Source organism: Argiope bruennichi, chromosome 2 (assembly GCF_947563725.1).
Source record: "Argiope bruennichi chromosome 2, qqArgBrue1.1, whole genome shotgun sequence".
Classification (NCBI taxonomy): Eukaryota; Metazoa; Arthropoda; class Arachnida; order Araneae; family Araneidae; genus Argiope; species Argiope bruennichi.
In genome coordinates, this window is record NC_079152.1 from 136,578,074 (window position 1) to 136,719,620 (window position 141,547).

Consider the following 141,547-nt stretch of genomic DNA (forward strand, 5'->3'; position numbering starts at 1 on the left):
TGGCACCATTTTGGCGACCACTCTGAAAACGGTGCATTAAGATTCGACGTCTCCAAGCAACCCTGTCTTCACAACCAAGAGCGAAAGTTGTTCTTTCTCTGGAGGCAATAATGTGCCATTTCCTCCAAAGAAGTTACGGTTCCGTTTTTCCCGGTGTCGTTTGAGGTGAGTGTTATGATTACAATAACTCTTTTCCCTCAACTGCATATTGTTTGACTTTCCTTGGATTGAAAAAAAAGGAAGAATTTTTGTTTATTAAGCTGGCAATTTGTCTAACAATCCACCGCGTGCGCCTCTCACGTTTCATTTGCATGACAGCAACGAATTGACTTAATGTCCATTATGTCATGAATGCCGAACGTTTTTCGATCGGCATCAGTACGTATCAAGAAAATTTAATGAAGGATATCGCTCAAAGAATAAGATGAAAATACTGTCATTTTCCTGTTTGCTCAAAGTATATGCTCAAGAATGATTTACACTGTATAATCTAAGAAAATATAAAAGTCTCGATTCTTTAAATAAAAATGGTGTTATAATCCTTTCCTATGAAAATTTCATTTAAAATATACAAAAATTAAATAAATATTACTGAAAATTAATGATGTTCTTATAAAAAATTAAAATTTGAACCATAGTAAGTACTCCTAATAATTATATTTTAAATCAATAAACTCATTAAATATGTATTTAAAAGATTTATTTATCTTTTAAGAGCAATCAAGCTTATAAAAATTTTTTTATTTGTAATGTAGCTTGCAAAATTATTTTGAAAACCGCTTTAGCTCTCCATTGATTTGAAATTAAAAAAAAAAAAATATTACAATTCATTGTTATTCTATGGCTTGTGTAATCACACGTGTTAAGCGTTTATCGCTCCCACATATCAGTATGCATATACTTCGGATTTCAATAAATAAATAAAATAAATATATAATTTAAAGCAAATCACGAATTGCTTTTTAATATATAAATACATAGTTCCATTTTGGCAATATTTTGATTCATTTTGGGTCAATTGAAACTTAAAGCTTCTGTCTTATTGCTAATAGCTAATTTAAATTAAATGACTATATAACAGCCTTTTTACAGAAGAAAATTCGGTAGTGACTTCAAACTTTTAATTTTTTCTCAATAACTATATCTAGACAACACCTTACAGATTCACATTTAAAATAACCAAACCATTAACAATTAGTCAGCTTCTCGCAATGCGAATGATGATAGTTTTTATCATTTAAACCATCAGTATCTACTACACCAAAATTGAAAGAGAATTTTCCATCTCCATCAGCATATATTTTTTATAGAAATGCATTTGATTTTGTTTTGATTGCAGCGTGTCTTTCATAGTGTCAGATTCAAACGACATTTGACCAGTTTTGATAACAATGCTACCCAGGCCTGGTTCTAGATACTAAACACTATTATCCCTTTTAAATTCATTCAATAACAAATTCCCCTTTATTTTTAAAACCTTCACTATTTTCTTAAAATTAAAAAAACTTAAAGAAAGTTTCTTTGTAAGAGGTAGAAAACGGGCTAAGGAGTTTCTGCGTGTAAAAAATTTGCGACAAATTTAATTAATTTGTAAGTAAAATTCCAAATATGAAGTAGGTGCCATTGTAGACTTAATTTTCTTGAAAAAGATATGAAAATTGCAGAAGATATTAACAAAAATTGTAGAAATATACACTAATTTTTTTTAATTATATTCTCTGTAGTTAAGCTACCGTTTTAGTTGGAAGTAAGCTGTTGGCCTTCGACAGGAAAAGACGAAACTGGCGACAAGCCTCCGTTTTATTGAGGGTTTGCTATAGTACACGATTACTTACCACGAGCGGTAAAACCGGGCTTGACGCTACTTCAAAGCAATCTTAGTTGAACAACAACAACAACAAAAAGAAAAAGGTTTTCTAAGTCTCATCAAACTGTTTCAAGCATTTTTGACATATATCACTACTTGTCTTAGGAATAGTAATCATTTTAAAGATTTATTAGAAAACATTTAGCCGCGCTATATTTTTAGTTTCTCAAATTAAAATATTCAAACCAATCGATAAATTTGATACATGTATTTAAAAGAATCATTCTTTGCGAAAAACGAGGTATACTAGTTCTCAGTTATTGATCTTTGATTATAGAAAATTTAATCTCTCTGCAATTCCATTAATTATAAATATTTTATAAACTTAATTCAATCCTACCCGGAAAGGTTAGAGCCTGCAATAATTTAAAATTATCCCAGCTGATTCGGCATGACGTCATTTTATCATACTAGGCGGTTAATTAAGATAGTTAAAAGGTTTCCGATTGCGTTATAAATTATCTCAGCGTGGTTTTCTGGGGTTAATTCTGTCTATATTTGTCACTGAATTATAATGTCGTTGCATATGATATGAAAATAATGTTGCATATAAACTTGAAAATGTGAAGAAATACTTTCTGTACGCAATGTGAAGCGAAAATTCAGAGAAGCGTCTTGATAAATATTTGCAAAAATTGTAAATATTTGAAAAAGTGACGAGTGACAGCTACTGCTGTGCAATAACTTATTTACACACAGCATGTAAATCACAGCATCACCATTGGCAAAAATTTGATCTTTGCAGATGGTTATCCTAAATCAAAGTTATCCTTGAAAATTTGGACCGGAATATCCTAGAAATTGGTTGATCTTCATCTATATCTCAACTCCATGAAGAATTTATTGGAATTATAAAAGAACTGTCACCGCACTGTCGAAGTACTCGGGGTAATCTGAAAAGCCATCGTCACCAGAGCATTGAACGGGAAATTGGGGTAAAACATTAGAACAATTATCGGCCATGGTGCAAACTCTGTCTTTGGAAGTATATCCCATCATTGAAAAGGAGATAACTAGCTCTCATTACAGTACTATATTCACAAGGAAAACGACAGCCAATTTATCTTTCCAGCAGTTTTTCATACATGTAATTGTAGTGCGACTTCCAGCAGAAGATTACGGAGTAGAAAGAATCTCAGCCAGATACCATATTTTTGAAAACAAACAGGAGATCCTAGCATAAACGTTTCAAAAGTGGACGAATGCGCCTCGGCTACTTATAAATAATACTATCACTTTTTTTTACACTTTTCAAGAGATCATGGGAATAAAAATATAAATCAATAGAATGTGCAAATCACGGGAGATTACTTAAAACTGGTGACAATTATCCGAGGATTCCAGGAGTAGCAGCTAGAAGTAGCAGACTGATACAGGATTTGACGCTTGACATACTTCATTTCTCAGTATATCTGTGCATGATTTTTATTGATGATGTAATATCTTGATCCAGTACAATCAAATAAGAGAGGGGCGTAAACAAGTAATTCTTTTATTTACAGCCTTATATATGTACATAAAAAAACTTGTTCTTTTCTAGGTTAATATTATTTACAAAATTCACACAACAGTGGAAAGTTTAATCATGAAATAGTTCCTCTATTAAACCGGAGAATAGACATAAAAATACGTTAACAAGCTGTTAGCTCAAAACGGCTACTCCAGGGCCTCTCCAGAAGTCTACAGATCTTTATCGGGTGGATCATAACACAAAAACCCGAATCGCATGGAGCTTCTCACAGGAACAAATTCTTCGAACACAGACATCTCTCCGAATCCTCCTTCGACGCCTCTCACTGCTCTCCTCTATTCTTTCTCTTCTTCGTTAAACAAAAATATGCTGCACTTCATTGCCGTCAGATCCCCGAATCTGATTTTCTCATTGGTGAATTTGAGTTCCCTATCACCCAATAGCTTCTTAGCAATGCTTCCTCAATGGTCTCCAGTCGATCGTGGGAATGCCTGCTCAGTATCCATCTTTATAGCTGACCCTTCCCGAACACATGTTAATTATAATCAATTCACAGCTAATACCGGCTAAAATCCACCTGACTTCGACACTTAATGACAATGGTTGCTGGTGCTTGATCGTTTTTTGAAGATTTGAGGAGTCCCTTCATAATGTCAAACATCTGGATGTTTTGACATTCTTCTCCCTTGAAGACATGATGAATCTGTTTGAACCGACGAGACACACATCTGTGGCTTTTCACCTGGATACAAGACCCAATGACTCTACTAGAAAAAAGGATCCACATCTGGCGGTTCGTAAGCGCTTAACTATGTGTGGGAAAATGTGTGACATTACATTTGGCCAGAATGCCAATTACCATGTGAGGAAAAAGGGAAAACGTTACACTTCCTAAATCCGTACAAATTGCTTTGATTGAGCGCGGTAATATTTGCTAACAGTGCTATTTTTCTGAACCTATCATGTCATCCCTGGATTATGCCATTTTTACTCTCAATTTTAGTTCTAGGAAAATCATGCTAGCATTCAAGTGCTGGTGGCGGAATGGCATTTTTACTTGTCTCCCGCGTGTGACTACTTGGCACCAGTACAGCACGTCTCTGAATCCCAAAGTAAAGCTGTGTGAAGTTCCTGGAGTCTGCTCAAGTGAGGAGTGGAATTCAGTAGTTCGAGAGAGTTGTGCCGCCCTTCAAAACCTTGCGCCCCTCAATCGTATGAAAAGGCATCAAACAAGCACCGTGTCCATGCATAGGGTTATCAGAAGACTTCAGCAATCATCCCGTAATAACGATTACTTGATCAACACTTTCAAGTATGTACATATAACATAATTTTTTTACATTCAAAAATGTTGTAGAGATGATTAAATATAACATGTATGTATAAAATGATTAAATATAAATGTGTGTACACATATACAAAAAAAAATACTATGTTTTAAATAGATAATCAGAGTTTATAAAAACTTCAATTTTCCTTAGATAATTTACAGAGTTGTAAACACAAGATAAACTGGAAGATTAATAAATAAAATTACGTGGTATTTTTGGTACATCAACATGTATCGTAACATAATTTGTGTTGCACGGTGGTATATTTCTTTTCAATTACTGGTGTTGATTTTAAATAAATATGAATAACGATGATAGGTTTTTTTTCCTTTACATTCAAAGAATTCATGTTTAAGAATAGAGTTCTTTGAGACGCCATGAATTAAAGTCATAGCATGAATTATACAATCACTCATATATTATACAAAATTAATGCAAATAGAACACTCTCAGACATGTTGAATTATATATATATATATTTTAACTTTTTCAAGCTCCATTTAATTTGCAAATATTGACAATACCTAAGAGAAACTAAAGTACTTTTAAATCCTTATAACTTTTTGAAAAGCTTACGGAGTTATAAGATCATGTATTTAGATTCATAAAATGTATTTCCTTACAAATGCATTTATTTAAGTAGTTCTTGGGAATGTTATGTTCTAAAGCATATCTGACATTTGTATTGCTTTAGAATTGGCATTTGTAAGGAATGTTGTGTGGATGTATTTATCACTATTTACATTGATGCAAGGAAAGGCATGGATTCGGATTCGGACAGTTGCCTTTTTTGGACCGTAGTCTGTATTGGATCTTCAGAGTAACCTCACTCTTATTCAATACTTAGGACGTGAAATAAGCAGTTTATGCTGCAACGATATAAATCTGTAATATGGAATCATTTATATGAGAAATATAAATTGTTAACAACAAGTTCAATTTCTCATTCATCCACGTTAATTTATTAAATAACATTCTTAAGATCTGGCACGTTTAGCAGCGTTATCTGCAGATTCTTAGCTATAGAAATATATAAGAATATCAGTAATATGCCTCATTAAGCCGGTGACAGCGAAATTATAGCTCTAGCTATTTTATTCCTGGTCCGAAGTATATTTATAATAATGGATGATAATAACAGTATAAAAATAGTAATACGGAAATTTTATATTACAAATAATATATTACTTGCAAAAAGCTATATTTATTGAGAAACTTCGCTTGTAAATGAGCAAGCAAAGGTTCACTCATAGAGTTGGCATTAAAAAAAATTTTAAATATCCTATTAGCTCATATTGAATTTTATAAAAAAGTCCATTCACCATTTAGGGGTGTTTAATAGAGATCTAAACAAACGGAGCTTTATACTTTTTGAATTTTAGGATGTCATACAATGACGAAGATAAGAGTTCGAAGATATTTTTTTTTAAGAAACTTACCCACAAATTTCTAAAAATATTTTCTAACATGCGTGCTTTCTAATAAAAAAAATGCAGCATAAATTAAGTCCACAAAGAAAAGTATAATCATTGTAATGTAACTATCTGCTCTTTTCAAGAGAAAATTTGGCACAAATCATATTCAGTAGAAAATGAGTTATTAAAAATATGAGGTAATTATGAAAAAAAAATCCCTAAAACTGTATCACAGCCACACACTGGAAGTGCGTGATTATCTCAAATGGTTTAGAAATTGGTTACAATTAGTTATTGGTCTCAATTATTGGTTTACAATTAGAATGAACCTCTTGTATGATGTCTGCTTTATTCAATAGTAAATGTTTATCCTTCATTTTAAAGACGGCAAGAAAAAGGCGAATTAATATTAAACTGACAGTCATTTGACCTCTTATCGAATTACTGATTATTTTTTTATATTTAAGCATTATTTAATTCAAATCACAGAAATATATTTTTGCTAATAATAAAGATGAATATGTATTTGTGTATGTATGTAGTGATCTATAGACAAAACCATTTGACCCAGAAATACCGAAATAGGCACATATATACTTTGGATGACAGGAATGTGCTCCTCGGAGCGATTTTTTTTTGAAATTTTATTTAAAATTTGAATTAATTAAAAATTAAGCAAAAATTTTGGCGTTTGCGATAACTTTTTAAAATATTAATGAACAAAAATAATTTTTAAATCATCTTAAAATTCAAAAAATTATCTTTTTAATGACATCTATTATTTTGCCATATAATTTTTTTCAATTTTAAAAAAATAAAGTTTTCTAACAATATATTTATTTTAATTAAAATAAAAATAACATTCAATCTGCTCAAAGACGTTGTGTCTGCAGGAAAAAAAACTTGCTTTTATCAGCGTGTTGCCATCACTGTCACAAAAGTTCAAATTAAAAAATTAATTTAACTTCAACTCCAAAACCAAACATAATACAACGTCATTTTTGTGATGTGTCTGTAAGAAATAAAATAAAGAACATGATATTTTCTGGAAAATGCAAATAAAACCATTTGTCGTGACTTTTAAAATATCTGTATTATTAATTCAATACTTTTATGTCATTTTAGGCAAACATTACTTAATATACAAAAAATATCCATTATAATCCGGGGCCAACAATAAATTTCTAAACTATTAATAATACGCATATAATTAAATAAGGAAAATGGTCTAAGTGAAGTAAAGAATAGTATTTTACGCAGTTTGAGTCAATAAATAAAGAATTTTATATTTTTATTCAGATCCTAGGTCCTATGAGCCAGCCATATTTAGTAAAACATTCAAAGAAGATACGCCAATCGACGCCCCAAATTTTTCTAAGGCTGATTAGCTCAAAGTTATGAAATTGTTCACTGTCCTAAAATAGTGATATTCAGAACTACATAACTCTGTAGGATTTGATCGCAGAGGATAGAAACTGTTTTATTTTAAAAATGGAGTGCAAATGATATTTCACAGAATATGATTCTTTAGGAACAAGGGATTGTATAAAATTTAGACTTTATAATATGTGAGAAACACTTTTATTAAAAGAAAAAAATTATTATTACATTATTTAAATCTCTTTGAAAGTAAAATTTTAAACTGAATTTTATGATGAATCAGATAAATTTTTATTGGATGATTCTATTTGTTATTAAATAAATTATAAAAAAAAATATTCTGTAGTGCACATAAGAATTCAATACTGCACGATCTTATTTTCTGTATTCATATTTTTTTAAAAATTGTTTCGTTACAGGTTTTTGTATCAATGGAAGTTTAATCATTTCCATTTCAATTTAAATTTCAAATTTTACAGGAGCTGACAGAAAATTAGAGCGATATGTAACACAATGAACATAATGGTGTAAGGCTTCTATAATAGTATGAATTATACGATTATCAAAATTTGCAGCTTAAAAATATTTTGCTGAAGAACTATTAAGAGACCAGGTTATATAAAATATTAAAAATTTTAGCAAGCATTAATCCTGACGAACCGGTTGGTGACCAAAGGCGGCTAGTATGAAATTAGAATCTCAAACATCTTAACATTTCATTTATAAATTTAAAAATGGGCATTTAAATGTAAAATATATTATCCAATTAAACAGGAAAGAAAATTCATAATTAGAAGTTTTAAACAATTATTTTTACAAATTTTTATTGTACAAGTGTATTACTGTATCGACCATTGAATCACTATATCTGCTAATGCAATGTAAAAAATTAAATGAAATTATCATCAACTCAAATTATTAAACAATTAACAACTGTGCATTTAGAAATAACTTACTATAACAAAATTTAGATTCGCCAGTCACGAAGTACTCGCTTTTTTGTATCTCCATACCAGAAGTAATTTTGCTATAGGATTTTTATAAAAATGGAAGTAATATAAAATGACGCATTTTTCAATAAAAAATTATTCAGTGTTACACATGAAATGAATGCAATTACATATAAATAAATCTTTTCGAAACCGTAAAATTATTAAAAATAGGGTTGACGACTAAAATTAATAAAAAAAAAAAATCTACTGAATGTGCTTTTAGAAATAATTAAGCACTTTCTCATTCTGAATTATAGAAGCTATTTAATAAAACTAGAATAGCAGTCATTTTATTAGAAAAACATGAATTAAATAAAAATATCGATATACATTCAAAGTAATATATAAATTGAAATTTTTTAACACAAAATATTCTACTTTATTTTGAACCTATGAAAATTGTATATATAATATATAATACATTTTCATATAAAGGGATAATAAATAGCATAAAAGGGATAAAAAATTCATATAAAGGGATAATACATAACATATTCCTTTTTTAATATAAAGGGATAAATGGAAGACAATATGTTAGCTTAACAAAAACCATTAATTCTAATTATAAGAAATTCAACACCGATTTTATCAAAACATTTTGAAAGAATCGATAAATTTGCCATTTACATTCTTATTGCATCCTCTCAAATCTCAGTTATTTCACGTTAAAATTTTCCTTCTTCTTCCTATTGCTGATAATGGTCCTATACAAAGCAATGGCCAAATCTGGCTTCTGCACGGTAACATTCACCCATTTTTCCGTTTCCTGGACGATGGAAGCATTTATGTAGATAAAGTTTTTGGCGGCAAGAGTCAGTTCAATATCATCATGCAGATCTCCCAAGAGTAAAACATCGCAGACGTTATCAGTTGTCAGATGCGAAACGATAAAATTGACACTTACCGTTTTCAAGCCTTTCAGATCGTATCTTTCCGCGACTGAATAAAGCTGCATTGCTGTCTCTACTGTCAGGTTTTGGTCCTGCTCACCATATATGTATCTGAGCATCATTCTTACCACTCCAGGATCTACATCAGTTATCTCTAAGCAACTGGTGAGGTTTTCTTTCATGTTGTGCTTGAACATATTAGCGAACACACAAGATCTGGCGGAAAGGATGCATTTGTGGGCATACAGAGTCTCTACGCTAGTTTTTATGGTGAGATCACTGTAGAGATCATTGTCGAAAAGAACTCTCAAATCTCTTGCTAAGGAATCAGGTTTCGAAAATATAATTGTTTCAGATAGGTTTGAATAATCACCCTGAATTTCAGAAGATACGTCATCCTCCACTCTTGCAATCTTTAGTTCACAACTTATGGTTAATACATCGTTTGGTAGCAGTGAAGTTCTCTGGGCTCCTAGAAGCACATTCCTGTCAATGAAATCATACGACCCAAAACCGGAAATTGGTTTATCGTACAAATGTTCGAAATCCATGGCATAATGCATTGCTTGATTCGCACTGAGAAAACTCAGCCTGAAAGTACAGAAGTGAGCACTGGAGTCTCCGCTTGTGCGAGTCAGGTAAATTCCGACCTTTCCTTCGGATTCGCCTCTCCTTCTTCCGTTCGGAAACAATTTCAAACACCATGAGGTCAGAAATGATGAACCGCATGAAAAGATTGGACTGGTCAGTTCTGTGCCCACTTTGCAAATGTAGAAACTGAAGTTCTCGATTGACCATTTGAAATGACATGTCTCGACTGGTATCCTGGTCCGCACATGAATTTCTTTCGATTTTGAAGACATCATTCGCAATCTTCAATTTATACTTTCCATTTGTTACCAGAAAATTCGTGAAAGAATGTTGACTAATGAATTGAATCAAATGAAAAACAAACTTCGAGATAATAAATATTCTGCTGAGCAGAAGCCGAAACCAACTTATGATTTGTTTACGCAGATATGAATATCTTATTTGTTTTAAAGAAGAGTGCATTACTTATCTGAGAGTTCCAAAGTTCGAGCGTTCTGAAGCCTAAAATCAAAACAAAAAATTTTACTCAATAAAAACATTGATAAAAATGAGCTTATCTCTTGAAATAGGCTTTTTTTAATTCGAAATTTACGTAATTTACTAACTTAACGTCTTGTTTTGATATTCTGCTCTTAAGATAACAGAGGAATCTGACAAACTTCCGCATAAAAAATGAAATCTAGTTATTTGCACACGCGTGTATTTTATGATACACACGTTTTGAAATAATTTTTTTACAAGTCATTGAAACTTTAGGTTCGTCTCTACAGGCTATTCTTTTAACTTGTAACTTCATTTTGATCATTCTCTTTAGGTTTGTTTGAATTAAAATGCAATTTCAAAATCTTTTATCGTATCCTGCTAATGAGCAGGTAAAACTCTCATTTACAATTAAATCACAGCAACATTTTATTTTGATCTTTGCAACGGTATGATATTTTAACTTTTTCGCAAATATGTCACGGTAAAAAGAAAACACTCTTCAATCGCAGCAGTTTCCATGAAAATATATTTAGGGAGACGCTTAGCCATCTCGTTTTTTCAAAATTTAATTGGTAATAATAATTGCAACCTGAAAGAAATTGAAATCTGTAAACTATGTCCTCTAGTTACTATTTAAGGCTTTAAGAAATAATAGCATAGTAAATAATTTGTCAGTATCTTATTCAATTGTTAAAAAAATTCATTCTTTTCTTTTCAAAAATATTAAATAATAAAAAAATTGCAGTAAACAAATCTAGCAATATATCCTTTAGAAAGAAATAAGTTTCAAGAGATGCGAGGTAATAAAAATTGTTTCCTATTAGCTATTTGTATGTATTGAAATAGGTAAATAATGAAAACAAAATATTGCATTTAATAAAATTTGTTGTGATAAGAAAAAAAATTGTTTGTGAATTTCCTTAAGCAATGTTCCTATAATTATCTTTCTTATTCTCAAAGAAGCAATAAAAACTACGAATTAGTTATCTGCATTTTATTTAGATGCAGATATTCCTTAATAAAGGAATCAGGGTTTTAAAATAAGCTCTTTTCGCAAAATATTAGCAAAAAAAAAAAAAAAAAAAAACTAATTTAAATAAACTTAATTGAATTAGGTAAAATTATTATCTTAATTTTAATGTTAATTATTACATAACCACACACTTTTGCTTATTACAAAGATGATTTAATTTTTAATACAACTAAGTACACACATTTATAGCTTTCAGAGCGTGTTCTTAAGTCGATTTAGCTTACTCTGAGGTGTTAAACAATTACACTCTTATAATAGCGAACTCGCAAGTTATAACACAAAGTTTTCTGATTCTGCAAACTGCTACTAATTGTAAAAATCTAAGAATGGATTATCCCCAGAAAATGAAAAGCTTTTTTGGGGATAAATGTACCAAAGAATCAAATTATGAAATTAAATATTACCATATAGGAAAATGTATGTTTCTTGCCATTGATACATCAAAATAAATATATTGGATATAAGATTCAATATCGAATGAAGACATAAACTGCCCTCTATTTATTTTTCTTCTAAATTCTTTCTTTCTCTCTCTCTCTCACGTTCTCTCACAAACTCCTTTTTTTTAAGGCCGCCTGTTGGGCGCTGCAGGAAAAAGAAAAACTGGTTTATAGTTGAGAACGAAAACAGCCTCATGACCGCCTTTTCATTTAGCGGAAAGCTTGACGCCTTGTGTTATTTTGTATAAATTACAAAGCATTAAGTTTTTTCTCATAAGACTATCACTTAAAAAAGAGTTTCATTAAAATATTACTCGACAAATATTTTTACTCACAAGGTTTTACGTCACCTACATGGTATTACGACTTCACTCACAACAACAGAATTGTTTTAAGTTCATTCGGAAAAGATACATCTTGAGTAGTGAACGCGTTTTCACAATGATAAGGAATTCTCAAAATGATACATTTAAGATGATCTTTATAGTACAGTTTGTTTCATGCATCAAGTAAATAAAAAGGATTTCCCCTCTTTCACTTCTTGCATTTATACTCGCGGTATTTCTCTTTTTTCGCAAGATGTTTAATTTTATCAAATATTACTTTTATTTATATGCATCCACGGGGGTGCTAGTTGTATTTAGTTTGAAATAATTTTAAATCATACAGATATAACTTTATGTATTCGATTCTGTCAAATTATCAGTCATAAAATATGTTATTTTCATTGCATTACATGTGTTCGATTCATTGTGTACATCATGAATCTTCATAATGAAGACCAGTCCCATGACTTCATAATGCTATTCGAACCTTAACAATGTTATCTACTGTTAGAAATTAGGTAAAAAAAAAGCCAAAATTCAGAAAAAAAATTGCGCTAATATAAAATTAGCACTACTGAAATATAGTTTATTAAACTTTAAAATGATGCAAATTTTCTGAAATCATGGTAAAAAAAATGTCCAACATTTGACTTAGTTTGTTAATTAAATTCTAATTAAAATTTTTAAAAATTTGCTCCGAACTGCACATTACCACCCTCCAATATATATATATATATATATATATATATATATATATATATATATATATATATATATATATATATATATATATATATATATATATATATAAGCCAAGTTTGATTGCTTTAAATCAAACGGTCTGGACTGTACAGCCCAACACATATATACATGTATTCATCTTTATTAGTAGTAGAGATGAGTTCTGTTGCATATGCATTGTTCCAAAAAAGATAAAACAAAAGTTTTGTTTTCTTTATTTAAAACTAGTTGCCCTCGGTGACTGTCTGGTTTACTGCTTATATTGGTTATATTCAATTTTAGTGGAATCGTTTAACTTGTCTCCACAATTTCGCCAAATGGTCAGATTTTAAATGCGTTTAATGAAAATATCTGTGTTATTTTAATTGTCTCACGTAATTGTTATATTTAATAATTAGCCGCTCTTGACGGTCAGTAAATTCCACGGGAATAACGGTTGTTATAAATGTCAATTAAATAATATTTGTAACTTGATATTTATCCTGACAAAATATTTTTTAGTTTCATATTATGATAGAATATAATGTTGACGATTTTAGAAATCCTTATATCGTTCTGTTCGTTCTATGCATTTTCCGAAAATGAAGTTTTTTGAATTCAGGGATGTCTAAGACGTGTAGATTTGTAGCGGATTGTTATGAGCGAGGAGAGAACCTGGGACCTTGTGGTTCGCAGCCGAGTAACAGGACCATAAGACAAAAATAATGCTCATGTCTCGTAGCTGTTAGCTGGCTTATAAGGTTCACCACAATACTCTCCCTCCAGTGAGTCGGAGGTGAGATGAACGATATGGCAGTTGAGTGGTGATGTTTCAGCTGTTGAGTCTAATGCGCCTGTACCCATTTGAGTAGCACTAAGCGTTATGGCGAGCGTGTGTAGGTGATGTTGCGTCAAGTGAATCTGACACTTTGGGTTGCTGCGGCAAGTGAATCTGACGACATTGGGTTGCTCTGGGTAGATGGCACCACAACAGCTGGGCGAAGGTTGAAGTTCCATCGCCCGGATCACCCATGTAGCGGAATGAATTCAGCGAGGAGAGAACCTGTGACCTTGTGGTTCGCAGCCGAGTAACAAGACCACAAGATAAAAGTAATGTTCATGTCTCGTAGCTGTTAGCTGGCTTATAAGGTTCACCACAGATTAATCAAAATCTCGGGATCAAATTTTTTAGCGATTACAATGCTTTCTCTATACTACGTATAAAAGAAAGGAAAAATGCAAAGTCAGTCGATTTCGATTTCACGGAGTACTATCATCTGATTCGTCATATCGCATCGAATTTTGTGTATAGCAGAATCTGATAGTTTCAGGTATTATCATTTTTTTTTCAGTGTTTCTAATTTTATAATTTTAAGTTATTACAAGTGCAGTTTTTCTTGGCTTACTATTGTAAACAGTAAACGCACAATGATACGATTTATATAATTTTGATAAAACAGTGGCCTAATATCTTTCATCTGCTTCAGATTTTAATAATTTCTTCAGACTTATATAAACAGTAGCAAAAATGCGTAATCCAATGGACAATTTTGGCTTAAAATCATTCATACAAATACGTTTACGGGTTAAATGACCCATTGTGGTAGAGAAACCAAATTAAATATATTTCCTGCTAAAAATTATAACAAGAAAGTCATGAATATTGAAAAATACATTAGATATTTTTTAATAATAAAAGCAGTAAATTCAAACAGCAAAGTGATATTATTATTATTTCCAAGAACTTTTAACAAAAAGTTCAAACAGGGTCATTTGATCCGTCGTGATAGGTTTAATGTTAAAATGCTTAAATAAATTATATACAAATTTTAAATTTGCAACTCAAATGTTTTTTTTTTTTTTTTTTTTTTTTTGCTTTTTGCTTTAAGATATTCTAAGATTTATCATAAATTTTACTAAAACTTTTTCTAAATTCTTTCAAATAACGATTACGTATTTCGCATCTATTTTACGCATCTATAATAAATTGCTGTATATATTTTTTTTCAAACATTCATTTACATCATGTTTCATTAATGTAATTTATTTACTTATCATCAACTACATCATTTTCATAATTTGAGTTTCACAATAGAATTAAACTTTTCTAGTTAAAGATATACATTTTTTTTCCGTAAAAATCCATTTTTCCTGAGTTAACGTTTGACTCTTTTTTTTCTTGTAAATTAATAATTACATCTATATGAAATCAGAACTTGAAAATATAGTATTTGTTGCCTGTTATGAATAATTTTTTTCTAACAGAGAATATAAATTAACCAAAGCGTATTTTCATATATCAATATGTGCTATATAAAATAATTTTTAACAGAACTCTGTTATCGCAAATAATTTTTCATTCCTAAAACAATAAATTTATTTTCATAAGATTTTTGCTTTGGAGCTAATTATCTTTAATTTAAAATAAAAATCTTCACCAAACTGATAAACAACTGCTTTATATTAAATTGTATAGTACTTATCTTTCCTTGTGCATTTTATATTATTTATCTGTTGTATATTGCAATTCCCGTTTATTATTATCTGTATTAAACAATTTATTGTCTATTATACATTTCACCCTATTTTTATTTAATTTATTGTTACTACTTTTTATTTATCATTTTATTATTCTCTGCCATTATTTGTATCGTTTATTTTTTCCCATTTATTTTTCTATAACTTTCTTATACAATTTTATATTTTTGTTTATTTTCATTTTATTCGTATATTTACTATTTTTTTTATTGGGATTTCGTAATATGCATATTTGCTATATTCGTTTGAGGGGTTATTTACCGTCTTTGGTATTGTCTGGCGTCTGTATTAATTGCCTTCGCGCTACCTAATCCAAACTGTGTATTGCGTTCATTCTCAGCCGAGAATTGAAAGTCATAAGACATAATGATTCTATACTATTACAGTTCTTATACTTTTTAGACAGCTGCTAACCAACAGCGAGGTTACTTCCACAGAGCTCCGATGGCCAGGTCTCATTACCCTGTTACTGTCCAGAAGTATTGGAAATCCGTTCGAAGCCAACAATTTTGTCAGTAAGGCCCTGGAAGATGTCATATGGTCTTCTCAGGTTACTCTTGCGGAAATTGTGAATCTCCTGTATTGCAATTTCTTATTCCAGAAAGAAAATCAAAGGCTGACTTTATCAAAAAGAACGGGAGTCAGACGAGGTGCAACTAAGAATGAAGTCGATCGGTTAGTAAATCATTATTTTATCTGCTCCGTCCTGAGAAAGATGTCATCTTTAGAGAACGATAAGGTGAATATCTTTTGCTGTGTTTTCTTCTCAATAAACTTAATGCAATAGTTTTAAACGTCAACAAAGTGAATTTTTAAATACAGAATGGTCACAAAATCTTTTCTGCTTAAACAAATTATTGCAAAAACATTAATATAATATACTATAGGGTTGTTTTCAATATATTTATTGTAAAGAATTTACATAGTTTTCAATACAATCGCTTATGACAGTAATTTTCAATTAAGAACCTTTGATAGTTCCAAGAATATCAATGAATGGAGTGAATATTTCATTTCTTGCTATCGTCTACAGTAGAATAATTCTTTTGAATATGATTTGGTTTTTTAAAGTTATTCTGATTAATCAAGAAATCTAAAATGAGTTTTTCAATAATTATTGTTTGATTTTGATTTGTTGATTCCTTATTAAAATTATGCTGAAGATTTCATGGCGGTTATTTTTGTTTTTAAATGTTTAGTCTAGAAAATCTTATTTTACAATTATTTTTTTATAATATAGTAGAATACTTTTTAATTAATATAGTAGAATACTACTTCTTCAATGAGGAGGAATTTAAAAAGAATAAAAACTCAGTGAGTTTGTGAAAAATTATTATTAACCAATAAGAAGTTTGGATAATTTATATATTTCCTATAAAATCGATTAAGATAACATATATTGTAATCTAGATATATGACGTATATGAGTATATTATTATAGATATTCTAAATCATGAAAATTTCATCCAATTTTTATGAAATAACAGTAGTAATCGAATCTCCAAAACAAGATTTCTAAGTTAATTTTAGTTAGAATTAAACATTCAGATACGTAACATATCAGGCTTGCTGCATTAATCTTCTTTCTTAGAAAACAATAGATTTCACAATTTGCTTTTTGGATATTAAAAATTTTTTTTAGTAAATTTCCCAAGTTTTATTTCATTAATTATTTTTCAAACTCTCTTTTATTTGATTTAAAGTGTAACATATAAAATTAAAGATTTTTTTTAAGTTAGTCTTCGCTACATGCATAACTTTATTGGCATTTTATCTAAAGACTGAAATTTCAAAAATTTTATATTTACATGTGGAATACATGAAAAAATGCGTGGAAAATAATCCGTAATGAAAATGACAGAATTCTCATATGACTGTTTAGTTAGCGCGGATTTTTTAAATCACAAGGAAAAATCAACAAGATTTATTTTATGATTTTTGATAACTTTAAAAAATATTTATCAAAAAAAAAAAAATCGCCCAAAAAGTTGCGATAGAATATTTCAATTTATTTTTTCAAAGGTTCTATTTCTGGTTCACGCCCATAGATGGCGTTACTGTCGCGTTAGAAATTTTTGTTGTTATTGCATCGTAACGCTCAATGTAAGAACGGATTCTGTGATCGAGACGTAGCACCCAATTGAGAGAGGTGTCCTAATCTGTAATAGTCATCCTGAAGAGGCACAAAATGTACACTAAAATAAAATGGTGTTCACCAGACGAGTTTTTATTTGAAGAGATTTACAAATTTCGTAGTATTATTAATGTTGTTATAGTAATTGATAATTCAAGTCGACGGTGCAAAAAGGCAATGAATACCAGCATCACCTCTGAAGGATACAATGCATGTTTCCATGCTTCTTAGAACTTCAAAAAATGGGATAACTTTCATCTTCAATGCATTTTTTTTTTATTTAGTATATTAGTTATTGCTTTTAACAACTTTTAAAGATACAGTTTTATCATTGATCTTAAATGCAAAAATTTTAAAATTTTATTTTTTTAAATTTTTTTCTTTAATTCTTTATTATAAATATTATGGAATCTTGATATGAACTTTTTCTTAAATTCGCAATCAGATGGCTCCGTTTCTATAAAATAAAAAATTAGCTAACTTAATCATTATCTGGTTTCATTCTGAAAGGATTAAAACATTGCATTGTCAGCAAGAACGCAAAATTGCGCAAAATTTCCATTTCCTGTCGCATTATGAAAAAACTATTGCGAAATTCCATCTTAACAAAGATAAAATAAAGTAAGTTAAATATTAGGTGCTTGCATGTTTGTTGATCATTTTTTCACTTAAAAAGGCATTTATTGAGAAAAATTGGTACAATATATATATATCAATCAAAATATTTTCCATCATTTTCTACAATTTTTTCCCATTTTCGTCCAATAAGCCTTGCAATTGATTGTCTTCGAATTTTTTTGGTCCTCCAGATCGTTCTTTGTCGTTGACATCGAAATCACCCCTCTTAAATCGTTGAAACCAAAACCGACACTTGGGATATGACGCAGCAGCATCACCATAAGTTTCTAAGAGTGTCTGATGGGCTTCGGCAGCAGAATTTCTTCAAATCAATCAATAAATAAATAAAATAAATAAATAAATAAGCAATTAATGTCGAAAATGCAATTTGGAGCTTTCTATGATTGGAGTCTTTATACACTGAATAACTCAATAATACTGAATGGAAAATTTTCAAAATGATAACAGTAAAGTAATAGTAAATTAGTAAAACCCAAAACCATTGTCATTTATATAGATACTATTACCAACAGATGTCTCTGATTAAAATACATGCAAGTACCTAATAAAAATGTGATGAATTAAATTATATTTAAATTCATATCAGTTGCTTTTACATATTTTAGAATAAGGTTCAAGGTTATTTAAGTAGCTGTAGCGCATCTTCCATCCTGCTTTCAATAATAGTCGTCAATGATTGTGATAATTATACAGGAATTGCTTTATCCAACAAGGTTCGGCATCGAATTTAAGGATAGACATTTACTATTAAAACTGCTTTCTCACTAAGTAATAAAAAGAAAACCTTCTACTTTGAAATATAAATGCATTTAAAAATTAGTAATCTTCATCTTTTCGCTGATATATGTAGGAATTGAACAGCGTATCATTCTTTTAAAATTTTTACGGAAGTAAATTATATGAATACTTATTCCTATTATTACGCAATTTTTTTATTGCATTGCATTCTAATAATTTTAAATAACGTTTGTAACCTTATGTGCTTTGCATATTCACCTAAAACGCCCTTTTATTTAGTCGATATTATTTTGAACTACTCCGTATAAAGAAATTAAATATATTTGTATATATTAATTAATGTCAATTGATATTAATTAATGTATATAAATATATTTAATTGTTATTTTCACACAAATAATCATTTTAGGTGCTGTTTCTATTTGCCAAAGTGTTAGAGTCATTTGCAACTGCTAGATCTTCGAGCGAAGTAGCTTCACATTGCATTCACAACCTTAAAACATGGGAGCAGGACACATTTTATCCACAAGGATTGCTGTTAGCAACCGGATGTCAATCCACTCTGGAATTAGCTGGTTATGATGAAAAATTTCAACAGCTAGCGTTTGAATTTGGAAGATATTTCACTCTGGCAATAAAAGTAAGATTATAAAGTTGACTTTAAAATTTTGAGAGTTTTCTGCCCTCGACTTTCTAAAATATTCCATATAAGGCCATTAATATACGTACACAACTGGTGGCACAGTTAATACTAGTGAGTGTTACAGTCATGGACATCTCACCGACTATGATTAGCGGTGCCACCAAGTCATTAGTTGCAGCTTATGATCTGAGCTGACAACCAAATCATGTCAGGGCATTAATAGGTAACATTAAATCATGATAGTATTAAATCATGTTAGGCGACTATTAGGTAACATTAAATCATGATAGTATTAAATCATGTTAGGCGACTATTAGGTAACATTAAATCATGATAGTATTAAATCATGTTAGGCGACTATTAGGTAACATTAAATCATGATAGTATTAAATCATCTTAGGCGACTATTAGGTAACATTAAATCATGATAGTATTTAATGTTACCTATTAGTCTATGACAATTAGGAGCAAGCACCAATGATCGTTCGACGTAGCAAATCCGAAAAATCGCTTTAACACTTGCTCTCTATTCCGCAACTTTCCATTCGCTTATGAGCCGTATTCATTTCACTGGCGATTTTGGTATTTTATTTCAATGAATATAGAATTGAGTAAAAAGCAAAAACAACAAATGAAAGAGATTAAAAACAAATTCTTGAAAGTAGAATTAAACACGAAAAATTAATTTTGGGCGTTGAGAGAAAAGAGACCATTTGGCAGTCTACGATGAAAGCTTATTTAGACAAAAATGAACTAAATTTTTTTGAAAAACATTTTAATTCAATAATTTTTTTCTAATAGAACAGTAAAAACAAGAAAAATGTCCATAAGACTGTATTCTCTTCAGTAATATGATACCCAGGTATGAATTCAGCTATTCTTCAAATATTGTGCGAGCAATTGACATATTCATAAACACTCCGGAATTTGTAGAGCAAATAGTAAGGTCATACTTATGACCTTACGATCATATTTACGACCTTGGTGCTTCTGGCTAATAGCGCCCTGAGGTTTCATCAATAAAGTGTGGGAAAAATAATTTTGTGTATTAGTTATGGAATGAGAGTTCTTTATTAGATCAATAATATTCCTATAAAAGTGTAAGAAACAATCTTTTCCACCGATAGCTTTTTAGTGGTGTTTTTTGAGTTCGGAAATTTTATATTTTTCACAAATGATTTTAGAAATTATTTTCTGAAGAAAATGTTTTTTTAAAAATATTTTCAATAATACCAAATTGGTTGCTGTGATGTATTTTCCTTAATTTCTATAATTTATCTTCAACTATAGACACAATAAAAAACACATAAATAAATATATTTAATATGTTTATTAAGCGGAATGGCCGCATGGTAAATGAACACGCAAACTAAAAAATGTACATCATATTTTCCTTAGAGATGACGCATAGTTTTTGTACGTGAAGAACAAAATTCAAATTAATATGGTTTACAATTAAGAATGTAATATGTTAAATGATCATGGAAAATATTAATCCTTTTTAGTGTATTTTTATAGTACAGAAACTCTTCATGTCTTTTAGCTTCATTTCAAAAAATTCGCGAATTTTTAACAATGAGACTTTCGCTCCAATTTCAAATAATCATGGGTTCAAGACACTATGTAGTGTAGGTCTGCACACAATATATTCAGTCGAATGAGAGTCAAATGTTCGCCTGTTGCTACGTCGTATTAGTTTAGAGTGCCGGTTGAGATAAAGTTCTCATCATTATGTATGGTGGTCACAAATAGACAAGCAAACCTACGATACACAATTTTTTTTAACCCGTAGATATCTGAAGAATTCGGATATATTCAAATTTTTCAACGATTACAATTTAACTTTCATTTCTTAAAGAACATTTTTATTGCATACTTCATTTACAAGAAAGTAATAAAAGGGAGCAATAGTAATTATTTTCACCGGATTGACCTTTATCTTAGAAATAAATAAAATCAATATATGAAAATTATTAATAATGAAGGAAATAATCTAGAAAAATAGTTTAAGTTGGATCTCTCAAGTAGGTGAGAACATTATTCTTTTAAAAAATTACATGTATTTCTTAATACAAAAACAGTACTTATTTTTGAATATGTCCCGTTAAAATTCAACATTTTATTATTAATCTTTTTATTTCCAAACAGGCCAATGCTGAAATTCAACAGTTTCTGAATTATCAAACAGCTCTTAGTTCAGTCATTAATGTTTCCAGTTTCCCGGTCGCTCTGCATTTGTCGAACAATCCAGAAACTTTAGCATATCTGTACAGATGTCGACAGACGCTATCTAACTTGGATTACAGTGCGGTAAGTCCCAAATTTACATTATAGCCCTTTAAACACTGTTATTCAGGTACTGAAAAAACAAACAAAAAAACTACAATTTTCTCTTTAATCCTTTCTAACTCAAATTATCATTTGTTAGAAGAAATAAAATTAATTAATGGCCGAAAGGAAAAGACTTTTGAATGAACTTCAATTTATTTTGCCACGGAAGGCATAAATGGCATACAATGGTAACGGCAGGATGCGTTCGTTCACATCAGAAGACAAAAGCGAAAATGACAGATTTTTTCCCTTTGGTGGTTTTATTACGAGATTCCGATGGGGATTTCTTTCACACGTATCTACTTAGGCAAGGATATCTTAGAAAGAGATGCGTAGCTATTAAGGATTTTTGTCCTTTAGCTCATGAATTGGGAAACAACGTAAACAACAATTTTTTAGAGTACATATTAGAAATAATGAAATAAAAAAATGGGATTTCTATCAGGAAATAAGAAAACATTTTAGAATGAAGTTACATGGGCAAATTAAAAATTAGAAAGTTAATTTGGATTTAAACTAAATTAAGAGATGTTAGTATATATATATATATATATATATATATATATATATATATATATATATATATATATATATATATATATATATATATATATATATATATATTTCCAACTGTGAAGTTTCTATTGTACCATTTATTTTGAGCATCTGCTCACCTTATACCCTTGCTTGTTTTCTTAGGCAATATAATCAAAATTAAATATATATATATATATAGTGTTGGCAAAATTGTGGACACTTTTGAAATTTTTTAATTTTGTATGCTTATAGAAAATGTAACGTTTCACAAAATGCAAACTCTTACATATTATTTTAAAGAAAATTTAATATTGATTTCAATACAAAAAGCGAAATTCAAATATTTGCAATACAAAAAAAGTTGAGTGGCAATAAGTATTGATAAGTAATTGAATAATTGAATAATAAGTATTGATTGCAGTGCATTATCAGTACTTAGTAGGGTAAGTTTTATTTTTTATTACAGCTTTACACTGATGTTTCATTGAGCTGACGAGAGTTTTAAGTTCTTCCTTCGTTATTTTATGATGCCAGGAAACAATTATAGTCTCAAGTAATTCTCTTTTATTTGATGAACGCTTCATATGTATAAGAGTTTTCAAACGGTGCCATAATTTCTCAATAGCTTTGAGGTCAGGACTGTTTCCTGGCTCAAATTTCCAATTCAATGCTCTTTGTACTAAACCACTCTTTCGATATTTTTGCTGTGTGGCAAGGAGCTGAGTACTGCTGAAAAATAAATGATGCGTTGTTGGGAAAGAGATCACTGATGGAAGTTGTAAGTTTTGGCCTCTAGAAAAGTGTCAGTGTATTTTCTTGCATTTAATGTCCCATCTATAACATGAAGGAGACCAATACTATCTGCTGACATGCATGACTAAATCATAACACTTACTAAGTTCTTCGTAGTTGCCTGAATGTAGTCAGGATGTAGCTCTTCGCCTTAGATAATTTCGTCATCACTACTGAATAACAATATCTTTGTTTCATCACTCCGTATAACCTGTAAACACTGATCATCTGTCCAATTAAAGTGTTCCTTTGCCCACTATAATCTTTTTATGCACTATGTAAATTAAAATAAGGCTTTTTTCAAGTAGTTCAACATCTAATAGTCTTCTCCTGATTGTTCTTGAACTGACAGAAATATCAGCTTCATTCAATTGACTTGTAATGACATTCTTCTATCTTGGAGACATGGTCTTTTTATTCTTCTGTCATCAACAGAAGTGGTGCACCTTTTTGGGCCATTTTCTGCTTTGTTTCTTATTGAATTTGTCTCTTGATATCGTAAACAAAACTTTCTGACTCCAGATGTAATCACTGAACCACCCACCTGTCTTGCAATTTCAGCGTCAGAAGGACCACACTCATGTAACACAATTAGTTCTCTTTCTAGGTGTCCAATATATTCTTTTATTTACTGTCATTGCTCTTTGACTAAATATTAGAAATATTTACAAAAATTCCAACTACATATTAAAAAGTTCAACAAAATTTCTAACTTGCAATTTGATTACATAAAAAACCGTCTTCCTTCTACAGAAAAAAGCACAATAATGACTTGTTCCAACTTTAAACATGGTGTCAGCTTCTGCTAGCAGTTATTAACATTTGATTGGTTCCCAGAACAAGAGCAGTGATAGGTCAGGAAAGTTAAAAATTATAATCCACTTCATCACTATGTTTGTTATTCAGATTAAAGTAAGAATAACTTTTTTTGTATTTAAATATTTGAATTTTGCTTTTCGTATTGAAATCAGCATTAAATTCTCTTTAATGCTGATTTCATTCTTTTTGCAAAATGTAATATTTTTTATAAGCATACAAAGTTAGAAAACATAACGATTTTCAAGTATCCACCATTTTGGCCACCACTGTATATAAATTCTTAAATTTAAAAAAATCAAAACAAAAAATTCTTTATTAATAGAAGAAAACTTGACTTATGCATTTAATAAATAAAACTTCGAAATTTTCTTGAAAAAGACAAAAGTATTGCAATTGCAAATGGTATAGAAGTGCAGTAATGATCAAAAACAAATATAAAAATATAGAATAATACAAACCTTCTGCTTTTTGTACTACGTATTTGATTTGCTACAATTCACATATTGTGACATGCCTGTTTTATGCACAAACAAGTTATCAGCATCTGACGAGAATCTCAAAAATAGTTTCAAATTTGTTATAATTCCTAAAAATTAATTAGAAAGTTTTTGGAATCATACAACCTTTATAATAATCATTATTCAATAAGAATATGAAAACGAAGTATCCTGTACAATGGCAGTCAAACTGGACGTGGGAGTACAAAGAATTCAGTGCAATTTAATTGAGATAAATAAGCCTGCGTCTATCATTTTTGTCGCCCTCTCAAGAAAAGAATCCTAGAAAAAATTCGTATGGTGCTTATGAAACACAGAGATATTGCACTTTCAAAAAGTTCACATCCTTACAACAAAGCAAGTGATCACAATGTAGAATTTTCAGAATGGAAAAAGGGCTAAAGGTAACAATTTTATTCATATAATTTAAGCAATTATTTGGAATTAATTCATTTTTAAAATGATATAGGCAATAAGTATGTTAAACTTGTGAAATGAAACTTTTTGTTGACAAATTTATAAATTAAATACTAAAAACATGTAGTTTACGAATTTACAAGAGTACTAATTTCTAACCTGCTATATTTTTGGAATTGTCCAGTATTTTAACCATTTAATATATTTACTATCATAAATATGTTCTGATGTATTTAAAAAATGAATAAAAGCAAATCATATTTATTTTCAGCTGAATGCTATTCTCATAACCAATGCAACAATGGATAATGCAAGAAAGCAGCTGAAAGCATACGTTGAAAAGGCCACAAGTATTTTTCAAGAGTTCCATAACTTCGAGAACCTTGAAGTAGCTGAACATTTAATGAAATTAGTAAGAACACTGGAGAACATTAATGAGTAAAATTAAGAAATCTCTTAATTTGAAAATGTACTGCATGTTGGAAGAACTATCCCCATCCCAAATCAAGAATAAATAAGCAGCTATGTCACATATTTCAAAATTCATCGAAAATCATCAACTTTTTTGTATTCTGAAAGGCAATCAAACTATATGTCCGTGTTAAAATACTAATCTATTTCTCTCTCTCTCTCTCTATATATATATATATATATATAGAGAGAGAGAGAGAGAGAAAGTTTTGGAACTGATAGAGGATTATTGAATGAATTGCCACTTCCATACAACAGCCTTTGAAACACTAAAAAAGAATTATCTTTTACATGTATTGTCACAAATTTATTTATTTATGGAATAAATAAATAATAAAAAGAAGACAATCTTCAATAATAGCGAAGAGAGATATGTATTGGCTTGTTGGCATTGTGTAGAACAGAATGTAAAGACTTTGAGTAGATATTAACATTGAAACATTGATTTGATATGTAATGAGTGCTCAAATGAGAGTAGGATTTTGATCCTAACAGCAATATTTTGAGATTTGTAAATGGTTATTCTACTAACATTTTCTTTGGACTAATATTGGATTATTACAAAGATGAATTTGTTTAGGTTAATTCATTGCACTACACAACTGATTTTGCCATTCCAACTTCAAATAACATACTATTAAGAGGGTCAACTTGAACAAAAATGGAAATCTTTGAAACAAATTTTACATGGCAAAATAAAATTTAATTCCCTTTATCATTTACAACAAATTTGTGATGTAAAGACTTAAGAAATAATTAATTATAAATAACTATGGAATGTTTATAAAATTAATATTTCTGTCCCTCAAATAATCAGCAGTAAACCATGAAACAAAAATAATTCTTTCATAATGTATTTTGATATGCATAAAATCACAATATGGCAATTTTATTTTATTTTATTACATGTATTAGAGCCAACTATCAGTTGTGGTTCATCCATTATGGCTACTAAAGGCAGGAACTCCTGTAGTTACTTTTTAAAGTTATATTTTCATTTTTTCTCACTTGAATTTTCTTACTTTTCCATTCTAAGAATCAATGCCCATCACTTACTTTTCCACTCTAAAAAGTCAGATAAACAACGAAAATGGAAAACGCAATAAAAGCATAAAAATGACAGAAAAGTGAATCAACAAACAAGAGAAAGACAGATCAGAGCTATATGTCCTGCAATCCATGAAAGCAAACTGTGCGTATGATCTATTTATTGATTTGAATTTAGCTGATCTCTCTTTTCTTTTCCTCACTCTCAAAATTCGTCTTCATTCTAATAACTTTCTTTTTTTTCATTGACTGTTTATTAGTTTTGGCACCACTTCTTTTTGCCTGACATAAACATATATGGTTCATTAAAAATACAATTTTCTTTTGTTCAAGGTTTCTCTTTGAAATAAAAGGTATATGGATTTAAAATGTTATTCAAGCAGAAATTTTTAAGAGGAATAATTTATTTTCAATTATTACATGTAAAAACATTGATTTTTGTAGATCAATTATTGCACTTATTTGGTATTCTATTTTGAATGAGCATTTTCGAGTTGACTGAGCAAATATAGAATTAATTGAAAATGTATTGTAAGGAGACTTTGCTGAACTATCACTTCAATAATGCAAACAATTCTTTTTGTCAATAAACCTATTAAAAATTTATATTATTATGTTCAAAATATAACAAATTTTATATATGGCTTTAAAAATTAAAGATTTATGTTACTTAAAGTAACTTTTATTTTTATAAAAACTGCGATCACTTGAAAAGTATTTTTAGTAGCCCTCCTAATTTCTAAACTAACAAGCCGCAATTGTTAATTCCTTGAAAATAACATCATAATTTAATTGATTTTTGGCTAATGTCACTGAGATAAAATGTTTATGGAACATATCAATCATTCTAGGTAATTATTAGATCTCAAGCACTTTTTATTATTATTTTTAGTCGTGAGAAAAATCTTTCTACACTTGATAAGACAAATATATTTTTTAGAATAATTACAAAATTTAGATACCGTTTATAAAATGTTTTTAAATAATTATTGCAATGTTACAATCCTGGAAGGCAGAATTCAAAGACGAATTTTGTTTTTATTTAATGGCTCAACTTTGTTTTGCAAAATCATATTTAAAGCTTTGCAACACTAGGATAGTTTGCCTTCTATCAGCTTATGAACATTATTTGAATTACATATAAACATTCTCAATAAATGTTAAAAGAAATAATGACTGTTTTTATTATAACTAGAACTAAATTAACGATGCTAATTATCAACATACATAATGAAATTCAAAACATTCAACTATGCTTTGAATTGGTGGATGTGAAATATGTATAAATGTATAATAATATTGAATTATAGCTTAACTAAGAGAAATATAAACTTTAAGCTAAATTTATGCATAATAACTATAGTTCAGTTACACAAATTTGTACTTATTTCAATTTTCCTACAAAATAGAAACAGTACACAGTGTTAATATCAGATACTCATGAGGTACAACTAATATAAATACAATTTTCTTTATCAACTGAGTACTAAATAATTGTTCTTCCAATGAAATAAATTCAGAAAATTCAGTATAAATTTAAGAATAAATTTATTTTCTAAATTTCTTTACATATAAAATAAAACATAAAAATAAATATTTTAGTTGTAACAAACACATAACATGAGAAAGAAGCACCTTTATCCCCTTATGGAACAGATAATATTGGACAAAGCTTTTGTGGCTGCTGATGATCCAAACAAAGACAACAAGTTTTCAGCTTGCTGAGAATAATGATTGAGTAGATCTTTTGATTTCTGAACACTGTCATCAGCCATAATCGATTTATGCAACTACAAAAAATAATAAAATAAAATTTGTAATATGAAAGTAATAAACAAAATGTTTATTAATTAGAGGCAGATTTCCAATTACATAACTAACTGTTTAGGGTTGCTGGGTTAAGTGGGAATATGTACAAGAAGGTTATAAAAAGAATGTTACTAACCTGTAGCTAAATAAATAAATATGTAAAAAAATTCTATGAATTATGATATATCAAAATAAGATTGAAATTTTATCAAGTAAAATTGATGTTTCCTGTCTGTTTCATTATAATGTTCACTTTATTATTACGATATTTATAAACTGCAAACACCTGCTTCAGTGATATTATGTACAAATGTAGATGTCTTGCAATCACATAACATAATAACTATAATAATAAATATATTTTCATAAAGTAAATTAAAACATTAATTTATATCATGCTGATTAAGGAAAAAAATATATTGAAATGTGAAACTAAATTGATCAATTTATTAAATGGCAGACCTCATTATTGCTAAAGCAGCAAAATGTCTAAACCTGTCACTACTGTTACTTTAAATAAAAGCAACAATTACAACAAATTCTGACAAAGATAATCATAATTTGCAAGTAATAAGGGCTCCCAAGGCAAGTAATAAGGTGAATATAATAAGTGTAAGAAAAAAAAAGTAAACAATGAAAGGTAATATATTAAAAAGGGATTTCCATCTTTTATTCTTACCATCATATAAACAACATTGTGTTCTGTAAGAATCTGAACAATTAAAATAGTCATTTTAATAATTGTTGTATGGGAATTAACTGTCAAATGCATACTTTAAAATAAAAGTAAATAATAATCTGTTTTTAATTTAATGAATTACTATTTTTATGCCAAATTTCTAAATGGAATTTACGAGAGATAACAGAAGATAGAAATTCTCTTTTTCAAGTCATGACTCATAAATTATGTAGAGAAAAAAATTATCTTAAAATTAATTGTATCATGAAACTCTTTTATCACGAAACAGTTTTAGGGATTTCAAATAATTTCTTCTGCACTCAGGAAAACAAAACCAATGTTTTTTTTTCTTCTTCTTTTTCCCCTTAAGTAAAGCAAACTGTTTTATAGTTTACAATTAACTTCTATTATAGGTTTAGTGCAAATGATAAATAAAATAGAGACTAAGAAAAGTTGTTCTCTCCAAATCCTCAGAAATCTCTATATTTTAATTTAAATGTATATAAGATTTTTTTGAAAAGGACAATTTTTAAACTATGCAATTAAAAACTGGTTACTTTAAACTGAATATTAAATTACACAACAGAATTAAATTACAGCCCATCATAATTTTTATTTTCTTACTTATAAAAACTTTTGAAATGAAATTAGATTTCATTTGAAACTGATTGAAGACCTTTAATACAAAAAATATTTTTTATTTATTTATTGTAAAGAACAAATAAATTCTAACAAGAACATATATAATTAAAACCTGATATTTACATCATACACATAAGATGTAAAGACATACATCACACACTCTATTAAAAAAAGATACAAGGAAAAAAAAAGAAAGAAAAGAAACAGAAGTTGATATTAAGGGATGTTTCTTTTTTTCATTAACCCTCCGGACATGGAAGAAAATATTTCAATAAGCAAACTCCACACGCATACAAACAAAAATAAATAAATAAAATAAAAATAATTTTTTTTCTCTTCTGAATTTGAAACATTCAATAAAATTCTGAACAAATTCATGAAAAATGATTTAATTAAAATACCATTATAAACAAAAAATAAAATAAATGTTAACACTGCTATCTTTTGAAAATTTCAGAAAGTGAATGCTTATCAAAAATCTAAAAAAATTCCCTGTTTCATGAAAAAAAAAAAAAAAAAAAAAATCAGCAGCAGCACATTATAATAACCTGATCACATATTAAATTAAATGAATTTGTAGGTTTATGATTTGCTATTTTATAAAAAATTACAGTAAAGAAAAAAAAAATTCAAAAATATTTCCATCTAGTATTTTTTAAAGATAAATAAATAAAATAAAATAAAGTAGATATGCTATGAATTAATTTCAGCTCTCAGAAATTTTACAGTATAAACTAGAAATTTTGATTAAAAATTGCAAAAATAGAAAGAAAAGGTTAAAGAATTTTCTCAAACATTTTGGCTATTTTTGCTTACAGCACTTTAACATAAAAGCAGTGTTTTTTTGGGGGGGGGGGGGGCATTAGCTTATTTTTTTAGTATTAATTTTATCACAACCTTGGTTTGATTGTATGAAAAAAATAATAAAATCTCAAAATAAATAAATAATTAAAATAAAAGAATAATTTCAAAAATTGTTACACATATCAAATACATATTTTCTTTTAATATCAAACTTCACAAGAATTATTTCAGAAAGCAAGCTTGTAATTTTTGTTGAAGGAAATACCTTCATTAATTCAGTAATTCTAGAAATTTCTAGGATTCAAGAAATTACTATAACTTAAAGTGAACTTACACTCTTATAGTCAAAATTTGACACATCCTCATTAATTTCTTGTCTGAGAGAGTCAATTTTAACTTGATTTTTCTCTAAATGGAATATAACAGGAATAGATGTTAAATCAAATTTACTTCCAGCTGGATAACTCATGTCATCAATGAATGGCAGTAGCTCTGAATAAACCTAAAAACATAAATTTAAAGAACATTCAAGCTTATTTTAGGAAATGAAAATGTTAAAATAACAAGTTAAAAATTTACGTATCAAACAAAGCAGTTCTGTATGCAACTAAATGTCCAGATTTTCTGGATGCTAACCAGGGTTCCTTCAGTTACTGGGTAGGAAAAAAATGGATAAAGATAAGGGAGAACCATTTATCTTGAAAATCATTCACTTCACCATTGATTTTTAATGGCTGCATAAGTATATACATAAACTTAATATCATTTATTCCTTAAAATAGTTCAACTATTTCTTTTTTTGTATTACAAAATTGGGAAGGACACTTATTCAAGACTAATTTTTTAAGAAATTCAATCAAATAATTCTTTTAAACTTTTTTCACCAGTTTTAAACTTATTGATACAGTTTTCAACAACTGATCACTTAATGATAGTAACAATATAAATCAACTCGCAGATGATAATAATATACAAAGATATTATGATACGAAATAAGGGAAGAGAATTTTTCAGAAACTAACTTTAAAAAAATTAAATGAACTACATCTGCTAAAAAAAATTAAAAATGAAGTATTTGATGAAAAGTATAAACAGTCATGTTATTTCAAATATGGATAATTTTGAGCACATCACTTCAAATCTGGGCAAATGCAAGATGTTTTTCAAATCCAAGGTTAAAGACCCCAAATTCAGGACTGTTTTGTTGATTCTGGAATAGGTTGCACATTTTAAATTAAAGCTCCAAAAGTCAAATTAGAATTTTTTGTCCTTTCTCAAACAACTAATTTATGAGTACATTTTCCTCAAAACATCTTGAATTAAAATCTTGTTTAGATTCTAAAGATATAAACTGCATATGAAAAAACAAATTAAAAAACTCAATCATATTAGTAGTTGTTTTCAAAACATGCTTATTAATTAGTAAGCTATTTAAAAAATATCTAATGTAAGCAGTTAAAACATTTGAAATTACAAAATTCGAATCTCTACACTAAAGAATTTAAGAAAATAAAATTATTATTTAATAAAGAATTAAGGTAATTAGCATATTACCTGCCAAGCTAATCCAAGATTTTCTCCAAATTCAAAGGCTTTTGACTGAAGCTCTTCATCAAAACCTGCTAATTCAAGAGTGGATTTACAACTGTTGCCTAAAAGACTTCCTGCACTCAACACACTCTTTTCTTCCCAGGTTGACAAATTCATTCCCTTGACTGGCAATGGGTTCCCATGTCTATCATGTTCTCCAAGAAACTCTGCTTGCATAAAATCAGCAATTGCTTTGGATATGAGATCAACAACCTAAAAAATTCAAAGGATCATTCATTAAAAAAATGTTAATATTATTAATATCAATGAATATATTTCTCATTAATATTTGAGCAGAACAGACACAAAAATATGTACCAAGTGTTCAATTTAACACCAAGAAACTTTGCTACCTAATTGTTGTAAAATTTATGTACAAAAGTTGTATGTAGAAAGTAGTGATAACTGTATTAACAGAAAAGAGATACATTTCCAAACTTATAATTAGCAACAGGACATGCTAAATATTTTTTTATAATTTTTAAAATTTGATTTTAAATATTAATAAATAAATAAATTTTTATTTATCTCTAAAGATTATCATGAATTTAATGGGATCAATTACAATTTATATGAACATATGCTGTTATTATCCACCACCCCTTATTATGAATATATTTCATTTTGAACAGGTTTAATATCATCATTCCTACCACACCCTTCACTGGAATTGCAATAAACAAATACATGAATAATGAAAACTGAGAATAACAGTAACAAAAAATTCATATAATAATATTAAAATCCTATAGTAAATAAGAGTTTCAGCTTTTAGTATGTAGAAAATAATGAGAAACTGCATAAGCATTAATGAATAATGTAACATATGTAGCACATTAGTGCTATGTTAAAAATTCTCTAAATTAAACAACTTTTATTTTAAATATATAATTTCATTAAATGGCATTTAAAATTAAAATTTTCTATTACATATAGTAATTATTTTTAAAATAACTTGGGATTATTTTCATGTAATAATGTGTAGGATATTGTTACACAATTGAGTGTAGGGCCGGCCATCTGGGGGGGGGGGGTTGGTGGATGCTATAAACCAGGGCCGCAACATCATCACAAACAAAAATAATGTTCAGAACAATAATTACAGGATAGAAAGAGGAGAAGAAGAAATTTAATGGGAACAATATATGGGTTTTAAAAATATGTGAAATTTTACAGATATATTACAGACTAGTAAAAAAGTAGATTTGTAGTTATTACCACACTTACTAGATTAAATTGCATATAATATTTTGATAATTTATACTACAAAATGTTTAATATTTCAAGATCTAATCATGTCCATGGCAAAGAAATATCACTCCAGATGTCAAAAAAGAAAATCAGCAAAAATGAAAAAAGAAGAGAAGCTAAATTTTAAGAGGTCACAAGTAGATTTGTTTTCTTGTCTATAAGGTAATTCTGGCAATTTTATTGCTTCAACTTCAGAAATAAAATTCAAACTTCAACTGGAAAAGAAAGTTCTGCACAAACAACACAATCTTGAATTAAAACTGTGAAATTCTTTGAAGAATCATTTGTTTATGCAAATATTATCAAATCAGAAAATAATATGATCAATTGAATATAAATTATCCAAATATATGGCCAAGTATTATAACTGATAAGTTTAGAATGTTTTCTATTAAAATCAGAACAATACAACATAAAAGAGTTTTTGCTAAGAATACTTAAGGTAGATCTTTTTCTACTAGGTACTACTTTTTTAAAAAAAAGTAGTAAATAGTCAATTTATTCAAAAACGCAAAACTCTGTATTTTGTTTTTTCTGTACATTATTTTCCAGAGGAAATGAAAAATATGAACGATTTATAGGTGGCTATAATAACTAGAGAAAGCTGCCAACTGTAATTCAAGACCATGAGTGTAATATTTGTTTCTTTAATTCATTTATTACTTAGAAAGAATTACAAAAATAAATAAATTTATGTCCGACTATCCATAAAACAAATCTAGTTAATATAAGTAAGGAAATGGAATGAGTTAAATTACTATTTCAAAGAAGTGTAGATATGATTCTATTTTTAGCATCTTCCACTTCAAGAAACCCATGAAATAATAGGAAGCCTAATAATGGAATTTTAATTGAATTCTAAATATATATGATTCTGTGCTAATGAATAATATAAATAGAATAAAAAATTCAAAAAATAGAATTTGCATTATTTAGCACATACATCACAAGAACAAATTATTCTTTGCATTAGAAAATAAAATTCTTAACAAAATTTAAGATAATATAAAAGCAGCCATGCACTACAATATTCAAATGGATTCTACTCCTGGTATTTCTCATAAGGAACAAACTTCAATCTTTATTAGGTATGTAAATTTTAAAGAGAAAAAATTAACAATTAAAGTCATTTATAGAGTTTATTGAAGTAACTGATGTGACTGGAGAAGGACTAGCAAAAACTATTTTGAAAATATTAAGTGAGCTTGATTTAGATATTATGGATTGTAGAGGAAGGCAATGGTAGCAACATGGAAGGGATATATAAAGATATATAGCCTAAAATAATTGATCTACATCCTCATGCAATTTATGTGCATTGTCTATCACACTCTTTTAATTGATTAATTTGTGATGTCGCTTCCAGTAGAATATATTGTAAAAAAATTTTTGGATATTGCAATGTTTATATTGCTTATTTTTTACATCTACAAAAAGATAAATTCCACAAAAGCATTTAAACACTCTTAAACCATTATACAACACTCTTTACAAAGCTAAAACAGATTTAGTTAAAGCAGTGTATATACAGTTTGAACAAACTTGTAATGCTCTAGAAGAATTTACTGATGCAAATAACGATAATACAGTGATATCTGAAGTTAAAAGTCTATTTGATTCAATACAAGAAATAACATTTATTTCAAGTTTAATAGTATAGTTGTAATATTATCCAAAATTAGCATCATCAATAAACTATTTCAAGCGAAAACAATTGTTCTCGACAGAGCTTTTAATTTAGACTGTAAAATTAAAACTGAAATCCAAATTTTAAGAACAAAATTGTGCACATTTTTAGACAGAGCAAAAGTGGTAGCATGTAATTTAAATATCTCAGAAAATTTCCTGAAAAACAAATTCAAAAAAGAGAAAACTTATATTCTAAAATAGCAGAGGTTGAAGTTATAGGAAACCCTGCTGAGAAGTTTAGATGTTATTTTATAAGAATGTAATTGATACTGTTATAGTACAGATAGAAGATCAATTTAAAAGTATTTCAAATTAATCACCAATATAAAAACTTTAGAAAAACATAAATCAGAAAAATGTTCCAAAAACTTTGTAATGTTTTATAACAAGAATGTAGAAATTGTTTTGTTACAATATTTGATTTTGAATGAAAGGGATATAAATAATACATAAGACATATTGCAATATGAACTAAATAATAATTGTAATGAGCTATATTTAGATGTATCAACAGTGTTAAAACTTTTCTTTACATTGTGGTTACAACAATAAAACCTGAGTACTCTTTCACCAAATAAAAATTAATAAAGAATTGTCATCAATCAAGCTTGTGTGCAGAATGCTTAAATGCAATGTGAAAAGATTATAATTTCCCTGAAGTAATTAATTGCAAAAATAAAATCACATTAAATTATTATTATTATTATTTGTACTTTACAAAAAATTTAGGATCCCAAATGTTTTCTTGCACCCAGGCCCCTTTATAAAGAGAGCTGGCTCAGATTGATTGTAATAATACATCAAATAATTTTCTTTATGCAGTAAACTTGAGGTATTACTGAGTAAGGAAGCAAAAGAAATACAAAGATTGTTATAAATAATTTCTACAATAACATTCATTAAACAATAGACATTTACAACTTATATAAATAACTAAACAAATTAAGCCTTTTATTTTACCTTACAATTCCTCAAGTTAGCCAAGCCTTTACAAGCATTTGCCAACAAATAATCTCCACTGAGAATGGATATTTTGTTTCCCAATTGGAGATCTTCTCTGGAATTTTCATCTGGAACAACAGTGGGGGATATGTTCAAAATACCCCTATGGATCAAATGAGCTGTATGGATCATTTCAGTAATTTCAGCCAGAGTCTGTTGTCGTGCAGTCACTCCAACTTCATTTACAGAATTTATATCTGTGCATGCTGCTGTGTGTCCAACTGCCTTTGATAGTAATAAAACAATCAATCCTCTGGTTTGTATGTTAGTACGTCCATGATATACTAGCCTCCTACAATTAAAATAAGGTATGTTTCAATTATGATCTGAAATAATCAGAATACAAGATTGAATTTGCTATAATCTTTTTAAATAAAGCAGCTTCCATCCTATTTAGAGTTAATATTCTGAAAACGAAACATTTAAGAGCATGTGATGTAAAAATTCTAATCTACCTAAATATGTAGTTTCAATTAATTACTATATTGTAACATTTGTTAGCTATGTCTAAATTAGAGACACACATTTAAAAATAATTATACACAATCATGAAAATATTTTAAACGTTGGCAGATTTATCAAATAAAACATTCATATTTTGGAAAGAAAAAAAAGCTTACATTGTTTTTAATGCTTTAATACGTATTACATTCTAGTAATTTAGTTTTAAACATAAAATTTTATGTTTAAAACTAAAAAATTTTTAGTTAATAAAGACAAAATTAAAATTAAAAGATTTTTAGTTAATAAATTTTTTTCTTAACTTATTAATTCAAGTTATATAAGTATTTAAGATTATTATTTGAAAGATGACTATCTTTAAATCATGTAAAAAGTAGCTTATTTGAATTCATTTCAGAAATAAATCACAAAGAGTTGTAAAAAATTATCATACCAAGCATAGTTAATTACTATTTAAAATCTTAACATGCTGTCAATAGTGAAATGCCATGTAATAAACTCTATATATCTTACTTTGCAATACTAGATCTCCATTCACTTTTCCCACCTTCTACTACTGCCTCCAAGAAAATTAATAATAATATTTTTTAAAATATGTTAGCCTTTTTCTCTTGAAATGATCAAAAAGATTTTAAAAATTTGTTGTAAAATAAATTATCATCATTGCAAAGTCATTTTTCAATATTCTAAATTGATATAAAATCATTTCTTTATGATAATTATTTGAAAGTTAGCAATTGAATACTTCATAATTTTGCTTATAATTGTGTGCAAACCTCACAATTTTGCTTTGCAAATTTAAAAAAAAAAAAAAAGACTAAAAAAAAATGCATTTTAAGTATTTAAAGCCTATACTTCCATTAAATTTATAATTATAAGTCCATCTAGTAAACTGTCACATGACAGCTACACATTGCCTCTCTTTATTAAAACAGATGAATCTCTATCAAATATAATCGGCTAAAAACATGGATACTCCATAGGCCAGATAAAACCTTCTAGTGGCCTTCTGGCAATGCAAATCTCTGAACTTTTTTTCGTCTCCAACTTTAAAAATCTAAAATTTTTAATTCAAACTCGACATTAGTAGAAACAAATTTTTATATATTGAAATAACAAGATGTTTAACTGGAGATTATTTTCCATAAATTGGTTTCAGTGTATCTTGCATAAAAATTTTTACCTTGAATTTAAAATAAAATGATTTAAAAAAAAAAAAACTTTCTTTAGCATAATCTACAGGAACAGTTTTAAAATTATAAAGCACCATAATTATAAAGCACCAGTTTTTTCTGAAATATAAAACTTGCAGATAGTAATTAATCAGGAATGTTATTAGAATAATGTTCTAAATTCATTTAAACAATACCTGGATTCGATTGGGCATCCTTTATACTTAAATTAAGACAAGAAATTAAACAATCTTCAAAATACTGTAAAAAAAAAGTCTTGAGGACTCACGGTTCCCTAGGTAGTCATCTACTTTATCTACTTAATATTCCATCTCTGGGAAAATATAATTTTTTACACAATTATATAGATTGCTGGATATAAATGAATAAATAATATGAATGGAATTCTCAATCTCTAAAAATAATAAGATCACATGCTTAAAAATTAAGACAATTTTTTTACACAGGATAGTAAATAATGCTATAAATTATGAAAAATTAATTCAATAAATCATGATAACTCTTACAAACATAATCAATTGTCTCAGTAAATAATATTTGTATAAATCAATTTAAAAACTTGATATTACTAGCTCTGAAATAATTAAAAAACTTACTTGGCAGTTTTTAAAATTGGATGATCAGTTCCCACTAATCTTCGAAGATTCATGGCCACGCTGGTGAACTCTTCACTTAGGAGACACTTAAGGCTGAAAAAGGTTGTTGGATGTCCAACTAATTTCTCCCCATCCAATACAGCTCGATTCCAATCGTGAGTTTTCGACGATGCTGACCATGTTGCAGAAGTTGATGCACCTATAGATACTTGAGATGCAACAGTTCTAGCGCATTTTGTTTCGTGATTACACACCAAAAATCGGAAATAACAAGCGCCGGGAATCAGTTTTCGAGAGAGCATCTTAAAAGAATACCAAGAAGGACTAATAACTCGGAAGACAGAAGTATCTGAGTGTCATCACAAAGGATCAAGGTGAATGACACAACGTAACCTGATTCAGCTGAAAGATTTCATAATTTGACACATAGCTTGAAGACATGTTTTGACCTATATTATACAAATTTCAAGTTTCATTTACAAAAACAGTGAAGGCTCTAAAAATCCAAACACTGTTTACAAAAATATGCAGATGGTTTAGAATCAAAATAAGTTTTCCCCCGATGGAAAAATTGACATTTCAAAAATCAAATGCAGTGCAGTCTATATTTACAATATACATACGTGTAGCAACAACAACAAGCGAGTTACTATACACAGGAAGTGATTACGATTGGACTTCCTCTTTCATATGGACTATTCCAGCGAGTTCGCAAATTGTACAGACTAAAGGTGGGTTCAGACGAGGCTTATTATTGCCGGCAATAGAAGGTCACGCCTACTTCAGGAAAATCACGTGACTGCAACGGGACAATGGCAAATGGTTGTCCCGTCGGGACAACTATTAGCCATTGTCCCGACACGTTGTCTCAACTGTTCACACGGGGACAATAGAGGGACAACAGTAGATAGACAATGTTTGCGCGCAATAAAAAGCCTCGTGTGAACCCACCTTAAGTCTATGGCAAAGGGTACCGACGTGCTCTGATTGGTTTAAGCCTTGGCATTTTTTTGGCAATGTTTTGCACTCATAATAGTGTAGTTATCGCTTATTTGGCTCACACCTTGTACCTTTTATTAGTTTTATAGAAGATACGAGTGAATATCAACCCGATCTAATTTTTGTTAATATAATTGTTTTCTCTAAATATTTGTTTTTAATGAAACATTATTTCAAACCAAATAGAAAACTATTTCAATCGTGAAAAACGTTTCTATTTCTAATTTATGAAACTAGTAATACAAGTAACTAATGTTATTAATGCACAGAAGTATAAAAACTATATGAACGGAATTATTCAACATATGATGCAGCAATTGAATTATTCTTATTTTGCTATGATTTTCGTGCCTTTATTAGATAATTTATGCAGTCATTGAAACTTGTCGCTGAACGTTTGTTACTTTCCCATCAACTACATATGGGGAGACGATTACTTAATGCCCAAAACGTATAAATATGTAAGCTTTAACAGAATATGTGATATCATAGCTAATATTTTTAGTTATATCAAAATAATATTAAGAAGAAACACACACAAAAAAATATTTTTAATAAATTGTAATTTTTATATTTCTTGAATTTAGATTTCAGGATTTGATCTTTTCAGCTGTATATGTGTTCCAGATTAATATTACATGTAAACCGTAAAAAATAGGGGGGGGGGGAATAATTTTACATATTTTATTTATTTTTATAAAAATATATTTCAGAGTAATAAATAATATTAAGAAATTTAATATAATTTTCAAAACTTTTATTAATTATTCCAAAATTTTTATTAAGAGATGTTAAAAAGAATTGTTTTAATATTTATTTTGCAATAACTAAAGTCATATATCCCCAACTCCATTTGAAAACAATTTCTTTGGACATTCAAACAATTAAAATTTTATAAACATGTGTCTTTAGTATTTGTAACTTAAATATATTAGTTAAGTTCTTACAATATTTTTTCTATTTCCACAAGCGAATACAGTTTGAATTTTATCTAGAGCAAATAATATATCTTCATTCCCTCAACAATGAAAACAGTTTAATAAAATTACAAAAAATGGCATAACATGGCATTAAAGTCATTGCTATGTACTTTAAAATGAAAAATAAAATTTTTATTTTTTAGGAACTTTTTTAAAAACTCTTTTCAATTGGAAATTTTCTTATATTTTGCAATTTATTTATTTCAGTTGGAGTAATAGTAGATACTAACTATCAAAACAAAATAGATTTAGTACAGATTTTACTGTTCACATAAATTATTTTATTGAAAAAACATATGCTGACTTTAAACATGAATATTCTAAATACTTAGTCTATTTTTGCCTCCTTTGTGAACTATATTTATGGAGTATATCTAAAAACCTCAAAATGAAAAACTTATTTAGGACATGATCTCTTTTTACAAATAAATTAAAACATTCATTATAGTTTGAAGACTTTTGTACCCATTTATGTTTTTAAAAATGATTTTTTTTTTTTTTTTTTTTTTTTTTGTATTTCTCAGTAAAAATAATTCATATGTATAAAATGTTGATGGTAGACTTGCTTTTTAATATCTCATAATAATAGCATAATACTGATTATTTTTACAATTCTTAGAATGAAAGATTTTGTGGATTAAGAATACATTTTTCCTAATGCTTTTTCTCTCTTTGTTTAATTGATAGATTTATAAATGATATAGAAATACAGGTTTACAGAAGATAATAAAAACTATAAATACTTCATATATTTCTTTTTCTTATATTTGAAATTTAAAAAAAATTAATATTCTCGATATTCTAATATAAAATGTTCTTATCATTTTTAAGTTCAGGCGCTATGTTAAATCCCTTCTTCATTTCACTTTTCATCCGTTGGCATGACTAGTCAATTTAATTATATGGATAAAATTTTTTTTAAAAAAACTCTAACCAATTACATTAAATAGATTTTTAATCATAAATATCTAGTGTTTTATATTTTAAATAAGTACAAACTATGTTTTATGTAAATAACTACTTCAATTTTCAGCCGGAAAGGAAGATGCAAATCCTTTCAGGCTATGTGCTTCCTAATGCTTTTTAATCCCTAGGAACTAATTTTTCAACTTCTATTTTTTATGATAAAAATTAGTCTCTTTTTTTCTTCTATACACTGCTTAAAATCATGTACTTTGAAAACAATTTATTCCAGAAGTTTGAAGTATTGCAGAAAATAATAAAAACTAAGGAAAAGAAAGTGCAGGAGTAGAATGAGTAAGTTTGTGAATGAGTTCAATGCATAGGAGTAAGTTTTAGAATGCACATGTAAATAATTACTTTATGAAAAGTTTGATGTATAATAATTTTATGAAAAGTTTGATATATATGAATACATATAACATCAATAAAAAAATTCAGGACTCTTTGGTTTTAAAGGTATGTTTTATTCATCTTCTAAAAATGTTTAAATATACAACAGAGCAACTTGTTAATACTTTTTCAACTTCTTTAGTATTTAATATATAATAAGCTGAAAAATATTTAACATACAACAGTTTCATGGAAGTGCTATTTAATACCACAATAGCATTAAAATTTTATATCATATTAATACTAATTATTTTAACACCATACAAATCCTGTTAAAATGTTCTAATACATTTTTAAAGCATGTACAAAAAAAAAAAAAAAAAAAAAAAAACAAGGCACATATTTTTTTAAAAGCATGATAGTAATAAAATAAATATAAATTAATTTGGAAGAGATACATTCTTTTCAACACAATGCGTCAAACTATGTTTTGTTTTTCGATGTTTTTTTGGTAACTCAGAGAATATTCCATAAGTATGTTCTTTTAGGGCAGGTGGTAATGCTCGTTTAACTGGCCTTCCACCAACTTGAGTTTTCCTACCAGAATAAATAGATTTTCTTCTTGCAATTGCTGTAGGTTGAACAGGAATTTGATTGCCTCTCCTTCTGCTGCACTTCAAAACTCTGCTTGAGTAGTTAAGGTTTCTAAAAGGAGGGGAAAACAAAAGAAGAAATCTAAGTAAATTTCTGCCAACTTCATCATACAACCGAAGAGTTTACTGGAAGTAAGTCCTACATGACATTTTAATAAATTAAAGAAATTTAGCTTTAGAATGTATAAAAATATCAGAAAGATACTTACAAAACGCCTTTTCATACTGAAACTCTCTTATTAAATTTTCTATAGAATAATATCCTACCATATTATAAATGATGAATGTATAAGTTTTTAAATTGTTATTTGACACTTTCTTTCGCTAAACTCTTTAAATGTGGTGTAAAAAAAGTTGTTAGTATTAACCCATAACATAAACATTAATTATACTTTAGAGAACATTAAAATAAAATTAATAAAAACCCATACACTGTTTAGCTAAAATTTTAACAATACATTTTTAGATTCTTGTATTGAATGTATATTGTAGTAAATGTATCACTCTTTCAGTTTCAATTTTTACAGCAATAAAAATTAAAAGAAAAACATCAAACAATTAAGAAATCTAAAGCTAAACACCCTTCAAAACTGGATTTAAAAAAGTTTAGTCTTTAAAAATAATAAAATTAATTTGCTACAATATAATATAAACATTAAATTGTTACACATTAAATCTTATTTTCTATCTTGCGAATTTTCTAATGTAAACTTAACAAGCCTACAAAAATAAGTTTAAAAAAGTACCTTCCAAAGTTATGCAAGGCAGACACCAATCCAGTTTCTGTTTTTCCAAACTTGTTAACATTCTACACCATTTTTTTTATTGCTGGCTTAAAAACATCAGGATTATTTTTGTAACCGGATGTAATCCGATTAATTATATCATCAAATTTTTGTAAATAATCACCATCATCATCATCTGTTTCACTGTCCGAGTTTTGACATGTAGCTGCAATGGGCTGTGAAGTAGTGTTTATAGTTGGTAGAACCATGTTATATGATTGCAAGGCTGTGAAAATGTGTCAATATCTCTAGGTGAAAGCGTGTCATTTGAAGAATGTTTAAGTGTATTATTATTAAATTGTGAAAGTATATCGTTAGATGAATGTGGAAGTACCGTAGAAGAAAATTGTGGTTGTAGAGCATCATCAGACTGAGAAGAAGGAAAATTGTGTGATGGGTTAAAACTTAAAGGTAGCAAGAGGGTGCTATTTGAATCCAATTTTTTCCCAGTAGCCACTTCATACATTAATTTTCTACTTTCTAGACAAATGTTGATTGTTTATTTTGTTCCAAAATCACAGAACTTAAATGCTTGCAAAGCTTTCCATTCATGCCAACAAAGCAAGTACAAATGGAACTTTCCAAATCAACAAAATGTTGATCAATTTCAAAATAAGTGTTATCTTTATTTAGTGATCTGATGTTCTGAATTATTCCTTTATCATCAGGCAAAAACCTTTTTACTAGTTTTTTGTTAGAACGACCAAAACTAAAATCTAAATATCTACTATGTAGATACTTCTCAAATTTTGTGACAATGAAGTCCAATAATTGAACTAAGCTAAATGCTTTCACTCGTCCAAGTATGGTCTCTTTTAAAACTTTGAACAAACTTTCAACATAGTTTGTTGTATTGTTTCCCCTGGTTAAAAGCATTTTTCTATGACAAGTGCACCATAAATGCTTTTTGGAGAACAACTTGCTCAAATATATGATGAACTTGTCATATTTCCTGACTGTACTATTCTCCAACATATTTTGAAACAACTCTTTCAGTTGCATTTCAGTTTCTGCATACATCAATGATTTAAAGGAAAAATATAATTTTTGACGGTGCTCTTTTAGAACTTTATTTTCACTGTTCATAAGCATCGCCACACTGCTTTTAGCACATGAAACTGACAGAGTAAGTAAGTAGAATTCAGCCATATTTTACTCAGAACTTCTCTTTCCTTCAGATCATCATCTGTCATTACAATCAGTGGCCCATTTTGCAATAAACAGCATTTCTCAGGGAAACACTCACAAAGAAGTTTCACTCCTTCACGAAAAATATTAGTTAACTTCTGCATTTGTGATAATGCAGCCAATAGGTATTCCACCAGCTACACCTGGAGAAATAAAAAAATAAACACGATGATTTAGTCTGTCCATGTGGCTAGATGCATCAAGCATTATCATTTCTTGAACATTGCTAAGTAAATCTATACTTCGCTTCATTATCGGCGTCACTACAGCAATCGCCAAACTGTTCTTTACTTTTGAAAAAGCAGCTTTACAGAATGGCTGTTGATTGTATGAGGAAATATATTTTTCAACTTCCCTGTCAATATCACTTTCTCTTCGAGATCCATAGATTTTCCTAAATTCATTATTTAACAAGTGATTTACGACAGATAATGAAGGTAGCTTAGAACTGTCCATGCATGCTTCTACATAATCTTCATTACTCTGAAGCTCTAATTCCATTTGCAACATCTGTCTTGCAGTAGCTGCAGTATGTCCTAATTCAAACAATTCTATCAGACGCTTTTGCGTTAGGTTTGATAATGGCCTGAACTTTTTAACAGCAGCACTGTCAAGCAAATGATTATGCAAGTACAGAAGCTCACATAATGCAGGAAACTCTATAACTTCTGGGAGTGGATCTTTGTGTTTTGGCAGTGAAAAATACCTGTAATCAAAATACTTTGAATATTTTACCATGGATATATTAAACATCTAAAATAAAAGCAAAGAAAATATATAAGCTTTCCAAAATATGATAATTCATAATAATATAAGAAATAAAAAATTATTATTGAAAATATAAGAAATAATTATTGATACTGAAAAATAAATAAGTAAATGAAGATATTAGGTACTGACACATATAAAGAAAAATGTAATCTATTTTTTAAATTAGTTTTATAAGTATGTAAGTGACAAATAAATCCAACAATCACACTAAATAAAAATATTTGATTACACATTATTATATATGTTATTTGTTATTATTATTAATCAAATTTAAATAATTAAAACTTACCTTTGAATAGTAATTTTAAGAACTGCAGGGCATCCAGTATTTTTACTTTCTTTCACATGTTTTGATACCTGTAAAAATAATCTTTATATAATTATCAATAATGAGAGCACTGTGCCAATAAATTTCAGTAGAAGCTAAATAAACTTTAAATCTAACCTTGTCATTATATAAATGATAAAACATAAAGTGTCTAAAATAACACACATAATGCATTTGAAGCAGTAAAATATAAAATATTAGTTATTACCTGTTGCACATTGTGCTGGCATCTAAAGTCACCTTTATAAACATTAAGGCGTCCAGTTGATTTATGTGTTCTCTGAACACGCCAAACTGTTTCCGATCTTTGTTCATATTCTTTAATCCATTCCTAAAATATGTGTTACAGAAATGCAAGAAATAAGTATTCAAAAGAAATGTATAAACTATTTACATATTTATAAATCTTAATATTAAGTTAATAACAAATATCAAGATTAATAATTAGATTGTTAATAACTATGTGAATCTAAATATCTTAACAAATATAGCGCATTTGCAGATAGACATCTAATGGTAATAATTTGAATACAAAATTAAAAAATAAATATCTCCTTGTGTTATTTTATTTTACATGAATATTCAATAAGAATTATAATGATTTCTATTCTGTTTAATGTCATCTAAATATCTTAATAAATATAGTTCATTTGCATAAAAATATTTTATAGTAATGATTTTAACATGAAAATTTAATTAAAAAATTGGCCGATCATTTCCCGTAAAATGAAAGCTTGATTTGCAAGTCTTATTTTAATAATACTTCACAGAAAAATTGCTACCTGAGCTGATTCTTTATTTACAAGATCAGAAATGCAAAAAATAGCTCTATTCTCATCAATCTCAATTATTTTATAACTGTATTTCTCTGGAAGATTTAATTTCTCCATTTTGAAAATTGGCAGGCAAAAAAGTACGTACAACTAAACAACAATGTAACAGGGTTGCTACAGCATAGAAAGTCTGTGCGAAAGAAATCGACCAATCAGAGCACGTCGGTATCCTTTGCCATAGACTTAAGGTGGGTTCACACGAGGCTTTTTATTGCGCGCAAACATTGTCTATCTACTGTTGTCCCTCTATTGTCCCCGTGTGAACAGTTGAGACAACGTGTCGGGACAATGGCTAATAGTTGTCCCGACGGGACAACCATTTGCCATTGTCCCGTTGCAGTCACGTGATTTTCCTGAAGTAGGCGTGACCTTCTATTGCCGGCAATAATAAGCCTCGTCTGAACCCACCTTTAGTCTGTACAATTTGCGAACTCGCACTATTCCAGGCATAAGTAATCGAAAACTTTGATTTATAATTGATTTAATAAAAGTATTAAAAATTATATGAAAACATAATTCTTAAAAAATTATGAATTTAAATGCTAGAAATCATCAATTATTAATTTTAAAGAGTGAATGAAAAAAATATCACTAGGTATTAATGTTTTGCATTCAAAAGTTGGCAATATTACGTGTTTCGACTTTTGGATGTTCATGAATTTTCTCTTTTAACTCGTTTGACAAGTAAATGAAATTGGCTTTATTATACAAAACTACGAAGTTACTAATTTTTTTTATTAATTGTTGTATTGCAATGTAACTCTGTCTCAATGTCATTGAATATAACTAGTGTGCCTAATTCATATTGTAATTTTTATTTTCTATAACAATGAGTCTTAGTATTTTATGTAAACGAGCTATTCCGCAGTATTTGAAAACATGCGGAAGAAGTGATATTTCTCAAAGATACGTTGGTAGTTTTGTTCAGCATTATAAATTAAAGAATAATTTGTTTAAAGCAATTTCACCTTCAATATCCAGTAGACAGTGGCGACGGACAATTTTCACATCGAATTTGAAGAAGTCTGATGCAAAATCATATAAACATTCTTCAATTGAACCTACTGCAGACATTGAAAATGACGAAGAATTCCGAAATATTTTGAAAGATTTCGCCAGTGATTTTAATTTGAATATTGAGTCCGAAGGAGCTATATTAGAAGAAATTAAAAAATCTCTAAATCAACCTGAAGTTGAAGGAATACCTTCTGGCAATGAAAAGGATAGAAATTCGCCTAATAATTCTCCTGAGTCATGTGCAGCTGGAGAAAAGTACAAAAAATTCTCAGAATCAGATTCTGTAGTTATACCTAGCCAGGAAGATTTGGAATCTGGAACCTTTACAGCAGCAGAAATTACTTTCCACGTGGATCAAAAGTGGAATAGAGATGCTTCACAAATGCAGATCAAACGTAAAATTCTTATGCAAATTTCTTAAGCATTAAAAATTTATTATAAATTTTCTTAAAATATCGTGAAACCTTCTTAGTTTTAAAATCTTTTATTATGCAATTTTTTTATTTATCTTTATCAACAGATGGATTTGTATGTTATACCAATTATATTCTTCTAATTGTCCTTTCTATATAATGAATATGCTTTTCATGGAATTGGAAAGGTATAATTGGTAAATAATGATAGTTATTAATTTCTTTATTTTGATAATCTAAATTCATTTAAAGATTATTAATGTTTGAATAAGTATTATTAATGTAATCCTTAGATGATAAGCAAGAAATTTTATACTTAATATTTAAAAATCAAGACAATTTATTATGATTTCAAGCAGATTTTAGTTTTGAGCTATGATCTTGAACCTATTAATAAATGAATGTTTTATTTATGCATACATGAGTGTGAAAGCTACTTTTTTTTAAAATAAATTTTTCTGTTGAATGTTTAGAATTTTTACAATGGAGAAAATTTGAAATTAACCAGACTAATTTCTTTTAAGCTGTTAGACTCCCCTCTTTCTCTGTAATTAAAATAATTAAGAAAATCTGTGAACCAATTTTCCATTCTCAACCATTCATGCAATTTATTACCTTATTTTATTTGGAAACTAATGATTATTCGATACGTCATCAGTGGTAAATAATTCTTGTTCACTATGGGGGGGGGTGATAGAATTTCTTAATCAATCCATGAGTTTCAGTTGTTTTTATTTTATGACTCTTTGATATATAATATTATCATTGGTTATCTGCTCTGTACCACTATCACTTGTTTTAGAATATCATATAATAAAAATTTGGCAAAAGTCCTAACCTCAATATGTGGAGCAATTGTTCCCATTTCACTATTTTGCACAACATTGCTAACTAATCGGAGCAATCTTAGATACAAGTTAAAATTTTATATTCTTTAATGAAAAGATATAGTTCATCAAAATTTATTGACTTGACTATTTTAATACGGTGGGTAAGCAGCTGATTGTTAAAGGCAGCTAATTTGATAGAAGAATTATTTCATGGAAGGAAACTTAAAAACATAGTTTTTGTTATCTAATTATGAAAAGCATTAATAAATATCATTGAAAATTTTGGCAATTTTTATAAGTTGAACATTTTTCTCTTTACTAAAATTTTATGTTTAAATTAATGAAATATTTTTGTAAGTAATTCTTAAGATTACTTAGTTTATACTCTTTAATTCCAGTGAAACTTTAATTTTTTAATTAACTACTGCAATCTAATTACAAGAAATATTTATACTTGTTACTTATATAAAATTTGATTTATTTATTAGTATTACTAATTAAATAATTTGTAATTTATAAACCTTTAGTATATATTTAAAGTTTTCAATGCATTATTTCTAGAGATAGAAATTGTTTAATTTTTATTTGAAAAAAAAGTAAATCTTCTAAAGTTGATGTATTAATTTGATCTTGTATAATTGACTAATTAATTAGAATGTGTTATTACTGAAATATTATATTATGGCACTTTTATATGTGTCTCATGTTTAAAAATGTATGTGGCAATTTAAAATAAATGGTTAATTTAATTCTCGCATTTGGAAAATATTTTGTGCCTGTAATTTCTAAAATTATTTGTATTATCTGAAGTTTTTGTTATCTATTCTATGATTATTAAATAGTTAATATTTTAATATTAAGTATATATATCCAATATTATCAGTTATTATAACTTGATTTAGAATAACTGATAATATGAATAAATTGATAAATGGCTTAATGATGAAATTCTAGTTAATGAACTTTAATCTTTGCCTGTTATTTTATATTTTTGTAGGTGGAATTTCAGGAGTGTTTGAAATAGAAGAATTGGTGTCACTGTTGAGGAAAGAAAATTTATTTGACATAGCTGTCATTTCAATTCCAAAAGAGCTACGCTATGCTGACTTTTTAGTTTTGGTTACTTCAATGTCTCCAAGACATTCTGAAGCTGTGGCAGAATATGTCATAAAAACTGTAAGTAGATGTATTATTTGTCTAAACTTATCATGATTTGGATGTTTAATATAATTTATATATATGAATATAAAAAAGATTAGTATATTTAACAGTTTGACAATATATCTTATTTGGCTACTTGTGCATTAAACACATTCATTGCCAAACTTTTGGCATAGCTACATATTATTGGTAAACAAAGTTATAATAACATGACATCTTGATGATTTTGTTGGCATTTAATTGCTAGTTGCAATAAAGGTGATTTTTTGGCAACCGCTCATTGACATGTAGTTACTATACAAGCATCCTAGATATTGTAATTGATAATTTCTTTTTTTATTTGCATCTTTTTATTTTTTTTTACTTTTGTTTTGCAAGTTACAAAACTTTTACTTGAAAATTTTTAAAAATGCCTTTATTTTATTAAGATAAATTTTTTTTATATATTTTTACAGTATAAAAAGAAAAAACATTCAAAAGATCCTTTCATTGTTGTTGAAGGTGAAAAAACTGCAAATTGGAAATGTTTAGATATGGGTTAGTAAAATCTTGTGTATTTCTTTTTTGTAAGAATTTTAAATTTAATGTATTTTTATACACATCTTTTACTATGTATTCTTTGGTGAAAAGTTGAATATTTACTTATAAAATTTTTGTCAATCATTTATTGTTTTGTAAAATATGTGCTAAAAAGCAAATTTACTGTGCATTTCTTTTTATAAACCAAGAAGTTGATGTCTTTGCTTATACTATTTTGCTAGGATATGTCACAAATTTTAGAACTCTTTTAAAGTTAAATTATGGTGATCAGTATATATATATAAGCATTATTTTATGTGAAGCAGAATGCAGTTTCGAAGACAGTGAAAAGACTTTTGATTTTATGACGTTTAATTTTGGAGATGCAGACATTATTTACAAGCAGGCACGGACAAGGCACGTCCGCCACAGTGCATCACAAAAGCAGAAGTGGGAAAGAAGAGCGAAATAACTTCTCTCATCTTATATAACAGGAGATATGGATTGGGAAAATATTTTTTTACAATGCTGATATATTATTAAGATTCTGATAGGGATTTCTGATGCATGTCAATCACAAGTTAGGGAAACAGGGATCTTTTAAAAAGGATGTGCTTACTGGACATTTTTCTGTCCCTTCACGCAGAGTGTTAGAATATGTCGGCGTTTAGCAGATTCAGCAATTTTATAAAACTTCTCTTGAATTAAGTAGAGAAAGTGGAATTGGATCAAGAAATAAGAGAATGAACTTACTATGGGCTAAATTAAGATAAAACATTGTAAATTAATTAGAATTGAAATCAGTTTAAAATATCATTACATATATATAATATATTATATATGTATCCACTTATTTTGCTAAAGTGTACTTTTACATTGGCCAGGTGTAAGCAATAATCACCAAACATAGCACTTTTTATTTCTATTATATAATTTTTAAGAATTTTAAAGAATTTTTTAAAAATAAATGTTAATCAAGTGTTGTGAAAATAAGTTATTCTATGTTGGACATTATTTATTAATTCTAGTTTGTGTCATTGCCAAAATGGTTCACTAAGTTTGCTTTTCATTGACCAAAAAAATGTTATGGCCATATTCATATAATTTCCTGTAAATATGCTTACTTATAGCTTGAAATTTTCTGTGTAAGAATTTCTCTTTCCACTTATCTTTCAAACAGTAAATAAATAAAATGACACAGAAATAAGACTAGCATTGATAAAATAGATCATTTACAAGACAGAAAACAAATGAAACAAATTTTGTAAGTTTATCAGAGTTGAAAATGTCACTAGCATTTAAAATAATTCCTTGTGTAATGCTATAATGTGTCAAATTGAATAAATTGCCAAATTTGATTTCATTGTCTAACACATTTCCCAGAAAAAGTCACTTAACTTTATGAATATAATTGAAATTGGGGGGGGGATTAAAATTTCTAACATTTAGAATGGATTTTAATTAAAATTTGAAATAATTTGTTGGATTTATATAATAATTGAAAATAAGCTTCCAATACTTATAGAAGGAAGTAGTGATATTCAGATAAATCTATCACTTGTGTACCATAAAATTTGGCTCGCGTCTAGTGTTTAAAGGTTTCAGTTCTGTGAAATTTTAACTTTATGATGTAATGTATAAAAGTTGTATAATGTTTGTGCATATTTGCCTTTAATATTACTTATGATGATTGAAAGAGAAAAATGAATATACCATTGGATAGAACAAACAACTGTTAAAACAAATGAAATTGGTTTTGAACATCTAATTTGCTGAATTTTGAGAAATTTTCAAAATATAGTCAGTATTCTCAAAGAAGTTTAAGAAATAAAACTGAAATTTCTGCATATGGTAATCTAATTTTTTTACCTTTTTAAAATTTTCCAATGGAACATTTCAATTTTAAAAAGAATGTTTAAAATACTTTTTATATATATCGATTTATTTTTCTGGCATATTTAAAGATTTTCTTTGAGGATAAATATTTCTCTTTTACTAAATTATTATTGGCTTAGCTTGATAAGTAGCTAAATGAATATTAATTTTCTAAAATTGGTTTATTCAGTAACATTGTATGAGTTATGAAATTATAGAATCTAAATTTAAAAATAATTCTGCTGCAAGAATCTGTACATCTAAAACACTTTTGTACGTGGTGAAAAAATTGCTCTTATTACTTATTCTTGACTTTTAAAGTCAAATGTAAGCAAAATATTGTACAAATTTTAGTCTGCTTCATTGAATATATTTACAGCTGCATTGAACTGAGCAATTCATTTAGTTAATTGTCATTTATTAGTTTAATCATCATTAATTTAGTTAATTATCATCGTATGTATAATCACTGACTTGCCTATTGAAATTGATGTTCATATTTTCCAAAATAATTATCTTACAAAAATTGATTTTTAAAAAATTATGGAAATGAAATTGATTTTATTAAATAGGTATAATTTTTACCTCTTAATTTTAATAATATTGTTTAATTCAATTTGATACACAATATTTTAAAATGTTACACTGGAATTCAAACTCTTTCATCAAAACATTCAATCGCATATATACTGCCAGTCATTAACTCTGTAATAGGATTTATAATTTCGTTTTTATTCCATAATATATACACTTTTTTTTTTAATTTGCAATGAATTAATTCAAATGAGTTCATGTTTTCAGTTCTTATCAAATAACAAGGTGAATTAAAAAATTACATTCTATTACAGATTAAAATGTCAATCTAGGTGAATAAGTTGGTTGCCAAAGGCAGCTAGTTTTATAGAATTAGAATAACCATTAAGAATTTTGTTTTAAAAGAATATAAAGTATATTTTCCTCTTCAAATTATACTAACAATTTCAAAAATAACTTCAAATTATACCAACAATGCCATAACAATTTCAAAAATAGAAACTTTTTTAAAAACTGAATTGTATTTGTAATTTAAATGAAATCTTAATTTAATCATGTATACATATTTTTCCCTTTGACTCTATTAAATGTTCTAACTTTACATTCTTTCATAGGCAATATTGTGCTTCATATATTTTTGGAAGAAACCAGAGCTTTTTATGACATTGAATCTCTATGGCTATTTGACCAAGATTTTGACACAGGCGGAACTTTGAAGTCTGATCCTGTTTATGATAGCCTTGAAGAACAGATGGCTTTTTTCAATTCTTTACAGAATTCAACTTCAACAAAAGTTGTTAAAGAAATTTCCTAATGTTTGAAATTAATTTAATGTTATACTGTTAGTTAGAAGTTTAAAACAACATCTATAAGGTAGTTTATTTATTAAGGTGTAAAAATTTTGAATAAATGTTTTTAGTACTTTCTTGTACATCTAATGATTTGGTTTGTTTTACAGAATTATCATACTATAGTAAACACTAAACACTCACTAATACTCATTACAAACCTTTTGATATCTATCATTCAGAACTTGTTTAAGAGTGCAACTGTGAAATTACTTTTTTATGTGAAAAGTAAAATTTCTTACAAATTGTATTTTTTTACATATTTCAAGAACTGTTGAGTATTTCCTTTATATTCCAGTCTAAGCAGTATAATTTGGTAAATAAAACTACATTTTATTTATAAATTTAAACAAGCTTTTAAGATTTCATATGTTAGAACTGTAAATTGTCAGTTTCTATTCTTGGAAGATGATCACAAACACATCCTATAATATGAATAACTTATTTGAAAAACAAGGCGTTAATTATCATGGTGTTTTTCAGATATTACCATATCACAGAACAAGTTAGGGAAGGGGCATGAAAAATATTGATATGATATAAAAATTGCAACTGAAGTTACATGTGCGGAAAAATTTCTATTACTGTGGTGTAAATTGCATAATATTAAATTTTCAACATTTGGCAGTTTCTAAAAAGTCCAGGAAAGAGAAATTCAAATATAATATTTTATATGATATTAGGGAAGTATTTCGTAAAATTAAAGAGTTCTGTTTGGAAGAAAAAAAAACTGTTGGAGGAGAATGATTTTAATTATATACGATTAGGTACATTACAAAGTTACTAATTTGAATCCCAGAGAAAAAGCATGTTTGTCAAAGGCAACAGTTTTTCCAAACCTGCTAGAATTGAAGCCTCTTTCAAAAACCTCGTATTTGCATAGTCTTTTCCTAGATTGGGTCTTTTTCCTCTCTGCATCTGGAATCAGGAGCAGGACTAAAAACAAATATGATTCCATGATTGAAAACCACCTTTCACAGTGAATCTGTGTGGATGTATTCATAATATGTTTATCTTACTATTTATAAATACAGAGAATTAAAACTGCAAAGAAAATTTTTTTACTAATTAATAGTTTGAAGATTTGTTTGTACATATTTATATGGATAAAATTTATATCTAAAACTATTTAAATTAGATTCATGATAATTATACAAATTTTTAAAGTAGAATCACAATCACTTCTTATAATTTTCTATAAACAATAGCCTATATTTTATGGCAGAAATTGAATGAAAATAGTATGCTATAAGACTCAAGCAGAAGTAGGGTCTTGTAAAACTAAATAAATTTAAAGCTTTAAAAAAATGATTATTTTTTAATATTTAGTAATAAAATTAATGCAGCAATAACTCCATAACAGTATTTCAGAATACATAATATGCATTCAAAATTTTGTTGAATTACTAAGACCTTCAAAGTTTTTTTTTTTTTTTTAATCAGAAAATTCTAGCATACAATTGGATTATGGATATTCGTTTTCATTGTCAATACCCTAAACAAGAAAATTCCCTTAAGGTACTATCTTCTGAACAGACAATAAAATAAAGTTTCCTGCTTCTGGCTTACTTTATATCACAACAAAGGTTTGATGATGGACTATGTAAATAGTGTGATAGGATCTTTATCTGGCATGACCTATTTTTTGGCAGCAAATTATCAAAGAAATTAATCTTTGATAATTTACTGCAGGGATATTGTGCAGTTTCATCACACTTTTCTCAACGTAATGAATCATTGAAATCTCAAAAATATCTATATTATTTAAAGAAAAATTTTGGAACCCTAGCAATAAAATACTGAAAACCATAACGTTCTGCAAGCATTTTTTCACTTTATTTAAATAAACCTGGATAATATGATACATTGTTACCTGTATCAACTAAAAATTGAGTTTCAGAAATTCTCTCATCCATGTACAACCTCCAAATATAAGCTAGGGTTTTAGAAAAAGCCATTATTTCTAAATATTTATTCCACTTTTCTGAAAACCACTTGGCATTTGTTAACCATACCTCTAAATTTATAATGATAGAAACAATGCCAACTTTTACATTCTCACTTTCAAGAACCAGAACACGACCTGTTATACCTTTTAACAGCATTAAGGAATAAAAAAAAATGCAAATTCAAGGTCTCAATCAGCCTTAATAGTTCTTAAATTTGGAGTTTTTCTAGCATGCTATTTCTGAACTTCTATATTCTGGTTTAATCGCTTTCACACTTGCAAATATTCCTAAATTATATTCGTGCATACAATCTGCTACCTTAGCTAATTTATAGTTAGATTGTGAAACAATTCTTAAAATTGTTTGAATATTCACAGGAAGTTTGTTAAGTCACAAGTTCTTTAGAAATGCATCATCCACTAATTCTTAACTTTTGCTGGTGACACTGTAATAAGTGTGGCATCCCATCTCCCAAATCTCAAGTAATGCTTTAACCTTTTTGTTTTATAAAAACTGAAGTTCTGCCAAAAATTTAATTTTATGTGCAGTATATATATATATTACCTGAAGAAGGATTATAGAGTAAATTGCTGAAGAGTCAAAGTTTGTGAATCAAGAGCTAAATTGTCAAATTTAATTTGTTCATTTACTATTCTCACATTCCTAAAATTTGTGCACAATACAGTCTTACATTATTCCCCCAGAATGCAGTAATTTTAAATGTGAGCCTGTTACAATTAAAGATTTACTATCTTGAGAAAACTTCCAAGTTAACAGGGTTTCACAATTTATTCTTCTTTTCCTTTGAATTTGATGTTCAATTTATTGCAACATTACTCTTTTCATATCATTTAAAAAATAGTCCGAATACAAAGCTTTTTACTACTGTGGTAGTCTGTACAATACAGAAAAGATTAAATCGAACCAAATCTTCAAGGATGTCACATACAAACAAGAAGTAGAGTAATTCAACTGCTCCTGTTTGTAAATAAATAAGACTCCCATAAATATACTGTAACAGCCATTCTCGCTCTCATTTAAGTAACCACTATGGCTGCACATGTGATCCGACTCCAAATTAGAAGGCATTGCTGGACAATTAAAGCATTTATTTACAACTAGCAACAATTTAAATTAAAACATAAAAAATACATCATGCAGTTCGTAAGTGAGAGAAGCTATAATTCCTCTTCCACCTTCACAGTATATACATCTTGCTAGAGCTCGATAATTTTGCCAATAGAAGATCTAAATTCAAAAAAGCAGAATGGCTGGCAATATACAGGTTAACAATCCAGAGTGCATCATGAAACCACCCAATATTCTTTCAATAAATTATCAAAGGATGACATCACACCTTTCTCAACAAATGCATCGATGAAATCTGAAGGACATTTACATAATTTAAAGGTAAGAGATTTTGGAACCCTAAGCAAAAAAGTGCTAATAATTATAAACATTTTGGAATGACCAAGGTAAAACAGGTATAGATTATTTCAGGGGGGGAGGGAGGAGCTCTGCATCTCATCTTCAGAACTTATATTTACACATTAATCACAAGATGCAGGCTAGTCTTTCAAGGACAGATAAAGTATAGAGGTGGCTTATGAAAGTGACAAATATCACCTTAACAGACCTTTTATGAAGTAAAAATTAATAAAATAGTGTTTGGATTTCAAAGTTCTCAAGTGAAATTATTCACTTAGTTTGTCACTTAAATAAATTTTCATAATTGACTTTATATATAAGTATTCTAACATATTAGATATGTAAAAAAGCATTGCCATTTCATTTTAAAATAATTTTTGTTAAATGTAATTACTACTTTATTGAGTTAGTTAATATGCTTTCATTACATACAGATTTTTCATTGTCATTGTTAGGGTCATTAGCCTGAACCAGCATCGAAATAGAAAATGGTCTTCTAAGAAGGAATATTTGAGATAATTAACATTAAGACGAAAATAGTGATAGTCCATTATCATACAATTTCTCACTAAATATAACATCAAGAACAACGCAAACAAACCCGTTCTATATATATATCTAACATATAAGAAATTAAAATTTAGTTTCCATAACATTTCAACTATTTAGAATAATCAAATAAATATTAATCAGGGCTCAAATCAGTTTGAACTTGAAAGTCGATAGAATATGACTGTGAACACTGACAAACATATAGTCATTTTTTGCCTAATGTAAGTGTACTTCATAAGTAATTTAAAAAGAAGTCACAATTTAATTTTTATAATATTCATTATATCTTGAAAGAATTAGTATCATATATTTTTACAATAAAATTTGTAACTGTATCTATATAATGATACAAATTTTCAAGGAACACAAATTATGATTTTTTTAAAAACAGAATTTTATAAATTTTTCTATTGACAAAATAGAAAAAAATATTAACCATTTTTTTATTTATTACAAATTCATGGAAAAAAAAATTATATACACAGAACAATAACTTCTTTTTCTGCTTCTGCTATTTTTTGCGCTTTTGAGGTGCTTCTGTAAGAGACAAAAAATTCATTTTTAGTGAATTTCTTATGTTTATTTCAAAACAGCTAACTAAAAACTTTAGAACAAGACTAAAAAATTTTCACCTTTCAAAATTAAAATTACAACATTATTTCCTTATGAAGTGTAAAAACATGGATAATGGTTCTTCAGATAGTGTACATGATGTACTTGCTCAGTAAGATGAAAGTTATTGCATATGCTTTTAAACAACAGATATGGGGTGTCCCCTCTAATTGTGACTCTATAGCTAATTTCTAAATTTTCAGAGATATGCATATACTCTGATTGGAAATATTCTTTAAAGGATTGGGCAAAAATAAAACACACACACACACACATTTGTTTTAATCAATAAAAAATCTGAAAAACTGTGTAATCTTAAATTTTTAGTCGTCTGATCCTATTAGTTATATTTTGTGAAATATTCTTGACAAGTGTTTAAACAAACAAACGAAAATATTCCTTGATAACTGACAGAGTTATGAAGTTTTGAATATTACTGCTTTAGACAATTTTAACGGCTGCAAAAGAGAAGATCATTCAATCAGTCAGCAGAAAGTCTAATAAATTACCTTTTATTGACCTAAAATAGTGACATTGAAAACTTCAAGTTTTAGCAATTCTGATGTTGGAAGAATTTATATTCTCCCCTTAATATGTGTAGAATATTTTACAAAATATAATTGACAGTATTGAAGGAATGCATCCAAATGTAGATTTTGTAATTGTTTTGAAGTACATTATTGACTAATATAACATAAACCTTTAGTAAATTTAAAGCATTTTTTTTTTCTCAACAGAATTATATGACTATTTTTAACAATTCAGAAATCAGCTATTCAGTATTTCTTTGAAATTTTGATTGCTTCATCTTAAACTTCATGATATATTTTAATTTAATTAACAAACAGTTTCAAATTACATAAGAGTTATCTTGGGCAGGACATCAGAACTATAAACAGAAAACAAAAATAACATCTCAGATAGCATTCTACTCTCCAACTACAACACCAACATGAAAATGTTTTTGCTTTCAATAGCAGATATATTATGCTTCACACTCACACACAAAGTAAATGGTATCAAGAATCTCCACGATCCTTTGAATAAATCCAAGACTACTATACTTATAAAATATTGTTACAAAATTTTTACTTCACAATACAATGGCACATTTTCATATATTTTTAGTGGTATTCAAATGGTTTATTTACAGGAATTCATCATTTTATCTGATGATTTTTTGAAAATTCTAGGTTTTAATTAATCATCAGATACCTCTTATTTTTCTTCAACACTGAACATAGCAAATAACAAAGTACACCAATATCAGGTCAGAGATCCATAATATTGTTATTTAAAACAAAAGTACAAGTATCCAAAAAATTAAAATGATTTGAGCTAATAAGTGTCATAGCTTTAAAAATAAAACTTACTTTGTTTTTTCCTAGAATCATTTTTTTGTGAATCTGAATCAGAGTCAGAAGATGAGCTGGATGATGAAGAAGATGATGATGAAGATGAGGATGATGAAGATGCTGGACTTGAAACACCTGATGATGAAGAAGAAGCAAGTCCCAATGGAGCTGGATTTTTAGGTAAGTTCTTGAGATGTTCTCGAAGTTCATCCCTATGGAAGAAAAGCAACCCCCAAAATAAAATGATGAATCATATGAAAAATAATAAAAATTAGAAGATCATATTTTTAACAAGCAAGAATCTTAGTTTGTTTAGTAAATAATACTTGCTTAAGTATAATAGCTTTGCATTAAATAAATAAAATATGCAAAGCATTTAACTAGTGGAATGTAGAAAGTGGAATATAAAGCAGAAATACAATTTCAAAATATATGGAGATTAAATAATCTGTTTACTTTGATTAAATCATCTTTAAAATTCACTTTACCATGTGCCATTACCAACTACATAAACCATCAATTTGCACCAAGACAAATTTTAAATTTTGATATGTTTTTTTTTTTTAAATGTGCCGTAAGGCTGCAGGGTAGCCACTCAAATCTCTGGGGGGGGGGGGGATCCCTGTGTTTTCCCTGATTGTATTTGCAATATAAAAAGAAATGCGCTAACAGCACTTATGTGTTAGATATAATGATGGTATAACAATATTCCACAGTTTTAAGGAGTGAAAAAAAGGAAGTTTCTTCAATAAATGTGGATTTAAACAAAATGCAATTTTTAAAACAAAAAATATTCAATATATATATATATATATATATATATATATATATATATTACAGTATTTTTCAAGGATATAAAACACTCTATAAAAAAGCCTCCTTTTTTCAATTTCAGTAAGCTCACTGGTAATTAAATAACCAGTTGTCATTATTCCAATATCAGTATTTTTTTTTCGGACTTAGATTTTTAAGACTATGAAACTCTATCAAAAATAAGTATCTAATGTTTGTGCTTTATCGATTATGCTTCATTTGGCAATGTTTTTCATTAACTATTTAACAAAATTAAATGATTTTTATGTAAGAAAGAGCGTACTGATTCAAATCTCTGTATTTTTTAAAGAAATGGCTGAAGAATATTAGCAATATAAGAGAAGTTTAGCCACAATAAATTACCCTGACAAGCATTTATAATATCATTTTTGGCAGATCTAGGAAAAGTTTTATTTTAATTGAAATCTATTTATTTTTTATGTTGTCAAAAACTTTCACAGTAATTTTTGCAAATACTGATATTTTCTATACAGTGGAAAGAACAAAACTTCCATGAAAATTCAGAAGCATCAGTTGCTGTCAGGTAATCAGCATGTATAGCTGGTCTGTCTTTAAATATTCTATATATTGGTCTGAATAACATCTACTTTAAATTCAGTAGATTTATATTCCCACTGAAATGCTGAAAAAGTTATGTTATTATTATGACTATAAGTACCTGGATCTAAAATGTTACGGTAATTTTAGCACCAAAGTTTTTCTTTGACATATTTTAAAACTTTTAAATTTACATTTGATTTATTCATACTAATTTGCAAATTGAATTCCTAATTTGATAGAACTACTTTAAAATTCTTAAACAGTTATTGAGCAGTGGTATGCCTTCAAAATACTGAATTCTCATATCTTGTAGAGATTCTATTGGTTGATTCATGCCCAATATTTCATAATAAGATATATTTAGTATTTTAGTAAAATGCGGTTCAAAGTCTGTTTAAAGCATATGACAAATTTTTAATTATTTAAAGATTTCTTAAGAGATTGTTGAAAAAATGGAACAAATCTGTAATAAATAATTCATGACATTTTTGAAAGAGTTAAAAGTACATAATTTTAGCTATTTCACTATCAGTGAACATATGTGATAATATTTCTATCATTCAATGCATTAAATGACTGTTCTTGAATTAAAAAATTCAAAATCGACTTATTTTTGAACTTGTTATATTATCTTCTCCTGTAATCCTTTTAGATACAAAATCTAAAATCAATTATGACTTTTTTTGAACTGCCACACAATTTTGTATGCTTTCCTCATTTTATATGACTAATATGTCTGTTTTCCCTTATTACTTAAACTTATTACCTTCTTATAAAAGGAGCAGTATGCAAAAAACTGATTTTGCAGAATTTCCCTAACTTATTCAGCAAAATCAGGATTCATATTTTTATCCATCCAATTTATATTAAATATGAAGTTTGAGTAGCTCATTGTTAAAAAAAAATTTACTAATCTCACAATTTTTCTAATAAAAAACAAACCATTCAATAAACTCACATGTGATTAACTAAACACCACAGAGATATTTTTGCAGATTGAATGTGGCTATTCCCATCAGAGAATTTTATTCTGTTCTCTATTGTAATTATAGACATCAGAATTTTTAAGATGGAAAAAAATATAACTAAAAAGCTTAAAATTCCTTGTATTTTGTATGGAAATTTTCAAATTTCTTTGTTTTTAGATGATTTTTAAATTTCCTGTATTTTCCGGCACCATGACAACCCTGAATTATATCTTTATTTAAGTAATCAATATAATCTCATGAAATCAGATTATTCTATAAGAAATAGCCTGTATTTATTGTGACTTAATAACAGCAATTTGTTGCAATTTTTAAACAATAAAAATATATCTTACCAGTGCTAAGATAATACAACATTTAATAAAATAAGGAGTTTATGTTTTAGCAATATTTGGAAGAGCGAGGATAGAACGTGGGACCTTGTGGTTCACAGTTCAGTAACTAAACCAGGATACAAAAGCATATGCTCATGTAGCATTGTTAACTGGCATATATGCTATTCACCAGACTCTCCCTCGCAGTGAGTCGGATGTGAGACGAATGATATGGCTGTTGAGTGGTGATGTATTTATTAAGCTGTTGTCTAATGGGCTTATACCCAGTTTGAGTAGCGAGTGTGTGTGGGTGAGTGGTTGCTGCTGCTGCTGCGCCAAGTGAGTCTGGCGACTTTGACTGCTGCATCAAGTGAATCTGACGACTTTGGTTGCAGGTAGATGGCGCCACAACAGCTGTACGAAGGTTCATTGTCCGAGGTCACCAATTTAGTAGTATGAGACGCGCGAAGGATAGAACCTGGGACCTTGTGATTAGCAGTCCAGTAACTAAACTAGGATACAAAAGCGTATGCTCTTGTAGCGCAGTTGTTAACTGGCTTATATGCTATTCACCACAATGTAATTTGCTGCTCTTCAATGCATGCAATTTTCAATCACCATGAATAAAATTGCTAATTAGAAATTCTATTGAATTTAGCAATTATTTGGTATTATATTTCTTTAAAATTTATTTCTTACTGAAATAAATTTCTTTTAATTTATTTCTTACTGAATAATAAAGACTTACGTCAAACCTCCCAAACCAATGGAAGTGAAGAAATTAACAGCAAATCTGGTGTTATGAGGATGATCTCGTGGAAATAGGCCCTCAAATGCTTCTTGGAGAGTTCTAAATAAAATTCAAAATTTGGAACATGAAATATAATTTATACAGGGACATAAACAAAAATATTTCTCAAAATAACTTTCGAAACTTACACATCTTTCACGCGCTCATTTAGCTTAGGCAGACCCATATATTCACATAATTCTTGAAACAATATTTTAATGAAGATTCGGCTGGACGAAGTTGTGTCATCTTCATTCAGTTTTATAATGGATAAGACCTGCAAGTATAGAAAATCTAATTATAAAGCAATGCAGCATCTGAAATAACAATGAATTACCATGGTAAATATTAATCAAGATAGTCTAATTATAGCAGAAATTACAAAAAGTTTAAAGAAAGAAATATTTTACTTTTAATTGTTTAATAATAACGTCACTAAGTATATCCATTTATTATAGAATTTTTTAAGCTTTATTTTTTACTTTGATACATTAAAAAATGATCCTGTGAATAAAAGGAAGAGTGCTATGAGGATATTACTAATCTAGTCAGAATCAATTTATGTGTGGTAGCATTTACTAATATGCTGTCAACTTTTCAATAATATCTATAATATATATCTATATCTATGGAATATAAATCAAAAATATGACAACAGGATTTACAAAATAACATTTTCGAAATAATTACATGATCAATTGTATTACTAATATCGAAATGTATGTTTTACTATAATTTTAACAGAAACTCATTGTTCAAAGCATTGCCCTTGTCCAAATAATAAAACAAAATTATATATCTTCATAATTGACATCATAAATTTGCCCCATGCTAACCACAAGCAATTTTATAGATTTTTTTCCCCCTTATATAATGAAACCAAAATTTCAAAATTATTTCAAATACCTGTTTTCAGGCAGGTTTTTTAAAAAAAAAAAATTATATTTTTGTTTTTTGCATTTGGTAGTATAAGCCATAATTTTGTTATTTTAACATTAGGTCAAAGGATTCTTATGGCAAAAATAAGAGTCACAATTATTTTTATTAACAGCTTCTATTTTCTATATGAATTTAAAACTTTTAATTACTTATAGTTTTTGTACATAATTTTATATTCATATATTATAGACTATGGAATATACTTTTCTAAGGATTTTATATTTCTCCAAAGCAATTTCCTCAGATTATTATTACTATAGCTATTTCTCTGTTTTTGTTAAAAACATCTTGCAATCAGTATATTCAGAAACAATAAAAAAAAGTTCATATTGCAAGGGAGAGAAGTGTAAAGAGATTTAATATTTTATGATTATATTAGGATCATAACTGGGAACAAACACTAATAGCAGAGCCCAAAGAACTTCATAAAAATATTCAGATTGATATAAAATCTATATAAATGGTATTGAAAATTCAAAAACTGCACACTAAAGAAATCCAGATTATTAAATATATTTTTGGTAAATTTTCTTCAAAAATATTACTGATGATACTTTTAATGAAAGTATCATGATAACTAATTGAATAATTCATTTTTTATTGATAACTATGAATGAAGAGCTGCTGAGAATTAAACAATAAGATAATTGAACAAAGAATCAACTGTCACATTTTTCTAATAGCATGAAGTTTTTTATATAGACGGAAATGGTTACGATTGAAAATGGTGACTACAGAAACTGTGAAAAAAATTTCCCCGACTTATGGTTGTTAATTATAGTGTTCCTGGTTTTCTCCTCACTCATAATCACTGTATATGTATTATATTCATTACTAAAAATAATTTTACAAATTATTTAAAATAAAGAAATACATTTTCAAGAAATTTTTAAAAAACGGAATGAACATCCTTAAAAACGTTTTAAAACAGTATATTTATTATATTTCTAATATGGGAGGAAAAACATTTTGTTTCTAAAACTACATAAGAATTCAAGAAAAACATAAAACTACTCTTTGCAACACAAATTATGTTAAGAGTAAAAGTTTTTTTGATCTTTGCTCAAAATTTTAAAATATTTCAGTAAAACTAATTACTGGCTTTTGCATATGTACCAGAATTGCATGTTGAAGCATAAATCTAAAAATTATATGATTATACACACCTAATAATATATATATTATAAGATTTAAACCAAAGGAACTGAGAAATATAACTTTTAATCTTTCTTCTTTAAAAAATTATAAAAGATTACTTCCTCTAATCAAAAATTTGTGCTTTTGTAAAGAAATAAAAATATTTTTCATTTTTATTAAAAATAATACTAGACGAAAAATACTAATTTTTAAATATAAACTAATCAAATTAACTAATATATAACAAATGCTTCATATTACAATTAAAATGCAAAAAATTACAAATGAATATCAATTAATAAATTCAAATTTGAATTATCAATTATCAGAGTACTGATAAAAAAAATACTTGGTTTAAAATAATTAGTCCTGCTTAAGTGAATTAATTCATTTTGTCATGAACATTTGTTCTTTCATATTCGCCCACAGACAATCTTTACTGATAGAAAATACTCTCTCAACAATATTGTTTTCATGAGAACATAACATTATCATTTTTAATAAAGATATGGCATCATTGCAACGTTTTGAGTTGATAGCAAATCAAACCAAAATTTATTTGCACTTTCTGTTCTTTGAAAAGTCAAAACTGGTCATTCCAAAAATTTCATTTGGGTTGCTATTAGCAACATTCATTGGCTTATCACTCTTCTTATCAAAGAGAAATTCCAAAAAAGTCGCCATATCCTTGAAAAAAGGATACCTCGATTGCTGCTATGTTATCTTGCACACAATTTTCCCTGATTTTTAGATACCTATGGATTTTTCCTGAGATTGAAAAAATTCCCTTTTCTCTGAAATACCCAATTTCCCAGGTCTGTCACCACCCTGTTGAAGCTTTGCTATGATTTTATAAAAACTGTGATATGATTATTGGATAGGACATTATTATCTAACCTAAACTTTTATTCCATTTGATTTTAACTAATTATAGTTGAAAAAAATAATGCTTGGCCTACATTCCCATTCTTCTAGGCATATTTGTGCCATACATAGATCTAACAATTTGACCAACAGAGCATTAATATATAAATATTCTCTTTTAATGTAAATAGAGGGCATTTCATTTGCTTTCTGATATTCTTGATGCTTAGTTAAAATTTTAAATAGCAGAAAACTTTAAAAAAATAAATTATGAAAAGATTGGCTTCTGGCAGTTTCTAAAAATTATTTGTACAGTCGGTAATTTAAAAAAAAAAAAAAAAAAAAATCCATGAAAATTAAAAAAAATTATTTAGTGGTACTGATCTTAACACTTTAATAAAAATGAAATGTAGAAAATAAAAAGATTAAATGGATTATATCAATCGATATATAAAAATGTTTATTACATTAAAATACATTCTAAAAATGCATTTATTTACATGCATGTCATTATTCTGTTGAGTGCTGATATTAAAACGAATGCTTAATATTCTTATTTATTATGTTTGCACTAAATAATTATAAATAGCTGATATGATGTGTATAATAACTCCAGCCTTTGTTATGATACATGCATTTATTCACAAATTAAGTGTAGAGAAGGTTTTAGTCAAAGGTTCATAACAATTATTTTAATTAATTCCCTTCTAATAAAAACAGAAATATATTTTCATCCTGAGGTATTATATAACAGTTCAGATATATCTAAAATTTATAAAACATTTAAGTATCAGTTAAATAAAGTCTAATAAAGATACAGAACCTGATAAATTGGAAAATAATGATTTTTGAAGAAAAGAGTTTTAATAAGATGCCTATGCAGAAAGAAAAGGATCGTACCACTGTGTCATATTAGTCAGGTACTGAAACAGCCAGGAAAATCTGTATAAATATCTGACTTAATCAGTTAAGTTTCTTCCCATTTTTTATGATGAAATTATCAATACTATAATACAACAATTAATTTAAATTTAATATCATTTATGTTCTAATAGAAGTGGGAAAGAATGAAAATATGTATTAAAAAATAATAATTTTAGGATGTTTCTTTATTATATTGTTTTTAAGAAAAAACACACAAAACTGAGGTCTTTTTCTCCCCTCTCCTTAGGTGAGAACACTTCTTAAAATTTAATGAGATGGTAAAGAAACTGTACTTAATTTTTTTTCCCTTTGCTTACTAAAAATAAGTTTTTTACTCACATTCCATGAGATTGCATCGGTATATAGTAGATGAGCAAAGAATTTGGCAACATTTCTTAATTTATTAGTTTCCAAGCGATGAATTGTTTTGTACGAGTTATCAAATATTTCGGTAAAAGGTTCCACATAAATCTTGTTCAGCTGACAAAAACGCTGAAAATAAAATATATATATATATAATATAATTAGAACATGAAATTATTAGAAATGTTAAAATTATATTTTAAATGAATGTAAAGTTTGAAAAGCATTACTTGAGCTAACAGTCCAAAAAATTTCTCATATGTCCTTTGCTGGGCACAACAATCCAAGATCATGTAGCACATTTCAAGCTAAAATTCAAAACAAATGTGAATTAAAAAATATTAACTATTTACTTATTTTCTATTAATTAACCAAAACAAAAGTCAAAACTTGCAAAAGTTTGATTATTTTAGAAAAGAAGATACGTAGCCAATTATTATCAGAGAACATGCAACCAAAAAGATTACATAGCCAACATACACATGTATACATTATGGTAAATAAATTAAAAGCACGAAAAAAGATTAGGAATAGTATTGGAAGGATGTTCAATCATGAAGAATATATGACAGCAAAATCTAGTATCCGATACATGTGCAGCTTCGAGATCGTACATAACGGCAGATTCTACTTTAGGATAGAGGATATTAAGATGGGAAATGAACCTTGATATCTATCAGAAGATTAACCAATATTTCAACTAAATTATTGGTCATACTACGGAATGTTTTGATATTGTCAAAATAAAATTAATGAATTATTTTTCATTACAAAGCAATTCTTATCAAGATTATTAATAGAAAGTGATAATGAAAACATTCTATTATAAAACAGAGAGAATGAAATCTTATTACATAAAAATTATATTATAACCAAGAAGTAAAATTCTGATTGCATAACTTAATTACTGATCTTAATATTTAAATAAAGCTTTCAACTTTCAAAAGAATAACAGCAGAGCCTCTCTTAATAAGTACAATTCATTCCCAAATCTTACTCATAATGAGAAACAATTTTTTCCATAAGAATGCATGTAAAATAGGACTATTATGGGGAAAAATCATAATAAAGTAATTTATTATTTATAATGCATGCTTTTTTTTTTTAACAAGAATGTTGTTAAAGACATTTGTTTTTGATTATGTTTCAAAATTTGGCCAAAATGAGATGCAAAATTATTGCGAAATGAATTTATAGCATTCATAGCTATTTCCTTATTTGGGGATGCTTCTCAGTGACAATGTAATAATTTATCATGCTTTCAGCATCTGCTTCATTTCACTGGAAGATTATTGCTCAGATGAATTTATTACTTCTTCTTCCTCAGCATTTTCCTGTGACACAGAATGCAGTTCAATAAATTTTTTTAGTAGTTCTGACTACTTTCTTCCATCAGTTCATCCAGTGTTATTACAATTCACCTTTAGCCCCATAATCTTGCCGATTAAGGCTTTACAAACATTTATTCAAATCCCTCAGAGTCACATTTGGATATGTTATCAGGACAAAGCTTCTTCCGATATAGTGATTGTCTTCAGACAAAGCTGATGCAGGCTCAGGGGAGAATGATATAGACCAATCTAGCATGTGATGTCATGATGCTTGTTAAGTAACAAGCAGCATGTCAACTTTTTACATTTTGAATTGCTAGTTATATGAACTCATTATGGAAGATTCTCATAAATGAGGTTTGTGTAAGCTTCCTTCTCATAACACAATGTGAAACCATAATACTTATAAAAATCTTATACTTTTTTTTTTACCATTTAATTTATGCTTTACAATTCCAGCTCTATTTTAATAGGTGTGGGGACCAATGCTATCAGAAAACAAATTCTAAACATAGACCAAGAGAAATAAACATAATTCAGAATGTGAAGTCTAGATGTCTTTTTGTCACTTGTTAAACAAAACATCGTTTTGAGAGGTGCTTATTATGCAAGACTTAATTGTATTTAATTATGCCCAATATAAAAAGTCATTACAATGTTTGTAATATTACAACAAAAATGATATTACATTATTTTAAATCTGATATTTACATATATCCATAAGAAAGCATCATGGCTTTATTAAAATCTGATATTTACATATAACAATAAAAGAAATAACTCACTATTTGTCCTGGCTTTAGCTCCAATTTAAGAAGTTTATGTGCACATTCTTCAAAATCTAAACTGGACTGTATAGTTAAGTAAATTTTTCTTCGAAGGCAAACTAAATTAGTTTCTGTCATATCCAGAATTTTCTGGTCTGAACCACCCGCTAAAAAAATAATTATTATAATTTTTTTAAAAATCATAAACATATTTAAAAAAAAACAGTTCAGAAATATGGCAAAAGAGATCAATACTAAGTTATGACAAACCATTTTCTTCCTCCTCTTCATCTTCTCCAGATTCATCATCAGATTCATTGCCAGATTCATCACTGGAATCTCCTAATATTTCTAAAAATATCCAAATTAAAATCTTTATTAAAATTTTATATAAAATAATAATCATATATTTAATAAAATTACCCTGAAATTTAAACAAATTACTTAATCATGAATGAAACTGTGATGTATAATAATTCTATTTAAAAATAATTTAATGTTCATCAATTCAATAACTCCCATACTTTAAGAAATACTGTAAAAGTTTATCAAAATGAATAAGGATCATAGCATGAATTAATAATCTGAACAATTTGCAATGTATGGTCAACTATTCAATGTTAAACGATATAAAATACATATATCCAAAACAAGTAAAATGAAAGTAAGCCTTCACCATAAAGTTGATTTGAAAATAAATGACAAAATGACGAAGAGAAATATTGTTGAAATTATGAAATCTTTTTCAAATGTAGTTATTTAAAATCTTTGATTATGATGCATAAAGCAGTAAATGAATCACAAATATAACAGCATGCAGATTTTCCATGAGAATGGAGAAGCTACTACAAATTATTACTAATCACATATAGATTCTAATAACAAAAGCAATATAAAATGAAGAGGGGATTTAAATTTTCCATTCTAGAATATGTGCATATTGACTGTAATTCACAATAGTAAGAGGCTGATAGAAACACTGTTAAACTTCATAAAAGGGTTTTAACAGAAGAGCATTTTTTTCATGTTTTTGTTTTAAATTAACATCTTGTTTTTTAGTTACACAAAATTTAATTTAGTTAGTTTTTCTAGAAATAACTGCACACCACTAAGTATGAATTTATATTATTGAATTTAGAATTTGCAAGCAAAATAAATTATACACTTACACTCGTGATACTTCGAATATCTACTTTCATAAAAACAATTCTACATTTTAAGAAAAGAGAACATCCTTTGCTATATTTTACTATATGTTTATTATATTTATTGCTATATGATTAACTTATAATGAGAAGTCTATTATGTAAGTCTATATTATAATGAGCATAACAGAGTTTTTACTGTATTATTTAAGTCTATTCTAATCTTTATCCCACACACAAATAACGCATCTTAAAAAAGTTCACATAATAACATTTTGTTCTAATAATTAATCACCATTTTATGCAAAGAAAAAAGAAAAGAAAGAAAGAAAGAAAGCCAATTTATGGAATTATGATTTAGTCTAACATAAGAATTAAAATGGCACAATTTTAATAAAAAAAAATTATATATAACATAGTTTTGCACATAAGTGAACAAAACAAAAAAAAGACAAATTGGGAATTTATACAATTTATTTTTTCACAGGAAAGCAAAGTTTGTATAGGACGAGAACCAATGAAATGCATCTTTTTACACTGGGACACAAGAGAAAAGTTCATGATTTTTTTTTTTAATGTTTTTATTAAGAGATTTTTTTAGGGATTTCTTCGACACAAGCTGATTCAGGAAAGGAAATCTTGGGTATTTTGGAAATCATGCTATGGGTGTTAGGGATTTTTATTGTTTTACTTGCAGCATGAGAATTATAGATTGAACAATTTTTTTATAACACATGTTAGAAATAATTAAATAAAAAGTGAAATTTTTATCAGGAAATAAGAGAAAATTTTAAAACAAAGTAATATGGGCTAATTTAAAACAAAAATTAAAGAGATATCATTACACACACTATTTAGAATTCACACATAATGATAATCAAAGAAAAGAATTACTAAAACATACCATTTACAACAGACTTATACTTTTCTTCATTTTCTAAATAATTAGGATCAAACTTGAAGACATCTGTAAAACAAAAAAAGAGAAGGGCAGATTTTTACTTATGTATTTCTATGAAATATAGGGAGAAAAATTCCTTTTAATCCAAAACATATTATGGTTACTATAAATAACAAAAGCAAATATGAAAGTAATAAAGTGGCAACGTAAACACAAATATAATATATATTATCTTAACCATAAAATTTGTTTGGCAATTGGATTAAAATTTACAGAAATTATAGGTACCTGAATAACAACCGTAACTAACAATTAATTCAGTACCTTTCATATCTAAAAATTCTGAATTTAGAACTCCTTTTAATACAAAAATCGATGATTAATGAAAAGGCAGTAAATATGCATAAATGCAGATTAAAGTAATTCTTTTATTTTTTTAAACCCATGTCATTTTGTAAAATAAATCCAAAATTATTATATTGTTTTTACATAAAATAACACACTAATCAATACACATACTTAACATATCTTGGGCATCAACAGCCTCATCTAAATTAATCAGATGTGTATATTTGTCATCTTCTTGAACTAAGTCCAATTCTGGAGGAATCACCTCATAATCCTGTAAAAGAATTTGCATATTAAATTTAGATTTTTTTTTTTTTTAACATTCAGATTATGGTAAAAATTATTTAGAATTTAGTTAAAAAGCATTAGTTCAACTACAAATTTGTTGAACTATCCCAAGAAAGAGTATTTCTAAGGCAATAAAAGCAGTATTTGATGAAGTAATTAACACACTGTATATTTCAAAATTATCGCTTTAAACCTTAAAAAGTTATAATATACTAAATGTGTCTAATAAAGGAGAACTCATAAACAACAGTCAAAAATTAAATACGCCAGTAAAAAACACAGAGTGCATCAAAAGTCTTTAAAAATTCCAACAGAATTTTTCAAAACCTTTTATCACAATAACTACAAATATTCTTTTAATTTTATTAAAAGATGCAAATTACTTATCTAAAATAGAATTAAAAATATTTTTTATGTTCACCAACTGAAAAATTCGATTTCAAATTCTTAATTCAGATATAGAGAAATCTCTTTATATGATATTCTATAATTTTCAATGTCAATCAATTAAAAGCTTGGAAAAGCTACATTGAAAATGATGATAACTCCAATAAAATTCAGATGATGAACCTAAAAGGCAATAACCAAAGTAAACTATACATAAGTTTTTGTATTACAGAGATTTTATGTAGGATGAATAAAACTTTGCTATTATTGCTTTTTATTCAGTTAATTTATTTCGAAAACAACTGAAAAGTTGGGGTACTCAAATGCAAACATATTTTATCTATATCTGAGAGAATGTCTATAGAAGAATGGCAATAGCTAGATGTTTAATTATAGCTTTTTTTTTATTTCAAAAAGACATAATATAAAAAAAGCAAGTTACAATATGTATGACTAAGAATAAGTTATGAGTGCATTTCTTCATTTAATAAATTAATTTTTTTTAAAGAAATTCATGAAGAACTAGATTAAATAACTAATTACATAAGAAGGCAGCATATTTATTCAAATTAATTTTATGAATTATTTTGTAATTAATAGTATTCTGTTTTCTGATACATTAGCCAACATAATGATCTCTAAATAAATTACCTTGAAGCCATCCTTCTGTATAGCAAAAAATACTTCAATCATGTAGCGAACACGCATATCAATTGATGCTTCATGCAACACATCTCGGACACGCTGGGTTATAGCTAAAAACATTAACAGAGATATTTATTATATAAAAAAATAAGCTAACAAAAATTTCGATCATACTAAACATACTAAAATTAGAAAGCAAAATTTCGATCATACTAAACATGCTAAAATTAGAAAGCAACTTTAAAACATAGTTTCGAAATCTATGGCATCACAATTAAAAAAATGTTCATTATCAGGAATTGTTTTCTAGATCTCCTGAATGATGACTTGTAAGCAAATCTTTTAAATATTCCCTAGACTGATTGAACGCTAATGATTACTAAACAAATATAATGAACATTATTATACCACCTCTACTTATAATGAAGATGAATGTGTGCTGACACTCTACAGGGCCAGACTGTTTGACTTAGTTACCAAATTAGGCACAAACTTATTTTGGAAGGTGCAAATACGCACTTTTTAGTGTTAAAAAAAAGTAATTAAAAATTAACTTAGATTTTGCTTTTTGTCAATAATTTCCAAAAATATTCCTGCACAAAAATTATTATTACACCATTTTAAGGTCCAAAAAAATTATAATTTCAATTAAGACAATTTAGTTGCTGTAAAATTCTTAAGTATATTTCACAACAATATTTTTATTGTTATGTATGAAATCTAAATAATTTCTAATATTTCTTCAAATATATAATCATATGATTTCCCTCCACTGTTAAAAATGGAAGAAGGATTTTGATTAACATCTATATAATTTGCAGTGTGCATAAAAAAAAGCAAAATTACAATACTGCTATAATGTCATGGAACTGGTTTCAAATAGAAAAGTTTATGTATATAATGAACAGATCATAGGTAATGCAATTAAAATAACACAGCTTTAATGTCTAAAAATTGGAACATGGAATAATATCCAAGCAATTTAAATGAAATGAAATACAACCAATATCTCTGGCAAATAAGCTGGCCACCAAATGTGACTAGTTGTAAATATTCTTCTTCTCTAATCTCATTTATCAAATTGGCTCTAAAAGTGTCTTAAATCGAAAAAATACTACTTTTGAAGCACTTTGATCCAGGACTCTCATTTATACCCAGCACCTTGTTATCTCAATGAGCATTTTATTAAAATGAGAAACCAGATTGAGACCTTATATGAGTAGGAGTGTGGGAATATAATCAATTCATTCAATGTATTTTAACTTCCTTCTACGAGAGGGGGATAAGCATATTCCTTGATTTCTTCTTCACTTTCCCAAAAAAAAAAGTTTTTAAGCTAGTTAAATTTTCCATTTTCCTTAAAATTTTTATTTTAATCTTTCCGAGCTTTCAATATTTTAATCACTGATTTTTCTTTTTTTCAGTGATTTGATAAAATAAATTGCATTATACAAAGATTTTTAAAAATTATTATTTTAAGGGATGGTGTATAAATGATATACAGCAATAGATAATTTCACAATATAGTAGATGGCAAAATGTGAGTCTTCAATATAGTAAAAGTTGAAAAATAAAAAGTCATTTTAATTTGTTGCTTCAATGCTTCATTTCAAGTCATTGTTTACAAAAAAAATTGCTATTTCATATTTGCAAGAATCTTTGGCATAATGTAATGCATATATCATAAGAAAAATTAGAACCATACAGTCAAAGCCTCTAGAATTAACTTTGTTGCATTTTTAAGAAAATCATATGAAATTAAAGATAATACACATTGAAACACAAAGCACCTGAACTGTGGAATAAAACTGTCTTTTATTTAAAATGTTTTCTTCAGCCTCATACTTGAAATAAATGTATTATGTACACGAGACAAATTTTGAATTTTGTAATATACAATTCAATAAAATAATCAAAATGCAGGATTTAGAAAAAACCAAAATGTTTTTTTAATGTAATATACAAGACCAATATATGGCTTACTTATATAAAATGATAAAAAAAAAAATCATTCTCATTTATGTATGTATGTATATCATATGTTTGACATTATCTAAAGAATAATATATAAATTTGACTTAAAATGCCGATACTCTTTTTATATAAGAATGATCAATAAATGGAAAAAAAAATGTTCTTTTGTCATCTAGCCAATTTCTGTTCTGGCAATATTTTTTTTATGTGTGCAAATAATAAATGTGAAACCGTAAAATATTCATAAATAGTTTTTATATTTTTCGTATTCATAGATCACAATTTGTTTCAATTCCATTTTAATGATTAGTTTTAATTTAAGTGTTCCTGAATGTTGTGTAGTCATGGGATTGAAAATTTGCCTTTTTTATATATATATGCATTTATTTTATGTTGGATTGTATCAAAGATTATTGAGCTGACATCTGCTAATATTTTTTTCAGCATTATTTTTACTTTATATCTGACATTGTATCTCTGTGGAAATGCAGATTTCAGCATTTTCAGAAATAAATTTTATCAATCTGAAGCTTGATTAATTTTCTTTGGTATTGAAAGACAAATTTATATTACTTCTTTCGTGTTTATGTTTGGCAGAGTTCATTATTTTATAAAGTTCAGCTGTTTTTTTAACCTGTAAGCCTGTGTCACATTTGATTGCTTTATGTGAGTGGGATAATTATTTGCTTTAAACCAATTTTAATAACTGTTTTTGATTTGAGTGTTCATGTACATTATAGGCACAGGGATTACAATGTAAGGAAATAAAATGTTACTATATATTTACATCTTTACAACAAATAATACATATTTCTTTTAAGCATTCAGCCAATGTGAATGACGTTTTCTGCAACTTTCCTTAGTTAATCAGTGACAATCATATCTGAGATTGATTGTTAACAGGATTATTGCTAACAGAATACAAGACCATCAAGATGGGCAGATCTTCTACTGAATAGATAATTATCAAAAAATTATTTTCATATTATTAATAGTTGTTCAGGTTTCTTGAAAAAAAGCACCATAAGTTTTAAAAAATTATAAAGATACATGTAGTTAAAACAATCCTTCATGTCTAATAAAGAAAAGCTACAATTCTTTTACTTCAAAAGTTTAATTAAGCATTAAAATAACTTTACCTCTCATCCCTTTAGGTGTCAGTTGAGTCAATTTTTTCCCACATTCTTTCAAAGTTGCTATAGCTATTTCTACAGAATCCTCTGTGGGGTTTTCAAGCAAATGAGTTACCATCTCTAAAATGAGAATTTCATGTGCCTAAAAGAATAACATTATAGAGCAGGTATTAATTTAAAACAGAAGTGAATGACATTTAAAAATTACTGCTTCCTCAGAAAAAATCTCCAACAAAAGAGGAGGAAGACACTTTTTTTTTTTTTTTTTGCATTCAAAAAGAAATTTTTAGTACTTAAAATCATAATAGAATCAGATACTTTCCATAAACAAATTAATGCAAAGAAATTAATTTTGCAAGATTTGTTAAAGTCTTCACCTTACTAAGCTAAACTATTTTTGCATTTGAAGAAAGGAACAAAAATTCTGTATTAATCGGAAAGTCACAGTATTATCTTTAATAAATTTTTTTAACTGGATCTAAATATTTTTTAACATTTTAATTGAGTTATCGAGAAAATATAGGAACAGGAAAAATTTTCACAATTACCTTCCTTTTCTTATAAGTATCAGTAGAATTTAATGCAAAGTAGAAGCATGCAAATGAATTAATACTTTTTTTAATTAATTTTTCTAATACCATGAAAATCACCAAAGCGGAATAATATTTTAAAGATGAAATACTAAAAAACTATTACTTAAAAAATGAAAAAGTCTAAAAACAATCATTTCTTTGAATATCAAGCACAATCAAAGCAGGAAAGACATTTGAAAATTTCTAAAAAGATTACTATTACTTACCACTTCTTGATTTAGTAAGTGAGCAAGGAAACGGGCAGCAGTCATGCATATGGTTTTATCGTTTCTGCGAAATCCTCGCTTATATTGTATAATAAGTCTTTTCAAGATAAGCTCTCCAATTTCAGGAAACTAACAAAAAATAATTTTATTAATAAAAATAAAAATTCAATTGAGCATCAATATATATATATATATATATATATATATATATATATATATGCAATATTATTTTGGTTGAAGCAAAATGCAGGTTGGAAGACATAGATGAGACGTTATTTTTAATTTCATTTTAATATTTGTTTCGTGAAAGCCAAATTACTTACAAGTAGACACACGAACAAGGTATGTCCGTGTGTCTACTTGTCATAAGCAAAAGCAGAAGTATGGAAGGGGAGAAGGCGCAAAACAAATGATCACTAGTCTTATATATCATGGGATTCCGGGCCACGTGCCAATTGAATACACGTTTTGACCTTTGATACCTTGGCAAGGGCACCGAAGGGATCACTTTCATTTGATACATAGATTGATTGCGCAGTAATTTTTACACAGCTTCATCCATGGAATGAGATCAAGAAATAAGAGAATATTTTACAATGGGCTAGATAAAGCTTCGGAAATAAGTTTGGTTTAAATTAAGAGTTTAAAATATCTTTACATATATATATATATATATATATATATATAAACAAATACTATAGTCTTAGTACCAATGCAAATCTTGATATTTAAAATAGTTCACACTAATTAAATATTTTGCTGAATTTAGTATAATTGTGTCAAATTGAAAGATAATAAATAACAACATCCAGGATTCATTGCAATGGAATTACCTTCATAAATGAAATCTTCATAAATCATGTATTTCAATTTATATGTAGAATTCATCATTAAATAAAGTAAATAACAACATATGAGAATAAATATTTTCTAAATAATGCAACCAAAATACCTAATAATAAGAAAAACTTCAGAAAAAATAAATAATATCAACATTAATTGTATAGATTATTTATAATTTGCAATTGATTTGATGTTTTAAATTTTAAATAAAGATTTAAAAAAAACCAAATTAGAATCTTCTTGTTAGAATTAGAATCTTTCTGTACCTTTTAATGCATAATATAGCAAACCAGATAAAAAAAAAAACAATGAAAAGATGAATATTTTATTTGATGTAATTAAAGAAATAATTTAAAACTGGTTAGAAAATCAAAACACTTGTTTGATAATAATGAATGTATGTCTGAATAAATTTATGAGATGATATAGAAGACAGAAATAATATTTTAATGATAAAAAGAATAGTTACCTTTGTATTTATAATAGCAACTAAAGCAGCATATACTCGTGTAAAAGTTGGAGAAGCAGCTTGGGCTTGCATTATGGCTCGGGCTAAAACACCTCTGCAATGAATATTATACAAAAAACATTAAATTACAAAAAAAGAAAGAAAACAGATACATGACAAAAAAATGCAAAGATATTATACAATCCAGTATTTTTAATAAGCATTAAATTTATCTGCCAATTTTAATGTATTTATCTTGTTTAAATAGAACATATTTACGTCTTAGTGAAACTAAACAACTGAAACATTACAGCAAAAGTTCACAATGAATTAGTTACAATAAATATTGTTGATATTTTCAATTCTAAAGTAAATGACTGCAAGTTAAAAAAAATTTTTAATTGAAATTATAATTCCAATAGCATATAGAATAACAGCATTTCAATTATCAGTCTCAAAAAATTTAGGAGATTTCTGTTTTAAACATTTAAATTTCCTCATGATTCTAGATGCACATTTTATTTTTTCATATTTAATTTAAAACTATATATTATACTAAAATGAGAACAATAAATAAATAAACTTAAATAAAATAAACAAACAATAATTAAAGCTTTATAATTTCCCTCTCCTTAAAACAGAATTCTATTCAATAAATAAAATTTACTAATGCTGATATCGGTATTTATATAAACCAATAATCTTTCTTCACAATACGGATGGCAATTGTCTAAGATTGTTATTTCATAAATCACAATGGAATAGCATTTTTTAGTTAAAAGTTCTCTCATAATTCTTAACTTATTCAGAAAGAATCAACTTTTTTTTATAACAAATTCTTCCAAAAAATTTTATACATGCATTCTATTTTTGATAAATTGAAATTGTTAATCCTTTAGCAATGATATTTTCTCTACTATCTCATTAGACGGCCCGGCTAAATCACAAAAAAAAATACATAATAAATTTTTAATTTTACATGATAAGTTTGAGAATATAATAATTTACATATAAATCAAACATGGCACCGCAATCAAAGGACTAATGTGCCATTCCTACAGACAAGACCAGAATAAATTGTTTCATGCGGTTTATTTTCGAGTTCCTGAATTTTTCCAGCAATATCAATGAAATAACAGAAATGAAATATATGTTAAATCACTTACCTCCCTCGAATAATATTCTCTTTAAAAAGTTCAGGTATAATTTCTGTGATATTAGAGCTGTTCACTTTGTTTGTCATACCAACAATGCTTTTCTTCAAAGCTTCCCATGCAATTCGCTGATATTCTTCACTAAACCAAAAGAGAATATAATTCAAATATATGTTTCATTAAATTAAAAATAAGTTAAAATGAGCTTAAATGTAATCAAAATGTGGGGGAAAAAATTGTATTTAAGGTATTCATTAGAACAAATTATTTGGAAGTTTTACTAATCTCTCTCTCTCACACACACATACAAACATCAGGAGGTATGCTCCCTTCCACCTTATAAAACAAGACATTCATACAAAACATTCATTTTAATATATCATTAGTTTTTGATCTGGATTAACTAATTAATTTTGTATCAGTTTTAGTTTCAGAAATAATGATATAAGAATCCAGTATACATATTTTTGTCTATACATTCTATAAGATTTTTTTTAAATAAAGAAATATATACGAAATAAAATATTTTAATGATTATGCAATAAAATAACATTCTAAATCTATCTAAATATTTTAATATATGTTGCTACTGGACAAAAATTGAGATAATACTTATTTTAATGGAATTGCATTTTTTAAAAACTTTATAATACCCTATTTATAAAAGAGTAAAAGTAAAATAAATGGAGACTCTATCTCTATCAACAGAGCACTTAAAATCATAGCATTTTGGAAATAAATTAAAATTTAAGCTGTAAATCATTTTTTATATACATACTTAAAAAAATAAAATTTAAAAAACCCCTCCAAAAATCAAAAGTAACAACTATAGTGCAATAACTAAGATAATCACCATCAGTATAATACAGAATATGGAATTGACATTTTCTTATAGTAATGAGTGTTTTACAATTTTTTTAAATCACATTAATATTATAAAAATCTGAAACAGTCTTTTGCTTAAAAAGAATTGAGTGAGTGTAATATAAAAGATTAGAACAGACTTGGAAAGAAATTCACTTTTAAGAGGTACAAACAAATAAGAAAACTATATGCAGAAATTTCACAAGCAATAGAACATCAAGATTTAAAAAAAAAAAAAAGTAGTAAAAAATATTTTATGTGTAATCTTATTACGTGAAAAATAAAATAATTAATAATTGCTAGAATGCAGGAAAAATATGTGCAATTATTAAATTAGTAACATTAAAAATATATTTTAAATTAGGAAACAGTGTAAAATTTATTTGTATGTAACAATATTTTCAAAATTTTTATGAAAAAATGCTTAATTCAGCTCAAAATTTAATTTAAAAAAATAGCTTTGAGTGTTAATGTTAGTTATGTTCACATTTCCATACTCTAAAGTATATATGTGCCAAATTTCATAACTTTATGTCAAACAGCTTGGTCAACAGAGTGCAACACACATACATACATCTTTATTATTGAAGGGATAAATATACATATAGTGTTTACTCAATTTAAGGTATAATAATTTCTAAACTTTAGAAAAAGGAATACGATCATAACTGGAGAAATGTTCTAAATGATATAAAGAACTGTATTTTATTACGCTTGAGTCAATAAATGTACATCGGAAAAATTAAGAAATATTTTGTGAAATTGTTTTCATATTTTGTGAAATATTCCTGATAGATTAATATTTTAAGTAAATGTTCCATTTTTCTGTAATTAATACTGACTGAATCGTTAACTAAAACTGAGAGAGGAAAATCTGATGTCCAGTTTGACAAAGCTAACAAACAGTGCAGTATGCTGGAGTGATAAATGTGTAACTAAAAAATTTCAAAGTAACAAAAGTACATAGCAAAATACAATATCTGATGAAAGGAGACTGAAAGGATGTTGATGTACCATTTTGTATTACTTCTTACAACAAATATTAAATTGGAATTGACTTACTCGATAGTCATATGGAAAATTATTTAATTTCTATTCACGGAAAAAAGTGGTACTGGCGCTTTTATAATTGCTTCGAAAACCTCCCCATTGCAGTTTGGAAAATTTCTAAATTATTTCTCCTAATGATGCACAGAATTTATTAACATTTTGCAGGTCAATAATAATAAGTTATCTTGGGAAAACATTTCAAGAAACAACATTAGACAAAGAGTGATACGATAAAATAACAAAAAATGTCATCTTCTAAACTGAGAGCATGTATTAGTGAAAAATCCAGATGATCTTCGAAGATGTCAATTAAAATCTTGCAAGAAAGAAGAAAAAAAAGAAAAAAAAACTATTACAATCTGTAAAATGTGCAATGTTGAATTATGTAGAGACTGTTTCTTGGACTTCCCTTCATAAAAATCTTTTTTATATGGTAAGTCGACCTTTATAACTTTCTGTAGTTTATTGGATCACTGTCCTATTTATAGGACAGTCTATATTTTAAAAAAATGTTTACAAATTTTGTTTTATATGTGGTACATGCTTTTAAAAATTTACATTTTTCTTATTATTTTTATGAGTGGTTCAATATGGATTAAAATGTTATTGAATCAAGAATATTTATTAAACATGACTATTAAAGCTGGAAACTGTATAAAAATGTAAGACTAACCAATTTTTTCAGCCTTTCATTAATTGCTTAGTAATATATGTTATATTAAGATATGAAGATTATATGTTATATTTAACATATAATCTTCAGGTTTGCTGGAGATTTTTCCAACAGGTAGAATATGTCCATTTGCAATAATTTGACTTTATTTATCCAGCTCTAATTAAAGGAGACATCCTGCACAAATTCAAATGTTGACAACAACTTCTATGTAATTTTTAGTTAATAATTTTAAAAAAGAAATAAAATTCTGAAGTTCCAAAAGTATGACACTAAAGTTGGATAAATTCTGAAAGAATATCAAATGCAATTAATGTAAGACTGAAAGAAGCTCATGATAAAAACAAAACGATCATTTCTCCCTTAAAATGAAAAACTAATTTTACCTTCCTTTATCTTTTATGTTCTCTTGCATCATCCGTAATTTAGCAGGAGGTATATAAGCTCCTCCAGTTCGCATGTTGATATTGCTTATTTTCTGCCTTTTTGATAATGGTTCGGCAGAATCCTTGGCAGTATCAGCAGAATCAGGCGTGACTTTAACTTCAAATTTCCCCTATTTGGAATAAATATAAATCAATAGAGTCATAATTTCCAATCTAATGAAAAATCACAAGTCTCTTTTTAGTTACAATATGGCTATAAAATTTCATATCAGGGTATTAATATAAAATATCATTTTAATAAAATTATAATAAATCTCAATAAAATAATATATATTTTCTAAGTGTGACAGTTGCTAAATTATATGCAAACATGATATGCATGGGAATTTTAAACAGCAGAATTGCAAATAATAATAATAATGCTTTATGACAAATGAATGACACATTTATAAATCTGGTGTTAAAAATAGAAAATATCAAATAATCTTTTTAATACAATCAAACCATTAAAAAAATTTGGTATTCATTTTTTTATATAAAAAAAACATAAAATATCCATAGAAACATGCAATCCCATTTTAAAAATTTTCAACTCCATACAAATGATATTTATAGTTATTAATTCTTGCAAAAATTTATGTTCTGTTCTCCCTTTAAACCTCACTTCTATTCCAATGCAACTCAATAAAAAGAAAATATTTCTTTGTAGGATGAATTTTAAGAATGACACCACCTCTTCAAGTGATAGCACATTCAACTGAATTAGAGAAAAATAATTAAGCAATAATAATAACATACACAATGATAAGTTTCATACTTCAATAAAATTAACATAATGAAAGGAAAATATGCATAATAAAAATCAACATTATAAAATTTTTAAATACATTTTTTTATATTCTTTGTTAATAAAGAAAAACTTAAGTAGCTACTACCATGTAAATAGCATTATTTTATCACTGCAATATCTAAATGTCATACATCAGATGACAACTGCAATATTTAAATGTCATAACTCCAAAACATTTGTTTACTGATGCAAAATATTTATATAAATAAGGTAAGGTAAGGTAGGTATTCATATAGATTTGCAAAGAAAACGTATGTGATTAGTGAATAGAAATCCAGTCACAGATCAGTAACAAAATCTATACATCTCATATTTTCCAGCTATAACAACACTATTATCATAGAGGGTTTATATATATATATATATATATATATATATATATATATATATATAGAGAGAGAGAGAGAGAGAGAGAGAGAGAGAGAGAGAAAGAAATAACAGCAACTGTTTCAATTTTTGTGTGAAAAACAGATATTATAATCAACATTAAAATTAAGAGACAATTTCAAATTTTATTTTTATAATTAGACAAAGAAAGAAATTTGAGTTTTCCCTAAAATATCATTTGAAAATATTAGTTTTAAATACTCTTTTATTCATAATAAAAATTTCAATCTAGCTGCACTTTTAAAAATTAATAATTTGTCATGCTGCTTAGTTAAAAATTAAAAGTACTTTAACATATCACTCAGATCTTTACAATTTCCAAATCTAATCGCTGTGCAATTTCCAAAATCTAATTGCTGTACAATTTCTTTAAAATTTCCAAAATCTAATAACTGTAAACATCAAATTAAAATGTCATATTGTACCTTTAACTATCTAAAAAATAATGTCAGGTTACTACTGAATCAATAAAAAGCTGAGGATTGTCTTTTTCAAAAATATCATAGTTATGCTTACATTTGCAACTTCCATGTTTTGGTTATGGATACTTCTTCCTAATCAGAATTGCCAACACTTAAATAGCAATGGATTAGACATCTCTAAAATTTTGGTTTTAAGTCCTCTTTTATTCATAATACAAATAACTGGAGCTTCAAATAAAATTACTGTATTCAAATTTCTTTAAAAGATCTCTACACCTCAGATTAAATTATATACAATTCTGTACATGATTTTAAAATTCTAAAATGAGCAGTTCATTTAAAATTTGAACAAATTACTCAGAGACAATAATTTGGTTTTTAAACTCTTTAAGTAAATTTTTCACATCCATTTAAATCTTCAGCAAATTCTACAAAAAACTTAATAAAACAAACAGAAGAATGAGGATATATGTACTTACCTGTGATTGAGAAATATTATCCTGTTTTTCAAACCTAAAATAATAAAATGTCAGTCATATAAGGAAAATACAAATTATATATATATTAAATGATTTACAAAATATATAATAAACACATAACCACAATGAACTAAACACAGAAGCATAGTTAATTTTTCTTGAAAACCATTTACAGAGTTTATAGATCTGATTTTAAAACATTTAATATTTAAGTACAGAATTATCATGTATTAACAAGAGCCACACAGTTTTAATAAGGATACATTTAAAAGTCAAAATTCTTTAAAATATACCTTACATATTTCATTTTTCTGATTTATGTTATTAACCCATTTAGTGTTAGTTCTAAATTACAAAATAATAAAGTTTAATTAGCAATTATACATTATCAAATTATACATTAAAATATATCCTTTTTTAATCATGCGTATGGCAAAAGAAAAAAATCAAATATTTTAAAAAGAGTTTGAAATTTAGAAAATAATTCTTTAATTTTTATAAGCTTAAGAGTTTTTTAACATATTCTTTTAAATTAATTTACATAAACATTAAAGCAAAAGGTTTTAATATTTTTTTAATACCGACACCAATATAAAAAGCATAATAAGAATACAGTCACTCAAAAAAGTATTGGGACACTTGGCATGAATAACTAAATAGCTATTTATAAAACTATTTATTACATTAAAATAAAAACAAGATTAATCAGAAAATATTTTAATATTTGGTGTATAGTTTGCAAGGAAAATTTTATTGTTATTTTAGAATTAAAATTTTATCTAGCTTTTCAAATATAATTCAAAGGAAAAAGGAGTCAAAAAAAGTATTGGGACACTTCTGAAATGAGAAATTCAACGAATATATAGCACATCAATAGAATTGAATTTACTACCACTTTTTTTAGACTATAACATAAAAATTTCAACGGGTAAGATTATTTATAGAAAAATGGTCAGAAATTAAGATATATAAAATGATATGCAAAAACTTGTATTATGTTACTGGAAAAATGGGAAATTAGTTTACTGTTCAGGACGTATCTTAAAATTTAGTAAGTTTACTGTTTTTAACATTATTCACAGGTTCACAGAAAATGCAGTTTTTGTTGATGAAAGCTAACATAACATTTTCGGATCATATGGCAAGCAAAAAAGCTTGGCAGAAAATTTATGGCCTACTGTTAAATATAGAGATGGCAATCAAATAGTGTGGGATTGTATGACAAGGTGTTGAGAATTTAAATTTATTGATGGTACAATGAATAAATGGGTTTATCTCGACATTCTCAAGCGAGATTTAAAGGAAAGTGCAAGCAAGCTAGAAATCTCAAGAATTTTAAATTACACAACGATAATGCATCGAAATGGGATACTGTTAATATTTGCAAGTTATGGGTCCTCTACTACTGTCCTAGTTTTATTAAGACTCCCGTACAAAGTCCAGATCTTAATCCCATTGAACATGTGTGGGATTATTTGCAGTAAAAACTATATGAACATCACATTTTTAATAAACAAGATTTAAGAAAGCATTTGATCAAAGAATAAGCCACACTCAATTAAAAAAATTGGTCCAATCCATGCCAAATAAAATATGAGAGCTCAAAGCAAGGATGGCCCAACAAGAAATTAACTTTTAATTTTTCATTGTTTTTCCTTAATTTATTGGGAAGTGTCCCAAAACAACACAAACAGTTTGAACACATTTTCTTGTTTTATTTTCTTTAATTTTTAATTATAATTATATTAACTTGAGAGTTTTGTTTGAATTATTATGATTTATATATATCAAAATTATATTTAATTCTTTGTTTTGGTTTCATTTGTATATTTAAATAAAATATTATGATAAAAATCTGTGAACTTGTAGTGTGTCCCAATACTTTTTTGACAGACTGTATTTCTTTTAAGCAATATGAAAAGAAGAAATTTGATCAATAGATTGGAACAATAGAATTTGAACTCTAAAGAATAAAAGCCTTGAACACTTCTTTTTTTTCCCCCCTTCTTTTAAGTTATAAGCACCAGTCTACCAGATTTTTTTAAATATAAAAACAAGTTTGCCACTCAAAACGGGAGGGGAAAAAAATCCGTGTTTTTTCTGCACATATATTGAAGATACGAGGAAATGCATTCTTCATGAGGATTCTTCATTCTCAAGTTTTGGTTATAATGGTCTTAAAGAGTGGAAAAATAAGAAAAGGAGCAACAATGTAACATTATTTGGGATAATAGCATATTAAAATAAGTTTTTTACACAATTCTATCTTCTTCTGATTCTTCAAAAGAAAAAAAAAATCTTCATATTAGTAATTCAAATACATAATTAGGGGGGAAAGTGCCCTGACGATATTTAATAAAAAAATTACTGTTATCAATTTCTCTTCATTAATTATTAAGAATTTAGAAAGACAAAATTTATATATTAAAGGGGGAGGGGGTATATAAACAGTTCAGGGAGTTTGTACAAATGTCTTCTTTTCTTCATTGTAAATTTAATTCCCTAATAAGTTAATTAAGGAAAGATGACCGTGAAGAATATTTTAACACAATTCTATCTTCTGATTCTTCAAAAAAAAAAAATCTTCATAATAGTAATTCACATACATAATTAGGGGGGAAAGTGCCCTGACCATATTTAATAAAAAAAATTACTGTTATCAATTCCTCAAATAATCATTTTATTTATTTTCATAATAAAATTCTATTACATAATCATGTAGAATTTTTACAACAATTCAAATTAGTCTCTGAATTAAAATTAATATTTTCTATTTAATTTCATAGTTAAAACCTAATAAATTTTATCCCAAACAGCAAAATTTTTGTATTTGTATAAAACTGAGAAGTTTTTGACAAATAAGGTAATAAATATGTTAAAATTATCTGTACTTTTCATGTGCATGATGACATTTCTCATAATTTTTCAATTATTTTCACAAAAGTTTCTTCAAAATTGAAATTGAATGTGTAAGATTTTATTTTACTTCTAAATTTAATACAGCAATTGATTTTAATTAACAGTCACTATATTTTTCTAAGATGTACTAATTGTAAAAAGGTGAGGAAGGAAACAGTAATTGTCGAAATTTTTAATGGTAAAGCAATAAGCAATCGGCAAAGCAATAAAATCAATTTATAATTCAATAAGGTATCGGGAAAAAAAACTGGAGCAAAAAGTTTTCATACATAGTAAGGTAAGAACCCTCGCAAACATGTATCACAATATTTTTAAATAAAATTTATGAAATTGTATGAAGCAATAATATAATATGAAATTAAATTTTTATAAAATAAATATTTTAATCAGTTAAGCAAGCAATTGTATACCACTTGAATTTTAAATAATTCCATGTACTTTATTATTTATTAGATAAATAAATTTGCTAAACCAACTGACTTAAAATTTTAATGCATTGATTGAAGAACTTATTACTATTTAAAATATAAGAGCATACTCCAAAAATAAGAAATTCTAGCAATAATAATAATAATGTACCTTTGTTCTTCTGTATTTTTGTCATTCTTAGTATCAGATCTTTTAATTTCAGACCAAGGATCTCTTTTTCTTTTTTTACTGTATTCTTCATTATATTTTTCAGACTGTCTACCTTTTTCCTTTTCATAACGCTTGGATTTATATTTAGATGGGTCAGTCTTTAAATCACTATTATAATTATCCATATCATCCACATTACCTTGTTCATCATTATTTATTTTATTGTTTCTGGATTTATTTACTATTTGATGCACTGATGAGCGTATTCTATCATGTTTGGATCTGTCTTGATCAGTCTCATCATCATTTGAATATCTATTTGCATGTTGTTTTTTGGGGGTTTTCTTTTTTTCCTTTTCAGTTTCATATTGCTTTGATTTGTATTTAGATGGCTTTCTTCTCAAATCTTCAGAATAAATATCACTGTTGTCACTATCATTCTGTTTATCATTTGTATTATCTTTTCTGGATTTATTTTCTATTTTGTGTACTGAGGAACGAATTTGATTACTAACCATCTTATTTCGAGATATATCATTTTCTTCATTGCTAGAATATCTATCTTGGGACTGCTTTTTAGAGCTTTCACTCTCCTCAAAAAGTTTATCATATTTGTTGCGTTTTGAGTGATGTTCTTTCGTTTGCTCTCTTTTATTTTTTTCATTATCTCTTTTCCTATCAGGTCCTTCATCAAAATCATTTTCTTTTTGTTTTCTTTCAGTATCTTTATCATTGTCATCATCATTATCCTTATACCTCACATCATCTTTTTCGTAATTAATTTTCTTCTTCTTGTCATAGTTTGTAATGCAATAATCATTTTCTTTATCTAATTTTTCATCATACTTTTCCTTTTTCGAGTTCTTTCTGTGTCCATCATACTTATCTTTTTCTGAAATAGAGCGTTTTTCATTATGGTACTTTTCTTTTCTCTTTTTTCTGTTGAAATCTGATCTGTAATTATCATCATGACTTATTCTTTCACCCCTCTTGTCATATTCACTTTTCTTTTCTTTATGCTTGCATTCAAAAGACTCTTCAAGGTTGTTCTCACTTTCAAATTTTCTGGAACGCTGGAAAAAAAATATTAAAAATTACGAAAACTGCAGAGATTTTCCCAGACAATTTAATTCAAATACATTAAAGCTTAATAAATAATTTTACGATTTAATGCCATTAGTTTATATATTTTAATCTTATTGCCCGAACAGCAATCACATTTATTACTAGTATTCTTAAGAAGAAAATTAAGGCGCTTGTAGCAACTACAGAATAATTGTTTCTCTTGAATAGCATACCATTTAATGATAAAACTATTTTAGCTCAAGAAAGAGATTACAAAAAAAATTTTGAAACACAGTTTTGATGCTACAAAATCAATGTAAGCACGAATCTTAACTTACCTTGCTCTCAAATCTCGCTTCATCTTTGGACCTATAAAAGACGATATATAATAATTATATCAGTAAAATAAACTTTTTATAAAACACTACAATGTTTAAAAAATGTAAGAAAATTATTAGACACATTTTTCACTTACTTTGATGTATTTGATGACATATTTTAAGATGTAAACAACGAAAAGAAATATTTGTTAATTACGGTTACAGCTAAAATTTTACTAAAGGGGGTAAAATAAAAATAATTTCTTTTTGTTTCTCATATTAATTTTAAATTAATTTAATTTAATATACAATGCAATACCAGTATTACTAATCACACACTTAATATATTATAATTCATTATTTTGACAGTAATGAAACCAATTAAAATTTTCTTAGAGCATACCTCATGCTGTTTCTTATTTTGAAAATCCCTTTATCAAAACAAATGCAGCATCAAATCACGATAAAATTTTCGCAATTACGGAATGTACGTATTTATTCACATCAAAGTTTTATAATTAATTTTTTTTTCTAGCTGTATTGAATTCCCCCCCTTTGAAATAATTATTGAATTGTTTTAAAATATTTTTATATCTATTTAAATAGTGTTTCAAAGATACAGATTCAGTATTTTGCAATGCTTGGTATGTAAACACCTTTTCTGTGAACATCAAGTATATTTTATAATTCTGCTACTAGTACAGAGTTATTTATTGCAGGAGGGAAAAGAAATTACACTTTCGAATTTTTTTAAAAAATGCTTTCAGACGATTGTTTATAACTTTACAATTATGTATATTACTTAGTTTTTTTATAGTGTTTATGGTAATATATTTAATGTTTATTAATTGAATTCTACATCACTATACCTTCATGTAGTAAAATTTAATTTATTTCGTGTTTGCTTTCTTTTAAGATTCAGTTAATGAATAAATTTGTTTGATCTGCAACTCTTGCATTTGCAATACCAGTGGGGAGAATACTTAATGATTAGAGGATCAATATTCAGAAAAATGCTTGTGGAAAAAGAAAAAAAAACTATTAATTATATATCAAGTTTTATTTGTCTGATTTTTTCTGAGGTGTTGCAGATTAGCTAATATTTCATTTGTACATTCCCGAATTTAGTACTCATTATATTATACTTTATATTATTAAGTGAACTCATGCTCAGATCAATAATAAAAATGTGTTTAACTTTTATTTTACATTATATTTTAAAAAGAGAAAAAAACATCTTACACTTCATAAATTTTGCTAATAAATATATATTTTTTTAATTTGTGTGCATAATCATTAAGTGGTAGTTAAAATTTCTGGGAATCATTGTTTCAGTGTACAGCTATTTAAATGACTATCAAAACTGTTATATTACTTCAGAAAATATTAAATTATTGAAACTAAATACTTTTAGAATATTATGATAGAAGAAAAGCGAGATGAACACACATTACTTGTAAGAAAGAAACATTTTTCTGCATTTTCTTATTTCTGTATACCTGCAAGTGATGTTCTCATATAAAATTAGCAACATTACTTATAAGTCATGCATTTATTTTATCTGACATGGTCCTGTTCCAAACTTTACTTGTAATCTAATTACCTACTGTCTGTTATGGCATAGCAATTTTTTTTTCCTACTACAATTAGAGCATTCAATTTCAAAATTAATGCAAGAGACTAACAAATATGTACAGCGTGCCATTTTATGTTTTATTAACTAACTAGTTGAAATCTCAACTTTGCTAAATCTAAACTTTAAAAAAAATTTATTAATAAAATTAGCTTAATTAACTATCACAAAAACATAAAAACTTTACTTATTCTACAGTATTTGTAAGCATAATTATAACTATGCATCATGTATAAGAGAAATAAGAATCTATGTAATATTAACACTCAATAGAATCTCAACATACTTATGAATTAACACTTTTTTTGTGTGTATTTTTTTAATGGACATGCTAAAATAATGGCAACCATCAATTAATCAGCAACAATCTCATGTTAATCTATTGACTATGTTCACCAGTGGGATGTGGTTGACCCAAAAGTTTATTAGTGGCATATAAATATATAAGTAACAATGTTATAACTCATATAATCTCTTTTGTTAACAATTTTATTTTTAATTAATAAACTAGACTTTTTTTAACTAATAAAATATATTGCCAAAAATAAAAAAATGTAACAAAAAAAAGTTCCACCATTTTGAGATGGTATATCAACAATTTTTTTTTTATTTCAAAAATGTTCTTGCATCTATTCAGTTAATTATTAAATGTTCAAATATTGAAGGTAATAGTATATTAATGGAATTGATGTCATTGAAAGATAAAATTCTAAATTTTAAAATGGCAAAAAAAAAAAAAAACACCTACTTTGGGTGCTTTTTTTTTTCTCTCCCCTCTCCCTCTGATGTTATTACAGGTATATAGCAAAATTGTAGCTAATTTCTACTTAATTTAATATTTAATTAAATTTAGCACTTCAAAAAGTTAACAGTTTTCTTCCAAATTCTTGAATAATAAACATGTAAAACTAGGTTGAATTTAAATTCTAAATTATAATTTCAAAATAATGAATTCTTATATCGAACTCTCTAAATAACCAATTAGGGTTAAGTAAAGTTTAAGGTACGGTGTCAAATTGCTTGACCGGTGGCTATCCTATGACAACCCTAAAGTGGTTTGTTCTGCAAGGGTCAGGGGTCGCTCTTTTCAACTTGTCACTTCGTTAGGGTCAGACGTTTTTTTTTATTTTCAGATAATAATCTATTTTTGATTCATGGATTTTTTTTTTAATTGGAAAGTATTTTAACATAGAAAAGAGCATAAAGTAGATGTTTTCATGCTTAACTGGATTCTTTCCAAATCCGCCTTGATAGTTTTAAATGCTCTAAAATCTATTTGACAAATTAAAATAGTTAGTGGGAACTTGTGTGTAGATGCTGCTGTCTGAAAAACAACATATGTCTCCTAATTCTACTAATTTTTCTTTCTCAATATATAAAGATTTGCCTAATACAAAACATCACTGAAATAAGGGACTTTAAATTAGCGGGCAATTACTTTTTGGAAGTTTGAGGCTCACTAAGGATGGATTTTACAAAACTTTAACTTGGAATTCAATTTAAAAGTTAAAATTTTGATGTTTTTCCAACATAATATTAAGGAATAATGTGGCACATAATTTATTTTTTCACCTTCTTAAAGGTGTTTATACAATATTTTCCGACACTCTTCTGTGAATTTTGTTGCTGCTTGTTACTTTTCATTTACTTTGATGGCTTACATTAACTGTGATAGTAGTAGATGCATTTTTTCAATTAACAGTTTTCAAATCTGACCTTCTCCTACAGTATTTTAATAAATTTCATCCTCTCTTAAAGCTTCAGAAAAATATTAGCCACTTACATTCCATCAATAAATTCTTACCCCTCTCCTTTGTAAACCCATTTTTTTAGAACAGAAGAAGCAAATTCATAGCTAGTACGTCTTTGGAATTAAGTTCCGATAAAGAAACCTGACGCAAAAATCTGTTAATGAACACAAAGCAGAAAGTATCGCGTACAGCAGTTGTAAGTTATCCTCCACAGAAAATTAATGCTATCGACTTTGCCTTGAATATATTCAGCAACCCACATATTCTATATAATGTAGAAATTAAAGAAATGTCTCCAAGAGCTAATGAAACAAGGGATTTTTCACTCGTAGCGAAGTGCAGCAACATTCAACGAAGGATAGGGGGGGGGGTATAAGATATACACCCTGAAATCGTCAATGAGAAATTTTTTTAAAAAATGTAAAATTAGCTGTAGTAATAATGGTTCTCTAATTATCTACCTAATTAGCTGTAATAATAGTGTTCTTGTTCCTATGCTTATTATTTCTATTAAATGTCTTATGTAATTATTTTTTTTTAATAAAAATAACATTAAAATAAAAGCTGAATGCATTAGTTAATTTAATTTATCAATACAAAATGATACTGCCAAATTTTTGTCATTTTAATGTTAAAGTTTAAATTGAGTATTTTAAAAATTAGGGGAGGGAAACAGTTAGTTACTTTTTATGTGTAAATTTCTTTTTAATTGTATGCATAAAAAAATAAAAATTATTAAGACGTAGAAGTTATATATATATATATATAATTTAAATTTAACTTAAATTTAAAATTATTCTGATAAAATATGTCAGCATTATCTAGTATTAATAAATTAAGTTTTCTGAACTAATACGTAATGGGTTTTTTTTTTTTTTTGTATAATTAACATAAATTTGTTTTGCCCTATGTCTTGTAAAAATAATTTTGTAAATCTTTTTAATTTACCAATTATTTGAATCTTTAATGTTTGTAACATATATTGATTCTATTCAATTTGCTCTTAATTGAAATTTTCAGAATTTCTTTGTATTAATTATTGCTGAAGATAACGTTGCAAATTTAAATAAAAGATGAGGTTGCATTCAACATCTAAACATTGATTTAAATTTGGAAAGTTGTTTTTTAATTAAAATTTTAAATTTTGTAAAAACATTTTTTTTTTAAACTTTTCTATAAAAACTATGATATAATATGACAAAATAGACTAATTATAAGGCAAAAGAATTCTATGAGTAGAAAATTCTTGAGTTTATATATTCATGCATGTACAAAAGTGCTTAATTTTTTTCGCTAAGGTGCTTAGAAAGTACTTAATTTTTGCACACTACGCACCCTGAGTAATACTTCTAAAAGTTATTTAGAATATTTTTAATTTTATTCTTTTGTTATGTTATTTGTGTGTTTATCAAATAATAATAAATAGGGTTGGTATCAAGTTGTAATTTTTCCATACAAATTTATTTAATAGTTTTTTTTTTAAACACGTGTAATTTTATTTTTGTTGATAATGTTAAATTATACATTTTGAAGAATAGTAATCATGAAATTGTTTTATTTAGGTATTGGAGTATTACAATGAATGTAACTCAATCATAGGTTAAAAGGAATCATCAGATTTTGTGGTGATGCATTCTTGAATAAATTGTCCTAATATGGAACAAAAGGCACCTGAAAAATTTTCATCTAGGAATCAAAAAGCTCTAGAAAAATATATTAAAGCTCTCCTTTCAAAGTTTCCTCATGCAGTTGTTCAATCACGATGTGGTGAGAAGAGAAATCGTAAAGATTATAAATTATCAGGAAATAACATTGTAAGGCATATTTTTTTGTTTATGATATATTCTATAAAATGATTTAGCTTTTAATAAGTTGAAAAGAGTGAATAGAGATTACCTTATTAATGACTGAAACAAAAGTTTTATGTTATTTTATTCAGTTTATTTTACCATTTAATGCTTATTTGAAATTCAATGAAAAAAAAGGTTAAAACATTAACATTAAGTTTGAAAAAATGTTGAAATGCATTGATATTTTTTTAACACATATCTATTTGTATTAGCAAAATACAATTTTTATGTACTTCAATTGAAACAGTAAAATCTCCAATAATCTCCTAAATCTATTAATCTCCAATATCTTTAATGTTAAATCTATATAAGTATACTTGAAATTTTCATTATCTAATATATATATATATATGAAACAAGTAAGTAATTCTAATTAAATGGTATCTTACGATTCATTTTTTTCTGTGTTATTATCTCATTATATGTTATTCACCTTATCATTGTAATGACCTTGGGAATTCTCTAAAATTTATACAGTAAGATTAACTAAAACTTTGTTAAGTACATATTTCTATACTAATTAAATTTTTGAATCACATTAGTTAAAAATTGAAGTAAAAGATGATTGAAATCTAAATTAGTTGAAAACTAAATTTTGTTGAGACTTTTTAAATAAATTTCTTTAAAACAACGACTGTTTATTCTCTTTGATAATGCACTGTCTGTCTTTTCTACAATAATTAGCAATGTTACCATAAGCAAGTGCAAAGGAAATAAAAAAAAGCTCAAAATAACACAAAATATTAAAAAATTTCTACATTTAATTTTAAAATTATAATTACTGTGTGCCAAATTTTTTGGCTGTAAATGCAATCTATTTGTTTAGTATTAAAGTTTTTGTTTGTACAAAAATTTCTATTTATGTGATATTTGATATTCTGATAAAATTCCTTTTTATTATTATTTATTTATTTTAACCCCTTACCAATAAGATGAAATCTTGATGATTTTTTGTCAAATTTATATATATCTGATCAATTTCTGGATTACTTATAAATGAATGACCTCTAAAACATATGCATTTAAGCTTGTAAATTATGATTGAGTAAATATCCTATTTAAAACAAATGTGCTGCTGTTTATGTATGTTGAGCATTTTAGTTATTTGTTTATTTAGATGACATAATTTATTTGCTGGGGTGTATTTTAATCACTAGATCTTTAAGCATTTGTGTTTTAGTCAATAGCTGAATGCTCTTATCCCTAAAGATATATAAAAAGACACTAATTAGAGAATGTTTAAACTTCATTACTTATCTTCCCATTCTAAGGAAGTAAGAAAGTCCTATATTCTTTTTTGTAATTTATCGAATTAAGGAGGTTGATGTAGGGGCTTTTGTCCATAATATGAAACATAAATTTTTATTTATTTATTTTGTATGATGAAAGGTAATCTCATATGCTTGACATGATAGATTTGATGTTTATTTTTCTGTGTGTTTCTTTTATCAATTTTTTTTAAATTCACCATGTCACCAGTAGTTTTCTAAATTCTAAATAATTGGAGGTCTAAACCTATTTGAACAGATCTGTTTAATGTCCTTATGTTATCACTAATAAATTTAAATTAGATTTCTATTATTACTCAGAATCTTTGAGTCTTATAAATTAGATAAAATCTACAATGATTTCAGAGGAGGTAGAATCATAAACATTTAAAAGGCATATTATTATGCTTACAGAATATATACATTATCTCATGTTCTTCTCTACTAAGCCAAATATACCTATTTTAATAGACCGAATGTAACACACATATATATCTGTGTGAGTGTATATATTAATATTTTTATTTTATTTTATTATTCTTTTTAGTTTGGAATTGTGATTGATGAACATCATGAAATTCAAGAAAAGGTCAAAGAAGCATGTGCTAACATAAATCCATTGCAAGAATTCTGTCTCTGTGTTGAAATATTATTAAAAACTGCTGAAGGTGACACACTAATATTAGAGGCATGGAATCTTCGTTTAAACAATTCAAAAACATATTGGGATCCTAAATTTAAAAGATTTGCTGCTCCAGAAATTATTTTCAGCAATCTAACTATTCTTCTCAAATCTATTATCTGTGTAACACGAGCTGTCCCAGCCTTCAAACTTTCTCTTGGACAAAGTGCTACTTCCTATGTAATAATGTACAGAATTTATCCTGGCGAACCTCAGGTAAAAATTATTTAATTTTCAGTTAAGAAAATTCTTATTGTAATTTGTGTTATATTTCATTTAAGTTGAAGATTACATGTATAATATAAAACACCAATATAGCATGAAAGATTTTTCCCCATTTGTTTTAAAAATGCAATATAGGTTAAATTATCAAATTTTTAAAAAGAATGTGTAAATGTTGCATTTAAATACTCTTAATCTGTTATCAGATTTTTTTGAAATTACTAATAAATTTTAAATTGTTGGTAGAAAATACTGAAATAAAAGCTTTATTTTAATACAAAATATTTTAAATAATTGCCACTTCATTTAACATACTTTAAGGTGTAAATATAATGTTTAATTCAGTAATTTTAATTTATTAACTTTTCTCTACAAATAGTCACTTATTTTAATACATCTGCAGCTTTTAAAATCAATAGGCTATTCTGCCTTAAAATTGAAAGTTTGAAACTATAAAATAGTTTAACTGGGGATTTTTAAGAAAATATATAAATAAATATTAATTATTTACTTTAGAATAAATAATTCAGAATATTTTTTTTAAGTTTAACTTATTAAATCAATAAATTTTTTAAGGCATAATAGATAAAATTTTCAGATTGACCCTAAGCTTATTGAAAATTATTTTTTAGATAAATCTTATCATTCACAAGAATTCTACAAATAGCTACTTCGTATCAATCTACAAATTACTTTCAGACAAATTTTTTTTTTTTTTTTTACATTGATTCTTTTTACATGATATTTTTGTTTCCCTATTTTTTTCATTTCATGTATATTTTTCTAAAAATGTTTTTATGTTAATTTTATGGATTTAAACAAATACTGAAATCAAATATTTTGCTTAGAAATCTTCTTTAACCTTTTTACTACAGATAAAATTGTATTCGTGTATAATGACAAATACAAAAAAAAAAAAAAAATGAAAGTATAAAAGTACTGGTACAATAGATATACATGTATTGGTCACCACCTTATATATAATATAATAATCTATATATATATATATACACTTATAATAAAGCTCAATGTGGGTCTGTGTGTGTGTTGACACTTTACAGGCCAGACTGTTTGACCTACAGCTACCAAATCTGACACATGCATACCTTGGATGTAGAGAATGTGCACCTCGGAACTGTTTTTTTTTATTTCTAATTAGAATTTTAATTAATTAAAAATTAAACAAAATTTTGTTGTTTTATTTATATATAAAAACTCCATAAATTGGTCAAATTTGATCGCAGAAGATAGAAACTCTTATTTATTTAAAAGCTGAACTGTCAAGAGTATTTTGAAGAATATATATCTTTAGGGACCAAAGAACTGTAAAATTTAAACTTCATAAATTTTTCATAAGTACATTTATTGACTGAAATAAAATAAAATATTTCTATTTACATCATTTAAATATTTTGAAAGTAAAACTAAAAACTCAATTTTACAGTGAATCAAAGGAATTGAGTTGGATAATTCTTGAAGGTAATTTAGGATTGGTTGAATAATTCTTTACGATATTATATAAATTACGAAAATTATTCTGCATTGCACATATAACTTTAATGCTGAATAACTCTACTTTTAATTTTCATATTAAAAAAAAGACATGATTGGTTTCAGTAAAAAAAAAAAAAAATTATATTGATTGCAGTTTAACATTTCCACTTTAATTTAAAGTTGAAATTTTATGGGCATTGACAGAAAATTAAAGAGAGATTAGTATAATGAACAGACCTGTTTAAGACCTACATAATAGTATGACTGAATTATATAACTATCAAAATCTGAAGCTTAAAAATATTTTTCAGAAAAAGCTATTAAGTAACCAAGTGACTTAAAATATTATTTTAAAATTTTGGTAATCATTAATATTGGCAAGCCAGCTGGTCGCCAAATTCGGCTAGTTTATAATAAAGTTCAGTGTGTGGGTTGGCGCTCAACAGGCCAGACCATTTGACCTACAGCTACTAAATTTAATACATGTATACCTTGGTGGACGGGAATATGCACCTCAGTGTGATTTATTTTTATTTTTAATTAAATAAAATTAAGCGAAATTTCAGTGTTTTCCGCTACAGCTTCGAAAATATTATTGCACAAAAATTATTTTTACATAAGTTCAAGTACAAAAAATAATCTTTTCAATGATACTAATATTTTAACCTATAAATTAAATTTTGATTTTTATTGAATTTTGAAAAATAATTTAATCATATTTTTCAACAATTTATTTATCACAAAATAAAAATAAAATTTAACCAGCACAAGCAAGTTACGCATGCATGAGAAAAAACAATTAGCTTTTATCAACCTGTTGTTATAAATTAATAAAATAAGTTAACAGCTACTGGAAATTAAATAAAGAAAAGTGTAATATTCAGCATGTGTCTATGATATTAAATAAATATAAAATATCATATTTTCTAAAAAATAAATGCAATAGAACGTATTCAATGTTTTTGAACAATATCTGCATTATTAATTCAATAAATCAGCTTTATTTAAGGCAAACATGGTTTAAAAAATATCCTTTCATTTCAGGACCCAACGTCTAATTTGTAAAAATTAATTATCAAAATGGTCTAAATGAAATATATTTTCTGTAACTTGAGGCAATAAATGCTTTTATAAATTAAAAATTTGTAAGTTTTTTATAGATTCTCTGCTCTGGGAATCATATTTAACAAAATATTTTTGAGATACTATATTTTTAATAAAAAGTATTGCATTTAATCAACTAAATTAGTCACTAAAACTGACTGATTCATGAAAATTTGAATACCACTATTCAATACAAATGGACTATTTTAGATCACTACCTCGATCTTCTCAAAGATCCCTCAGTGAGCTTCTGGAGTTTCTCAAGACTGATTGACCTAATATTCAGAAAATGTTTCTTCTAAACTATTTGATTCAAAACTTCATAAATTGCTCGTATTTGATAGTAGAAGATCAAAATGTTTATCTGTTTAATTAAAAGTTGAAGTGTTAAGGAATTTTAATCTGTGAAATCTTCTTAGGACCAAAGGACAGTATAAAATTTAAATTTCATAATTTTTTGAAGCATATTTATAGACCGAAACAAAATAAATATTGTTATTCATATTATTTAAGGGTTTTTGGAAGAAAAACTAAAAACTGAATTTTATGATAAATCCGAAAAAAAATTTGAGATATTACATAGATGATAAAAATTATTCTGCAATGCATATGACTTAAATGCTGAACGGCTCTGTTTTCAGTACTCATAATTTAAAAAAAAATGTTTGGTTTCAGTAAAAAAAAATGCTTTTTATATTTATTGCAGTTTAATCATTCCCCACTTTAATTTAAAGTTGAGATTTTATAGGAGCTGACAAGAAATCAGAGAGATACATAGTACTTTATGGCTTAATACATAGTGCATTTATAATAGTACGAGTTAATTATATGACTATCAAAATTCGAAGCTTAAAAATATTTTGATGAGCATTAAGATTGGAGTTCACATGAATCATCTATTGATAATTGCTGAAATGTGAGTCAGACTTTCTAAGTTACTTATAGATAATAGATGGAGTTAAAGGGTAAGAAAATTTTAATAGACAGTGTTCAGTACTTTGCTACCAACGCGCCAAGTTGGCAAGCGGCCATTCTAGGGTTGCTCCTTTTTTTGTAACTGCGCGGGTCATGACCCGCCAGAACTGTTTAACCTTATAGTTACACCGCATAATTTAGTTCTCATTCTCAATTGTGGAGCCGTCATAGACCTCCACAACAGGCAGTATAGGCTTCGAAATAAGTTGATTAAATATATTCACTTAAATAGCTTTAACCTTTTTTTCATTAGGAGGAAGTCATCTTTTTAATTTTTTTCATACACTTGAATATTATTGGCATTGATAAAATTTAGTTCCTTTGTTGTGCTGGTCTTTTAAAATTTGTCTTAGTAATATTGTTATCAGATTATTTTTCTAATTGTTCGGAAACCAAACTAAACATAGAATCTTTCAGAAATCAAAATATGTTTCCATCTACCAGATGCGGGCTACTTAAGTCAAAAGGTTTTTCAGACACATGTTTATTGACAAATGGACGACACAAACACAGATACACTTATAAAAATCACACGGCTACGGCGAGATCACAATCCGTACTGAATATATCACGCAGCTCGCAGGCTGACGTCACAACATCGCCGCTTGGTGTGTGACCTCCGAGGTATCTCTCGGAGGTCACGCCTGGTGGCGATTACATTTCGCTTCGCTTTACAACACTTATTGCTTTTTTTTTTTTTTTTTTTTTTTTGTCTTTTTAGTTTTAATATATGATCTTAGTTTTTGGTTTCTGTTTATACCGTTAGAGGATCTTGTGCTAGAAAAAATTCAAATTAAACCTTGAAGAAAATTACCTTAATGTAGAATATTTATCAAGAACATTTGTATCCAAAGAGTAATGTAAATGTTATATGTTAAAATTAAAATTTTGAATTTTGCCAGCAATATTATTGTTTCCCTTCTATTTCAGTCTCTCTAGATGACTTTATGTGAATCTAATGATTGTTTCTGTTTTTTTCCTAATATTTATAAAAACTCCTCAGTTCTGAAAAAAGAACTGTGAGTGATATTGTAATGCATTAAATTAAAAAACCATCTAGAAAAAGAGAATTTTTTAGATTCCATTATTTCCACCCCCCCCCCCCCGTCTGTTTTTATAAACTTACAAATTTTGCATTCATTATATTATAATTGTTGATAACATGTTAACATTTTTCTATATAAAGCTAGATATCTTGTTCTAAAAATTAAAAAAAAATCCAATACAAGAATGATAAATTCTGACATTTTAGAAAGTCATTTAAATTATAAACTTATTTTTCTCTAATCATATTAATAATTTAAAAATGTTTCAAGAGCAAAATATTTTGATTTTATTAATATGTATTAATTATTTTCAATTAAAATTTTGCTGGTATTATTATATTTAAGCACAACTTATTTTATGCAAAATGTATATTAAGGTTTTTATATTGGGGATGAGGTGCGAGGGTGGGGTGAAAAGTTTCCAGCCTGACCTAGAGGTGGTGCTCTCCCAATTACTTTGACCAAAGCACTTCAAAGACCCATCTTTGTTTAATACTTCCTGCATATTTTAAGATTTGTGTTTGATTGTTTTTGTTCTGTGCTGTTTTAGAATTGTCTTCTTTTCTTTTTAGCCGAGTAAGGAGAAAACTGAAGTGCGAGTTGTGATAAAATATTTTTTTAAAAGCTTATTTTCAATGGATATTAAAAACAGCTAGATACTACACTTGGCGTTCTTGAAGACCAAAATCAGCCACTGCAGATGAAATCGGTAGAAAAGTTCCCAAAAATATTATGAATGTTCGTTGATTGAAATTGACGGAGGTTGCTGAGTCTGTTGGTATATCCCAAAAACAAACATATCATATTTTAATCGATATTTTGGGTACTAGAAAGTTGTCAGCAAGATGAGTGCCACGTTTGCTGACCTTGGATCAAAAATTGCAGTGCATGACAATATCCGAGCTGTACAATTCAAACCCCACTGATATTTTGCAGTGATTTCTTACTATGGATGATACATGGATCCATCACTATACTCCAGAAACCAAACAGCAGTCAAAACAGTGGATAGTGAAGGACGAATCAGCACCAAAAAAAGCCAAAAGTGTGCCATCTATTGGAAAGGTTATTGCAACAGTTTTTGGGGACGATAAAGGAATTTTATTGTTACAGGGGTGTTTGTGCTCCGGGGAAACCCCGGAATTCCGGGGATTTTGAACTTTGATCCCCGGAATTTCCGGGGATCGTCGTTCAAAAGGAAGTAGGAATAATAATGAATTATTTATTTTGATCTGGGTAATTTTGTTGGCTTTTAAAGCAGAAAACGCAAGGTCAGTGTGTGTGGTGAAAACTTTTCCTTTCTTTCTCCAAAGGCAGTGATAATGCGTGAAAAGGTGGAAAAAACTTCTTTTTTGTTCTTTCCTTATTGCGAGTTATGACTCATTCCCCCGGTTCTCGGACATTCTCTTCTGGATTCTTTTCGGCAAGTAGGCGCGGCAGGAAAAAAAGGGGGAGACTTCGTTCGACCAGATGTGCGATAACGTGACTCTGGGTTCAAAGGTCTTATCTCTACTGGCGTGGCGCCAATAAGTAGAGAAGGGGGATTTTTCGCCGTATTAGCTATTTGTCATTGATCGCTTCGGAACTTTTTTTTCTCCGCTGTGTAAAATTTTCGTTTCATTTATTGATGCACGTGTAAATTTTTCGTTTCGCTTATTGAAATATTTTTTTATTTATGTACGCAAGAGAATTTCATTTAGAAATTTCAGCATATGAAACAGAAATTACCCCTTGAAAATTCATATCTAATTAGTTTTACAGCATTAGATCCAGAGCTAAGAGGTAAAACCAGTACAATATTAGCTTTTGAAAAATTATCATCTTTTATGTCCCATATTTTTAGTGATAATGAAAAGTCAAAAGTAGAAGCTGAAATAAGGTTATACCAGAGTGATATTGATATCACCAAAGAAATGCTCTACATATCTGATGAAAGTGGAAATCAAGTCAAGTGTACAATTGATAAATATTGGTCTAAAGTTTTTAATTTAAAAGATGATTTCACAAATGATTATAAGTATCCTACATTGGCTAAATTGGTCAAAGCCTGCCTTAGCTGCTTCCATGGCCCATTAGTGGAAAGTGCATTCAACTTAATGGATACACTTGTCACTGACTATAGAACCTCTCTTAAGATTGATTCCCTAGATGCAGTGCAGACTATTAAATATGATTTAATGGCTTCTAAAGAAACCTCATGTGAAAAATATGGCTCAAAAAATCCAATGACTGATCCAATTCACAAAGATCTCTTACTGAATATGAACAGAAGTTGGAAAACATATCAAGAGGACTTAAAAACATGTATTTCAGATGAGTCACCTATAAAAGTCTCTGAAAAACCTTCTACATTAGCAGAAAAGCAAACTGCTTCTACCTCTGCATGTGCAGTTCTCGAGGAAATTTCTTCAACTGTAAATGAGGAAAATAAAAGTCAACCTTCCTGCAATTATGAAGTTCACCACAAAAGAAAGACAAGCCCACAAACATCAGAAAATTAAAAAAAAACAGCAGAAATTAGATAATTTTTTTTAAAAGAATTAATTCAGGTAATGTAAAATATTTGCATAAAATGTAGTAGTTTATATGTTTGAAAATTTATGGTTATTAATTTTGCAAAAAAAGTAATTCATTGAACTTTTATAATTAGGTCATTCAATACTTCATAATTGTAATTTTTCATTTCTCCCCCCCCCCCCTTCTCGAAACTCCAAAATGCCGGTAGTAAGTCCGTAAAAGTTTCAGGGGATTTTTTGGGGTCCCACAAACACCCCTGTTGTTAGATTATTAGCCTCTTCCTTAGAAAAGGTAGGACCATGAATGCTGAATATTATGCTAATCTTTTGGATAAATTGCATTCCAAAATCAAAGAAAAAGGATCAGGTTTCTCCTAGAAGTTCTGTTTTACTATGACAATGCTCCCGTCCATGAGGCTGTTATTGTTATGGCAAAGCTTCATCAACTGATGTTTGAAATTCTTCCTCATGCACCCTGTTTCCCTGATATGGTCTCCTTAGACTACAATCTCTTCCCCAACCTGTAAAATTTCTGGCTGGAAGGAAATTCTTTCTGATATAGAAGTCATCTCAGCGATGAGGGTCTACTTTGAGATCTTAGAAAAAAGCTGTTACAGGGAAGGGGTCCAAGTGTGTCGTGCTGCTGGAGGAAGTGTATACCTTTGGAAGAAGACTACATTGAAAAATAAAGCAATCATTAAACAGAATTTTTTTATTTTCCTTGTTAGGCCGGAAACTTTTCTACACATCCTTGTATTATTATTATTTTATTTGTTTATATATGATTTACAATTGTTATTATTATTATTAAATAGGTTCATCAACTTGGAAACAATCCTCATGTAAATAAAATCGGTGAAGTGCACACTCCTGTTGGAACAGTATCTGTATCAGTTGCATATCGTTCCAAAACAGAGATGACAATTACTCCTCAAAATTCAGAGAAAGAAAATTCTTTCATGGTTAAAAGTGATTACTTTAATGTAGATATGAGTCCTAAAAGAGCAAGTTGTGGGGAAAATATAATTAAGTGAGTGAATTTGATTGCATTAAAAAATATTTATAATCTATTATTAGTAACTGTACACATTTCAGTTCAAATTTTCCTATATATGTCACCATCTTTTTGAACATAACTTAACTGTTTTTCATTTTTGGATTGTTTGTTTAAAATTGTAAAATTTTATTTTGTTGATATATCATAATTATTTTTGAATAATTTTCAGTTTATACACAATATATTCTACAATTCTTGTTCCCTTTAATTAATGTTATACAAATTATTTCGTGGGAAATAGTTTCTTGCACTGATTTCAAAATAATACTTTGTCAAAGGTCATTTTTTTAAAGTCATATTTTTAGTTGTGTGCAGTTTTTATAATATCTACAATTTAGATTTGCTGTTATTTACTTTTGGGTATCTCACTATAAGATATATAAGATAACTAAAAAATTATAAGATATAGTTTGTACTGTAATATATACTGTAATGTACATTAATATGTAAATTATGGTGCTATTTCTCCTTCCCCTAAAGCCTATTTGTTATCATGGTATGCTTATTGGTGGAAATGAGTTAATAATTTGTGGCGTTTTCTCGTAGTGATATTTTTTATATAGTTGAATACTGATGTGTGGATATTCTCTAGTCTGTTTCTTTTTTTCTGATTAAATTTGTTCACAGTAAAAATATAGACCATTATTATTTATTTTATTTCAAAAACAGACTTAGAAGTTCTTGTTTTTAATTAATTTTCATCATTGTCTATTTCAATATGCAAGATAAAAAAAATTAATATCTGTGCACTCTGTTTTAATAATACAGAATCCAATATTCTAGAAAATAAATCAAATGTAGTTACATATGTAATGTATTACATTGTGTAGAATAGTTTATGTTATCATGGAACTCTTAAATCTTATTTTTTTTTACTCTTTTTTTTATTATATATATTATTTTCATATTCTGTTAAATTTTCTGGAATTGTATAGAATAATTCAAAATAGTTAAGAATACTCGTAACTTTCTTTTTTTAAATATCCAAACAAAAGTTTTTTGCAATGTATGAAGGATTGACAAAATACTGCAAAATACATTGTTGTAACTTCTGAAATACATTCATATTCTTATTTCTTGGCAGCAAGGTGCTTCGAAACTCAACAAATACTCCATGTGTTGGTGCTTTTGCTTTACCTAGCAACTCTCCTGAACAAGCATTTCCTGAGCTAGATTTCCTTCAGAAAACTTTTCTCCATCCAACTCGAAGTCGTCTTATTGAAGAGAAAGATGCATCAATAGATAATGATAATGTCATTGGAGATTTGAATTCTAATCTGATTACAATTCAAGAAGCCAAAAATAACCATGATGCAATTTGTGAACGACTTGCATGTAGTGACATATCTGATGGCAGTGATTTTGTGTTAATAGATGTGAGTTTCAATTTATTTCTCATGGAGGAATATTTGCTTATATATTTCTTTTCTTTGCAGCATGCTAATCTATTGTTTCCAATTTTCAGAAATTAACTAAATTAGCATTAAAGAATTAAGAATAATTTGCTTGAAGTTGCAAATAGTTTATCTTCTATATAACATTTTTTTCATATGTTATATAGAAAAATTCTAGACTGCACGCATTGCTACAAGAAGAAAAAAATCTGCCATGTTTTCCTTTGCAAATAACAAAGATTAATTTTAAAAAGTAACATGATTTAAAACATTTTGTTAAAATCAAAAGGCAGCGTCCAAATTTTGATTTTTTTTTTTTTTTTTTTTTTTTTTTTAATGTATAGCATGTTGGTATTTAATATATTGTTTAAGTTTTAAGTTCTAGACCTCACTAAAGCTGATTTTTTAACTCTAGCTTAACTCAGATTAAAGCTGACCTAGTTTATGGATTATTTTACACCTATTTAATGATCTAAAAATGTAATAAAATAGAGAAATTATAAGTCTGATATGCAATTTCCAAGATAAAAAACGTTATAAATAAGCATTGCAGTCATTTCATAATATTTAAAATAATTTTTCACATTTGTTTGGAAAAATTCAGGAAATTTTTGTCTTGACTTGATTTGGAATTAAATATTCAAAGATTTGTAGCCAGTCTGTCAAGAATTCTTTTTAGTATGATGCTAAAGTTCAAATTCAGAATTTTTTTTTTTCTTTATTTATAGCATTTGCTTATATATATATATATATATATATATATATATATATATATATATATATATATATATATATATATAAGATAAACATTAATATCATTTTTTTTACATTTATTATGTATCCATTGACCAGTGAATAATTAAATAAATAGTGCAGGAAGCTATATGAATTTTTTAAAAAGAATATATGAAAATTGCATTTAATTATTCATATTCTCTTCATTGTTTCTTTGACTAGACAATTAAAGAGCTAAATATGATAGAATAAATTAATTTTTATTCTCAAATTTGAAAGGAATGTGAATAATATGCTAAATAAAATCAAGAATTAAATGTTCTTAACTTTCGTATGTAATAAGCCTAGTTGCTTTTTTTTTATTATTATTATTCTTAAATTGTTTGAAAAGGAATTGAAATCTAAAATGAAAAATCCTGTAAGTGCTAAATGAGAAAATGTAAAATTGCAAAAAAAAAAAAAAAAAAAACTTTTTACAATCAAACTTTTAAGATGTCATTCTAATTATCTCTTTACAAGTTTTTTTTTTTTAATAGAGGATTTGCAATCACTTTTGATGTTTATCATTTTATAAAGCATTTTTCTATTAACATTTTAACTTTTAAAAAATAATTTTTTTCCAACTTTTGCATTGTTTACTATTTTTTGCTTTTAGTTTTTTTAGCCTTATTTTTCTCAAACCTTCTAAAATTGCTCTTTATTTAAAAATAAACTCTCAGTAGATGAAGTAGAAGTAATGAGTTATGTCAACCAAAAAAAGGTTTTACTGAAATGAATAGTTGAATCTTGAACTATTGCTGTTATTGAATGAAAAGTTATCTTGAAATTTATAATTCATATGTAAGTGTGTGCTTGTGTGTGTCTTTCTTATTTAATGGTTTGTTACAAAACACATTTCTTAAACATAGGTCAGTTTCTAATTTATAAAAGTGCGAGTTAATCCAAATTCTTTTAAAATTGTGAAATGAAGAATATTTAAATCATTTTTATTCAACAATGTTATCAAATTTACCTAATTACATTATCTAAAAAGAGATTGAATGTAATAAACTAGTGCTCTATTTCCTTCTCCACAAATTTTAAAATTCTAGTGCATATTTAAGTTTAAATCTGCCAATAATAAATATAAAAATTTATGTAATTCATATACAAAATTAATTTTTCAAAACATAAGATTTGGAATTTATTTATTAAAATTACTTAAATTTACTTGTTAAAGGCATTATTATGCCGTTTTCCTTTCTTTCTTTTTTTTTTTTCTTTTTTTTTTTAATGAAAAATTAAAAAAAAATTGAAGTGTTTTTTGTTTTTTTTTAGATTTTAACACAATTATTTTCTAACTATTTTTTTTTAAAACCCGAATATTTTTATTATATAAATTAAAACTTCTTTTATTTAGAGTCATTTTGATCAGTCAATATGTTAAGCGATGCTATTTATAACTTATAATAGCTGTAAATAAATAATGATATCACAATATATAAAAAAACATCGAAGTATGCTGGACGATATATTGCGATGATGAAGTTCGGTTCTTTTTATGTATAACCTTATCTTCTATAGATAAAAAGGAGGTAAAAGTATATTTTCATTTAAAAATGGATTGTTATGAGTGAATTGTGAAGTGTTTTGTTTTAACTGATCAAATGTACAATTTGTTTCTAAAAGAAATTATTTGCTTGCCACTTGAAAATGCATCCGTAATTAGACGAGTTTTTAAAATTATTCATTAATAATTTGATATTTGATTCAAAATTTGTTATGATGCAGTTATTGAAATATTTAATTTTGTGTTCATTATAACTTATGAATTTTTTAATAATAAATGCACTTTATTTTACAGAAACCTCCATTTGCAAACAGTGACTCAGAAGATGACCTTAATGTTTTTTATAAAGAATGCCAAAGTGCACCATCCCTTTCATCCTTTTCTAATCAACCAACACTACAAGAACAAGTCCTTGATGTCACAAATCAACTTGAAAAATTCGAAATCAGCATGTTGGCTTTTGATAATTTTGTTGATTCTGTTTGTCATGTAGACACTGAAGGTTGAAATTTTTTCTTCCCAATTTTTTTGTACATACAATGTTTTTATTATAATTATTATTTATCATTGAATAAATGACTATTTTTAAATGAGTGATATTTATTGTTTACAAAAATTTCTAATGTGATTTAACTTTATAATATTTTGGTTAGCTTTTAAATGGTATACTGCAGAAGTTTAATACAAGCCTTAAAATTTAATTGATTTTTAAATTTTAACTTTCTAACTGAAAATGAGAAAGTGCCCTTCCTCCTGTCCTCAAGTAATTGTCAGATAATATCTTTGACATCTTTAAACCATTGTGGGGTTTGCCTATTTTTATTTTCCAATATCAACTATAAATCTAACCATCATATGTTCCATGTTATCACTGGGGCATGAATAAACTAACCTATGTAGTTAGAGTCAATCACATGCTTGTCATAAATAGACATAATAGAAGACTAAATATATACCTGCTCATGCACTTCAATACTAGTTTTAATGTAAAGGCGAAACCATGAGATAAAAAAGCAGTTTTTAAAAGTAAATCATCAAAAATTTTAATTTTTTTTATTAAATATGTAAAATTGTTGCAGTAAATACAGATTTGACATTTTAATACATCATTTTCTTAATATCCAATTACTTTTAATATGAATATTCCTTTCTTGCAGTCCTTCCTTCTCTGAAAAATTAAAAATATTTCATTTTTATCCAGTGATGCATATATTTGATGGCATTAAAAAAAAAAAATTATTACCTTATTCAATATACCATCCATTGCTGTTCTATTCATATCTGTGTTGCTCCTTGATGGCTTATTTTCCTTGGTGTTGAAATTTGCAGTTGAAATTTTCAAGCTTTAAAATGTCAATGCTTCAGTAGTGTCGTCTGTGTTTCCTGTATTTATTCATTTATTTATTTTGTAAAGAACACAGCTGATTTCATTTTGTATGAGTTTTACTTTGTTAACTTGGAAAACTCTTCTTACTATTACAGCTTAACTTATTAAGAAATTTTCCAATTGGCATTTCATGTGTGGCAATTACCTTGTTCATAACTTCATTTTAAACACACCTCTCAGTCTTTTCATATTACTCTCTCACTTTAAAATATGTCTTTCATTCATTGCAGAACTTCTTTAACTTTTTTCTCTGGGATCTCCAAAATTGGGAAATCAGGGTTGCCACGCCACCGGGAAAACAGGAAATTTAAAAATCATCTAAAAATACTGGGAAGATGCAGAGGAATTTGAACATTTTCATAAAAACTGGGAATTTTTAGTTATTTTTTCCCCCATTTAAAAAATGCCGATCTTTAAAGATTGCAAGAATAAAAGATCTTAATCAAAGCTTCTAAAAACGAAACAGTATCATTCACGATTGTGTAATGTGGAAACTTGCCCCCTTTTTTTCTGTATAAAACATTCCAGTTTTGATTTCCGAGACAGATGTTCTTTTCCTGAGATTTTCCTGTTCTTTTTCCATGAGATTCCCGAATTGCAGCTAATGAGCATTCACGAGATTTCTGCTATTGGGTGAAAGAATATAATACATTTTTCTGCCAGGATTAGCAACATTCAATCTGCAGAAGCAGTGCGTTGGTGTTTAGTCAATTATACTTGAGTTTATTGAATGGTTTGTTTATTATTTGAGAAACTGCAAGCTTATCAAAGTAGATTAGAGAATTTAAAAATTTAATTTGAACTGGACAGTTTAAAAAATGAATCTAGATTTTGCTGAATGAATTTGAGAAGTTCCACAAAATTCATTTATTGTAGACTGCTCACAAGAAGATAATAAACCTAAATTACATGTCAGTTCTAAAGAGTCATCATTGATGTTGGATTTAATATCTAAAAGGAATACAAGAAAAAATGGCACGTCAAATCCGAAAAGTCAAATTTAATGTCCAAAAATAAATCATTTCAACAACAGTAATTACAGCTGAATTTTTATGGGCATTAAAACTTGTTGCATCACATTCGTCTTTCAGTGCATTCAATGATACATCGGAAATACTTTCGCATATGTGCACTGAAAGTGAAATAGCTTAAAAAATGTACATTAGGCCTGCAAAATTATTGTACCTTATTTCTTACGTATTAACTCCATGACACTGATAGTTGGAAAATCTCCAGAAGTTGCACAAATTGATGCACAACTAAATGAATTGGCAAAAATAAATAAATAAAAAAGTAATCTTGCTTTGTAACATTTTTTGTTAAGTAATCATTAAATGATTTGTGCTCTATGTTTTTATTTCACCTGAGACCTTAATTTTGTGTGACTTACAATTAAAGAGCATGAAAGGTATTATATCCTTTCCCCCTTAATACGTAAAATTTGTCTTGGTAAATTCTAGATAAGAAATAAAAAGTTTTTTTTCTGTATATAAATATAAACTTTCTTTTAATATTCTATTATTTCGAATAATGTTGAATTGTTGCTTCCTTTCCTTTCTTTTTCCACTCCTTAAAATCATACTGCATTATAACTAGCAAATGAGTGCTATTCACGCATAGAGGGGTTTTTTTTCTTTTTCTTTTTTTTTTTTCCAGATTTCAGTGGCAATCCTGATGAAATTAAAATCAATCTTTTATAATGTTCATGAAATCTTTAAATTTGTATTCATTTTTTGTAATAACTTTAAATATTGTAAAATCTGACAGAAGAATACCATATGAAAGACTTTTTCTGTCAGTATTTTCTTATAAATCTGCACTTAAGAGACCTAACTTTCTATTTGAAATTATTATTATCAGTATTATTATTCTTTATTCAGTCTATGAGGGCTTAACTTCTCACCAGCATTTCAAATCACCACATCATACTCACATGCAGCTCTTTCATCCCATTTTCACACCCTTATTGGCAAATTAAGCACATGTATGTATATTCAAAAGTTTCAGGTATTCAGAAGCAAAAGCTGTGCATTATGCTGAAAATTATTTAAATATTGCTTACTAAATTCACAGAGAAGACGAAGCTTGTCATCACAGCTCATCGTAAACATTCCAATCGATAGGTTTTTCAAGAAACCGTATACACCACAATCCTGATGTAATTCATCCTCGGGATCCCAACGTTTCGTTTCTTCCTCCCTTTTAATCAAAAGTGCGTCATGAAGCAAACCATTGTTATGCAATTATAAAAACAAAATCAGTTATTTCTGAATAGTTGTATAGTAAAAAAAAGTGTTTTACTAATACAAAGATTGCAAAATAAAGCAGTGACAATGTAATTGTGAAAGTACTACAAACCATTACATGATATGAGTTTCTGGATATACACTGTTGTCAATGTTTAAGGACAATCCAATTATGAGTGACTTAAAGTAGTTAGTGGTCATGAATCAGCATCAAAGTAGTTTGTAGCGCAAATGCATAGGAATGTTGTAACGGACTTACTTAAGTTTGTATGAGCAACCACAGAGGTATCCAGTTTTGTGAAATTACCTCCAAGGTCCGAGCATTACATAAGGGGAACAGTGGGCGCAGAACCGGACATCGCGAAAAAAGTATATTAATTACTGAGTTGCGTTGTTGCATTAGAAATGTTGTCTAAGCGGAAGAGATGCCCTGAGCACCAAGAATAATGGTGGAATGAATTAATTTGTTCTGTTTATGCCGGCTTTAGCCTGCGTGTTTGTAATCTAGCCACATATCCGTTTGGAGGGGTCGGGTTTCTCTACCTTAATTTGTATTCTGAATCCAATTTGAACATTGAGCTGGAAAGAGAAACTCTTGGGAAATTAGCATTAACATTTAATAAAAGATGAATTACATGAAATTCGACTAATTCAAAACTGATAAAACCACAATAAAAATTCCAGTTACGAAAAATTGGATCTAAAAAGGAGTTCAGTTTTAAAACAAATCTGTACGTAGATATATATTCTTAAATGCTTTAAGAAACAGAGTAATAATGACTGTAAATATTTGCTTTTATTCATTAAAGAAATTTCGACTAATGAGTAAATTATATTAAATAATCAGTGTACTGCACTTTGAATGCAATAGCTATGCAATAAAACTTTAAAATGAACATCAAAATTCATATTGTGCCAATATTCTCTAAAAAGTGGGGATTTTTTTTTTTTTTTTAATTGAATGCAATTTGCAATTACTGGGCAAAATCAGGGCAGAAATTTTTTTGCAAATATGATTATTGAAGATGCAAGACATTTAAATAACGAGAATAATTCAGAAATGTAAAGGTTTTACTATTTTAAGTTTTAATTCCAGATAATTAAAATAAATTCCAGTTGTAAACTGTATTTTATCATTATGTTAATCGAATCAAAATACCCGAGGGAAGATTTCGAATTTGGTTAAGTTTCACTACATTTTCAAATTTTTTATTTTAATTGATCTTTCAAATTATTTCTCTCTACAGCAGAACAAAATCCATCAGTCTCCCTTTGATTTATTAAAAAAATTTTGCAAACTTATTGAAAAAGCAATAGCATGCTGCACTTTTTCTGTGTCGCATTCATTAGTTTGTGCAGACCACGCGTAGAACCGTACGACTTTATGTTTTTCTGCGCCTTAATTTGCGATATTTCGGTTAAATATTAGCACAGAAACTTAAGATAAGAAAGAAAATAAAAGCACAAATCTTAATTGCAGTTTCTGTGCCCTTTACAAGTCATTATGTCATGGAGTGTCCTATAGCAACGATTATATCATTTTGCATACCAAAACCAGATATTTGCTTCAGAAATTTTAATTTACTGTCTTTATTAGCAGTTTTAAGAAACAAATTTTGATTAAATGAAATGAGGAAAGATATAATTGTGACACTTTCTAAAGATCTGATTTCAGTGTCTCGTGTAGAAAAGAAGTTCAAAATTTAAGTTCAAGAATAATTTTAAATAAAATTCTAAAAACAAAATTGCAAAATGTTTTTAATAGAATATAAATATCATTTAATTACAAGAGTGACAATATTTTTTTAACTTACAGATCAACTTTTTTTTTTAGAATTATGAAATAAATTTAAACTATTTGTAGTGGTAACATTATAAGCCAGATAACAACTTCCGGAGAAGAGAGTACTCTTTTGTCTAGTCGTTATGTTACTCGGCTACGAACCCTAACGTTGCGAGTTCGAACCTCAACCCGCACATTGGTGACCCTGGTCCTGAATAAACGCATCCTTCATTCAGCTGTCGTGGCTCCATCTACCGGCAGCAACCACTCACACACGCTCGCCGTCACCCGCCATAACACTTGGCGCGATAACAACGTTCGTCGCTCGCCATAACGCTTGGCGCGATAATCACGTTCGTCGCTCGCCATAACTGGCGCAATAAACTCTACCGACTCACTGGTGGGGGACTATTGTAGTGGTAACATTATAAGCCAGATAACAACTTCCGGAGAAGAGAGTACTCTTTTGTCTAGTCGTTATGTTACTCGGCTACGAACCCTAACGTTGCGAGTTCGAACCTCAACCCGCACATATTCTTGATTTTAGTATTAATAATATCAAATATTTTGTTCTTTTAACTTAAATGAAAACACAACATTAAATATTTCTGATAATGCAATAAAAATCATCGAGGTTCATAGATAGTTGCCTTTTTAACAACTTGTTTTTTGTCTCAGACATGGCAACGGATTTAAATTTACAATAAGGATACTACATTTTTAAAATCATATACATTTTTTTCCCTTTCATAATTTTAATGAAACTTAATTTTTATACTATTTTAAATTGCACTATTTTTATACTATTTTAATTTTTGCATCTAAGAGTTTATCCAAATCCTAATATCAATCTCCCTAAAAAACAAATCAACATTAACTAACAATGAATGCCACACATTTTTTTTTCTCATATGCTTAAAACCATTGTCTAAATAATTTAATCCGAATTATCATTAATGGCATTTATTATTTTAATTTGATATGTGATAATCGACGGTATTATTGTTAAGATTTTTGTTTTGAATAAATGGCTTTACGTCAGTCATGGGTTTTCGAAGACTACAAGTCTGAAACTCGATTACACCAAGTATGGGGATTTGATGCGCATTCATTTTCTTGTAAGTGGTCAAAAATCTTCAATTTGTTGCGGTGTAGACTTTTAAAAGGTAAAATGAGGAACATCGTCATCTCGATTACCCTTCAGATATGGAACAGGCCAGATATTTTGAATTATGAAGTTCGTTTCAAACTGAATGTTAGTCTAATCTGTTTAAGCTTAACATTCTGTCAACAAACACTTACCCACTTTCATACTTCCACTGGCCTAGCTCATTTTTTCTGAGTCCCGCATAGATTCCTCCATCGAAGGTGATAGAGCTGTAGATGGCTGCTCCCACGCTGTCCGAATCATCGTAACTCTTGTAGGGAAACAGATGGGCCCCCATTTGCCCACAGATACTTTCAGCTGTCATGTAATTATCTTTGCGGGGAAAGATGCTCAGGCACTTTTGATGGTATTCCACGAAAGGCAGGGTGTTGTATTCACACGCTTTAGTAGGTCAAAAAGAATAAAACATGTTCACCAGTATAGAAGCTAAAAGACTTAAGTAATGGAACTATTTTAAATCACAAAGAGGACAAAATATACTTCAAATGAAAATGTGTTATTTCTGGTATAACTTATTGATAGGATATTCAAATTCTATTCGATTGTCAATTTTTTTTTCAATCATACTGGTCCCTTCCGCCAAAAAATAAACTTAGTCGCACAAAACATTGAACCAAATGTATTAATGCAAGATATTCCGCTTTCTTGCGTGACATTCTCGTGAGGATATCATAATAATGTTGTTGGGCATTTCGTGCTGATAACGAGGGGAGAAAATCCGTATGCACTCAGAAGTGTTTGCATTTGAACAAATATAACAGTAATATCGAAATCTTTATCGTAATGTGTAAAAATTTATTACTTTTAATAAATCAACTTGATCTGTTTATATGACTTTGTAATTTAAGATAATAAATGAGCCATTAATAAAAAAACAGTTTTCTATTTTTTTTTTTTTTTTCAAGTTAAGATGCTCTCGCAATCTTCACGATTCACACGCACGCGCGCGCATATAATATATTGTATAATATTATAAAAATTGGGAAAATAAACCTGTACAATACTAAATGGTGTAAAATGTAATCAATATTAGTTCCAATATAATACCCAATATTGTACAAAGGTTCCAGGATTGTGAAAATTAGTTCCCAATATTATATTAGCTGCCCTCAGGGACTCCCCTCATCATCCATAAATTTAAAATAGTTGACAAAAACAAATAAATAGCCTATCGCTCTCAACCACTGTATGGAATTTCCAATTTTTATTTAAATAAAATTATTGACATTTCGTATAAATTCATGGTCAAAGTAGATGGCACCTAGATGCGTCATCATTGGTCCTGTGCTTTCCACCACCGTTCATTTTCTAGAAAATTTCCCCGAAATCTACTTCTCTATATGTTCTTCCTGTGATAAAGTCTTGATATAATTCCACAGTTACAATCGCTATATAAACTAATTACTGATTTTATCAATTCTTGTTTCATACTAGTCGCTGCTGGCTCGGTAGGAATATTCGTTATATTTCCTTGCAGATAAATAGTTTCTTATAATTTGGTGTTCACGATTCCGTCAGATTATTTAATGTTAAGTCGTGTTATTTTAATTGTCATATTTTAGTTTTTTTTTTATTGTGTATAAGAACTTTTTTAAAATAGACTGTCCCATAATATCATAGGGTTAGTAATAACATAAATATCCGGTTAAACTATCTTCTTAATTTTGCGATATTGTAACTTCGCTTTTATTTGCCTTGTAAACTACACAGATATTAAACAGAATTCTTCTTCCTTGGTTTTCAACAATGAAGGAAAATCACATGATAAAATAATTGATAAAACAACGGTTTGAATTTTAAATTTTATTATTGGAAATTAGGCAAAAAATTATTTTTTAAAAATTAAGAAAAAAATTCCCAAGATTATTACATTAGTATCATTGAAAAAATAATTCTTTTTTTATTTTAAAACGGTGTGAAATTCATTTTTGTGAAGTTATATTTGTAGAAGTTATCGTGGAAAAAGCCAAATTTCAGCTTAATTTTTTATTAAATAAAATTTCGTTTTAAATTTCCAAAAATTCATTTCGTGGTGCACATTCCCGCCCTCTAAGGTATACATGCTCCAAATTTGGTAGCTTTAGGTCAAATGATCTAGCCTGTAGAGTACACATACCTATATTTTTAGTATTAGTCACCTCTTGTGATCAGTTGGTTCGCCAATAATATTGGTTATATTGGATTTGAGATAAATCGTTTAGATATTACTTCATGCCTATGATTTTGTGAAAATGTCAGGCATTAAAGCCCTGTTATTTTAATTGACTTATATATATACTGTTGAATACGAACATAAACCTCTCTAATGAAAACAGTTCCATAACATCATTGCGCCATTAAAAATGAAAATATCATGTTCATTCTATCATTTAAATTTCGCGAAATTTAATTTCACATTTTTATTTGCCTTGTAAACTACACCGATATTTACTGCTGAAAACTACTGCTTTATACTTCTATTGTAATTTATTGAATTTCGTATCCAATGGGCAACATTAAAAATAGCTTATCTTTAATTTCTAAACACGGTTATTTTTAACCTAGTATCACAATTTAAGGGAAATAATTTCAAAGCAAGGCAGTTTGTTTAAAACAATTATGGTGTGCAAAAAACGATTACTTACGAAACTCATTTTTTTCACACAGGAAGACTGCCGAGTCGGTGCACGTGAAAGGATTTACTTTGAAATCCTTCCGATAGGTGACAGAACCACAGTCTTGCACGGATGGCTCTCTGGTCCACAGCGGATAGTCATCTTCATGAACTTTCCCTTGACCGTTCGCGAACACGAAGTTTTTCGTCGGCTGATTCATACTATCCTTTTCCCTTGTGATTCCTAAAAGAAACGCACTTTTGTTTAATCGAAAGAAATAATTTCAGTATTCCATCACAACATCCTTTTAATACAGTATGCCCACTATCCCTTGCATCAAAAGGAAAAGAGAATAAATGACTTAATCAAGAAAGCTGCTTGCTAAAAGACTTTGTTCGCGAATTGACCATTGTATTGGAAATGCAACATAAGAAGCACGTCATTTTCACAATACTGACGATTGCCATTCTGAACGACATTGAAAGTTTTTCTGCAAACATTCTTTCTTCTGCCGAGTGGGGAGAAGCGTCTAAGGTCTATCACCGTAAACGGAAAGTGCCAAGACCTATGGCTAGGTCTGAAGTTTCCTGAACTACAATCCACTGCAATAGTGTAATGAAGATGAGTGGCGCCTAGGACATAATGTGATTTTTTCACTCCCAGTCGTCATTAGTAATTTATCAAGATTAAATATCACCCAAGGAATGGCAATAAACCCGTCATGTTAAATATTCTCCCGTTGGTGTGGTACGGAAGCATGGAAAGGGAAGTGCCAGTTCTGTGCACCCATTGTCAGTTTTCATAAACATTGTTTCCAGTCGTTTTAACGACTGGAAACAATGATTGCAATTCTTTGAAATTTACCTATGTATACTTCCGGTGGGAAGAGGCTTTCAACTGACATCTTCAGATTTTTGCCCAGTTCTCTGATGCCTTCGTCCGAAAACCGACGGTTGAATGGTTTTCCACCATTCGCTTCACTTTCGCAGTAGGCCTCCATCTCACTCAAAGCAACGGCCCTGGATGACATATAAATGCACACATTCTCCGAATCGATAGGCACATATAGCTGAGGACAATCTGGGGAAAAAAAATTATTATTTCAGCTAGTGAGTATTCTTAATTATAAAGGCATAGATTCGTTTTATTCATCTCTGTCTACTAATAATAAAGATAATGAATGTGTATATATGTCTGCATGTGTTGGCAGAGGTCATGAACTTTTATGTGAACCAAGAACTCGAGAAACTGGACCAGTCATTGGGGCTGGACGATTGGTTCATCTTTATGTAATCTTTAAGTAAAATGTATTATTAATTAAATCGTGTAAATTTTCTGCGACTTTTGAATGGGAACATATTTTAATACTGTGAACTTTTTTTCAATGACAGTTTAATTTCTTTTATATAAAATATAATTTTGCATATGTGCGGACGAAAAGAAGAAACTTTTTGAATCAACTTCATTTTATTTCACTACAGAAGAACCAATTGTACGAGGGGATGAAAGGCTGAACACGTGTGTTCGTTCCAGAACATAAGAGCAAAAGGACAGAAATTTTTCCTTTCAATGGTTTCACTATGAGACTTTGATGGGGATCTCTTTGACACGTGACGACATAGAAAAGGGAATCTTAGGTCTCTTGCAATGGAATGCGTAGATGTTAGGGATTTTTATCCCTTCGCTCATGGCTTGGGAAATAAAAGAATCAGCAGTTTTTTTTAGAAACTTAGATATAATTAAATAAAAAGTGGGGAAATAGATCAGTAAATAAGAGAAAATTTTAGAATGAAGTAGCATAGACTAAATTAATATAAAAAATTAGGAAATTAATTGATTAAGTTAGATTAAAAATATTAAGACTTAATTATACCTATTTGACCCCCAACCGATAATCCACAGAGTGTTTAAAACCAATTTTAGGGTCTCAATGCTTTGTAATATCTATAAGACAAATAAAGTAGTCGTTTCAAAGCATTTTCTAAATCTTATAAAAATGAAATTTTAATCCATATAATTTTTTTAATATAATTTTAGAGTCACATTTTCCTCTGGTACAACTGAAAAAAACCAAAACTAAATATTTCAAAACAATGAATTATGCAGATACAGGAGAAGGGGACCATATTGCTTGTCTCTGAGGAGTTGGAAATTATTTTTCAACTTCAAATAGATCAGTACATTTGCTAAGAAGGTCGAACATACAGTAATCGCAAAGAGGAATAATAGGTTTATAATAAGTGCAATTATGTTTATGTCTACTAATTTATCAAAATTGACACGTCTGTGATTTCACGATGGTTAACTTCTCCGCTGCCTTCTCGCCAAATCAGGGCATACGTAAAAAAATGTCTCGGATCTCAAATAGAACATTATTAAAAATTAAAAAAAAAAAAAAAAAATTTCCAGACGGATAAAAATTAGAAAACGAGTTTATCAATATCCTTTAAAATTCCTTTCACTTTGGATAGAAATTTAACAAACAGAAATTTGTTTTACATTTTATGTTTTTTAAGTTATTGAAATTTTTATATTTAAATCTAATATAAAAATTTAGAATCATGCTACCTAAAAAATCACTTACCCTAACGAAACAGAGACAGTATAATTCGAAATTAGAGAGTTTAAATTTGATTTTGAAATATTTATTTTGTTTCACATGATTGACTCAGCAATCAATATTAATCAAAAGTCTATTGAGACTTGAGCCACATTCCAATATTATTTTCAAAATATGAAGACATCCTCATAATAGTTTAAACAGGATTAAAGTGTTAGAAAAACTTACCAATGCAATTCACACCGTTGAGCAAGAAAAAAACGTACCAAACTCTCCAATTCATTTTTCTGTTCTAAAGAACTCTGTTTTGCTTACTATAATTTATACAGATAGTAAGCTAACATTTCGCTAAGATTCAAGCTATACAAACTTTCGCCACTAGTCACCTATTAATATTTCGTTAGAAATAAATTTGTTTATTTGCATAAAAATCCCACACGAAATCATATTTATGTGACAGAAGCATTCTTTTCCCAAACTGAATTCAAATTAGCCGGTCATTCTGACGGCCATGTTTACCCACTTACGAATGCTAAATGCACATTTTTGATAATTAAAATCGCTAAAAATTAACACTTTATTTATTAAATATTTTTAGCATGAACTATAATGTGTTAAAAAAAGAAAGTTTCATCTTCAACATTGAGTGATTTTTAAAACAAAAATAAACGATTCTGGAGCAGCAAATATGAATGCAAAAATTAATTTTTAACACAGTGAGTAAATCTTTAAGATTGTGAGAAATAAAAGAAAACTGGACAAAAGTTGTAAAGAAATCAGAGGATCTATTCTATAAAAGTTATTTGACTCAACGTTCCAGACTAGCAAGAATAGTTCTGAAAGTAAAGTAAACCGTACTTAATAAAGTGGTTGGGATTTTGTGATAGTTTTAAGAAAATGGTACAGAGTATGTTTTACAATAAACATCAGTATCGCTTTAAACAAAGTTCTACTAATCCGACACTTTTACTAATCTGGCTGTACTCTGATCTGCTATTCATTGGATCACTGAGAGTTTATTGTATATAAATATTCTCCGAATATTTAAGACATTCCACGCAGAAATGCTGAAAATCTAGTTTAATATGGCTGGTCTGGTCAATTTAATATAGCTTCATTTTAAGTACACCATCAGCTACTTTTAAGATTTAAATTTATAAAGATCATGAAATCAATAAAATGTTCATTGATAGAAAGAGAAAACATGACTTTTTTTTTTTCTTCTTCTTCTTCTTCTTCTATCTTAACCATGAGGCTCATATTAACCAAAAAGAAAGGTTTTTTTTTTGTTTATTTATTTATATATTTTTTTAGCATTTGAAAGCTGTGTTTTGTATAATTGTCAAAAAATTATTTGAAAACACTTTGAGAGTATTTATTCGCAACTGAGACTTCAGGGTTCTTAGGTAATATCAGGTTACCTATTGTGTTTAGGATGCCTATTATATCAGTTCGATAATCCTGTCCAATCTACAAGCTCTTTAAATGGTGTTGGTTATATGGATAGCCAGAGGAAACTTTTTCCTTTTTATTCTTGGTCCACAAGCATGCTATGCAAAACCATGCCTTAACTTACTAGATCAATGATGGGTGAAAAGGAAAGTATAATTTTTTAATTCAGTATCTGATGCTGCTCTGGAGATGAACGGCTGCGGTGTCCTACTGATAAAGATTTTTTTGCGAGATTATTCAAGTCAAGGTTGAAATTTTGCGGTTTATGGAGAGTTAGTGTACGTTAAAACAAATTGTTCGTTGGATGGCCTAGAAGTTTGAAGTTTAGAATTCTGGTTTAGCAGCTGTCATTTTCATTTGCTTACGGTTCAAAAGGGCGAGTCCTTTCTAAATACTCTATCATGATATATTTATTAAACATGCATTAGACTTCAGTTTGCTTTAAAACATAATTTAGATTTAACTATAAATTACAAAAAATGTAAATTCGCATTTAACATGGTTTATATATAAATATATATAAGCACATTGAGTGACCAATTATTATAACCACTTGGCATTTATACTAAGATCGGCCCTAATTTCACGTTGTTGCATCTGGAGGGGAAGATAGCAATAAAGGGGGAATGCAGGAAAAGTGAAACATCAATAGCATCTGGGGGCATGGCAGTGCCCCCGCCAAGTCGAGCAAAAACAAGCGGCACGGCCGTACCATCCTTTTCTCGAAGCAGTTCAGGCCATTTTCGACATCCTATGACTTCGTTGTGGATAAAACTAGAAGCCTGAATTTTCAGTATCCAAGCAGGCATTATATAAACACGGTATATTTCAAATTTCATTAAATTTGAACCAGTAGTTTAAGAATTATAACTAGTCAAAGTTTGTGAATTTTGTCACTGATTGACTGACCGATCATCAAAACTCTAAGGCACTTCTAGCTCTTTAACATCCAAGCACTTTTCAAGTGGCACTCCCTTTAACATCCAGACTTTCTCAGCGAGTCTCTGAAAGACATGGACTCTTCCTTGCTGAGGGGCAGTTACCCCCTGCACTTTGAAGTAATAAAACTGTCGACGCTCTACCTTGAATAATTGCCTTGCGGTTTTCGACAACGAGATTCATTTTCCATCAACTTAAGAGTTTTATTCTAATGTATTTATATTTTTTAGTGTGAATTGTTTCGCTCATCATCTTTGTGGTGTATTTTTTTTGCAAAAAATTTAAAATTTATTCTATAATTTAGAAAATAGTTTTTTTTTTTTTTTTTTTTTTTTTTTTTTTTTTTTTGTAAGTTTTATGTTAGGTTTTCAAACCATTTAAATAAAAACTGGCTTTACTAGCAATTTCAAAAACATCTTTATGTTTCATTTAATTCTCAATAGGCTTTTATATTTTTTTGTTGCCAAAATTAAATTATATGTCATAAATTACCATGTAAAAAATTTTTACATAGTAATGTAAAACATACATTATACATTTTCAATGCAATTAGTACATTTTTTAACAAAGTATAGATGTCAATGCTTTTCAGTGATAAACAAGATAATGTTTTAAATCTTCATTTAATACCAAATAAAAACAATCGTTGGATAAAAAAAATGTTATTGCTCTTTTTGAAAGATGTTTCGAAAATAATATGTTCTTTCAACACTCAGCTAAGATTTTTTTTTATTGTCTTTAGCATTTTTTTTTTTTTTTTTTAGTATAAACGATTATCTTTATTGAATTTTCAAATATAAAATATTATTTTGCATTTTCGATAGTGATACTAAGAGAAAAGTTTTAAAACTTTAATTAAATTTTTAAAGAAGTTTTCACATTTTTTTCCCCCCAAAACCTTACGCATTCTTGCTTTTACATTAAACAATCGAAAAAGAATGTAGGGTAAATATAAATTCCAAAAATATCTTCATTTTGCCACTCATTTTTACTAATCTTTTAAAATATAACTATCAAATTTTTTTTTTCTAACCAAGGGAATATATTACGTCAAAAGTTATAAATCTCATCGATCGAATTGTTTCGATAGATGACATAACATATTTTTAAAACTTCATTTAATACAGAAATACAAAAATTTATGAAATAAAATTCGGAGGAAAAACTACTTAGCGAAATATATTTCGAAAATACATTCCTTCAGTTTTCAGCCTGAACATTTTACTAAAACATTACATTCTTCATAAACTAAATATGAAAATTTAACACATTTAAAATTACATTCATCATAAATATTATTTTTCTAGTGTGAACTGTCATGTTGAATTTTTCAAGCTGAATTTCTGATTTTAAAATGTTATGTGAAGTTTTCTATAGTATTGTTAAATTTTTGAACGAAAGCTTCATATTAAATTTCCACAAATTTACACACGAGGGAATCATTTGCAAATTTTTGATAATATGTACATTATATAGCATTTTTTGACTCCTCATCTCTATCTCTCTCGTTCATCTGACCCTCGTTAGTTTCATCCCCTGCCTCTTTGCTTAGAATAAACGAGAGATCAGCTAAAGCATCATTTTTTGGCCAACCATCATCTTCACTGATAGATCACTGTCACTTTCATCAGAATCAAGTAAAATTGCTTTAATTTCTTCTTCAGTGTGTTCACGATTTCTTTTACTCATAATGAAGAAATAATAAGCGTTTCAATACAAAAATTACTCTGATAATCCAAACACCCTATTCACAGTACATAAAATAAAGGGTAGAAATTCACAACTGAAGAGAAATTTTCAGAATGGCATTCTAAAAAGGAACTCAGTATTTATATAACTTATCTCACTCTTTGAAGAGGGTGATAAAGAATACTCCCAATCTTTTTTTTTTTTTTTTTTTTTTTTTTTGTCTTTTAATTTTACTTTAAAAGCGGTAGTTTGTACACGGCCTCAGAATTTCCGACAGTCCTTTGATGACAGAATAAGATGCTTGGTGTGTAAAACGACTTTCTTCCATAGTAACAAGTGTCGCTACCCATTTTGGGAGAAAACTGCGATGTGAATAGGCCGCATTGACAATGCAATGGTTTGTCTTTATATCATTACAATAGTCTTACTACTGAAAAGGGCTTCTGATGCTTGTCCGAAAAATAAACAACGTGTCGGTATCCTTATATATCATTCATCGTTACCAGAGAACTTCAGTATAAAATTTCTTTTATAAATGGCCATAAAATCTTTCCAATTTTGAGCTAACAACACGTGAAAATAGAAACTAAAACCCTTTCAAAATACAAAATATATGCCAACAAGCTATTTAGTGAATTCCTCCTCAACCCCTACCACCCTAAGGCACAGGGGAAACTACTGTGAAAAAGCCGCGATTGTCGAAGATAACGAAGACCTCCTGGAGTGGTCAGTAGAGTACCGCTTTTAATACCCATCTCCCCTAAAACGGCAAGCAGCCGCCCCAAACCGACCCACGTGGATGTTATGGGGTAAATTCTCAAACCGCCCCGCTGGAATCGAGAGGGCTAGGAGACATAGAAGCTACAAATTTAGAATACAATTAGTGTTTAGTGTATAAATCAAGGAAAGACTAAAATATGCGTGTAATAATGGACGGCTCGATAAATTTCTCGAAGTTTCGAGCATTATCCATTTTGTCGGCAAATTCGTCACCAAGTCTCCAAACGGTCGCCAAGTTTGTCACCAAGCTCTGGGATCACTGGCTCGGCATCCGACAGCATCCAATACAAATTACTGTAAAACGGTCTTTCTTATGATGACACTATTCGCGCTGGGAAGCAAAATTAAAGGTTTGTAACAATATCTAAATTGAAATAATTCAATTTGAAGCTGTAAAAGCTGCAAACGCAATGAGTGACTTTCAGAGAATCAATCTTGTAGAAGAAGAGCAAACTGATCTTCAAAGTATGATCGCAAAACTTAATGCCGATCAAAAAAGAGTCTTCGATATGATCACAAATAAATGGACACAACTGATAATAACGCTGACGTTTTACGCTGTTTTGCGAGGGGAACTGGTGGCACTGGAAAGAGCTTTTTAATAAAAACTCTGAAAGTTTGGGTTAAGACGTATTTAAACAAAAAAGTGGCAGTTAGTGCTCCAACAGGAATAGCTGCATTCAATGTGGATGGATTGACTATACATAGACTATTGCAGCTGCCTGTAGAACACAAGCAAACACCGAAGTGCAAGCCACTTTCTGATGAAGTGCTCCAAGTTCTGAGATCAGATTTGAAAGAAGTAGTGTTGTTTATCATAGACGAAGTGTCGATGATATCCAATGTTACTTAAACATATATTCATTTACGCTTATCTGAAATATTCGACACATGCGACGATCAGAATGGATGGTTTGGTAAAAAAACATCTTGTATTTTTCGAAGATCTCTTACAGCTTCAGCCGATAAGAGAAAAGTCACCTTTTGAAAAACTATCAACTGCTGAAACTAACAAGTTGTTAGGTTCCCTCAGTATACCGAATCTGTGGATTGAACTGTTCATATACGATGAACTTACAATTAACATGCGACAGCTCAATGATTCTGACTTTGTTGAAATGCTAAATAGAATAAGATTAAGTATGACTACACAAAAAGACCGCGACTTACTCTCGACTAGATTAATAACTCTCAAATCCAATTCAAATGAAAACAGATTAATTGAAATAATTGAACACCTCTCGAAACTTCCTGAGGATACCGTTTGCTTATTACCTACAAAAAAACTGTGTCAACAATTAAATACTGCAATGCTTAAATCTCTTCCACATACCGAAAAAAAAACTTACAGCTGTAGATAACATAGATTGCCCCAGATACCTAACAAAAAGAGCTCGTGAATGCATAAAAAAATATGAAGACGATGCGTCTATGACTGCAGGCTTGGAAGAGAACATAATTAGAAAAATAGGAGCAAAAGTCATGTTAAGGCGAAATATTGACGTGAGTCTTGGTTTAGTTAATGGTTCTATCAGTATAGTGCAAAGAGTAAAGGTTGATCCGGAAAATACAAAAATAATTAAGAAAATATACATTACATTTAATAAAGAACATGTTTATGAGCTTAGTCCGGTCAAAACTAAATTTGAAATTATTAATAGAACTTATGTTCATCACGAACAGTTTCCCATACGTATAGCCTATGCTATAATTATACACAAAAGTCAGGGCCTAAGTCTAAATAATGCACTGATGGATATCGGTTCTGTAGTATTCACTTCCGGTCAAGCTTACGTGACACTTTCGAGAGTTACAAGTCTGAACGGCTTACATCTAATAAATGTCGACTTTGGAAGTATTAAAGCGCAGGAATCCTCAATTTGTGAATACAACAGACTAAGAAGCATTTACCATCCAGACTTGTCAAAAATTGTAACATCAAAACTTACGAGAAAAACCCATAGAGACAGGGAGTGGGCTTTGAGAAAAACTGTAGCTGAAGCTCAAGAAGTAGTACCGGAAAAGAAAAAGAGGAAGACTACATACAAAAAGAAATGAGATGCCATCAAAAACATAACTTGTAAAAAAAACCAAGTCTCGCAACTCAGTTCTTCTATCGTAAAAAGTTGTGAGATCCGTGTAATACCAAGTCGGTCAATTTATTCAGTCCCTACTTAAGGGTCCTTCTGTCTTAAGTTATTGCGTAATTAGCTAACCTAACAACATCTTATAGTGACCATATCAATATTAAAAATCTTTTATGATTTAAATAAATAGATATGGTTTAAATAAATAGCTTATAATTTGTACTACTTTTTGTAATATAACCGAAAAGTTAACAAGTGAATAAGATATCGACAAGGCGACATTCTCATTTTACTGGCAATTTTTGGTCGGTCGACTATGAACTCAATGAGGTGAATGCCAAAGACATTAAATCTGCAAATTTTCCAGACATTTGATCGAAATGTCGTTCATTCAGCTTACAATTTACACTAGATATGGCAATATATCAGACAAGTGAATAAGGTATCGCATTCTGCAGACAACTTTTAGGCGACCGACTGTCAACTGAATGTGATGAATGTCGAAGACTCTATCCACAGATTTTCAGACATTTGATTGAAATGTTATTCATCAAGCTTTTAATTTGCTCTACTTTTGGCAATATAACCAAAAAGACGACATGTGAATGAGACATAAGACATGTCGTATTTTGTCAAAAAATTTTGATCGGTCAATAAAGAATTCAATGTGAATGGTTGTCGACGAATCCAAATTCTCAGTCATTTTATTTAAATGTCATAATGTTCATTCAGCATTTAATTTATACTAAATTTAGCAGAATAATGAATAAGATGACACATTTTTACTGACTAATCTTTGTTCTTCGGATAAGATTTTATCATAGATTATGGAAAAAAATTGTTTTCATCACTTCGATTACCACCAGTGGAATTATTAGATAAATTGATCTTTTATATTATTCATGAATAAGACGATAGAGTTGTTTTCCCTAGTTCATCATTGAAATTCAAGTTCTAAAATTAATCGTCATCTTATTTATATAATTATTACTTCCTCAGTAATGAATTGATAAATTTATTTTATTCATTTCACTATGAGAATAGTCTGACTAAAATCTAGTTAATGGTTAAACTAAATTTAATAAAACACTCTTTTCTTTTGACACTCTTGTAAATATGCATGCTAAAAAGAGTTATTTTGCTGTAGCCACATTATGTGAATTCATTATAAATCACTGAAGTAAATAGTATAATTGTAAATTAAATTTATTTAACAGTAAAATATCTGTTTCCTTTTGCAATCTAATTTATCAGGCCACAATTATTACACTAAAAAAATATTATCGACTGCAGTTGAAGACAAAAATAAATAAATATTTATGGTATGACAGCTTTTTAGCTACACTAAAAGAGTTTACCCAAGTATGCAATTTGTTAAATAAATAAATTACTACCTATCTTCAGACTCTCCATTCAATATTATGACTATGTAATAGGGAAAATATCGTTTATATATATATATATATATATATATATATATATATATATATATATATATATATATATATATATATATATATATATATATTTCCAATTATTATTCGCGGGGCAAAAACTATATAATTTCAGATGCTTCTAAATTTTTAATAGACTTTGAATAAAAATGTCTTGATAAAAAGATAATTAAAATAGTTATTTTTAGAATATTCATAAATAACACATTAACCGTTTGACATACGAACTTACTTAACTTCCTAATAAGATGGCAGATCTTATTTGGGACAGTTATTGTTATTTTAATCCCTAGAATAATATAAAGGCATTTGAGGTAATGATGCATTTTCAAGTGATTTTTGTATTTTAAACTACTTAATGTTTTCACTTAATTTCAGATTTAAAATTTAAAATTCAATTATTCTATAAGCGAGTCAGATTCGCCATTGTATACGAGGGGATTAAGAAAAACCAATGCATGCAACTGAGGGGATAAAACTCACGTTTTTGGGTGGAATGTTAGTTTGCAATAATTTCGGATTAAAAAAAAGTACTTAATCAAAAGAACGCGTGCCGTAAAATGTAGGAATTCATATTCAGGATCTAATTATTTTTAAATAAAATGCATTTACTTTTTAAGCCTAAGTATATATTGAAAAGTAAATACATGGGGGATCTAATCTTTTAGAAGTCCATTTTTCATAACAATATTTTTTATATTTTACATAAAATAGTAAATTTGTTTATATATTTAGAAAATATTTTCTCCAGCCTTCTTAAGAAACAACATCATTGTATCTTTTCCGCATTCTATATTGTTCGTGTCCGAACTATAGTAAATTTTTGTTGAGTACGCGCACTTACTCTCCTCGGATTCGAACCACTTCTGCTCGTTGTTGCAATCCTTATTTAACAAATATTTTAGGTAGGGAATTACGATGAAAAATCGATTTTTGGTGAAAACATCGAATATTTTTTATTTATTATATTGGATTTCTGAAAATGTTCCTTTTACAAAACTTTTTCTTTCAACATTCATTTTATATAGATTCCACGATAAGAACATGCATTTGTTCATTTAGAATGCCACGCCATTTTGGCTCAAGCTATGTTTCTTTCTATATACTACACCCTAGAATAAAATATAACCACATTTTTTCCAAAATTGGATCTCAGTGCAATTAAATCTCAAGAGTCTCATAAAAAATAGGCTCAAATATTAGCGATATTTTGACAGTCAGTAAAAGAAACTGAGAACATTTTTTTTTTTTACAAATATCTTTGCAAATTTTTAACAATGAAAGAAAGAGTCAGTATCTGAATAAAAAAAAAGAAGCTAAATAATACTTTATTTTCTTTAAGTAAATGTAAAATGAATTATTATGAGTTATTTTGAAGCTAAATTAGAGATATTGTGCTTGCCTCCCTGTCGGATTTGTGTTGCCTCCCCGTCTGAAAATCTCTGCCGCTGCCTCTGTGGTCTCTATGGTCTTAAATTCCTCATACCAACTACCAACTTATCACAGAGTCCATGTCAAGAACAATTCATGCAATATTAAGTGCAAAAGGTGGTCCAGCATTATATTGAGGTGGTGGTCATAATAATTTGGCCACTTAGTGTATATTATGCACAAAGATGAAAATGATAGAAATTTAGAACTTATTTTGAAGCAACTAAAAGTTAAACTTTTAAAATTTGCATGTTAATTCTTGTAATGATCGATTAATATATCGAGGAATGTTTTCTTCTTATTGACTTTTGTTTCAAAAACAAAAATGAGTTATAAATTGATAACAGACGTAAAACTGATGAATAAATGCCCAGAAAATACAGCATCAGATGAATAAGACATTATCAACGTGTTATTCTTATTCATCTTTGTTAATAAATTTGATAAATCGGCAACAAACACCAAACATATATATATCACCACATTAGCTGATGGAATACTTCAGTTTTTCTATAGCCAATTTCTAAAAAATTCATTTTGAAGAAAATTCAAACCAAAGATGTCTGCCAATAAAGTTTTGATTTATAAAGAGAGAAGATGCACGCGAATTATGATGATTACTAAATCTCTTTATGCTCGACACTTTTTCTTTTGACAAACAGTTCTTGTATCCATAGCTACACTTACCTCAGCCGCGCATTTTTCATTTCGCTTTGAAATAACGAGAATATCTTCCGAAAGAAAAAAACTTCTAATTAAAAATATTCGAGAATTCCATGTTAAGTGGTTAGCAACATTTGTTTTGGTGTGTTTAGAAATAAACTTGCGTGATAAAATTTTCCGAATCTATTTCACGTAAACATTAAGTAGGCAAAATAAAAAAGGGCGAAGATTAGGTTATGAATTTGCTTAAGCAAGGAATTTTTAATAAACGAATGTGTGCTCCGAAAGCTTTTAATTTTGTTGCTGTTTCCAGGGCAGCGAGCCATATTGTTAGTTTAAAGTATAAATCCTCTCATTTGGAATAAATGACTCATGAAAACTAATGGATTTATTACTAAGCAACATAATTAGTAAGCGCACGCGCGCGTACACACACACACATATATATATATATATATACATGATCTCGGGCATTGAAATTATGTTATTTTAATTGCCCTCCTTATCGGCTCTTCAATGCCTACATGAATCTTTCTAACAGAGGCCAGGTGCATGAGATCATAGCGCTATTATAAGGGCAAATGTGGTTTCATGTATCATCTAATTTTCATGATAATATAACTTCACTTTTGTATTTTCTTGTAAATTATGCATTAAATAGGATTCTTCTTCTTTAATTTTCAACAACGGAAGAAAATCATGAAAAAAATATTTGAGGGAACATGAAAATGTTTTTTTTATTTCAGTGAAATAATATAATCCACTGTTGGAAATTGGATAAAAAAATAATTTAAAAAACTGCCAAAGTTTAGAAAACATTTGGCAGTTATTAAATTGGTATTAATAAAGAGACAGGTTTTTCTCTAATTTTTGAAAATGATAAAAAATTAAAATAAATGGAAATTTTCTAATTTTTTGAAAATTAGAATAAATTTACGTTAAAGTAAATTTATTTTTATATAATAATATCTTTGGAAATTACTGAGAAGAAAAGCCAAAATTTGGTCTAATTTTAATTGTGTAAAATTCTAATTAAATTTTCAAAAAAAGTGCTCCGAGGAGCGCATTCTCACCCACCAGCAGACTTATTATCAGCGGCCGAGGGAAAGTGGTGTATTTTTGCATTCAATTATTATTAGCGAATTAGCAAGCATAAGTAATGTATAGTCGTGGTATTATTATTATCACCTTTTCGCCATATTTTGCTTTAAATATTTTTAAAAAAATATATTCGATTGAAAAAATTTGCACAAAAAGGAAATTGATATCATTGAAGAAGTGGAATTTTCAATTTTAGGTGAATGTAAAAATATTTTTCTTGGAAGAATTTTTTTCAGTTGCTAGTGAAAACAAGCAGAATATTTGTTATTTTTATTTCCTGGAACAGCTGGCTGCTATCATTGAACGGCTGTTTCACCTGCCCGCTAAAGCTTTATTTTCCCCTTCTCCGACCGATTGACTTATATTTGCTTTTAGAGCACGTAAATCGCTATTGCGATTCCATTGAAAACAACATATATGAAAATAAAAAAGAATAGAGGGGTAGTTCAGAATCTTAACATTGCTCAGCGATGAAGCACCAGTAAAGTTCCTTATTTCAAAAATATCTGTGTTTAATTTTCCAATCAATTAGCAATGATTATAAGAAAATTTGAAAATATGATATTAATATCGTTAGAAAGATAAAAATTTTTAATTTATGATGGTTTAAATTTTTTTCGGAATAATTTCCTATGTAGTTTTTGTGGGAGAGAGTTAATTTTCCAAAGAGTGAACTTGCTGCTCTCGATGTACATCTATTTCATGTGAAGAGCCTCACGGTTACTTGCATCCATGTTGAGTGACATATGCCTGCATTTAAGCATTATGAAGTCCCTACTAAGAAACAAACGAAAACCGCTGAAAAGATAGAAATTAAAATAAAACATATATTAAAATATAATGATAGATATTAAAATATTTCTTGTAAGATTATTTGCTTAAGTTACTGCAAAAAACAGCAAAATTTCGATTATTTTCTAATGTTGAATATTTAATTACTTTTACTCTTTAAAGATAATAGTGACTTTTCCCCTTGTCTTAAGAAATATGTGTGCAAAGTTTGGTTGAAACCGACCCATCCATTTAGGAGGAAATATGGGACATAAATATGTATATAGCCACGGTGACTTTTATTTATAGTAAGATAAGACAGAAAAATATTTGTGACAAAAGCCTTTTAAATTGGATTTTTTTCTTTTCTTTTTTGATATTGTTCTTTCACTCTTCGAATGCTCTATAACAAACAAGTTCATTATTTTATAGATTTTATGTCATAATGTTGCAATAGTTTATTTATTTTTTTTACATTACGTAAGATATTGCAAAATATTAATTTATTTTCGTATATTCAATAGTTCGTTGCAAAAGTTTTCTTACTAATTGATAACATTATTGAAAATTTCGATTGTTATTGTTGAGTATTTTATATGAACTTGTATCATAAAAATACAATAAAGTTATGTCGTTTGTTAAATTTAAGGAAATTATTTTTTATATCATCTACACTACACAAATATATCGATTTTATAACCCCCTCCCTTTTATACTACGGCCTAATGGATTTGTTTTTATGCCAGTAATGTTAAAATTATTGACCGAAATATACAATCATACTTTAATCTGAGTTCAGAAATCATTTTCTTTTCATACCTTGATTAATTCAAACAGACATAAAAGCAGAAAAATCAATTTCTGCATCTGCAACATTTTCTTTCTCCAACTGCTTTTAAACAGTGTATCTCCACAATTAAATAACTTTTCCACATGAAATAAATTCAGAAATGGTAGTAGTGGATAATGATAAACATCGAAAAGAAGGAATTGAAATATCAATATGTCCATATTTGCATTATTTTTTTTTACTAATGGTGACATTACTATAAATCGATCTTCATTGTCAGTATATCAATTAATTGTTATTATCTGCCTTTAACAGAACTTTCTAAGTGCTTTATAGAGATCGAAGAACGTACTCTTTCAAGTACATATTATTATTTCGGTTTTGAAATTTTTTTTTCCTAATCGCTTAGTAATGAATAAAAAGGCACTTGATTTTAAAACTATCTGTCAAAAATAAGAATAGAATGGTCTTAAGGATAACTGAAGGATTTATGCATATCCTAAGAAAGCCGATCGTAAGTTGAAGTTTCATTGTATAAGAATTTAAAAACACTTGATTATTTCCCTATTTATATCTTGCACAGTAAGAGACACCAAATACTGATCATTTAATTTTTATAATTAATTTAATTAAAATGTGATAGCAAAAAAGATTTATTTTTTATTATGATGTTCTTAATAAGACCAAATGTGAATTGCTAATATATTGTTAATAAAAATTTATGACACATAATTTATGTGTAGAGGAGAAAGGAGAAGAACCTTATGTAAAACCAAAAAGGGCAATTTTTAAACACTAAAAACGCTCTTATGTTAAATATACTTAGAATATAGTGAACCCGATCTAGTACATATACTTAGAGTACTCAACTTAAACATTTCTTCTAAATTAATAAAATGTAAAATTCTTATTTTTGTTTATTCAGTCAGTGGATTGTACTAGGCTGTTATTTAGTAAATTCACTGAGATAAGGGGAAAAAATTGAATCAGCTTATAAAATTCTTGAATGTCCAGCCAGTTTAAGAAGTATCGAGTAGTTATTTAAGATCCATATTTTAAAAAAAAAACAATTTTTTAGGCAAGAAATAAGATCGTGATGAGTGAAATGAAAAAAAAATTCACATATTTTACACTCACCTATTAGGGGAAAATTTGAAAGAAAAAGAGTGTTAGTCATATGAATCATTGATTTCAAGCAAATTTAGTAGATACGAAATCACTTTCACAGTTTAATGATGGAAATAAATTTACTCACCTATAAATGTATTTTATCAAAATACAATCGGGCACTACATCTTTCCAATTAAAATTTATATCGGCAACTACAGTTATATTTCCAGAAAGAGTTCATGAAGAAAGGTCTGAAATAGAGTTTACTAATAAACATTTACAAAATCATTAGAAAAAAAAGAAAAATAGAGATTTTTTTTCAACGAATGACAACATGAAAGCAAGTACTATTGGAAGCTCCAATGTTAAACAAAATTTCAAAGGGGTGAATATAAAACACTATTTAAATGTTTTAGAAAAAAGTTTAAAGAGTTATAATAATATATGGAGGCGCAGTATTCAAATGAAAGAATTCTTTTATGACATCTTAAAAACCAAATTGAAGCATGGATAAATCTCCATGCGAATAAAACTAGAAAAATAGCCAATTCTCGGATTAAAATTTGTTATGCTGTCCCAACAAATGGAAAGAAACTAGCATTATGAAAACAGGACAAGACAAATTTTAACGATTCATTAGATTAGTAACAAAAAATCACCCTATTATAAAGTAAAAAACTTCCAAGGTACTTTTTAAGAGCATGGTGCGAAACCATCTTTTCAGAAGTTTAAAAAAAAAAAAAATCATACCACAACTTTATTACCTAACTAACGGCGTCCCGTTTAAAAAAGGTTGGGCTCTGTTCTCAAATTCCTCAAAAGAAGGCAGAAGGTATGCAGGCTACATCTTCTCGTTGCCCCTTGTGATAAAATAGAGATTCAGTGATGTAATTTTGATTTCTTCTCCAAGTGTTGCCCTCAAGCGAGAGAATTTTTTGAAAGAAAACTTTTTAGTCTGATGTGTGGTTTCTCAAGAAGTTGTACGAAAATTAACGTCTATGTTTTTAAAATATTGAGTCATCGTTCCTGTACGAAAGGAATACACTGTTTCTGTGTGTGATTGATTCTCACCAGAGAAAAAAGAAGCCGGTCATTGGTCTTGTTGTAACATATTCTTCCGAGTGAGAATTACGTTACAGTTTCACGTTCTTCAGTTTCACTCTCGCCTGAGAAATAAGGCCAAAATGAGGTTCCAATTCTCCAGTGTGAGATTTGCGAAGCTTGAATCATTCGTATCGAGGGAGAAAGATCAAACAATGATCTTGTGGGAAATATTCTTTGGGAGAAAAAAAATTGTTGAATCTTAATTTAGTGTGTTCCCTAATTTGTCACCAATATAGTAACCCAAATAAACAAGCGGAATAGTTCTCCTAATAAACCTAATGCTGATTTATTTACTATTTTTGTAGCTTATTGAATTGTACATAAATAACAGAAATTTTTTTGAGAAATGGAAATTAAAAATAATTATCAAATAAACTCTCATTAAAGATTTTAATTATACAGTACACTCCCGATTATCCTGAGAGTCTTTTGTTTTCGTAGTAGCGTCAAGTAGGTCCAAGATTACGGTTAAGCTACCTCATGCGTCACATTCGCGTGCACAACCCTTGTTACAGGAGAGCACATTCACACACCTCACCGATAGAACACGGAAGAAGAACAACCATGCCCGAGCCGGGACTCGAACCTAGGATGCCCGGATCACGGGGAAGAGGCGCTACCCCTACGCCAGGACGCTGGCGTTAAACGAATTATTACTGCCAATGAAACATTCTAGCGTTAGTTTTGAAGTGAACGACTAACAGATAATATTCACTCTTATGCAATCCTCTTATGCTATGGAATGCATCCTTACAATCTCCTGGCATATGAAAAAACCATCACCAAGCCATGAACAGGAATGGCTGGAAAGAGTCGCCAACAACTTCCTTTCCAGGCAAAAAATCCACAGTATAATCAAATTTATAAGTGAAAATAGAGACCTATTCTTGCCTCCATAGCTCTCAACATCAAGTCTCATACGAAAAAAGACTAAGGGAAAAAACAAGCACCGCAGTCTTCTGTCACACATTTCAATCAATCAGAGATTGTCTTCATTTCCATTTCTCAAATTATTTTCCATCTGATTTTTTTTAACTGCATCCTGGTCTACTATATCCTAAAAAATAAGTGAACACAGATTATATGTATATTTTTGCACATTTTATCTCTCAGCACTATATTTATAAGTTTATTTCTACAAATTAAATTTCTAAGTTGAAAAATTATGTAAACGGTCTCATCATGATATAATTTCTTATATAATTGTAAATTCTGTATATAGTTATTTTTGTTTCGTTTTCCTACTATAAATATTTTGTTAATTAAATAAAATTCCCGTACCATGCCCACCAAACCTTTCAGTGACCAGAATGGTCACGTATACGGGGGCTTGAGACGGCGTTCTGTTCTGTTCTATGCAATCCTTAAATGAATTAATTTATTCAAGCTGAAATTATCTGAACGAATATTATCTGAAGAAAAAATTTTAAAAAAATTTTAAACATTTACTTGATATTTTTAAAATCATTTGTATTTATTTCAGATATTTTCATTTTAATATTATTTTGTCCTTCTAACGAAATAATTTGCGATTTGTTGCTCTTTTAGGGGATTTAACATTACAATCCGTTAAGTTAGTTGTTCAATAATCGTTGTCTGATGATTCAGGTGATCAGAATCAATATCAGAAGAAATATCACCAGCAATATTGTATTGGAGAATTATATGCCTATATGGAGGGGGTATATATCGCACAGAGAAAACAACTTTAGTACCACTGGAAAGTTCTGCCAGTTTTTTTTTTTTTTTTCGTAGAAATTTCTAAATGGTTCACGATTTAAATGAAGAATTAATTGAACCGAGTAGGCGTATTTATTCCTTAAAATTTCTTTTTAAGAAAAACGTCTATCTCTAGTAGCGAAGTTACTAGAAATGAATGATTTTTCAGCCTTGTGCTGTTTCTGTTATCCTTAAATTATTATGTTCAATGTGTTAGCGAAGCTAGAAGGTTCATATTCCCATTGCTAGTGAAGCCCTAGGGTACTTAAAAATTCTGCTCGGTGCCTTCATCAGACGCAGAAGACATCGAGTGCTCGATTTATAATCGGACTTTTTTTAGTTGTTTGAAAAAGCAAAATTTTTTATTTTCAGTGTGCTACCGAAGCTACTAGATTCCCGCCCATGCTTCTAGAAAATCTGCATTTATTTATTTATTTTTTTAAGTTAAGAAATCTTCAAGAACATCGCTTATTTCTTTTGTGGAAAGCACAGACTAACGCAACCGGTTTACAATTTTTTTTTTTTACTTCGGAATTCAAAGGAGATTCATCAGTAGTGACCTATAAGTTTCAAAAGGAAGTTTTCTGAGACAAAACATTTATGATCAATAAAACACATAATTTTAATTAGGAGGTGCATAACTGTAACTGTTTCAATGCGTTGTCTATTTGATCAGCTACCTTGCTTGGTGCGTTGACACTATTGATATTCTTGGCGACAAAAGAGGCACTCTGAACTAGGATTTTACCTAAAATTGCTCTGTATAGACTTTATGACATAAAAAAAACAGATTTTGGTAATACTATTGAATAATATTTTCTATTCTACTAAAGAGATATGAAAGTGAGAAAAAATAAAATAAAAGAGGAATAACTTTTTTAATTTCTAGGTTACCCTAAGAAATTAGGTATGTTGGTTGATTAGCTATAAAAAGTGGGAATGTATGTATTATATAGTAAGTTGTAAAAGAATCTTTCTACATAATGCTTGCGAGTGATATCTCTCTGCACTTTTCCGCGATAATAAAGCTTCTCATTTTGTCATTCAACAACTGACGTCAGTCTCACAGAAAGGCTGAGTGGGAAACTGGATAAGCAGATTTTATTTATCCTCGTACTTGATACAATATTGGATTTTGATAAGACAGATAATAATAGATTTTGGCTATGATAAGAAAATAACGCGAAGAATTCTTCCTAGTTACTATAAAATACTACCAGAGAGTATCTGGTAGTATTTTATATAGGCATGGTATATTCATTAACCATACAAATAAGAATTTATTTACCATTTTCTGATCAAAAGATGGAAAATAAAAGGCAAAGGATGGATTAAAATAATTCTACAAAAAAAACATTTCTGACCTTCTGGGATTGCATTCTACAGAATACAAAGCTAATATAAAAATCGCGGGTGTTAATGATGTTAATCCTCCCCCCCCCCCTATTTTTTTCCTTCCTTTCTTTCGCAGTGTATTAAGCGCAATTTTATAGAATCAAAAATATTGGGGGTGTTCAAGTTATCCTTCTGAAAATAGTGAAAATTAAAGGAAGAGATGGTGGAGTAATTAACGAACATTACGCCAACCTTAATTATGCATCTATCATGAGGCAACAATTTTATAGCATTAGCTTAGCGATCAGGTTGCATTTGTAATATTATCAAAATATGAAATAAAGAGACTCTTTTAAATTTTAAAATGAAGTAAATAATATAAAACTAATGGGAATGGTCTCCCCAAAACTTTCTCGAATACCGTCGAGTAACGATGTTATCCCAATGAAATCCTTACATGGATATGGCGTACGTCAGTTGCGAAATATTAATCACTGGCGTGAATTTGGCATTTCTACTGAGTCTTCCGTGTTATCATTGGCGAGAGTTTTGGCGATTAATTCCTGGCATGCGTCAAAAATATCCAAAAATAGAATTTAGATTTCAGACACGTTCTTCCCAACCGATTGAAGCAAAAATTTGACATAAAACTGCACTTAAAATTTCAAAATCACGTACCAAATTTAATTTATTTAAGTCAATGCGTTTTTGAGTTATCGTGTTTGACATATGGTCTTTACACCAAATTTGTAGATTTCTGTCAAATTTTGAGCAAAATCCTTTCACGGAAAGTTTGTGTGTTCGGCTATGCAAATAAAATTTGTGCTTGCAATTTTCTTAAAAATCCACTGTATCAATACAGAACAATATGTATGGCGTAAGGAATTTGTAGGCTAAGAGAAATTATGTTATATTTTTTAGTCCGTTTCAAAAACGTGATATACATTAATTTTTTTAGTTTAAATAATTATTTTGGATGGGACGAATGGGTACGATTAGGTTAATATATGTCTCTGCAACCTCAAATATTTTTTTTAAATGCTATAAAGGACGGCGCTGGCTTTTCCATTTCAAAAAGTTGCTAATTCTTATTGTAAAGTATAATATGTTAAAGAAAGCTCTTTTATATATATATATATATATATATATATATATATATATATATATATATATATATATATATATATATATATATATATATATATATATATATATATATATATATATATATATATATATATATATATATATGTATGTATGTATGTATGTATATGTATATATATATACTGACTTATTATAACATATAGTTGAATATGACGTGACGTTATATTCAACAACTAACTTAATCATCTAATGGCCATAAAGTTAAACACTGCGAAAGATTGCTACTGAATAAATAAAAACGAAATATAATAACATTTTTATTCAAATTAATAATATATGTAATTTATTTGAATTTTAAATTTAATCATAATTATTATAAAGTCATTTATCAAGTGGCACCGGTCATTGTGTGCTCCTCATTCTTATAGCACCAAAACTTGCTTACTCCTCCTATTGTTTGAAGGGCATCGCGGCGAATGGAGTCATTCGTATAGTTTTATGACTACTGATTTAGATTCCCATTGTGTACAGAAGAGCTATACACAATGGGAATATGAACCAACTTGTGAATTAAATTTCTAGATGGTAGAAAACGTCTCCTATAGTTGTTCACAAGATCAGCCTTTCTTGAAGAAAATATTTACTTTCTTCGCTCATTATTTGGAATTAAATTTCTTAAGCGAAACCTGCCGTGCAAATCATTTGTTTGGGAACCTTGACACATGACCATTAATTGCTTCTTAAATGGAAGCAGCCGTGATGGGAAAATAAGTTTATTTAGCAAACAAGAATCACTTTTTAGCGCGATCAATATACAAAGTGCAATCAAGCTTTTGCTCTTTTTTTTCCCTTCTCCTGCACTTTGCGTGGCCTCACACCTCCTGCCCTGTGCTTATTTCCCTTCAGTACTTCATAGGCGATTTTCCCATCGATTAGCGACAGAATACACAACAATCCATCCTTCCATTTACAATAAATTCGTATTCTTTGACATGAAAGTCACCTGAGCGGTAATTTGGTCTTTCATATATGCCCCTAATGCTCTTTTGATACACCCTGTTTGTTAGGATCAGCGGGAGGGTGATGAAAAGTGTGCGATGTGGAACAAGATGGATGTGCTGCCTCATTTTTTTTTCTAACTAAACCACACCCAAAATTTTGATATATTGGAGTATTGTCAACAAGCTCCTACAATAAATGTTTTTGTTTTTATGAACGGATGAAAACAAATCAAGTGTTGGGCGATCTCGTTATGAAGAATATCCTTGTTTCATGGAAACTAAACGTATTTGAATAATACCTATACAATGAATGACAGAACTGGGCCATAAGTATTCTGTATATTTTCATAAACTTTTATAAAATTTTTTGGTTTAAAAAAGCATATTTCATCGAAGTTTTAAAAAAAATATTTTTGCAGTAAATTTACAGAGAGCCGTATACCGTTTCTTGTGAGTTTATCCATCCTTGCCATTATGAGTATTTTCTATTATTTGATGTGTGTCTATTGGAATAGCAAAGACGAAGGAGTTTTCATTACGAGTTATCATAATGAAATATCTTTAAACGGACTTGATTTTTTCTCTAATATCCTGAAAACTCTCAACGACTATTCCCAATAATGTTTAAGAGTTATGAAAAGCAGGAAGGATTCTGTTCAGAAATCACATTTGGTATAACGGATTCAATTCATCCGATGTCGCAATTATACGTCAAACATAAATGAGTACGTCATCTGAAATCTAAACATTTCGCTATACCGTGACGGTATAACATTTTTCTTCCTGCAAGATTAGTGAAGAGTTTTAAAATTATAATTCCATTGAAACGGAACAAAATCAGTTATCATCATCATTTTAACAACTTAGCAAATTATGTAAATTAATCAATGACTTTAATTAATCATGAAAATAATCTCATGTTTCTTTGCTATTCCATGCTCATAAGTAGATTATTTAATTATTTAATTTTTTA

At 28.1% G+C, this 141,547-nt stretch overlaps 7 protein-coding genes across 9 annotated transcripts; 3 read left to right on the plus strand and 4 right to left on the minus strand.

The window, feature by feature from the left end:
• Positions 1 to 39: 39 nt before the first annotated feature.
• On the plus strand, positions 40 to 25,558 carry LOC129954670 (all trans-polyprenyl-diphosphate synthase PDSS2-like). Its single transcript, XM_056068160.1, has 6 exons — positions 40 to 165; positions 4,342 to 4,650; positions 15,880 to 16,216; positions 19,398 to 19,628; positions 21,780 to 21,941; positions 25,296 to 25,558. Exons 2-6 carry the CDS (start codon positions 4,355 to 4,357, stop codon positions 25,464 to 25,466), a joined length of 1,197 nt encoding a protein of 398 aa, XP_055924135.1. The 5' UTR covers positions 40 to 165; positions 4,342 to 4,354; the 3' UTR covers positions 25,467 to 25,558.
• A 2,515-nt stretch (positions 25,559 to 28,073) lies between these two features.
• On the minus strand, positions 28,074 to 38,956 carry LOC129954654 (all trans-polyprenyl-diphosphate synthase PDSS2-like). The gene is made up of 5 exons (XM_056068159.1): positions 38,260 to 38,956; positions 35,967 to 36,300; positions 32,031 to 32,279; positions 30,811 to 30,978; positions 28,074 to 28,332 (listed from the first exon to the last, which is right to left on the minus strand). The coding sequence occupies exons 1-5, from the start codon at positions 38,559 to 38,561 to the stop codon at positions 28,180 to 28,182; spliced, it is 1,206 nt and encodes a 401-aa protein (XP_055924134.1). The 5' UTR covers positions 38,562 to 38,956; the 3' UTR covers positions 28,074 to 28,179.
• Positions 38,957 to 41,931: 2,975 nt separating this feature from the next.
• On the minus strand, positions 41,932 to 46,171 carry LOC129959860 (uncharacterized). Of its 2 annotated transcripts, XR_008783479.1 has the most exons (5): positions 46,039 to 46,171; positions 45,465 to 45,587; positions 45,218 to 45,285; positions 42,931 to 44,863; positions 41,932 to 42,236 (listed from the first exon to the last, which is right to left on the minus strand). XR_008783479.1 is itself a non-coding variant. In XM_056072756.1 (4 exons), exons 1-4 carry the CDS (start codon positions 46,144 to 46,146, stop codon positions 44,245 to 44,247), a joined length of 918 nt encoding a protein of 305 aa, XP_055928731.1. In that variant the 5' UTR covers positions 46,147 to 46,171; the 3' UTR covers positions 41,932 to 44,244. The 2 variants fall into 2 exon arrangements, 1 of the variants encoding a protein (XP_055928731.1); XM_056072756.1 differs by having other exon boundaries at positions 41,932 to 44,863.
• Positions 46,172 to 46,779: 608 nt separating this feature from the next.
• LOC129962025 (uncharacterized) lies at positions 46,780 to 53,369 on the plus strand. Its single transcript, XM_056075700.1, has 4 exons — positions 46,780 to 47,501; positions 49,347 to 49,525; positions 49,966 to 50,047; positions 53,053 to 53,369. The coding sequence occupies exons 1-4, from the start codon at positions 46,919 to 46,921 to the stop codon at positions 53,250 to 53,252; spliced, it is 1,044 nt and encodes a 347-aa protein (XP_055931675.1). The 5' UTR covers positions 46,780 to 46,918; the 3' UTR covers positions 53,253 to 53,369.
• A 4,269-nt stretch (positions 53,370 to 57,638) lies between these two features.
• On the minus strand, positions 57,639 to 89,253 carry LOC129989358 (pre-mRNA-splicing factor CWC22 homolog). Its single transcript, XM_056097851.1, has 20 exons — positions 89,186 to 89,253; positions 89,049 to 89,079; positions 87,646 to 88,718; positions 84,148 to 84,181; positions 82,010 to 82,179; positions 79,049 to 79,177; positions 77,904 to 77,997; positions 76,592 to 76,720; positions 75,799 to 75,934; positions 72,692 to 72,795; positions 71,537 to 71,639; positions 71,021 to 71,083; positions 69,242 to 69,322; positions 68,990 to 69,138; positions 67,104 to 67,181; positions 66,850 to 67,002; positions 62,796 to 62,923; positions 62,605 to 62,706; positions 59,201 to 59,394; positions 57,639 to 57,752 (listed from the first exon to the last, which is right to left on the minus strand). Exons 1-20 carry the CDS (start codon positions 89,203 to 89,205, stop codon positions 57,727 to 57,729), a joined length of 2,997 nt encoding a protein of 998 aa, XP_055953826.1. The 5' UTR covers positions 89,206 to 89,253; the 3' UTR covers positions 57,639 to 57,726.
• A 162-nt stretch (positions 89,254 to 89,415) lies between these two features.
• Positions 89,416 to 108,896, plus strand: LOC129989366 (autophagy-related protein 13 homolog). Of its 2 annotated transcripts, none has more exons than XM_056097864.1 (6): positions 89,416 to 89,517; positions 93,977 to 94,228; positions 96,080 to 96,430; positions 104,387 to 104,601; positions 105,713 to 106,004; positions 108,601 to 108,896. In XM_056097864.1, the coding sequence occupies exons 2-6, from the start codon at positions 94,070 to 94,072 to the stop codon at positions 108,811 to 108,813; spliced, it is 1,230 nt and encodes a 409-aa protein (XP_055953839.1). In that variant the 5' UTR covers positions 89,416 to 89,517; positions 93,977 to 94,069; the 3' UTR covers positions 108,814 to 108,896. The 2 variants fall into 2 exon arrangements, with proteins under 2 accessions (XP_055953839.1, XP_055953847.1); XM_056097872.1 differs by lacking the exon at positions 89,416 to 89,517 and adding an exon at positions 89,536 to 89,674.
• A 482-nt stretch (positions 108,897 to 109,378) lies between these two features.
• LOC129961550 (uncharacterized) lies at positions 109,379 to 120,369 on the minus strand. Its single transcript, XM_056075034.1, has 6 exons — positions 120,273 to 120,369; positions 118,349 to 118,564; positions 117,515 to 117,727; positions 115,025 to 115,271; positions 111,756 to 111,892; positions 109,379 to 109,474 (listed from the first exon to the last, which is right to left on the minus strand). The coding sequence occupies exons 1-6, from the start codon at positions 120,325 to 120,327 to the stop codon at positions 109,413 to 109,415; spliced, it is 930 nt and encodes a 309-aa protein (XP_055931009.1). The 5' UTR covers positions 120,328 to 120,369; the 3' UTR covers positions 109,379 to 109,412.
• Positions 120,370 to 141,547: the final 21,178 nt, after the last annotated feature.

What these genes read in the sequence shown, in the direction of transcription:
- LOC129989366 (XM_056097864.1), top strand. Translation starts at nt 94,070, where the DNA reads ATGGAACAAAAGGCACCTGAAAAATTTTCATCTAGGAATCAAAAAGCT. An exon ending in TGTGGGGAAAATATAATTAA is followed by an intron (nt 104,602 to 105,712) that starts GTGAGTGAATTT and finishes ATTTCTTGGCAG; the next exon opens with CAAGGTGCTTCGAAACTCAA. An exon ending in GTGATTTTGTGTTAATAGAT is followed by an intron (nt 106,005 to 108,600) that starts GTGAGTTTCAAT and finishes TTTATTTTACAG; the next exon opens with AAACCTCCATTTGCAAACAG.
- LOC129989358 (XM_056097851.1), bottom strand. Translation starts at nt 89,205, where the DNA reads ATGTCATCAAATACATCAAA. An exon ending in TTGCTATTATAAATACAAAG is followed by an intron (nt 76,721 to 77,903) that starts GTAACTATTCTT and finishes ATTTTTTGTTAG; the next exon opens with TTTCCTGAAATTGGAGAGCT. An exon ending in TTTTTGGACTGTTAGCTCAA is followed by an intron (nt 67,003 to 67,103) that starts GTAATGCTTTTC and finishes TTTTATTTTCAG; the next exon opens with CGTTTTTGTCAGCTGAACAA.
- LOC129961550 (XM_056075034.1), bottom strand. Translation starts at nt 120,327, where the DNA reads ATGAATTGGAGAGTTTGGTACGTTTTTTTCTTGCTCAACGGTGTGAAT. An exon ending in CAGTGGAAGTATGAAAGTGG is followed by an intron (nt 111,893 to 115,024) that starts GTAAGTGTTTGT and finishes TTTGATTAAAAG; the next exon opens with GGAGGAAGAAACGAAACGTT. An exon ending in TCGTCTTCTCTGTGAATTTA is followed by an intron (nt 109,475 to 111,755) that starts GTAAGCAATATT and finishes TTAATTTTTCAG; the next exon opens with AGAAGGAAGGACTGCAAGAA.
- LOC129962025 (XM_056075700.1), top strand. Translation starts at nt 46,919, where the DNA reads ATGAGTCTTAGTATTTTATGTAAACGAGCTATTCCGCAGTATTTGAAA. An exon ending in TTCACAAATGCAGATCAAAC is followed by an intron (nt 47,502 to 49,346) that starts GTAAAATTCTTA and finishes ATATTTTTGTAG; the next exon opens with GTGGAATTTCAGGAGTGTTT. An exon ending in CAGAATATGTCATAAAAACT is followed by an intron (nt 49,526 to 49,965) that starts GTAAGTAGATGT and finishes ATATTTTTACAG; the next exon opens with TATAAAAAGAAAAAACATTC.
- LOC129954654 (XM_056068159.1), bottom strand. Translation starts at nt 38,561, where the DNA reads ATGCTCTCTCGAAAACTGATTCCCGGCGCTTGTTATTTCCGATTTTTG. An exon ending in ATCTTGGATTAGCTTGGCAG is followed by an intron (nt 30,979 to 32,030) that starts GTAATATGCTAA and finishes TTATGTTTTTAG; the next exon opens with GTTTATTCAGAGCTACTGCC. An exon ending in CAAATTTTGACTATAAGAGT is followed by an intron (nt 28,333 to 30,810) that starts GTAAGTTCACTT and finishes TATTTTTTGTAG; the next exon opens with TTGCATAAATCGATTATGGC.
- LOC129954670 (XM_056068160.1), top strand. Translation starts at nt 4,355, where the DNA reads ATGCTAGCATTCAAGTGCTGGTGGCGGAATGGCATTTTTACTTGTCTC. An exon ending in TACTTGATCAACACTTTCAA is followed by an intron (nt 4,651 to 15,879) that starts GTATGTACATAT and finishes TATACTTTTTAG; the next exon opens with ACAGCTGCTAACCAACAGCG. An exon ending in CATCTTTAGAGAACGATAAG is followed by an intron (nt 16,217 to 19,397) that starts GTGAATATCTTT and finishes TAATCATTTTAG; the next exon opens with GTGCTGTTTCTATTTGCCAA.
- LOC129959860 (XM_056072756.1), bottom strand. Translation starts at nt 46,146, where the DNA reads ATGGAGAAATTAAATCTTCCAGAGAAATACAGTTATAAAATAATTGAG. An exon ending in GCCAGCACAATGTGCAACAG is followed by an intron (nt 45,286 to 45,464) that starts GTAATAACTAAT and finishes TTATTTTTACAG; the next exon opens with GTATCAAAACATGTGAAAGA. An exon ending in CTTAAAATTACTATTCAAAG is followed by an intron (nt 44,864 to 45,217) that starts GTAAGTTTTAAT and finishes TTTTGATTACAG; the next exon opens with GTATTTTTCACTGCCAAAAC.